The 144,179-nt window shown below is 42.5% G+C and overlaps 2 protein-coding genes across 8 annotated transcripts; one reads left to right on the top strand and one right to left on the bottom strand.

Moving 5' to 3' along the window:
- Window positions 1–55,031: 55,031 nt before the first annotated feature.
- Window positions 55,032–137,535, bottom strand: PTPN11 (protein tyrosine phosphatase non-receptor type 11). 4 transcript variants are annotated; one of them, XM_075835042.1, is made up of 16 exons: window positions 136,997–137,535; window positions 113,840–113,962; window positions 112,492–112,686; window positions 111,914–112,106; window positions 106,639–106,755; window positions 106,400–106,513; window positions 101,320–101,416; window positions 100,251–100,330; window positions 100,007–100,165; window positions 92,026–92,157; window positions 91,472–91,626; window positions 89,619–89,686; window positions 87,703–87,854; window positions 82,943–83,067; window positions 66,952–67,051; window positions 55,032–56,653 (listed from the first exon to the last, which is right to left on the bottom strand). In XM_075835042.1, the coding sequence occupies exons 1-15, from the start codon at window positions 137,008–137,010 to the stop codon at window positions 66,982–66,984; spliced, it is 1,794 nt and encodes a 597-aa protein (XP_075691157.1). In that variant the 5' UTR covers window positions 137,011–137,535; the 3' UTR covers window positions 55,032–56,653; window positions 66,952–66,981. The 4 variants fall into 4 exon arrangements, with proteins under 4 accessions (XP_075691157.1, XP_075691146.1, XP_075691136.1 ...); XM_075835031.1 differs by lacking the exon at window positions 136,997–137,535 and adding an exon at window positions 117,709–117,792 and having other exon boundaries at window positions 66,947–67,051; XM_075835021.1 differs by lacking the exon at window positions 136,997–137,535 and adding an exon at window positions 117,709–117,792.
- On the top strand, window positions 136,779–143,713 carry RPL6 (ribosomal protein L6). 4 transcript variants are annotated; one of them, XM_075835090.1, is made up of 8 exons: window positions 136,779–136,841; window positions 138,223–138,246; window positions 138,323–138,472; window positions 138,555–138,653; window positions 138,809–138,952; window positions 140,840–140,888; window positions 142,115–142,299; window positions 143,521–143,713. In XM_075835090.1, the coding sequence occupies exons 2-8, from the start codon at window positions 138,223–138,225 to the stop codon at window positions 143,671–143,673; spliced, it is 804 nt and encodes a 267-aa protein (XP_075691205.1). In that variant the 5' UTR covers window positions 136,779–136,841; the 3' UTR covers window positions 143,674–143,713. The 4 variants fall into 4 exon arrangements, with proteins under 4 accessions (XP_075691205.1, XP_075691196.1, XP_075691187.1 ...); XM_075835081.1 differs by lacking the exon at window positions 136,779–136,841 and adding an exon at window positions 137,175–137,228; XM_075835072.1 differs by lacking the exon at window positions 136,779–136,841 and adding an exon at window positions 137,840–137,980 and having other exon boundaries at window positions 138,350–138,472.
- The last annotated feature ends 466 nt before the right edge of the window (window positions 143,714–144,179 follow it).

The raw sequence follows: 144,179 nt of genomic DNA, 5'->3' as shown, positions 1-144,179 counted from the left end.
AGCCTAGTACAGAGTTTCCCAACCTTTTCGGACTCGAGGCACCACTGGAAAAATAAAATTTCCTCAGGGCACCCCTACCAAAAATTGTTTCGAGAAAGACAGAAAATGGCTAAAAACAGGCACTACACTCTTAGGGTATGTTCACACAGAGTTTTTTGTAAGGCAAAAAAAACCTGCCTCAAAATTCCTTCAGGAACGGACAGCGTTTTACTTTTTTTGCGTTTCTTTAAGCCGTTGAAGATATTGCAAAAGATGCAGACAAAAAAGCTACAAACGAGCGCCGCAGGTATTTTCTGTCTCCTATCCATTTCAATTGGAGCTCAGAGGGGAAAACCACTTGAACACCATCAGCCCCCCACTCACAGTAAAATGACCATCAGCCCCCCCCCCCCCCACTTACAGATTCCCCTTGTAGGTAGTGCCAAAAAGCCCTGGAAGATAGTGCCACACAGCCCCTTGTAGGTATCGCCACACAGCCCCCTTGTAGGTAATGCCACACAGTCCCTTGTAGGTAATGCCACACAGTCCCTTATTTGACATTTATTAACACTTTACTGACGTTCAGTTCCACCATGGTGCCAATTTGCCATTTACTGCCCCTTTAGCACCTTATGTCACTGAAGAACAATAAAGGGGGAAGAAAATGGCAAATGGGCATCAAGGGGGCACTGAATCCTCTGCCCACTTGCTATTATTGCCCTTTTTAGACCCCCATCAGTGCCCCCATTCATTTAAAGCCCACACTCAGTGACTGACCTGCTGGGCTTCTCACAAACACTGCCCACTGGTGCTGCTGGAGCTGTAGCCGCCCTTGAGAAAAATGTTTCTTCGGTGTCCCCACCAACCCGGGAAATGCATAGGCGGTATCTCCTCCCTGTCTTGCGTCCTGAATGATGTCATCACGCCTGTCTCGTCATTCAGGACGCAGATCAAGAAGAGTGAGTGTTTGCTGAATAGAGAATACATCATGTGATCACAACGACCAATCACTGCAGAAGAAGTGACTTCACTATGCACGAATGGTCATCTCATCACAGCGGACGGCAAATCAACCATAGAGGGGATTTTTGGCAGCAGCGTGGGGCAGCCAGCTTTGAGGTCGGTGCAGTTAGTGAGTGGCACCTGACCCACTAGCGCCCCGAGTAATGGCCACGGCGCGGGGCATGCACACCCGCTGGCGCCCCCCTTACAGCATCGCGGCAAGCGCCCTGTGCGAACGCACTGGTCGCACGTACCTAAGGCCGGCCATGTTCCCAATCAAACAATTCTTGAATTGTACTTCTAGTTTTGTAGTGCACCTCCTTGAATGTGCATGTGGACTACAGTATATAGGAAGGAAAAACAAATGTTAATCCTAGTTCTCAACAAGCACAGGTCGAACACAAACAATCACTTTCTAAAACATAGTGTCTCCAGACATTTACACCAACACCACAGAAGATGTTTTGAGGTCAAAATAACACCATTGGAGCAAATCCCCATCGATGCGAACAATAGATTCTCATCATTAAAAAAAATAGAGAATCCTTTTGGATATTCAAGTATCATAGTCTCCCCTGATGTGCTTAATGAGATCCTTGAAAATACCAACTAAATTACATCCTGCTAAATTCAAAATATGCATCAGTATAAGATCAATGCAGTCCATTGTTTTTGGTTAAACTAATCGCCATTGGTTGGTATAATAATGTAGCTCAATTAGGGGTGAGGAAATAATTATATATCTACTGATGATTCATTTTTAAACACATTCCCTTATAAATAATTTAGAGTGGTGAAAACATCACTGATAATGATACATATCATTTTTAATTACGCGGAACTAATGAAATATATTATTATTATTATTTTCATACCAATACTATATATACATCAATATTTGAATTCTCTGTACAAGTGATTTATATATTTTTATATATACTTATATATTTCTTTTAAAATAAGCGGTAAAACCGGACCTTTTTAAAAGATCAGTTTTCGTTTATGTATGGATATTTTTTAACAAAATATGCCAATTTATTGATTTTTAATGAAGCAGAATTACATCTATACATCTCCGATCTTTTTTGCATTTTTTTTTATATATCTTACAAAAAGAGGAGCAACATGGAATACATATAGTAATTTTTTATATAGCAGTTAACAATGTCAGTATAATAATGAGATAGCAATGGTAAATGACTGATTCACAATATGCATGCAGGCATGCAGCCATCCTCTATCATCATAGAGAAGGCTATCACTACACATTGCTGATTTTCCACACGGACAGTTGACGTCAGCTAATTGGGAAATCCTCACTCCTCCCTTCTTTTTCAAAATGCAGTATAACTGTCATCCAAGGAAAACGTTTCCTTGTTTTTCACCGGTCTTTTTTGTGTGTATAAAAGGATGTTTCTTCTTGTGTATCGTTGTAGAAGCCTGAGGAAGGGACCTGTCCGGTCCTGAAACGTGTAGTGTTTTGACAATAACATATCAATATTATAACCATATACATCTATTGAATACTTACCAGCCAGGCACCGTGTTCCGAATGCTGCACTTTATCTCCCTACTTCTTAATTCCTTCTCCCCGGGCAAAAGTGGATTTCACCCGTGGGACAACAGCGGGTGGCAGCCGGCACCTAAAGAAAGATCGTCATCTATACAAAGGAGCAGCGTTGTGCCTATACTTGCACAACGAAACTAGGCGAGTAACCCAGCAAACTTTCTACTGCTCTTGATTCCATTTCCAAACAGTATTACCTTAGAGGAGCGCCGCTTGTCCTCCTTCCTTTTTTTCTTCCATATATTTCTACCCTGTGCCAGTCACTGCACTGGTTGCCCATTCCCTTAAGATTAAATTCAAACTGCTTACTCTCACCCACAAAGCTCTTCACAGTGCTTCACCACCTTACATCTCCTCACTCATCTCGGTCTACCACCCCACTCGTGTTTTAAGTTTTGCGAACAACCTTAGATTAACATCCACCATAATCCGAACCTCCAACTCCCATCTCCAAGATTTTTCTTGTGCGGCACCAGTTCTCTGGAATGCTCTACACCAGACAATCAGATCAATTCCCAACATCCACAGTTTTAAATGTGCCCTGAAAACACACCTTTTTAGACAGGTCTATAACATTTCCTAATCTGGCCAGTTTCTCTGGCCCCCCTTTTACATTGGTCATGAGATCTTGACCCCTTTATTCAGCAGTATCCCCCGCACTCCTTGCACCCTAATGTACTTCATGTCTGTCATACAGAGATACTGACTGGTGACCGGCTCATGCTGCTTTATGTGAACCACCCCATGTGTATAAAAGATGGCTGGACCATTGCACTTAACAAGCACTTTTTAAATTTTGTGTCTCCCTTATTTCCTCATAGATTGTAAGCTCTTGCGAGCAGGGTCCTCACTCCTCTTGTTTGAATTGTAAATTAGCTTTGTCACTATGTAATGTCTGATATTGTCTGTACATGTTCCCTCTGAATTGTAAAGTGCTGCGCAATATGTTGGTGCTATATAAATAAAGATTATTATTATTATCATCATTCTGAGAGACTTCAACACGTCCCTGGAAAACGGTTTGTGCCATCTATAATATACTTTATTTTCTAAATATAAAAAATTTCAATAATGGGTACTGTACAATATACTGTACTTGTAAGTAGTATAAAAGAGTATGTTATTAAAATGTTACCAAAAGTATTAGTGAGGCTGTGGCTGTCAGACTGTAGAGCATACTTGAGTGGACTCACTTTATTATTGTTTTTATTCTATTTTTTGGCACAAGAGAATATTTGAGAGTTGATAATTTGGGCACTCTATGCCCAAAAACATTTTTCACCTCTGGTTTAGATAAACTAGACTCGCTATTCCCTATGTATGGAGACTTTTGCATCACCCTATATATTCTTGGGGAGTGCAGTGCTTTAATGCACATGATGGCCATCAGGAAGCAATTCTGCATCTTCAGCTGCAATTTACAGGGGCCTCACAGAATAGCTCTGTCATATAAGAGTATGGCCTCCGTAAGAACGGTTGTATTTAGACAACATAAATAATAATGTTAGTAGGTCTACATTTTCTGCAGTTCACTCTCGTGTCACTATTGACACTGGTAGATTTCTGGGCTGCAATGATTTTGTATCATTTCCAGTGAGAAGCTCCTTCCATACAAGCTCTGTGGCACCGCTGCCTTTTGCATTCCTCCATGTCAATTTGGTGCAATAACCAATGTGTCAGTTCACAATAATGCTACCATAGCAACAAAGGATTTCAGGGACCAGTATCCATGGAGATTTGGTTTTAAAATCCTACAGAATCTCTAAAGCATTACTACATAATTATTCAGCCTCCGCTTACAACTTCAGAAAATGTAATAAATATTGACAGCAATGTAAAGGATGCTGAGTATCGAGATGTAATTATTGCATATTATTAAATCCTCTGTCAATTGCCGCCTCTAATGCAATAGTGCACATGACAAAAGTATAATATGCTCTTATTTTACATAATATCGCACTATGCGTACATTTGTATCTATCACTACAGCTTGTCGTAGGCAACCACACAATTGTTAGTTTTGACCTCCTTCAGAAGTCATGTTAATATGCAAAGCTCTAACAGGCAATGATGGAGGAATGAAAGGCGAGTATTTTGCTTATAAAAGTCATACTTGTAGAAATTTCCTTTTTAAGGATTAAGTTTAATATTCTAATCCATTAGATATAGAGGCAATTCGTGTTTATGTAAGGAGTATCTTTAAAGAGAAGCAGATCCTTGAGCGTTATGGTGTATTCAGATGCAAATTTATTATAGCCCCGTGTGGAATTCCTATATTTGGACCCAAAAAGCGATTGTATACTATTATAGGAATGAAGACAATTTCCCATAAAACACCACCTTTGGAAAAGTTTTCCTTTATTTCCACAACAGGATCTAATCCCATTTTTTAATCCTATACATACACTATTCTCCTACACATAGACGTAATGCACATGTCTGAATAAGGGTCCATGCACACGACAAAACCACATGCCCAGACTGTGTATGGTGGCACACAGTGTCCTTATGGTTCCATAATACAGAGCTATAAGCACTCTGTGAGGTGCCTAATGCTTCCTTCATAAGGCAGATATCCTCCTCTAAAAGCAATGCTTTTAGAAGATAATACCCCGGTAATACATTAAGTGTAGCAATGGGGAATTTAATCACCTATTTTTGTAGTGTGTCTTAATATTGTTGCCGACCAAAAAGGAACATCAGCATATCAGTAGTAGAACATTGTATTCAAAAGGACCTGGACTAGGCGCAGACTTCTTATGGAAACCAGTACTGGAGTCCATGGAGTTTGAATAGAAACTTGTTTATTAGAATATATCACATATAACATGTTTCGAGGTTGTAGCACCTCTTCTTCAGAAAGCGGAGATACATAAAGTACATAAACGTAGCTAGCTGAAATGATGGGGGTAAAGAAACAGACAAGTGAGCCCTAATCTACCCGCCACTAAGTCCCTGCCTACTTGCAACGACCTGCCATAGGCGATAGGGTACAACTGGGCGACGGTCCCTACGCTCAATAATTGCACGACAGTCAAACAGACAAGGGTACATGGAAGCAGGTGCAGACTGATTACCTATGGGCGTGGATACAGAAGCTGTGCCTGGCAGATCCTTAACAGTACCCCCCCTTTTATGAGGGACCACAGGACCCTTTCCAGATGGACCTGGTTTATTGGGGAAACGAAGGTGGAACCTCCTGACCAATACTCCAGCGTGAACATCCCGGGCGGGTACCCAAGTCCTCTCCTCAGGCCCGTATCCTCTCCAATGGACCAGGTACTGGAGGGAGCCCTGGACCATCTTGCTGTCCACAATCTTGGCCACCTTGAAATCTACCCCCTCAGGGGTGAGAACGGGGACAGGAGGTTTCCTCGAGGGAGCCAAGGACGGGGAGCAGCGTTTAAGGAGGGAGGCATGAAACACGTCGTGTACTCGAAAAGATGGGGGCAACTCCAGTCGGAAGGAGACAGGATTGAGGACTTCAATGACCTTGTACGGCACTATAAACCGGGGAGCAAACTTCTTGGATGGGACTTTAAAGCGCAAGTTCTTTGACGATAGCCACACCAGATCCCCGACCATAAACAAGGGGTTAGCAGAACGTCTTCTATCTGCCTGAGTTTTTTGTATGCTCTGGGACGCCTCTAGGTTCTTCTGAACCTGGGCCCAGACTGTGAGACCCAATCATATTGACAGTCAGAGATAAAACACCTAAAATATTGTTCTAGAGACTGATTAGTCCTCTCCGTTTGGCCATTAGTTTCAGGATGGAAGACAGAGGAGAAGGACAGATCAATCTCCAACTTTTTACAGAAGGCTGTAAAGGATCTGCCAGGCACAACTTCTGTGTATACCCCCGTAGGTAATCAGTCTGCACCCGAGTCTATGTCTCTGAGACTGACTCCATCTTCCACCACTCAAGATGGCAGGCTTAGGAGTGGGAGAGCCTATCGCAGCCTGGCCAGACGGAGCTAGCTCCCGCCGTCTGTCTATTTATACCTGCCTTTGCTGTTCCTCCTTTGCTTGTGATTCTTCTCGTGTGGTTTCCTGGCCCAGCTACAGCTTCTAACTATTTGATCCTGCTCCATACTGACCCTGGCTTACGGACTACTCTCCTGCTCTGCGTTTGGTACCTCGTGCACTCCTGGTTTTACTCGGCTCGTTCACCACTCTTGTTACTCACTGTGTTTCCGTGGGCAACTGCCCCTTTCCCTTTGCTTTGTGCTCCCTTGTGTGTTTGTCTCGTGCACTTACTGAGCGAAGGGACCGCCGCCCAGTTGTAACCCGTCGCCTAGGGCGGGTCGTTGCAAGTAGGCAGGGACAGAGTGGCGGGTAGATTAGGGCTCACTTGTCCGTTTCCCTACCCCCATCATTACATAATCACAAGCCCATATACCTAGTCTACACTGCTCCCTGACACTACTATGGACCCCCTTGAGACCCTGGCCCAGCAAATGCAGGGTCTCTCCCTACAGGTCCAGGCCCTGGCTCAGAGGGTCAACCAGCCTGACACTACCATGGTAGTGCCCCTCACCTCACCTCTTGAACCCCACCTCAAGTTGCCTGACCGGTTCTCAGGGGACCGGAGGACTTTTCTCTCCTTTCGGGAGAGTTGTAGGCTCTACTTTCGCTTAAAGCCTCATTCCTCAGGTTCTGAGAGCCAGCGGGTGGGTATAATTATGTCCCGGCTCCAGGAAGGGCCCCAAGAGTGGGCCTTCTCCTTGGCTCCTGACGCCCCTGAACTTTCCTCCGTTGATCGTTTCTTTTCTGCTCTCTGACTCATTTATGACGAGACTGACAGGACTGCCTTTGCCGAGAGTCAGCTGGTGACCTTACGTCAGGGTAAGAGACCTGTTGAGGAGTATTGTTCTGACTTTAGGAAGTGGTGCGTAGCTTCTCGGTGGAATGACCCTGCCTTAAGGTGCCAGTTTAGGTTGGGTCTGTCGAACGCCCTGAAAGACCTGCTAGTTAGCTATCCCTCTTCTGACTCCCTAGACCAGGTTATGGCTTTAGCGGTACGACTTGACCGACGTCTCAGTGAACGACAGCTTGAACGTTTTTGTGTTTTCCCCTCTGACTCCCCCATGATGCCTCCCGAGGTCCCGTTGCTTCGCTCTTCCACGGAAGACTCAGAGGTACCTATGCAACTCGGGGCCTCCGTGTCCCCCCGACAACGTAGAGAGTTCCGCAGGAAGAATGGTCTCTGCTTCTATTGTGGGGATGACAAGCATCAAGTGAACACCTGTCCTAGGCGTAAGAATAAGCAGCCGGAAAACTTCCGCGCCTAAGTGATCATCGGGGAGGTCACTTGGGCGCACAGGTATTTCCCGTAAATATGAAACGTAATAAAATCTTGCTTCCCTTTCAGGTCTCTTTTGGTGGTAGGTCTGCTACCGGCAGTGCCTTCGTGGATTCAGGGTCTTCTGCTAATATCATGTCTGTGGAATTTGCTATGTCTCTAGCTATGCCTTTGATTGATTTGCCTAAACCTGTCCCGGTAGTGGGTATCGACTCCACTCCTCTTGCTAATGGTTATTTTACACAGCATACCCCTGTTTTCGAACTCCTTGTTGGCTCCATGCATTTGGAGCAGTGCTCTGTACTGTTGATGCAGGCATTATCGTCCGATTTGGTTTTAGGCCTTCCCTGGTTGCAGTTGCATAATCCCACGTTTGACTGGAATACTGGGGAGCTTACCAAATGAATGCTTGACGTCATGTTTTTCTGTTAATTCTATTTCTCCCCCTGAGGAGGTGAACACGCTACCTGAGTTTGTTCAGGACTTCGCTGATGTTTTCTCTAAGGAGGCCTCCGAAGTGTTACCTCCTCATAGAGAATACGATTGCGCTATCGAATTGGTACCAGGAGCTAAGCTTCCTAAGGGTAGGATATTTAATCTTACTTGTCCCGAACGTGAAGCCATGAGAGAGTATATTCAGGAATGCCTGGCCAAGGGTTACATTCGCCCCTCCAGTTCTCCGGTAGGTGCTGGCTTCTTCTTCGTAGGGAAGAAGGATGGTGGTCTTAGGCCATGCATTGACTACCGTAACTTGAATAAGGTCACTGTAAGGAACCAGTATCCCCTTCCTTTGATTCCTGATCTCTTTAATCAGGTTCAGGGGGCCCAATGTTTCCCTTAGTTTGATCTACGGGGGGCGTATAACCTTATCCGCATCAAAGAGGGGGATGAGTGGAAGACTGCGTTTAACACGCCCTAAGGTCATTTCGAATACCTCGTCATGCCCTTTGGGTTGTGTAATGCTCCTGCGGTCTTCCAGAATTTCATAAATGAGATTTTGAGAGATTACCTGGGGGTATTTCTTGTAGTGTACCTTGATGACATACTGGTGTTTTCCAAGGACTGGTCCTCCCACATTGAGCATGTCAGGAAGGTGCTCCAGGTCCTTCGGGAAAACAAACTGTTTGCGAAAACCGAAAAATGTGTGTTTGGGGTACAGGAGATACCATTTTTGGGTCAAATCCTCACTCCTCATGAATTCGGCATGGTCCCCGCCAAGGTCCAGGCTGTGGCGGAATGGGTCCAACCTACCTCCCTGAAGGCGTTACAGTGTTTTTTGAGGTTCGCTAATTATTACTGGAGATTTATTGCTAACTTCTCGGTCATCGCTAAGCCTCTTACGGACCTCACTCGCAAAGGTGCTGATCTCCTCCACTGGCCTCCTGAGGCTGTCCAGGCTTTTGAGGTCCTTAAGAAGTGCTTTATCTCGGCCCCGGTGCTGGTTCAGCCCAACCAAATGGAACCATTTTTTCGTGGAAGTTGACGCATCCGAGGTGGGAGTGGGGGCTGTCTTGTCCCAGGGTACCAGGTCCCTCACCCATCTCCGCCCCTGTGCCTACTTCTCCTGGAAGTTTTCACCCACTGAGAGTAACTATGATATTGGCAACCGCGAACTCTAAGCCATTAAATGGGCATTTGAAGAGTGGCGCCACTTCCTGGAGGGGGCTAGGCACCAGGTAACTGTCCTTACCGACCACAAGAATCTGGTTTTCCTAGAATCTGCCCGGAGGATAAACCCGAGACAAGCTCGATGGGCGCTATTTTTTACCAGACTCAACTTTTTGGTTACCTATAGGGCTGGGTCTAAAAATATTAAGGCCGATGCACTATCGCGTAACTTCATGGCCAGCCCTCCTCGGAGGAAGATCCTGCTTGTATTTTGCCTCCTGGTATAATCATTTCTTCTATTGATTCTGATTTAGTCTCTGAAATTGCGGCTGATCAAGGTTCAGCTCCCGGGAACCTTCCTGAGGACAAGCTGTTTGTTCCCCTGCAATACCGGCTAAGGGTACTTAGGGAAAATCATGACTCCGCACTATCTGGTCATCCAGGCATCCTGGGTACCAAACACCTCATTGCCAGAAACTATTGGTGGCCTGGGTTGCCTAAAGACGTTAAGGCCTACGTCGCCGCTTGTGAGGTTTGTGCTAGGTCCAAGACTCCCAGGTCCCGACCAGCGGGCTTACTACGTTCTTTGCCCATTCCCCAGAGACCTTGGACCCATATCTCCATGGATTTTATCACCGATTTGCCTCCATCTCAAGGCAAGTCGGTGGTGTGGGTGGTAGTAGACCGCTTCAGTAAGATGTGCCACTTTGTGCCCCTCAAGAAACTACCCAACGCCAAGACGTTAGCTACCTTGTTTGTCAAACACATCCTGCGTCTCCATGGGGTCCCTGTCAATATTGTTTCGGACAGAGAGGTACAATTTGTTTCATTGTTTTGGAGAGCCTTCTGTAAAAAGTTGGAGATTTATCTGTCCTTCTCCTCTGCCTTCCATCCTGAAACTAATGGCCAAACTGAGAGGACTAATCAGTCTCTAGAACAATATTTAAGGTGTTTTATCTCTGACTGTCAATATGATTGGGTCTCATTCATTCCCCTCGCCGAATTTTCCCTTAATAACCGGGTCAGTAACTCGTCAGGGGTCTCCCCCTTTTTCTGTAATTTTGGGTTTAATCCACGGTTCTCCTCCGTTTCACCTGGTAGTTCCAACAATCCCGAGGTAGAGGTCGTTCATCGGGAACTGTGCACAGTCTGGGCCCAGGTTCAGAAGAACCTAGAGGCGTCCCAGAGCTTACAAAAAACTCAGGCTGATAGAAGACGTTCTGCTAACCCCTTGTTTATTGTCGGGGATCTGGTGTGGTTATCGTCTAGGAACTTGCGCCTTAAGGTCCCGTCCAAGAAGTTTGCTCCCCGGTTTATTGGGCCGTATAAGGTCATTGAAGTCCTCAATCCTGTCTCCTTCCGACTGGAGTTGCCCCCATCTTTTCGAATACACGACGTGTTTCATGCCTCCCTCCTTAAACGCTGCTCCCCGTCCTTGGCTCCCTCGAGGAAACCTCCTGTTCCCGTTCTCACCCCTGAGGGGGTGGAATTCGAGGTGGCCAAGATTGTGGACAGCAAGATGGTCCAAGGCTCCCTCCAGTACCTGGTCCATTGGATAGGATACGGGCCTGAGGAGAGGACTTGGGTACCCGCCCAGGATGTTCACGCTGGGGTATTGCTCAGGAAGTTCCTCCTTCGTTTCCCCAATAAACCAGGTCCACTTAGAAAGGGTCCGGTGGCCCCTCATAAAAGGGGGGGTACTGTAAAGGATCTGCCAGGCACAACTTCTGTGTATACTCCCATAGGTAATCAGTCTGCACCTGAGTCTATGTCTCTGAGACTGACTCCATCTTCCACCACTCAGGATGGCAGGCTTAGGAGTGGGAGAGCCTATCGCAGCCTGGCCAGACGGAGCTAGCTCCCGCCCTCTGTCTATTTATACCTGATTTCCTTTTCCTCCTTTGCTTGTGATTCTTCTCGTGTGGTTTCCTGACCCAGCTACAGCTTCTAACTATTTGATCCTGCTCCATACTGACCCTGGCTTACTGACTATTCTCCTGCTCTGCGTTTGGTACCTCGTGCACTCCTGGTTTTACTCGGCTCGTTCACCACTCTTGTTGCTCACAGTGTTTCCGTGGGCAACTGCCCCTTTCCCTTTGCTTTGTGTTCCCTTGTCTGTTTGTCTCGTGCACTTACTGAGCGTAGGGACCGCCGCCCAGTTCTACCCCGTCGCCTAGGGCGGGTCGTTGCAAGTAGGCAGGGACAGAGTGGCGGGTAGATTAGGGCTCACTTGTCCGTTTCCCTACACCCGTCATTACAAGGCTCTCCAAAACAAAGAAACAAATTGTACCCCTCTGTCAGAAACAATATTGACAGGGACCCCATGGAGACGCAGGATGTGTTTGACAAACAAGGTAGCTAACGTCTTAGCATTGGGTAGTTTTTTGAGGGGCACAAAGTGGCACATCTTACTGAAGCGGTCTACTACAACCCACACCACCGACTTGCCTTGAGATGGAGGCAAATCGGAGATAAAATCCATGGAGATATGGGTCCAAGGTCTCTGGGGAATGGGCAAAGAACGTAGTAAGCCCGCTAGTCGGGACCTGGGAGTCTTGGACCTAGCACAAGCGGCGATGTAGGCCTTAACGTCTTTAGGCAACCCAGGTCACCAATAGTTTCTGGCAATGAGGTGCTTGGTACCCAGGATGCCTGGATGACCAGATAGTGCGGAGTGATGATTTTCCCTAAGTACCCTTAGCCGGAATTGCAGGGGAACAAACAGCTTGTTCTCAGGAAGGTTCCCGGGAGCTGAACCTTGATCAGCAGCAATTTCAGAGACTAAATCAGAATCAATAGAGGAAATGATTATACCTGGAGGCAAAATACAAGCAGGATCTTCCTCCGAAGGAGGGCTGGCCATGAAGCTACGCGACAGTGCATCAGCCTTAATATTTTTAGACCCAGCCCTATAGGTAACCAAAAAATTGAATCTGGTAAAAAATAACAGATTCTAGGAAAAACAAATTCTTGTGGTTGGTAAGGACCGTTACCTGGTGCCTAGCCCCCTCCAGGAAGTGGCGCCACTCTTCAAATGCCCATTTAACGGCTAAAAGTTTGCGGTTGCCAATATCATAGTTACTCTCAGTGAGCGAAAACTTCCTGGAGAAGTAGGCACAGGGACGGAGATGGGTGAGGGACCTGGTACCCTGGGACAAGACAGCCCCCATTCCCACCTCGGACGCGTCAACCTCCACGATAAATGGCTCCATTTGGTTGGGCTGAACCAACACCGGGGCCGAGATAAAGCACTTCATAAGGACCTCAAAGCCTGGACAGCCTCAGGAGGCCAGCGGAGGAAATCAGCACCCTTGCGAGTGAGGTCCGTAAGAGGCTTAGCGATGACCGAGAAGTTAGCAATAAATCTCCTGTAATAATTAGCGAACCCCAAGAAGCACTGTAACGCCTTCAGGGAGGCAGGTTGGACCCATTCCGCCACAGCCTGGACCTTGGCGGGGTCCATGCGGAATTCATGAGGAGTGAGGATTTGACCCAAAAATGGTATCTCCTGCACCCCAAACACACATTTTTCGGTCTTCGCAAACAGTTTGTTTTCCCGAAGGACCTGGAGCACCTTCCTGACATGCTCAATGTGGGAGGATCAGTCCTTGGAAAACACAAGTATGTCATCAAGGTACACTACAAGAAATAACCCCAGGTAATCTCTTAAAATCTCATTTATGAAATTCTGGAAGACCGCGGGAGCATTACACAACCCAAAGGGCATGACGAGGTATTCGAAATGACCTTCGGGCGTGTTAAACGCAGTCTTGCACTCATCCCCCTCTTTGATGCGGATAAGGTTATACGCCCCCCGTAGATCAAACTTAGAGAACCATTGGGCCCCCTGAACCTGATTAAAGAGATCAGGAATCAAAGGAAGGAGATACTGCTTCCTTACAGTGACCTTATTCAAGTTACGATAGTCAATGCATGGCCTAAGACCACCATCCTTCTTCCCTACGAAGAAGAAGCCAGCACCTACCGGAGAAGTAGAGGGGCGAATGTAACCCTTGGCCAGGCATTCCTGGATATACTCTCTCATGGCTTCACGTTCGGGACAAGAGAGATTAAATATCCTACCCTTAGGGAGCTTAGCTCCTGGTACCAAATCGATAGCGCAATCGTATTCTCTATGAGGAGGTAACACTTCGGAGGCCTCCTTAGAGAAAACATCAGCGATGTCCTGAACAAACTCAGGTAGCGTGTTCACCTCCTCAGGGGGAGAAATAGAATTAACAGAAAAACATGACGTCAAGCATTCATTTGGTAAGCTCCCCAGTATTCCAGTCAAACGTGGGATTATGCAACTGCAACCAGGGAAGGCCTAAAACCAAATCGGACAATAATCCCTGCATCAACAGTACAGAGCACTGCTCCAAATGCATGGAGCCAACAAGGAGTTCAAAAACAGGGGTATGCTGTGTAAAATAACCATTAGCGAGAGGAGTGGAGTCGATAGCAAGATTTTATTACGTTTCATATTTACGGGAAATACCTGTGCACCCAAGTGACCTCCCCGATGATCACTTAGGCGCGGAAGTTTTCCGGCTGCTTATTCTTACGCCTAGGACAGGTGTTCACTTGATGCTTGTCATCCCCACAATAGAAGCAGAGACCATTCTTCCTGCGGAACTCTCTACGTTGTCGGGGAGACACGGAGGCCCCGAGTTGCATAGGTACCTCCGAGTCTTCCGTGGAAGAACGAAGCAACGGAACCTCGGGAGGCATCATGGGGGAGACAGAGGAGAAAACACAAAATCTTTCACGTTGTCGTTCCCTGAGACGTCGGTCAAGTCGTACCGCTAAAGCCATAACCTGGTCTAGGGAGTCAGAAGAGGGATAGCTAACTAGCAGGTCTTTCAGGGCGTTCGACAGACCCAACCTAAACTGGCACCTTAAGGCAGGGTCATTCCACCGAGAAGCTACGCACCACTTCCTAAAGTCAGAACAATACTCCTCAACAGGTCTCTTACCCTGACGTAAGGTCACCAGCTGACTCTCGGCAAAGGCAGTCCTGTCAGTCTCGTCATAAATGAGTCCGAGAGCAGAAAAGAAAAGATCAACGGAGGAAAGTTCAGGGGCGTCAGGAGCCAAGGAGAAGGCCCATTCTTGGGGCCCTTCCTGGAGCCGGGACATAGTTATACCCACCCGCTGGCTCTCAGAACCTGAGGAGTGGGGCTTTAAACGAAAATAGAGCCTACAACTCTCCCGAAAGGAGAGAAAAGTCTTCAGGTCCCCTGAGAACCGGTCAGGCTACTTGAGGTGGGGTTCAAGAGGTGAGGTGAGGGGCACTACCATGGTAGCATCAGGCTGGTAGACCCTCTGAGCCAGGGCCTGGACCTGTAGGGAGAGACCCTGCATTTGCTGAACCAGGGTCTCAAGGGGGTCCATAGTAGTGTGAGGGACCAGGGTAGAGTAGGTATATGGGCTTGTGATTATGTAATGATGGGGGTAAGAAAACAGACAAGTGAGCCCTAATCTACCCGCCACTCAGTCCCTGCCTACTTGCAACGACCCGCCCTAGGCGACGGGGTACAACTGGGCGACAGTCCCTACGCTCAATAAGTGCACGACAGACAAACAGACAAGGGTACACAGAAGCAAGGGAAAAGGGGCTGTTGCCCACGGCAACACCGTGAGCAACAAGAGTGGTGAACGAGCCGAGTCAAACCAGGAGTGTACGAGGTACCAAACGCAGAGCAGGAGAGAAGTGAACAAGCCGAGTCAAACCAGGAGTGTACGAGGTACCAAACGCAGAGCAGGAGAGTAGTCAGTAAGCCAGGGTCAATAAGAAGCAGGGTCAAATGGTTCAAGAAGCTGCAGCAGGGCCAGGAAACAAAACGAGAAGAATCACAAGCAAGGAGGAACAGGAAAGGCAGTTATAAATAGACAGAGGGCGGGAGCTAGCTCCGTCTGGCCAGGCTGTGATAGGCTCTCCCACTCCTAAGCCTGCCATCCTGAGTGGTGGAAGATGGAGTCAGTCTCACAGACATAGAAGCAGGTGCAGACTGATTACCTATGGGCGTGGATACAGAAGATGGGCCTGGCAGATTCTTAACAGTAGCATTTAAATAAAAAATAAAAACATGCCAAAAACGTCAGAAAGGTGGGGGGGGATGAGTTATGTTAATAAAAACAGTATAAGGCCCCATGCACACCTTCCTGTATATTTGCGGGAAGGTGTCCAGGCCATAGAAAGCCTCCGCAAAAAATAGGACATGTCCCATATTTAGTTTTTTTTTATGCGGGTTGTTGCGAAAATACGGGTTGTTGTCCGTGGCCACCTGTGTCCTAAATCGCGGACCATAATTACCAGCACGGACGTGTGCATGAGGCCTAAAACGTTGCTTTTCAAAAAAAATCAATGATAAAACATAAAAATCTCTCAGAAATACATATACAAAAATATTTATAGCACAATAACCACTAAGGAGCGTGTTCGGTTCGTGATATACGGTCCGTACGTCGGCCGCATTTCCCGGACCGAACGCACTGCAGGGAGCCGGCTCCTAGCATCATAGTTATCTATGACGTTAAGAGTCCCTGCCCCGCTGCGGGAAATCTGTCCCATACTGTAATCATGTTTTCAGTACGGCACAGTAGTTCCGCGGAGAGGCAGGGACACCTAGCGTCATAGATAACTATGACGCTTGGCGCCCGGCTCGCTGCACTGTGTTCGGTACGGGAAATGCGGCCGACGTACGGACCGTACATCTCGGACCGAACACGTTCGTCTGAATCCGGCCTCAGGCGAAGTTCACACTACCGTTATTATCAGTTTACCTCTCTTCCATCAGAGGAAGAGAGGATCGATACTTTAAACGGAAAGCAACGGTTCCGTTAGAATTACTATTGGTTTCAATGGTAATTCTTTTGCATCAGTTGCTTTCCGTTTTTTTTGAACGGAAACAAGTGCAGTCTGCAGAAATTTTGTTTCCGTTCAAAAAAAACGGAAACCTAGCGAACAGAGACAAATGGAAAGCAAATGAAACAAAAGAATTGTAGCGCCCATGGGCGTCGGGAGGTGAGTAAACCCGACGGCCCGCGGCCATGGATCTGTGAGCGCTGGCCTCCGTCTCCCTCCTAGGAGATGCAAGCGCTCACTTCCGCTCCGTTCGGCTGGATCACGTAGGGTGCGCGCGCACGCTCGCGCCCGGCCTTAAAGAGCCAGCGCGCACAATTAGGAAATCGTCATCACCATCAACTGCCACGATTTCCTGGTCTATAAGAAGGCCCCTGGCCTTCTGATCCTTGCCTGAGCGTTGTTAGTCTTTCCCAGTCTCTCTCGCAAATGGTTCCTTAGTGTCTCCCGTTCCAGCCGTTACCTGTGCCCTGTTACCGTTCCTGTATTCCGTGTTGTTCCTGTGCCTGCCACGTCAAGTGTCTTCTGCCACGTCAAGTGCCATCTGCCCCGTCAAGTGTCATCGGATACTGCCCGCCACATCTGGCGCCACTTGCCGCACCTGCCTCCATCCGTGCTGAAGCCACAGCCACCGCCCGGACTATTTCAGGTACCCAAGCATACTGTCTACCATTTACTTCTGCTTAGACTGTGACCTGGTCAGCTGCCTCCCCGCTATGGCGGAGCGGCCTAGTGGGTCCACATACCCTGTGCCTGTGACAAGAATTACCATTGAAATCAATAGTAATTCTAACGGAACCGTTGCTTTCCGTTTAATGTATCGATCCTCTCTTCCTCTGACGGAGAGGTAAACTGATAGTAACGCCAGTGTGGAAGAAGCCTTATTCAATAAACAAAACAACATACAAATATCACATAATGGCTTTCAGAATTAATTCTATGAATAAATAAATTGATAAACTGCAGAAACAAGTTCCCTTATATAGTGCTAAAAAAAAACTTGATCCCTGGGCTGAGCATAAAATATGGAGGTATTCAGCAATAAATATTACAGATAATGGCTGGCGATAGGTTCTTCATAATATAAACAATGTAGTCATTGCTGTATCGCTCTAGGAACATGTCACTCTAGGAACATTTAAACATGTTGAGTATGTGCTTAAACCCTTCCCGCTTTGGCCCCTTTTGACCTTCCTGACAGAGCCTTATACAGTGAAGGAAATAAGTATTTGATCCCTTGCTGATTTTGTAAGTTTGCCCACTGTCAAAGACATGAACAGTCTAGAATTTTTAGGCTAGGTTAATTTTACCAGTGAGAGATAGATTATATTTAAAAAAAAAAAACAGAAAATCACATTGTCAAAATTATATATATTTATTTGCATTGTGCACAGAGAAATAAGTATTTGATCCCTTTGGCAAACAAGACTTAATACTTGGTGGCAAAACCCTTGTTGCCAAGCACAGCAGTCAGACGTTTTTTGTAGTTGATGATGAGGTTTGCACACATGTTAGATGGAATTTTGGCCCACTCCTCTTTGCAGATCATCTGTAAATCATGAAGATTTCGAGGCTGTCGCTTGGTAACTCGGATCTTCAGCTCCCTCCATAAGTTTTCGATGGGATTAAGGTCTGGAGACTGGCTAGGCCACTCCATGACCTTAATGTGCTTCTTTTTGAGCTACTCCTTTGTTGCCTTGGCTGTATGTTTCTGGTCATTGTCGTGTTGGAAGACCCAGCCACGAGCCATTTTTAATGTTCTGGTGGAGGGAAGGAGGTTGTCACTCAGGATTTGACGGTACATGGCTCCATCCATTCTCCCATTGTTGTGGTGAAGTAGTCCTGTGCCCTTAGCAGAGAAACACCCCCAAAGCATAATGTTTTCACCTCCATGCTTGACAGTGGGGACCGTGTTCTTTGAGTCATAGGCAGCATTTCTCTTCCTCCAAACACGGCGAGTTGAGTTAATGCCAAAGAGCTCAATTTTAGTCTCATCTGACCACAGCACCTTCTCCCTATCACTCTCAGAATCATCCAGATGTTCATTTGCAAACTTCAGACGGGCCTGTACATGTGCCTTCTTGAGCAGGGGGACCTTGCGGGCACTGCAGGATTTTAATCCATTATGGCGTAATGTGTTACCAATGGTTTTCTTGGTGACTGTGGTCCCAGCTGCCTTGAGATCATTAACAAGTTCCCCCCGTGTAGTTTTTGGCTGAGCTCTCACCTTCCTCAGGATCAAGGATACCCCAACGGGGTGAGATTTTGCATGGAGCCCCAGATCAATGTCGATTGACAGTCATTTTGTATGTCTTCCATTTTCTTACTATTGCACCAACAGTTGTCTCCTTCTCACCCAGCGTCTTACTTATGGTTTTGTAGCCCATTCCAGCCTTGTGCAGGTCTATGATCTTGTCCCCGACATCCTTAGAAAGCTCTTTGGTCTTGCATATGTTGTAGAAGTTAGAGTCAGACTGATTAATTGAGTCTGTGGACAGGAGTCTTTTATACAGGTGACCATTTAAGACAGCTGTCTTTAATGCAGGCACCAAGTTGATTTGGAGCGTGTAACTGGTCTGGAGGAGGCTGAACTCTTAATGGTTGGTAGGGGATCAAATACTTATTTCTCTGTGCACAATGCAAATAAATATATATAATTTTGACTATGTGATTTTCTGTTTGTTTTTTTTAATATAATCTATCTCTCACTGGTAAAATTAACCTAGCCTAAAAATTCTAGACTGTTCATGTCTTTGACAGTGGGCAAACTTACAAAATTAGTAAGGCATCAAATACTTATTTCCTTCACTGTATGTCAAATTTGACATGTTTCACTTTATGTGGTAATAACTTTGGAATGCATTTACCTATCCAAGCCATTCTGAGATTGTTTTCTCCTGACACATTCGACTTTATGTTACTGGTAAAATTTAGTCCATACATTCAGTATTTAATTGCTAAAAAAACCAGAATTTAGTGAAAAATTTCAAAAATTAGCATTTTTATCAATTTAAATGTAGCTGTTTGTAGGACAGATTGTAATACCACACAAAATAGTTACTAATTAACATTTCCCACATGTCTACATTAGATTGGCATCGTTTTTTGAACACTTAGTTTTCCAGGACTTTACAAAGCTTGGAACTTTAGCAGCAATTTCTCACATTTTCAAGAAACTTTCAAAAGGCTATTTTTACAGTGACCAGTTCAGTAATACAAACCCACATAAAATCGCTCAATTTTGGCAGGGCGTTTCAAGATGTACGGGAAGATGACCTATCGCACACTGTTTTGTTTTGCTCACCGCTTCTTTTTCAGTATTACTCCTTCCCGTTATGATGCCCAGATGGCTGTTGTGGTGTGTGCCTGTCATGGGATGTAATGTTTACCCTACTGTTTGGGCTGCGCTCTATTTGTCATGTTCCTTATTATGAGGACACAATTCTTCTGTCTGTTTTTATAACTGTCTGTATTAAAAACTGAACCCCTCATAGTATTCAAAACAGCATTTAGAAAGTTTCTGAACCCTTTAGGTGTTTCACAAGAATTAAAGCAAAGTAGAGCCGAAATTTACAAATTACATTTTTTTTTTGCAGAAATTCATTTTTAATCCATTTTTTTCTGTAACACAGAAGGTGTTACCAAAGAAATGCAACTCAATATTTATTACCCAGGTTCTGAAGTTTTTATAAATATCCCACATGTGGCCCTCAGTCTGCTACTGGACTGAAACACAGGCCTCAGAAGCAAAGGAGCACCTAGGGGATTGTGGGGCCTTTTTATTAGAATATATTTTAGGCACCATGTCAGGTTTGAAGAGGTCTTGTGATGCTAAAACAAAAGAAACTACACCCACAAGGAATTCATCTAGGGGTGTAGTGAGCATTTTGACCCCACAGGTATTTCATAGATTTTTTTTTAAAATACGGACCTGAAAATGAAAAAAATAAAAAAAATAAAAACATTTTTTTTCACAAGGAATAAAGAAGAAAAAGCACCCCAACATTTGTAAACCAACTTCTCCAGAGTACGGAAATACCCCATATGTGGATCAGAAGGGAAGGTGTGCCATTTGGGTTTTGGAGCGCAGATTTTGCTATAGTATAGTAGAAACTCCCCAAAAGTGACTCCATTTAGGAAACTACACCCCTTGAGGAATTCATCTAGTGGTGTAGTGAACATTTTGACCCTACTAATGTTTCATAGATTTTATTAGAATTGAGCAGTGAAGATAAAAAAAAATTCCCAATATACATAGCTTTAGCAAGTAAAAGGAGAAAAAGCACCCCAACATTTGTAAAACAATTTCTCCCGAGTAAAGCAATACCCTATATGTGGTCATAAACTGCTGCTTTTCCATAAATGAATGCGCTGCGGATGATGCAAAGTAAAATTTGACATTTTTCCCTAGATATGCCATTTTACTGGCAAATATGTTGTGCCCAGCTTGTGCCACTGGAGACACACCCCCAAAAAAAGAATGATTACTTACCGTTTTTTCCTGGAGAGACATCCCATTCGCTGGACAGGAAGCCTGATATAAAAAAAGGACAGACCTCTCCACACACCCAGTCTTTAGAAAGAACTCAAGATGCGAGTTATCTTTTATCCATATATACACACACACTTTTTTTTTTTTTTTTGCACAACCTTAGCGAAAAGCTACCCCACACAATAAATATATATTTATAGTCATATATATCCTATATACAAGACATTCTAAGGCAGTTTACTGAAGGTTGGGAAACTAGGGGGGGTGCGGTCATAGGTTCATGAAAAACCGATTACCTGTAAGTAATCAATCTTTTACCCTTTCACCTATGACAGCACCCCTGGAGATGTAAAATAGAACCCCAGTGTGGGGTGGGACTACAAGCTGTAGAACTTTCCTACCAAAAGCCAGGTCAGTGGCTGAATGCAACTGTAACCTATAATGCTTAATAAAGGTATGGGGTGAACTCCATGTAGCTGCCCTGCAAATCTGGTCTAGAGATGTGTTGGCTCTTTCTGCCCAAGAAGTACATACAGCTCTAGTGGAATGAGCTCCAAAGAATTCTAGGGGATTAATGTTCTGGCCCACGTAGGCCAAGTGTACGGCCTGTTTAATCCACCGTGCTATTATCGGTCTGTTAGCTGCCGAACCTCTATTTGGACCCTGGAACTGAATAAAGAGATTCTCTGAAGACCTCCAGTCCTTTGTGTCCTCTAGGTAGTGGACTAAACAACTCCTCAGGTCTAAACAATTAAACTCCTGCTACTTTAGGGGACAATAAATTCCTGGTCTTGATGAAATGGGGAAATTACCTATGGCAAGAAACCTGGTAAGGTCTTCATAATTACCCGATCGTCCAATACAAAAGTGTAAGGATGGAAGGCTGAGAGGGCTTGAATTTCACTTACTCTCTGGGCAGTAGTAACAGCTAGTAAAAAGTTATTTTTAGTGTGAGAAATTTTATGGACAGGGAGTCTAAAAGGTTCAAAGGATAAACCCATTATGGCAGTAAGGACTAAGTTTAAGTCCCAGGGTGGGACTGAAGACCTTATTTGAGATCTTATCCTGGAGGCGCAATCAGGAACCTTCTAATCCAGGGGTGTTCTGCTAACCTGGAATCATAAAAGGAGCTTAGGGCAGAAATCTGTACCTTTAGGCTGGGTTCACACGAGCACATTAACGTCCGTAATGGACGGACGTATTTTCGGCCGGAAGTCCCGGACCGAACTCAGTGCAGGGAGCCTGGCTCCTAGCATCATAGTTATGTATGATGCTAGGAGTCCCTGCCTCTCTGCAGGGCAACTGTCCCGTACTGTAATCATGTTTTCAGTACGGGACAGTAGTTCCACGGAGAGGCAGGGACTCCTAGCGTCGTACATAACTATGATGCTAGGAGCCCGGCTCCCTGCACTGAGTTCGGTCCGGGACTTCCGGCCGAAATACGTCCGTCCATTACGGACGTTAATGTGCTCGTGTGAACCCAACCTTAATGTACTAGGCTTGAGGTTCTTGTCTAGCCCTGCCTGGAGAAAGTCTAATATCAGGGGTATATCTGGATCTGTTAATGGATCTATATAAATTCCTGTAAAGGTAAGAAAGGCTTTCCAGACCCTTAAATATTTTTTTTAGAGGTAACCTGTTTCCTACTTGCTAATAAAGTAGAGATGACAAGATTCAGAAATAACACTTTTTCTGAAAATAATCCGCTTTGTCTCCATGCTGTAAGATGCAATCTGGTGATGTCGGGATGAACTACTGGGCCCTGGGACAGGAGATCTGGTCTATTTGGAAGAATCCATGATTGGGCAGAGGACAGCTTCCTCAACCATTTGTTCTTTTTGGCCAAAATGGAGCGATGAAGATTACCGAGGCCCTGTCTTCCCGGATCTTTTTTAAAAATCTCGGAAGTAGACAAAAGGGGGGGAAAGGCATAACCCTCTTCCTGGCTCCAACACTGGGAGAGAGCATCTACCGCTACAGAATATTCTAGATAGTCTAGGGAGAAGAATCTGGGCACTTTCCTGTTCTCCCTGGTAATGAACAGATCTATGGAAGGATTCCCTCACCTGGCCACAATCATCCGGAAGACTTCCTGGATTAGGGACCATTCTGATTGTAGCAACTGTCTACTGCTCTAAAAGTCTGCTACTTGATTGTCCCTTCCCCTTAGATGGACAGCTGAAAGGGACAATAGATGCAACTCGGCTATGGAAAAAATCTCTGTGGCTAAATTCATCAGAAGGCCTGATTTGTACCTCCCTGATGATTTATGTACGCCACTGTAGTCGGGTTGTCTGAGAGAATTTTTACCCTCTTTCCTGAAGGTATAGGAATAATGCCTTTTTAAAGCCTAAAGTACTGCCTCCAGCTCCCTGTAGTTGGAATATTTTATGGAGGTTTGAGGATCCCACTGACCCTGAAGGATTCGCCATGGGCTCCCCACACCCAAGGACTGGCATCTGTTGTTATGTTCAGGGTTGGAGACATTTCCCATGAGACACACTTCCTGAGATTTTCTACCCTCATCCACCACCTGAGAGAGTCTGGCTACAGAGGAAAGGTGTAGGGAGAATTTGCTCTTGTCCCACTTCTCTAATATGTCCTTCTGTAGAGGTCTGGACTTGAACTGTGCCCACATTATGGCCGGGATACAGGAGGTTAGAAGACCCAGGACGGACAAAGCCCTTATAAAAGAAGTTAAGTGATCCAAAAAGAGGCCAGAGACCCTCTCTATCAAAGGCTGGATCTTTTCCTGAGGGAGAAAAGACTTCTGTTTGGAGGACTCTAAATGGATTCCCCCAAAAAAATGCATCTGTTGGTCGGTGTTAAATTCGACTTCATCCCAGATCTATTAAAGTCGATTGTACTGACTGTAGATGGAGTGTCAAAGTTTGAGCTGTGTCTGCCACTATCAAAAAGTAATCTAGATAGGCAATGATTAGAATGTCCTTCGTTCGTATAGATGGTCATTTCTGCTATAAGTTTGGTAAAGACTCTCGGAGCCTGAGAGATGCCAAACGGGAGGGTCCTCTATTGGAGTTGGATTAGGCAGTCGTTCAAAGCTACTGCCACCCTCAGATACATTTGGTGAGTGATGCAGACAGGGACATGGTAATAAGCATCCTCCGGATCTATTGATGCCATCATACAATTCCTGAAGAGGAGATTTACAGTAGAGGGGATACTCTCCATCCGAAATCTTTTGTAAATTAGGAAGGACTTCAGATGTTTTGGGTTTATTATAACCCTGAATCTGCCTTTCCGGTTTATTTACTAGAAAAATGGGGGAATAGAAGCCCATCCCTATCTCTGGTTTCGGTACTAATACTAGAACCCAGTTCCTGATCAGAGAAATAACCTCTGACTCTAGAGCCAGCTGTTTCTCTGAATCTTTCTGTCTCTTTGTGGGGGGGAATCTGTCTGGAGGGGTCATGAATTCTAGTTTGTATCCGGTCTTTATAATATCTAGAACCCACTGGTTTGACAAGATCTTTTCCCATTCTTGGAAGAATAGGTATAAGCGACCTCCTACCTTCTGGCATCATTGTTGGTGATCCTTATTCTTGGGATCGTTCTGAGGCCTAAACAAGAAGTCCCTGTTCTTCTTAGGGAATTTAGAGGATCTAAAGTCCTGTCCCTTGGGATTGGGTTTATGTTTAAACTTCCTGGGATGAAAGGAGTCTGGTTTGTTCTGGGTAGGAAACCCTTTCCTCCTGTCAGATGCTTTTTCCAGGAGATCATCCAGTGGAGGAGCAAACAAAGTCTCCTGAACAAGGGATAGAACAGAGTTTCCCTTTTGAGCCTGCATCTCCCTTCCATGTCTTCAGCCATATAGCTCTTCTGGCTGAGTTGGATAGGGCTGCAGATCTAGCTGACAGACGGATTGAGTCCACTGAGGCATCAGCCAAAAAGTATGCGGCTTTAAACAAAACAGGGAGGGAAGCCAGTATCTGATCCCTAGCAGTTTTGTCTCTGAGATGAAGCTCCAGTTGAGTTATCCAGATTTTAAGTGACCGGGCTACACATGTGGCCCCAATACTAGGTTTAATTCCCCTGCAGAGGATTCCCAGTCCTCTTTAATTAATAGTCCGCCTTCCTATCCATAGGATCAGGGAGGGAACCCAGATCTTCAAAAGGTAAGTCATTTTTCTTGGATATCTTAGCTACTGGGTGTAATGACCGCAGCCTTCCCTTACCTGCAGACCTCCTCTATGTGGCCGACATCTCCTTTCCCAGAGATGTCAGCGCATCCGACCGCTATGTCCTGCAATGGCCGCGAGGGAGCGCGCGCTGCTGCCCGGCCTTAAAGGGCCAGCGCGCATATGTAATTAATTATTTCCAAGACCGCCCTGGACTATAAAAAGGGCCCTGCCCTTCCACTCATTGCCTGAGCATTGTTGTAGTTCTCCCATGTTCGTAATTGCAAATAGTCCCTTGGTGGTTTCCTGCTCCTCTTGTTCCAGTGCCCTGCTACCTGTATCCTATGATGTGTCTTGCTCCCGAGCCTGTTTAGCATTGGAGCCATGTTGTGCCGCCTGCTGATATAGACCACTCCCGGGTATCATCCACCACGTCTGGCGCAACCTGCCATGCCTGCTGGTATACACCATGTCTGGTGTAATCTGCCACTCATGAAACCATCCGTCACATCTGGCGCAACCAGCCACATCTAGCCCCATCTGTGCCAGAGCCTCTGTCATCATCTGGACTCTCAGGTACCCTTGTGCTACGAACTTGTATAGACTTTTGCATAGACTGTGACTTGGCCAGCTGCCTCTCCGCCACGTACCCCCAGATCGTGACCGTACGCTCAGGCCATGGAACCCGCTGGCCAGCCTAAGACCACTGCTCAGGTAATACAGATGGATATGTGTGACCTATGTGCACGCCAGGATCAACTCCTCGTGGCTGTAAACTCCATCCTCCCCCGACTGGATCAACTTCCTGTTCCTCCTCCAGATGCTGTTGCTGTTCCACTGTCTTGTCCCTCCCACCTCGCTAAGACGGTGACCCTAGAGCCTGTAGAGGGTTCATCAATCGGAATTCTCTGACCTAGCCTTGTTCTTGCAGACCGTCCGTGCCGTGTTCAAGGAGCCAGGTCGAACATCCTCTGCAGCGGACACTGTGCTAACCCTCAAGCAAGGAGGGTCTACAGTAGAAAACAATGCCATCTCCTTCCGTACCCTGGCAGCAGAGTTGGCATGGAACAATGAAGCATTGGTGAAGACCTTTTGGCAGGGACTGTCCTCACACATCAAGGACAAGCTAGCAGCCCGCGACTTGTTTTTTACCTTGGATGCCCTTATCCTGTTGGCTACCCGGGTAAACATGAGGATCTAGGAACATGATCAGGAGGTTCGGCGGGAGAGACGTTTTCACAGATTGCCACCCTTATTCCACAGACCACAACTACCCACTTCGTTGCTCTACCTGAAGAACCAATGTAGACAAGGTCAGTTTGTCCGAGCAGGAGAAACCACGCAGACGCTCTTCAGGACTTGTGTCTGTATTGCGGCCTTAAAGGCCATTTTGTGCCCCAATGTCCACAAAAGTCGGGAAACTCCAGCACCTAGATTTGGTTGGAGAGGCAACTCTAGGGAGGACGACGCCAAACGTCAAAACCTCTTACAAATTATCTATTCCTGTGACCATCATCTCGGGAGAGATATCACACTCCTCCTCTGCCTATCTTGATACCGGGGCAGCTGCAAATTTCATCCAGCAGGATTTAGTGGATCTCTAACATCTACCCACAGTTCTTCTAGAGGGACCCTGGCTGTTGCTTCTGTAAATGGCCAACCATTGCCCGATCCTAGTGTGTCTATCACTAAACCACTGATGTTACAAATCGGAGTTCTTCACTCGGAACAGATCACCTTGAGTGCTTGACTGGAATTCCGGAGAGGTCCTCCAATGGGGGCCCAGAAGCCTTAGCCGCTGCCTGCCACAGGTCCATCCGGTCTTGCCTCCACTGCCTCAGTCACTCTCCAATCTACCATCTCATTATCCTGGTTTTGTGGACATCTTCAGTAAGAGGGAAGCTGGGACTCTTCCTCCTCATCGCATCTACGACTGCCCAGTCTACGTTAAGGAGAACCTCAAGAAAGGGTTTATCCGGAAATCTTCCTCCTCGGCCGGAGCCGGATTCTTCTTCATGAAGAAGGACGAATCTCTTCATCAATGTATTGACTACTGGGGTCTGAACCAAATTACAGTTCAAAAGAAGTATCCTCTGCCACTCAGTTCTGTGTCGGTTGAGGGAGAATCGCCTATATGCTAAATTTGAGAAATGTGAGTTTGAGGAAAATGCTCTGCCCTTCCTGGGCTACACTGTATCTGACGTTGCCTCAAGATGGACCCAGAGCAGGTGAGATCCGTCTTAGAGTGGCCACGCCCACAGGGTCTTCAGTCCATACAAAGATTTCTGAGATTCGCAAACTTCTATCAGCAATTTATCCCGAACTTCTCTTCTCTAACTGCTCTAATCTCGGCCCACACCAAGAAGGGTGTGAACGCCAAGGTTTGGCCTCCAGAGGCAGAATCAGCATTTACGAAGCTCAAGAGCGCTTTCACTTCAGCATCTGCTCTTCACCCCCCTGATGCCTCTTGGCAGTTCTTTCTGGAAGTGGATGCATCTTCCGTTGGTGCGGGAGCACTACTTTGTCAAAAGAACTCTAAGGACAAGATGGTGGCCTGTGATCTCTACTCGAGATTGTTTTCCACGGCAGAGCGCAACTATTCCATCGGGGATCGGGAGTTGCTGGCCGTCAAGTTGGCATTAGAGGAATGGAGAGCCTTGCTTGAGGGCGCGGTTCAACCTATTGTCATTTATACGGACCACAAGAACCTTTCATACTTACAGTCAGCACAACAACTAAATTCTCGCCAAGCTGGGTGGTCGTTGTTCTTCGCCAGGTTTCAATTCTTGCTTCACTTCCGCCCTGCTGATAAGAATGTGAAGGCGGATGCGCTGTCGCGATCATTTGAGACTAATGACTCTGGGGAAACTCAATATATATTATAGACCCATCTAGGATTATTGTCGCTAGCCCATTGAAAATTAGAGACGTTTCCCCTGGAATTACTTTTGTCCGCCTTGACAGGAAGACTGCAAGAGGGTAGGACGAAGGACTTTCTATTTTGGTGGACGGGAGAGGGTTTGGTCCTGAGGAGTGGTCCTGGGAGCCAGAGGAGAACCTTAATGCCCCTGCCCTCATTAAAAAATTCCTCTCTCATTTTGGATTCAAGAAGAGGGGGCGTAAGAGGGGGGGGTACTGTAATGGCCGAGGTCACGGACCGCAGCCTTCCCTTACCTGCAGACCTTTGTGTGGCCATCTTTCCCCAGAGACGTCAGCGCATCTGGCCGCTATGTCCTGCAATGGCCACGAGGGATCGCGCGCGGTTTCCCGGCCTTAAAGGGCCAGCGCGCATATGTAATTTAATTATTTCCCAGACCACCCTGGACTATAAAAAGAGCCCTGCCACTCCTTGCCTGAGCGTTGTTGTAGTTTTCCCATGTTCGTATTGCAAATGATGCCTTAGTGTTATCCTTCTCCCAGTGTTCCTGTGCCCTGCTACCTGTATCCCGTGCTGTGTCTTGTTCCCGAGCTTGTTTAGTATTGGAGCAGTGGTGTGCCGCCTGCTGTTATAGACCACTCCTGGGTATCATCCGCCACGTCTGGCGCAAAGTGCCATGCCTGCTGGCATACACCACGTCTGGTGTCATCTGCCACTCCTGATACCATCCGCCACATCTAGCGCAATCGGCCACATCTAGCCCCATCTGTGCCAGAGCCCCTGCCACCATCTGGACTATTTCAGGTACCCTTGTGATACAAACTTGTATAGACTTTTGCAGACTGACTTGGCCAGCTGCCTCTCCGCTACGGTGGAGCGGCATAGTGGGTCCACATACCCCCAGATTGTGACACTGGGGCATCCAGTCTGGGAAAACGATCCCAGTCCTTACTTAATACATTCTGAAAGGGATATTTTATTTTCACAATTTTGGGAATGCCTAACTTTTTGTCAGGGTTTTTCCATTCCATTCTAATGTGGCTGGCCACATTTTTGTGAATAGGAAAAGTCCTCTGTTTCCTAGGACCCAGGCCCTCAAACATAATTTCCTGGATGGATCCGGGTTCCTTGGGGTCATCAATAGTGGCCCAGACTGCTTTAAGAAGTTGGTCCACACCCTCAGCTGGAAATAGTTTTTTTCCCCCTACATCTTCTTCAGAGGAATATTCAGAGGAGCATAGCTCCCCCTCTTCCTCAAATATCTTCTCTTCACTAGAAGAATTATAAACCCCTGTCTTGTCTTCCTAGATGAGGTGCTAGGAAGGTCATGTTTCTTTCTAAAGGATCTAAGGGAATTCTTAAGCTCTGTTCACACAATATATTTTATGCTTCTGGCAAGGCTGGTGGATTCCTCTGCCAGGATTTTATCTAAACATCACCGGCATAAACGCTTCTGATAAGAGGCTGCTAGATTCCTACAACAAATAGCACATTCTCTGTTGCTAGTCTTGCCCAACTTTTTCCTGGGACCCTCTCTGACCTAGGAAACATGTAATATACAAGGAAGGAGAAAATTAGTAAATGAAAAAAAGGTTTGTTTGTCCAACCATGCTTCCTAGAAGATCCCATGCCGTTTAAAGTACCGGACTGGAGGATCTTGCTGGGTCTGATCGCTCAGGTCGTTCTGCGGCTTCTCCTGGAGATTACATACTAGTTGCTTGGTTGGACAAGGAGCCATCCTGGTTCAGGCCTAAAATAGGTCTAGGATTGGCTGGGGAGGCTCCCAGGCTATAACGCTATGTAGCCCCTCCTCCCCAACTGGGCCGCCGGAACACCGCTTCCTGGGACGTCCGTGCGTCACCCCCGCCGGAAGTGACATGCTCCGCGACCGGAAGATGTCACTGTAGTGAGCCGAAAGCGGCCGAATGCTGGGTCACGAGTCCCGGCTCCCCCTCTGTAAACTGGAGCCAGGCTTGATCCCAGGAGAAGCTTCTCCCCCCAGAGGGGACCCCACCCGCAGCAGGAGCTTACCACCTCCGTAGAGGGAAGCGGTGACCGGGGGAGGAGAGGGATACCAGCCCCAGACTTAAGGTTGTTCCCTTAGAGACTTACACCTTCAGAATACCTCCAGGAGCACAGGAGAGTACCTGCTGGAGGGTCTGCAATCCTGGAGAGTGTCTTGATCCACAGGACAATCCCATCCGGAGGACAGGAAACCTGACTGGGTGTGTGGAGAGAAGTGTCAATCAGGCTTCCTGTACAGCGAATGGGATGTCTCTCCAGGGGTGCTGTCATAGGTGAAAGGGTAAAAAATTTTAAAAGTGTTCTCTCGGGTATGGCAATGCCATATATGCGGAAGTAAACTGCTGTTTTGGCACAATGTGGGGCTCAGAAGGGAGGGAGTGCCATTTGGCTTTTGGAGCACAGATTTTGCTTGGTAGTAGTTGTTTGGAGTTTTACTGGTAAATGAGTTTATAATGTGGGAGCATATGTAAGCTGTGCAGAGTACATCAGGACATAATCAGGTGGTATAATAATGGGGTAAAAAAAACGAACTATAAATTAATCCATAGATGTGTGGTACGCTGTGAAGCAATTCTTTCTGCACAGGCCAGTGTCGCACTGATAAATGGTGTCGTTTCTTATCCCCCTTTTGCTACACACTCTGCACCTTTGCAGTTTGGGGAATTTTGCTGGGAAAGTGTTGTCCTGGTATAATACGGGCACCCTCGTTTCCAGTAGATATGTTTGGGCCCTACCCTTCATGGTTCCTTAATTTTAGGGCCTTAACCTAGATATATATATATATATATATATACATACAATGAAGGAAATAAGTATTTGATCCCTTGCTGATTTTGTAAGTTTGCCCACTGTCAAAGACATGAACAGTCTAGAATTTTTAGGCTAGGTTAATTTTACCAGTGAGAGCTAGATTATATATATAAAAAAAAATTAAAAAAAAATCACATAGTCAAAATTATATATATTTATTTGTATTGTGCACAGAGAAATAAGTATTTGATCCCTTTGGCAAACAAGACTTAATACTTGGTGGCAAAACCCTTGTTGGCAAGCACAGCAGTCAGACGTTTTTTGTAGTTGATGATGAGGTTTGCACACGTTAGATCGAATTTTGGCCCACTCCTCTTTGCAGATCTGTAAATCATTAATATTTCGAGGCTGTCGCTTGGAAACTCGGATCTTCAGCTCCATCCATAAATTTTCGATGGGATTAAGGTCTGGAGACTGGCTAGTCCACTCCATGACCTTAATGTGCTTCTTTTTGAGCCACTCCTTGGTTGCCTTGGCTGTATGTTTCGGGTCATTGTCGTGCTGGAAGACCCAGCCACGAGCTATTTTTAATGTCCTGGTGGAGAGAAGGAGGTTGTCACTCAGGATTTGACAGTACATGGCTCCATCCATTCTCCCATTGATGCGGTGAAGTAGTCCTGTGCTCTTAGCAGAGAAACACCCCCAAAACATAATGTTTCCACCTCCATGCTTGACAGTGGGGACGGTGTTCTTTGGGTCATAGGCAGCATTTCTCTTCCTCCAAACACGGCGAGTTGAGTTAATGCCAAAGAGCTCAATTTTAGTCTCATCTGACCACAGCACCTTCTCCCAATCACTCTCAGAATCATCCAGATGTTCATTTGCAAACTTCAGATGGGCCTGTACATGTGCCTTCTTGAGCAGGGGGACCTTGCGGGCACTGCAGGATTTTAATCCATTACGGCGTAATGTGTTACCAATGGTTTTCTTGGTGACTGTGGTCCCAGCTGCCTTGAGATCATTAACAAGTTCCCCTCGTGTAGTTTTCGGCTGAGCTCTCACCTTCCTCAGGATCAAGGATACCCCACGAGGTGAGATTTTGCATGGAGCCCCAGATCGATGTCGATTGACAGTCATTTTGTATGTCTTCCATTTTCTTACTATTGCCCCAACAGTTGTCTCCTTCTCACCCAGCGTCTTACTTATGGTTTTGTAGCCCATTCCAGCCTTGTGCAGGTCTATGATCTTGTCCCTGACATCCTTAGAAAGCTCTTTGGTCTTGCCCATGTTGTAGAGGTTAGAGTCAGACTGATTAATTGAGTCTGTGGACAGAAGTCTTTTATACAGGTGACCATTTAAGACAGCTGTCTTTAATGCAGGCACCAAGTTGATTTGGAGCGTGTAACTGGTCTGGAGGAGGCTGAACTCTTAATGGTTGGTAGGGGATCAAATACTTATTTCTCTGTGCACAATGCAAATAAATATATATAATTTTGACTATGTGATTTTCAGTTTTTTTTTTATATATAATCTAGCTCTCACAGGTAAAATTTACCTAGCCTAAAAATTCTAGACTGTTCATGTCTTTGACAGTGGGCAAACTTACAAAATCAGCAAGGGATCAAATACTTATTTCCTTGACTGTATATATATATATATATATATATATATATATATATATATATACACACATATATATTTATTTATTTATTTTTTATTATTATTATTTTTTTTGCAGGACGAGCTATAGTTTTTATTGGTACCATTTTGGCGGCTCTTTGATCACATTTATCCTATTTTTTGGGAGGCAATGTGACCAAAAAAACTGCAATTTGGGAAAGTTATTTTGTGTGGAGCATTCACCATGCGTTATAAATTACATGTTAACTTTATTCTGCGGGTCAGTAAGATTCTGGCAATATCAAATTGATAGCACTTTATGTTTTACAACTTTTTGCACTATAAAATTTATTTTGTAAAATGAAATGTACTTTTTCTGTCGCCATGTTGTGAGAACCATAACGGTTTAATTTTTTCATAGACAGAGCTGTATGAGGGCTTTTTTTTTTTTTGCAAGACGAGCTATAGTTTTTATAGGTACCATTTTTGGACACATGCGACTTTTTGATCACTTTTTATTCAAATTTTTGGAAGTCAAGGTGACCAAAAAACAGCATTTCTGGCATTGCTTTTTAGGTTTTTTTATTACGGCGTTCACCACACGGGATAAATAACATTTTAATCGTTCAGGCCTTTACGGACGTGGCAATATAAAATATGTATGGTTTCTTTTTTCAATAGTAAAGGACTTGATGGGTTTTATTTTATTACTTGAAACTTTTTTTTTTGTCCCACTAGGGGACTTGAAGATTCAACTGTCTGATTTACATTCTAATACGTTGCATTACCTCTGTAGTGCAATGTATTAGAACTGTCAGTCGTTCACTGACATCAAGCTGATTAGGCGCCGCCTCTGGGTGGGCCTAATTGGCTTCCGTACTAGGCAGATCAGGAGGCCAGTGTTAAGCCTCCGGTTGCCATTGCAGCCATCGGCACTCCTGCAATCTCGCAACTGGAGTGTTGATTGGCTACAAACACTTTAAAGGAACAGTGTCACCCAAATTTTTTTTTTCATGTCAGTTTTATGTTAGTGTTTTATTAAAAACGTTTGTATTAATTTGTGTGTTTGTGTGTTACTTTTTTCTATTTTTTCACTTTTTCTTCCCTATGGGGGCTGCCATTTTTTTTTCCATTTCTGTATGTGTCGATTAACTACACATACAGACATGGAATACGGCAGCCACAGTCCCATAGGGACTGCGAACGGGGCCCGTCCCATTCACTTCTGTGTACGCCGTCTGTGTGGGAACGGCGCATGCGCCGCTCCCACACAGTCCAATTTGAAATGCGCGCCGTCCAGCGCCATTTTCCTGTGGACCGGAAGTCGCGGCCGGACAGTAAGATTACTACTTCCGGTCGCGGCTTCCGGACTTGTGCACTTGGACCAGCGGCAGCAGACGGAGCGGACGGGCCGGAGGGAGCCACGGCGGCAGGAGCAGGTAAGAGATTTCTATGTATGTTCGTGTTTGTGTGTGTTTACTACTGTATGTAAACCTACTACACTGTGTGTTAGCTCAAAAAATGGCGACGCACAGTGTAGGAGGTTAGACCGTTCAATCCCCTCGTTTATCCCGGCACTAGCCAGGATAAAGGAGGGGGGGATTCTCAGAGCTCACTAGAGCGAGTGCTTTTTTCCCAATTTTGCAGCAAAAAGCAATGTGGTTGCTTTACCACATGCAATGCTGCAATTTTGGGAATAGCTCCATCTAGTGACCAGCACTGGGAAATATTATAAATTAGAATCTAATTTATAATATTTCCTGACTCGTGAAAAAAATAAAAAAAAATTGAACAATGTTTAATCACCTACACACTAAATGTTTAACTAAAAAAAAAAAATACATGTTTTGCTGGCAACACATTCCCTTTAAGGGGTTAATGGCAGGAATCAAGGCTAACTTCAGCCCCCGCCATTACAGAAGGGTGTCAGCTGCAACATACAGCTGACATCCGCGGCTGATGTCACAGACTCAGCGTCTGAGCCCGTGCCATCCATTTGTCGTATGGATCTGGCCTTTTGAGGGAAGCACTGGCTTTCCATGACATATCCATATGACAAATGTTTGGAAGGGGTTATCTATGCAATCTGCAGTATGTGGGGCAAACAGTATAAAGCCTGAAATACATTTGTCTACAATGTGCCTCCATTAAACGGCAATACTACAAGTCTCTTTTAATATGAGTTTTTTCTTAGAGCCACAGGGAGGTACAGTATGGATCCAAAGCAATCTATAGGTGTAAAGGGTTTGCCAGACACAGGCTCTGTGTCGACGCCCGGGGGTTAATCAGCCTTCATCAGCTCCAAGGTCTGCTAGAGTGACGCGATCTGTTACCACTCAGGCTTGCAGGCTGAGGAGAGGGAGAACCTATCACAGCCTGGCCTGGCTCTAGCTCCTGCCCTTGGTCTATTTATACCCTCACTTGCAGCACGTTCCTTGCCTGTGATTCTCTGGTTTCCTGGCTCTGCTATTCCAGCTATTTACCTGATTGACCGCTGTAACATTGACCCTGGCTCGTCTGACTATTCTCCTGCTCTGTTTTGCTACTACGTACTCTCCAGGTTTGATTCGGCTCGTTCACCACTGCCTGTTGCTCACGGTTTTTCCGTGGGCAACTGCCCCTACTTCCCCCTTTGCTTCTGTGTGCCCTTGTCTTGTGTTGTCTGTCTTGCACTTACTGAGCGTAGGGACCATCGCCCAGTTGTACGCCGTCACTTATGACGGGCCGTGCAAGTAGGCAGGGACTGAGTTGGGGGTATATTAGGGCTCACCTGTCGTCTCCCTACCCCGATTCATTACAATAGGCACCGTATTATGGATCTGCAGAACACCAATTTGTAATACAGATGTGTGCATAGGCCCTAAGCCTAAGAGTAGAAATTTAACAGTAGATCCCTTGGGCAAGAAATAAAAGTGGACAAAATCAAGACTTTTCTCAAGCTATTCATCTAGATCTATGTAGTGTATATCATCGAATGCACAACATGCAATCTCAAATACGTCGGCTGCACTACCAGGAAATTTAAAATTCGCATATTAGAACACCTTAGTTATATACGCAATGCATCCATCGTCAATATTTCTAATGCAGCCAGGCATTTTGTGACTTGCCATAATAGAAATGTCAGCTCTTTTTCCACATATGCTATTGAAAAAGTAAGGGGTACAAAAAGAGGGGGTGATTTAAAACAGCGTTTACTTACCAGGGAGGCCTTTTGGATTTATAGTTTGGAGACTCGCTTCCCCAAAGGACTCAACCTTAGGAAGGATCTCATGTTTCATTATTGAAACATCGCAATTTATATGAACTAGACTATAGACTCCTACCCTGATTGCTTGTGCCGGCAGGTACACACACCTCAATAAATCTTTCCAGTATGGCATTTATTGCAGTTCTGTTTTCTTAGTGCTATTTTACATTAAGTTTCCATACACAAGGTAAATACATACTTACATTTTGCCATATGTACCTAGATCAATCCATTATAGCTACATATTAATGGGCCACTTTGGGTCATCATCATCAAGTACCTATGCTACTGTATTGAGTGTATGTTTTTTCATGACGATTAAGATCACATACATACTCTTCACTGAATTATTGTCACACTTATTATGACTATTCAATGCTTAGTTAATTAATTTCTCAGCATTATAAATTATCAAGCAAATTTGAATTAGCCCATTATACATTCAATGGTATCATAGGATCGCGTAGTATATTTTGTAAAGGAACTTATAGCCTACTCCTTGGGATTCCAGATTTACAGTTTCTGATATTTGCCTACGTTTTTGTACACTTATGATATTATTACCAGCCACTAGTTGGTTTTATACATTTCGAATTTATTTTCTAACACCAGTCTATACATATATATACCACTTGTACATGGTTCTATACATTTTGAACTTATTTTCCAACATCAGTCTATGCACAACAATATCATCTGCATATGACTTTTCCTATGGTTATATATACAACTAGTGTTTAATTCATTTGTTAGGTATGTAATCAACAATATTTATTATTACACTATTTTATGACAATGTGACTTGTATTGATGAGTTATAAAACGTAATCAAGGTACACCATCGTAACTCGTTGAATGTCCCTTTCTATGAATACTCACATCCTTTCATTCTCCAACTCTGTTGTTGTTGTTGTCTATTACCATTATTAACTATCAGCGGACTTTAACTGATCTTACTTGATGCTCTTTCTATCAGCCAACACAGCTTGTTTTGCATACTATATAAGTCCATATTCACACTCGCTGAGCTTTGTTAACGCGCATTTTTTTCATCAGCTTTTTTCTTTTTCATCAGCTCTTTATCCGTTGCGGTTCGCTCGGCCACAGGGGTTTTTTCTCTGTGATCCGACAGGTTATATGATGTATTTTTGGGTTTATATCTTTGAGCCATTCGTTTCTATTCTATATTAACCAATTTACCTAACATAATGTGCATTTATTTTAGACTGACAGTTGTCTCGAACAATTATTGACATAAATGAATTGAATTACTATAGACCGTTTACATTCTATAATACTACAGCATTTTGATCCTTCTTCATTTCTGTTTTTAATCTCTTTATATTTTCTCACATTTTTCAATGTTTCAATTTGTCAACATGTCATGTTTGCTTTTTATGTATAAGTATTGATAAGGCCGTGTGTCTCAGTCTCTTTTGTATGCACTCATTTAAGATATACGGGTTTACCATCTACTATCATTAACGATATTGTTACACTTATACCCGTTACTTTTATTATTCTTCCTATTATATTATACCAATATGACATTGTTAATATACATATGAGGGCTAGGTTTTCAACTAGCTTTGGTTCGTATTTACTCATACTACTAGCCACTCCTTAATTCTTGGTATCTACCAATTACCAGCATTTGCATATTGGCCTTTCCTGCTGATTGATTAGCATATAAGGATATCTCAGACACACGGTCTTCTACTCATTTGCCATGACTAAGATCGCAGACTGCGATCGAAACGCGTAGGCTCAGGTTCAAGCCCTGACTACTCACACCTTGGGACTGCGTCTCCCTTCTGTTTTATGCTTTTTTCTCCAATAAACATGGGACTTCGTTTTCCCTTTTAACTTACCATCAGCGCTGGATCAATTCTTCTCTACATTCATTGCCTTACACCGCGGGCCGTCGCGGGGATCCGACTGACGCTGTCTGGAGACGCACACTGGTGAGCTGGAGGTTCTCTCCCTTTCTTCATCTAGATCTATGCATGTTCCTTTGCAACGTTTCATGTACATAGTGATAATGAGACACCGCCCCATAGAGATATGGAAAAAAATCGAGCAAAGAAGCAGCACTCAATAGCAAAAAATGAAATTTATTCACCCAACACAGCAACGTTTCACTTCCTCCATGGAAGCATTTTCAAGCCCCATAGAGATAGATATCCTTTTGACTTAAAAGTTCCTGTAAAAGGGTTGTTCCTGGCAGGGGTAGACACAGATGGCACCGGGCCCCAGTGCATGAAGAGTATATGTACCCTTTGATCTCTAATAGCTAATCAAGCCATTATCGCAAGTAAACTATGTAACACACCTTAACAGAATTAGCGCAGTAGCTACTTCTTCCACTTGTGTCTTTTCTAAAGGCCCTTTTACATGGGCCAATTATCAGAGGCAATGATCAGCCGATGAATGAGCAAACACTCGTTCATCATCTGTTTGTATAATTTATGCAGCAAGAGATATTATCGGTAGATGAAGTATCTGAACACACTTGGTGTTTCTACTGCATGGTCTCCCAGCCACCACATAAAGTGGTTAGAGTGACAAAGTAAAGAGCGCGCGCACACATATATATATATATATATATATATATATATATATATATATATATATATATTGTAGCAGTGCAGCTACAGGACAGTGCAGAAACTCAGGTTTTAAGCAACCAGGGAGCATGTACAGCAGAGGGTTTTCTCTGCTATTGCTTGGGTTTAAAGCCTGGAATAGGGCCTGGATTGCTGGAGTGTGAAGGAGAAGGGCGGGCTTCCACTCCATACAGACAGTCCATGTCTTGGGCTGGCTGATGAGCCTAGTTAGGCTTCACCTGAGACGGCTCTTTAATTCAGGTGTGTGCTGTTCACACAGGGCTCTCAGTCTGGGGAAGACAGGCATGCTAGCCTGTGAGAGTCACCACCGTGTGAGGTAAAGCTGTGAAGGTTTTGAGGTGCTGGGCACAAGGCCCAGTGTCTCGTAGTGAGGGACACTGAATGTGTTAGAGGCTGGACGGCCTAGGGTTTATTTTGTAGGTCTATTGTTGTACCACTGATTGCTGTTGTGAAGACAATAAAGCTAGCTGCGGCTGGTTTAAACCTTTTACTCAAGATGTTGGAGTGAACTTTCTATGTGTGCCAACCATCTCACCTGGGAGATGGCGAACCCATGAGCTAAGTAAGTGGTCCCCAGGTTGTCACAATATATATATATATATATATATATATATATATATCTCTGTGTTACAGGTCAAGCCGCTCCTGCTCGACCCTGGGTTTCGCCTTGTCCAGCATCTTCTGGGGCACTTTTCCTGGACTCGGTGTGTTGAATTTCTATCCTGACTATACAGTGTGTAGCCCTATTGCATATAATCTTTATATACAGTAGTGTTAAAAAAAAATAAATAGCAGTCCAACATCATTAACCTGATAAATCAATGTTTTTAGTAGAAGTAATATTTCTACATATCAAATAATTTACTTGCAAGTGTAGTAGACAAAAAAAGCCAACAATTAGGATATGCATGCCGCTCATTCTGAGTAATTGAATCATTAATTGAAAGGGGCTTGTTCAAAATAATAGCAGTGTTAAATGGGTATAGTAATTAATTCTGTAGAATAACAGGTGTCGATTTTGGCCCTTATTTAACCTGTTAACGCCGAAGGACGGATATATCCGTCCTGTGATCGCGCGGGTACTGCCAGTGTACCCACACGATCAGCGGCAGGAGCACGGCTGTTATACAAAGCCTGGCTCCTGCTGCAACTGCCGGAATCGAAGCGCGCTCCGATTCTGGCAGTTTAACCCATTAAATGCCGCTGTCAATAGCGACAGCCTACACCTGATGTGTTTGACAGAGGGAGGGAGCTCCCTCTGTCATCCCATCGGCACCCCCGCAAAGAAATCGTCAGGTTTCCATGGCAGCTGGGGGCCTAACAAAGACCCCCAGGTCTGTCTTCAGCAAATGCCTGTTAGGCCATGCCTAGATTGCCTGTCAGTTTTACACTGACAGGAAATAATGCTTTGGTATACTAAGTATACCAAAGCATTATATATGCGATCAGCAGATCGCATAGTGAAGTCCCCTGGTGGAACTAAAAAAAAAAAAAAGTAAAAGCAGTTAAATAAAGTTTGTGAAAAAAAAACTAAAAAACTTTACAGTCAAAATCAAATAAAACTACTTTTTTTGCCCAAAATTTGGTTTTATTTTGTAAAAGTGTCAAAACAAATAACACATACACATATATGGTATCCCCGCGATCGTAACGACTTGAACAATAAAATGAACACATTAATTAAACCGCCGGATGAACGGCGTCCAAAAAAACCGCAAAAAACAACGGCAAAATTCTCTTTTCTCCCATTCCCCCCATAAATTTTTTTATAAAAGTTAATATATAAGTCCTATGTACCCCAAAATAGTACTAATGAAAACTATTGGTCCGCAAAAATCAAGCCCACATATTTTTTTATGGAAAAATTCTTTTTTTTTTTTTTGAACAGCCTAATAATCCTTTCTTTATTTTCTGTAAAAGATTAACACAAACTGGATAAATTTTGTTATTGCTTTAATTTGGGATTGAATGTGTAGTATTTCATGTGCATTGGCATTTAGACAAATAAAAATTATCATAATGTTTTTGCGCTTTATTTACTTTATTAAACTTACAGCTATTATTTTTTTTTTAACACTACTGTATGTATTGCTGAGTGGATTGCTGTACTTTACCCACTGCAATTGGGTGCTCCACTGAATAGAGATTAGTGCAAACCATATGTCTGTACATTATATGATCAACGAGCTGCCTTGTTGATCGACGTTCGTTTACACGGCCCATGTCGGGCCGTGTAAGAGGACCCTTAAACCTTTTTTTTTCTCAATCTTTGAAGACTATATCAACAGATTTCTCAATGATTGAGAAATTTATTTGTTCACCATGGTGTTACCTTAGGCACAAAACTAGTTGCCTAAAGGTCTAAGGGTATGTTCACACGCTTAACAAAAAAGACGTCTGAAAATACTGAGCTGATTTCAAACGAAAACAGCTCCTGATTTTCAGACATTTTTGTAGCAGCTCACCTTTTTCGCGGCGTATTTTACGGCCGTTTTTCGAGCGGTTTTTCAATGGAGTCAATGAAAAACGGCTCCAAAAACGTCCCAAGAAATGACCTGCTCTTTATGCGGCGTCTTTTTACGTGCCGTATTTTGAAAATGATGCGTACAATTACGCATGGTGGGAGCAGAACACCGTAAATGCCATTGCAAGCAGTGGGCAGATGTTTGGAGGCGTAATGGTGCCGTTTTGTCAGGCGTAATTCGAGGAGTAAATGGCCCAAATTACGTCTGAAAACACATCGTGTGAATATACCCTAAATCTATTAATTTAGCATAATACAATGCATCAAGTGGATATATTTAATCTGCATCACAGGTCTCCAACCTTTATGAAAAACCAAAGTGGCTGGCTACTGTCCTTGAATAAAATACTTTACACAAAAATTAGGTTAAGCTGTATTTGGAGCTTCATGCTGCACTTTAACGTTGAAGACAAAAGGTCAGAGGAAGGTCAAGCTTCCCTAAACTGCCCTTGAGGAGGTTGCTTTAAATTTAATGCTCTATTTCACCGGATTACTACACTATGTATTAAAGAAGTTTATATTGAATGGTCATTTATTGAATACAGCAAACACTGCTTTAGTAGATATTCCTTGTCCTTTTGCTAAATTCTAAGTGTAAATACAGTTATCCAGTATCCACAATGCAGCTCCGTAATACAGCACCGCAAAAAAAACACATTTAGGCTATTTAGGCTATGTTCACACGGAGTATTTTGCAGGAGGAATATCTGCCTCAAAATTCCGTTTGGAACTTTGAGGCAGATTTTCCTCTCCCTGCACGCCGATTTTCGCGGCCATCGAGCGCCGCAGGCATAAAACACCGTGAAATACGCTTTCTCTGCCTCCCATTGAAGTCAATGGGAGGTCAGAGGCGTAAACGCCCGAAGATAGGGCATGTCGCTTCTTTTTCCCGCGAGGCAGTTTTACTGCTCGTGGGAAAAAGACGCCGACGCCTCCCATTGAAATCAATGGGAGGCGTTTTCGGGCCGTTTTTGCAGTTTTGCGCGACACGGTTTCCGCGTCAAAAAACTCGGCAAAATACTCTGTGTGAACATAGACTAAGAATAAATTTAATTCAGTACGCACAGTATCTCCACAGATAGGGACTCCTTAACAATCTACACTATAATGTTTTAAGTTCTTTTTGGTATGCAGTGAATGGCATAAACAAAAACAAATAAAAAAAATATTTTATTGAAGTGCCTCAAAATATAACTCAATATAAATTAAACAAATCTACGACCCCAGGGGTGCACAATCGATGAGATGAAAACTTCATTTCATGTGGCACTCTTCCCTGAAGGCATGGAGCAGCGTTTTGGATGATATACAATCCCATCCGCAATTTGGGGAATAGGGCACAATTTCACATTTCATCTCAGACGCACCCCTGAACAACACAATAGAAATTTATGATTATTGTTGTAAACGTGAAGCGGGAGTACAGCTTGCTACCTGAGCTAGCACTGTTTACTTAACCCCTTAAAGACCAGGCCAATTTGAGTTTTTCATTTCTATCTCCCCGCTGTAATGATGGGGGTAGGGAAACAGACAAGTGAGCCCTAATCTACCCACCACTCAGTCCCTGCCTACTTGCAACGACCCGCCCTAGGCGACGGGGTACAACTGGGCGACGGTCCCTACACTCAATAAGTGAACGACAGACAAACAGACAAGGGAACACAGAACCTAAGGGAAACGGGGCAGTTGCCCACGGCAACACCGTGCGCAACAAGAGTAGTAAACAAGCCGAGTCAAACCAGGAGAGTACGAGGTGCCAAACGCAGAGCAGGAGAGAAGTGAACAAGCCGAGTAAAACCAGGAGAGCACGAGGTACCAAACGCAGAGCAGGAGAGTAGTCAGTAAGCCAGGGTCAATACGAAGCAGGGACAAATAGTACAAGAAGCTGCAGCAGGGCCAGGAAACCAACAGAGAAGATTCACAAACAAGGAGGAACAGGAAAGGCAGATATAAATAGACAGAGGGCGGGAGCTAGCTCCGTCTGGCCAGGCTGTGATAGGCTCTCCCACTCCTAAGCCTGCCATCCTGAGTGGTGGAAGATGGAGTCAGTCTCACAGACCTAGAAGCAGGTGCAGACTGATTACCTATGGGCGTTGATAAAGAAGCTGTGCCTGGCAGATCCTTTACACCCGCCTTTCTTCGTCAACATAGCCATTTGAGGTCTTGTTTTTTTGCGGGAGAAGTTGTAGTTTTTCATGTTACCATTTATTGTACCGCATAACTTACTGGGAACCTGAAAAAAAAATATTTGTGTGGTGAAATGGGCAAAAAACAGCGATTACACTATTTTTGGGGGGGGGGTTTTGTTTTTACGGCATCCATCAGGCGGTAAAAACTACATATTCACCTTATTCTACAGGTTGATATGATTACGGCCATACCAAATTTATATGTTTTGTTTTATGTTTTACCGCTTTTTAAAAAAATAAAAATATTTGCTAAAAAAAAAAGAAATCAATCAATTTAGAGGTGTGAGGGCTTACATTTTGTGTGGCGAGCTGTAGTTTTCACCGATACTATTTTGGGGTACATGCGACTTTTTGATCACTTTTTATTCCTTTTTTTGGAGAGCTAAGGTGACCAAAAAACAGCAGTGTGCATGTTTTATAGATTATTTTTTTTACGTCGTTCACCGAGCGGGTTAAATAACGCTATATTGTGATAGTTCTGACTTTTAAGGACATGGTGATACCAGTTCTTATACCTCCCTGTTATGTGCCCCCTCCCTCTTAGATGCCGCAGTCCCTGCCATTTGAGAAGGAGCCAGTCTGCCGCTCATTCTAGTTAGGACGGACACCCATGCCGGGCTTATGACAGTGCCGCGAAAATGCGCCACTGCGGCATATGTATGCTGTAAAAATCCTCTTTAAACATACTTGTGACTTTCTATGTGTCAAAAAATGTTTCTTTGACACTTACAAAGGAATGAACCAATTTTATTAACTTCCTAAACTTGGTGTCTCACCAGTCCCCAAGTACCCCCCAACAGGTCTTGTATTCAGAATTTCCATAACATTGCCATAGGTGTGCTTCCTATGACCGAATTTGAGAAACATTGTAGTAGCTCTTTTTTCCTGGAGTGAGTAGACAAACAGAACGCAATAGTGTGGAAAAGTGATGTCAATGAAATGGTGTGCAAAATTACTCGCATCTCAATAACCACACCAAAAAAAAAAAAAAAAGACTACTTTTTCTATATGTAAACTATTCTTTAATGTCACTTTGTTTGACAATTGTACACGGATTACATAGTTTTCAATAGATGTGGTCAAAAAGGCAAAAAAACGTTTACCTATTTTTTCCTGTTTTAACAGTAAATGTAATAAACATGGAGCTTATCATTATTAACATTTACACAATTCACATCAGATTGATGACCTCTCAAATGTATTCCTTTTAAAGGATAGCAATGATCAATAAAACATTACAATTTAACTAATACTCTGATGCAATACTTCATAAGTAAGAAAAAGATTCTTAAAAGTTGGTGTGTGTGTGTGTGTGTGTGTGTGTGTGTACACACAACATACGTATGTATATATATATATATATATATATATATATATATACATATATATATATACACACACATAACATACATACATATATATATATATATATATATGTATGTATGTTATCTGTCAATCTTTGTGACAGACCAGTTTAGTTGTTTGTCTGAGACAGGGCAGACAGAAGTGGCATTTGTGTATGGATATTTTCTATGACTGACTGTACCATCTGGGCACATACTGAAAACACACCAGTATGTAACATTTCAGCATGACACACTTAGAAAAAAAATTACGTGACACTAGTAAAACAGGAAACCATCTGTTAACCAAAATATGTATGATCAGGAAAATCATAGTACACAAGACAAGAAATAAAGGATATGCCGTTATTAAACTGCAATGCCCACATGGGGTGTTTAGGACTAAGAAACTGAAAAAAGATACACGGTGGGCATAAAAACTCATAAAATCACATTATTATCAGTTACCTGGTAAGAGTAAGGGTAAGTTTCTTATATCTGGTTACAAGATAGTTTCAAGTAAATATTAGTGTCGAGAAGGATTCCTGCCTCCATTTATAAGCTCATATTGATGCCATACATAGATGCTGGAGGCACAAATCGGCTTACAGAAGTATGGTCAATCTGTGAAGATGAAGAGCTTTTCAATCAGTTCCGCCTTCATTGCATCAACCTTCTTACAGAGTTTTTAATGGTACTTTTTAATAGACACGTATAGGTAAAACTCCGCTAAGGACAGTAAGAAATAAAAAAATTCCATTTAAGTTTTAAGGGAAAATCTAGTCAAAGTGATATTCCTAGATATCAGAGACTGTAAGATCATCACATTATATAAGCCTGGTCTCAGAACACCAAAGATTTCTAGAAGGAAAGTTCTCTAAAAAGCTGAAGAAAACTTTAGTTCTGGAAATCAGTGGCAGTTCAAGATTATAGACTTCATCAATGTTATATTCCCAAATGTATCTATGAAATATCAGATTATTTTGACCAGTTTTCCCATTCAAGTCCAATTTTGAGATTTGCAGCGAGACATTTAAAATTCGGAGCGCTGCCCTTCAGGATCTAAGAATCCTTCGCGATTAAAAACACATAGGATCATTTGTGGTCCTATGAGGAGCAGCTCTGAGAGCTTTAAAATTGATCTAACAAATCTCAGGGAAATTGTACTTTAACAATACAATTTCCAATGTGTTCTACCCAATCTTATACAAATGTATATGTATATTATAGTATCAACAGATGCAAAAGTGTGTAGCATTTTTAGAATGTCACCTATATTGTATCATGTAAACAGAACACATAAAACTCCCTGCAAACTCAAATATAATAGAAAAGGACAAAAATACAACAGGTTTTAGTTAAGAAGTACATGTCTACACAATAACATTAACATTTCGTCCCAGATTTTGTTTCACATTGTCATGGGGGACATCTCAGCCAGTTGGTATAGCTGTCACCTTGCACAATATTCAGAACAGAAATGTTGTTATTAAAGTGGCATTTTCTTTAGGCACTCTTGATGAGAAGGATGGGTCAACTGAAAGTATCACAGTTCATTTCTATCTGATTTTATAACTTTGTAGAAGTCAGCAAGAACTAAAACTTGCTCCTGCGATAGACATGGTTGAGTATGGGTCACCACCTACAAACCATGTAAATCAAAAGACCTGACAGCAAGTTGTACATGACCACACATATGATGCTGGTCTTGAGAACAAATACAAGATTAGCCCGGTATATAGGTATTCACATTTGCATCCACATAGATCTGAAAGCAATCTGTAGGGACTACTGTGCTGTAAAAAAATTTCATCCTACATAGCGTCATGGCTGATAACACTGTCATCAGTCCCGTTGGTCCGGGAGCAAAGAGAGAAGCTGCTTCACGGCACCATGCTTAAGCCACGCCCCCTAGAGGCTGTTATTGACTGTCGTTTGGCCAGCTACTATTCCGCCACGGCAGAGCGGCCTAGTGGGTCTACTTACCCCACAGACGTGACAAAGGCCCTTTTACACTGGGCAATTATCGGGTAGACAAGCATTCATAGAACGCTCGTTGCGGATAATTGTCCTGTGTAAACAGGGCAGTGATCAGCAGATGAACGAGCAAACTGAAATATTTTAGTTGTCAGCAGCACATCTCCCTGTGTAAACAGGGAGATGCACTGCCGACATGATGATAATGTATGGGGACTAGCGATCAGAGTAACGGCCGCCCGTCCCCGTACTAGCTCCTTGTGACAGGAGCAAACGAGCGGCGATCAACGAGTTGCCTCATTGATCAGCGCTCGCTGCACCTGCCAAAATTGACCGGTGTGATAGGGCCTTTACACAATACATTGTTCAGCTATATGCAATTATCTTTCTGACTTGAAATGAATAAAGATATGACAGTTCCAGTCAATAAATGCCTTTACTGCCGGCATCCACTGTAATACAAACCACTGAGAAATAATAAAGACTGAATTATCTAACGAATTGTAAAGTATGTGTATTGAGGTTGGTCATGATAAGTAGGGAATGTAAACAGATCTGAATATTTATTTGCAGATAACAGCTTTCAAGAAAGGTATATACTTCTACTCTACAAAGTCCTATTTACACATTACGATACTTTATTATGAAACCATATAATAGAAGCATCAATGCACAAATAAGGGTCTTCCTTACACGGCCCGGCATGGGCCGTGTAAACAAGTGCCGATCAACTAGAGAGCTCACTGATCGCTGCTTGTTTGCTCCTTTCACAAGGAGCTATGTTTGGTGACGAGCGATTGTTACTACGAGCGATTGTCTTCACATTTCCATCATGTGGACAGCGGGGCAGTGATCATGAACGCTCGTTTGCCCGATAATTGGCTCGAGTAAAAGGGCCTTTAGGATCCTTTCACACTGCTTTATAGGTCTACATTTTGATGTATACCCCAGGAAAAGCTGCCATCATATACATTAAACTGAGGATGTGACAGATGCCTAACAAAGGCATCCATCCCCCTAGACTATTATGGGATCTGTTAAACGGATATGTCGTGAACTCCCATGACATATTCTTTAAACAGATGCCATAATAGCTTATGGGTGACTGATGCCTATTATGGAATCCGTTTTATGGATACGTAATAAAAAAATTTAAAAAAGCTATTGAAAAGCTCAAGGCAAACGTTGAACAGTTGTCTGTGACAGATGTTTTAAATGTGGCATCAGTCACCCACAAACTACCATGTCATAAAAAATGTATAGCGTGCAGTATATGTTTTTTCACTGGATGCCTGTGGATAGAATAGTGTACTCGATTAAGGGATAAAATGGTATACCGTCCAACGGAGGACAGAAGTACACTCTTTTGGCCTCAGTCAGTATAATGGTAGCCTATGGGTATGATTGACGTACAGTGGAGGAAATAAGTATTTGATCCCTTGCTGATTTTGTAAGTTTGCCCACTGTCAAAGACATGAACAGTCTAGAATTTTTAGGCTAGGTTAATTTTACCAGTGAGAGATAGATTATATAAAAAAAAAAAAAAATAATAACATTGTCAAAATTATATATATTTATTTGCATTGTGCACAGAGAAATAAGTATTTGATCCCTTTGGCAAACAAGACTTAATACTTGGTGGCAAAACCCTTGTTGGCAAGCACAGCAGTCAGACATTTTTAGTAGTTGATGATGAGGTTTGCACACATGTTAGATGGAATTTTGGCCCACTCCTCTTTGCAGATCATCTGTAAATCATTAAGATTTCGAGGCTGTCGCTTGGCAACTCGGATCTTCAGCTCCCTCCATAAGTTTTCGATGGGATTAAGGTCTGGAGACTGGCTAGGCCACTCCATGACCTTAATGTGCTTCTTTTTGAGCCACTCCTTTGTTGCCTTGGCTGTATGTTTCGGGTCATTGTCATGCTGGAAGACCCAGCTACGAGCCATTTTTAATGTCCTGGTGGAGGAAAGGAGGTTGTCACTCAGGATTTGACAGTACATGGCTCCATCCATTCTCCCATTGATGCGGTGAAGTAGTCCTGTGCCCTTAGCAGAGAAACACCCCCAAAACATAATGTTTCCACCTCCATGCTTGACAGTGGGTACAGTGTTCTTTGGGTCATAGGCAGCATTTCTCTTCCTCCAAACACGGCGAGTTGAGTTAATGCCAAAGAGCTCAATTTTAGTCTCATCTGACCACAGCACCTTCTCCCAATCACTCTCAGAATCATCCAGATGTTCATTTGCAAACTTCAGACGTGTCTGTACATGTGCCTTCTTGAGCAGGGGGACCTTGCGGGCACTGCAGGATTTTAATCCATTACGGCGTAATGTGTTACCAATGGTTTTCTTGGTGACTGTGGTCCCAGCTGCCTTGAGATCATTAACAAGTTCCCCCCGTGTAGTTTTCGGCTGAGCTCTCACCTTCCTCAGGATCAAGGATACCCCACGAGGTGAGATTTTGCATGGAGCCCCAGATCGATATCGATTGACAGTCATTTTGTATGTCTTCCATTTTCTTACTATTGCACCAACAGTTGTCTCCTTTTCACCCAGCGTCTTACTTATGGTTTTGTAGCCCATTCCAGCCTTGTGCAGGTCTATGATCTTGTCCCTGACATCCTTAGAAAGCTCTTTGGTCTTGCCCATGTTGTAGAGGTTAGAGTCAGACTGATTAATTGAGTCTGTGGACAGGAGTCTTTTATACAGGTGACAATTTAAGACAGTTGTCTAATGCAGGCACCGAGTTGATTTGGAGCGTGTAACTGGTCTGGAGGAGGCTGAACTCTTAATGGTTGGTAGGGAATCAAATACTTACTTCTCTGTGCACAATGCAAATAAATATATATCATTTTGACTATGTGATTTTCTTATTTTTTTTTAATATAATCTATCTCTCACTGGTAAAATTAACCTAGCCTAAAAATTCTAGACTATTCATGTCTTTGACAGTGGGCAAACTTACAAAATCAGCAAGGGATCAAATACTTATTTCCTCCACTGTATGTGATGGAAGCTTCCCCGATGCATCATTAAGTGTGCAGGGGAAACGCAGTGTGAATGGAGCCTTAGCCTCACAGTGGAGGTAAACTCTTGGGCTCTCAATCATCTAGACTATAATTCAATGACAAATTCCCAGAGATCTCCCCAGGGGAACGTGCACAGTGAACACAGCACTTCTCTTTTCTATGTAGAAATTGAAGAATTGGTTTTGTTGCACAGAGACTACGTGTTTGTTATCATCGAGTCACTTGTACAAAGCCAGATTCGCATCTTTGCAAACTGCGCAGCGTACATGAAAAACAAGCTGTTGGAGTAATGCTTAAAGAAATTTCCAACTGCAATTGAAAAAAAATAAAATACAAATCTTTGGCCCCGTGGGAGGAGCTTAGTTGTCACAGGACTATCTGCACCCAACAACTGATGCCTTTGGAGGAAAAGAGTAGTAAAATGGAGGAGGTCATTTGCTGCCACTAGCAGTTGAAAAGTGTGTAGTGATGGAGGCAGCAGCCACTAGCACATACAAATATCGAAACCATACTGTGTGTACAGCTATTTCATTGGGTGTGGTATGCAGGCAGTGACTGATCTAAATTATATGAATTTCTAACTGTGATCTGAAGCATATTAGGACTGTATAGTAAGCAATAATGATACTAATAATAATGCAGATGCTGACGAAACCCTTAATATAATGGGTTCTGTTTTTGGTCTGCTTAGTAAGTTGTGACTAAGCGATTTTTAAGGCATATTATAGATGACTGAGGTCTATTGGTGGATATCTAACAGCCCATATGTACAAATGCTTATGCAGAAGAGATTTATTAGAACAAGGTCTTCTAATGTTTACTTTACCGAAATGGTGCTGAAAGGTTTAATTATCTGAAAGCCATTAACCCTTCAAAACAATGCGGACATTAAAACTTGGAAGTATTAGAGAAACCCTAATGGATACGTAATAGGGTCTCAAATTACGTTTAATATGTGCCATTCATCTGCCAACCTATGCAACCCTTAACACAATAGAGAACGGTCTCCTTCAAAGTCAATACAAGAAACACACTACTGGTCATCTACTGGCATATTTCAAGTCTTAATCCGCATACTGTACAACAGAAAAACAGAGGGAAGAAAGAGACAAAAACAAAAGTACCTGTAGATTTATTCTGCTATGAAGAAGAGAGGGGACTGTAAAAGGTTGGACTGGAGTTCTTAGAGAGCAAATAATACCAATTTAGGCTGGGTTTACACAGAGTTTTTTGCAGGCGGAAAATCTGCCTCAAAATTCCCCAGATGCCCCAGAGGAAGCCAGAAGGGCGAAACCCAGGGTCGGGCAAGAGTGTTTGGCGTGCCGCCTAGACATGTTAAAGATTTTTACTTACCTTGATGCTTTTATTTCTTGTTACTTCTAGACATAAGATCCTTTTCCTACCAGGAGTTCTTTGAATGTGGAGAGAGACGATAGGGAGCTCAGTGGAACTACAAGGATAAGAATTACCATCCACACCCTCATTGGATTGCGGATTGCCCAGTGCATTTTTCTGGGAGAGAGTGTCCATACTGAATGATTTTGGACTGTTACCAGTGCCGCCTGAGCGGTAAACTTAAGTCTACTTTATATATGTCATTTAGGGTATTTGTTGGATCATACCCAATTTAGTTTTGCCTGCTCCGGTCTGAGAGATATATTGTGGGTATTTGAGCCAAGAGAAACCACCATTATATTTGTGCCTCAAAATTCAGTTTGGAATTTTGAGGCAGATTTTGCTCTGCCTGCCCTCAGATTTTCGCTGCTTTTTTCGCCCGCGGCCATTGAGCGCCGCGGGCAAAAAACGCTGTGAAATACGCTTTCTCTGCCTCCCATTGATGTCAATGGGAAGTCAGAGGCGTAAACGCCCAAAGATAGGGCATGTCCCTTCTTTTTCCCACGAGACGGTTTTTCTGCTCATGGGGAAAAAACGTCTCCGCCTCCCATTGAAATCAATGGGAGCCATTTTCGGCCGTTTTCTGGCGTGTTTTTCGACATGGTTTCCACGTCAAAAAACCCTGTGTGAACTCCCCCTTAGGATTCAGTAGGCAAACAACTGATCAGTTACAATAAAAAAAATACATTTATACATATTTCCATAAATTCATTGGTGAAGTGGAGGAAATATATAAAACAAAAATGCAACCAATGAGAAGTCAATTAATTTTCTTGCGCCGATTAGAGAATGAAAGCAGTTGTATTGGTTAGTGCAGGAACATTAATATAACTATATAAAAAGATAGTCTGTTAACTTTGAGCATGATTTTAGTACTTACATGTATCTGCCTAAAAGGATAAGCAAAGTTGGAAATACTTTGAATTACTTATTCAGTATTGATATCATAGCCTATTCTTATACACAGCTGTATTCACAATTCTGCTGTTTTCAGAGCCCACATCTCCATGCATCTATGCAGAGAAGGCAAAGAACCACATTAAATGGCACTTTAAGATATTAGGGACGTGTCCATTGACACACACTCAAATAAATCCAGTAGCAACCAGCAAAAAGTTGTACACCACTTTGGACTATAACACAGGCTGTGACTCATGAGTACAAGATAAGTCAAGCAATGTAATTACAAAGTTACTCAACTTTTTTTGCAGATTATTTGACAATTTATGATTGAAGGTAAACACATGCTTCAGTTATCGGCATGCGATGTTAACTGAAATCATATGCCACGTGTGAAACAATATGCACTTAGCATAAGGTAATAGGACATTTTATGTAAAGGCTCACTCAACAATATATGGGCAGAAATGCCATGTAATCACCAGAATACTCAAGATAAAGAATATCCATTGGTAGAGCTATTCTAAAGCCACTTTTAAAGAGGAAAAACGGCTAGTTACTCAAATAAAACATAGTTGGTACCCTCATATGACAGTGCTAAAAAGTCATACATATTTTTTATATATGGCCCATCTTGTACATTCTGTTTAAATGTCCCTACTATTATCTTTTCTATTTTTTATAACCAAGGGTTTTTTAGGTTTAGGTGATAAAATTAAAAACAGAGGCAGTACCTAAAAACAAACAAACGGAACAACTACTGTAAAATTATAAATATATGACAAGTCTTAACAACCCAGTACATGAAACGTTAAAAATTAGCTATGGTACCACAATATTTTCCTCATCTGTGTGTTTATAAGTGACATCCCTATAACTACAGTCCTGGCCAAATGTTTTGGGACTGATACAAATTTTGGTTTTCACAAAGCTTGCGGCTTCAGTTTTTATAGTGCCAATTTGCATTAATGCTAGATTGTTATGAAGAGTGATCAGATGAACTGCAATTAATTGCAGTCATTCCTTGCAATGAAAATTAACTTAATCACAAAAACCCCATTTTCACTGCATTTCAGTCCTGCCCCAAAATTACCTGCTAACATCATTTCAGTGATATTCTCGTTCGCTCAGGAGAAAGTGTTCATGAGGACAAGGCAGTTGATATTATTCAATCGGCATGACAAAGTGATAAGAGCAGACTGGTTGCTTTAAAAGGGGGGGGGTGGTGCTTGAAATCATAGTCTTCTTCTGTTAACCATGGTTACCTCCAAGGAAACACGTGCAATCATCATTGCTTTGCATCAAAAGGGCTTTATAGGCAAGGACATTGCTGCTTGTAAGATTGACCCTCAATCACCCATTTAATCGGATCATCAAGAACTTCAATTGCTGTGAAGAAAGCTTCAGGGTACCCAAGAAAGAACAGCAAGTGCCAGGACCGTCTCCTAAAGAGGATTCAGCTATGGGATCGGTTCAACACCAGTGCAGAGCTTGCTCAGGAATGGCAGCAGGCAGGTGTCAGTGCATCTACACGCACAGTGAGGCGAAGGCTTTTGGAGGCTGGCCTGGTGTCAAGAAGGGCAGCAAAGAAGCCAATTCTCTTCAAGAAAAACATCAAAGACAGACTGACGTTCTGCAGGAAGTACAGGGATTGGACTGCAGAGGACTGGGGTAAAGTTATTTTCTCTGATTAAGCCCCCTTCAGACTGTGTGGGACATCTGGAAGAATGATTGTCCAGAGAAGAAAAGGTGAGCGCTACCATAAGTTCTGTGTCATGCCAACAGTAAAGCATCCTGAGACAATTCATGTGTGGGATTGCTTTTCATCCAAGTGAGTAGGCTCACTCACAATTTTGAATAAGAACACTTCCCATAAAAAAAAAATTTTCTAAACAACCTCCAAGAGCAACTTCTCCCAACAATCCAGGAGCAAATTGGTGATGAACAATGCTTTTTCCAGCATGATGGAGCACCATGTCACGAGGCAAAACTGACAACTAAGTGGCTCAGTGAAGAAAAGATTTAAATTTTGGGTCCATGACCAGGACACTCCCAAGACTTCAATCCCATTGAGAATCTGTGGTCAATCCACAAAAAAAAAAAAAGTGAGGACAAACAAAAACACAGAAATTGTGACAAACTCCAAGCACTGATTGATGGCAACACATTCTTGCCTAGTCAGGATTTGGTCTAGAAGCAGATATCCAGCATGCCAGGGCAAATTGCATAAGACTTGAAAAAGAAGGGTCAACACTGTAAATATTGAGTCTTTGTATAAACTTGATGTATTTGTCAATAAAAGTTTTAAAAAAAAACAAAACAGAGAAAATGTTTATAATTGTACTTCAGTATACCATAGAAACATCTGAAAGATCTAAAAAAAAAACAAAAAAAAAAAAAACAAAAAAAAAAAAACTGAAGCAGCAAACTTTGTGAAAACCAAAATTTGTGTCACTCTCAAAACTTTTGGCCAGTACTGTACTGTACTGTTACACGCTAATATTTAGGTCGGTAGATATCTGCATACCTAATTGTTCACTTGGTAGACAATCATTTGATGAACATAAAATTCCATTAACCATTCAGAAAAATACCCAACTAGACAGCTTGTCGATTTCTAGCCAATAGTGCTGTACCATGTAATTGAAAAGTTAACGCGTAGGTTACCCACTTACCCATTTCTTTACTATAGCTATTCACTGTAAGCCTACCATTCTTTGACAAATCATTCCAGTGCATTAAAAGCAATGAAATTCATTTTTGGCAAAACAGGACTTAAAAGCAATCTGCTAGCGGTCTGTGAAAATGGACACAATAATATTGGAAAAGCCTCTGCAAAATACGAGAAGCCTTTCAACCACTTTTTATTTTTATTTTATAAAGATGCAAATAATATTAAAGCTCAATATTAAAATATAGTGCTTTTTAATAGTGTTTATTAGCAAATCTAGCTATAAAAATGATTTGGCATTTTAAGATTACACATGATTTTGAACATGTTTGAACACGGCCGGTAGCAATATAAATTTTGTTTGAATATATTGGGCATTTGAAATAATTGTAAAAGAAACAGATGAATAATAATGACAAAAGAGGTACAAATTATCCCCAATATTGGTTAGTTGTGGTAATGCTATCCCTAGGGGCTACAGTTCCTTTCAACAATGTGTACTATGTCTATTTAGGGGAAGCAACCAATACAGGCATTATCAAATACAATAAATTACCTGCTTAAAGAAAATAGAGTCCATAAAATTGCTAGAATCTAGTGAAAGTACAAGGACATGAAGTACTTTGCACCTTATGAGGAGGTAACTTCACTAGCAGCTTTTTAAAAAAACAAAAAGACTTAAACCAAAAAATAATAAAATCTAAAAACACACAACCAGAAGGCTAAATGTATTGTTTCCAGCACCATATAATGGTTAGCTCCACTTCTATTCAGACAATAGGGACATTTCAAACATTCAGTTAAATGGTTATGGCTTAAATGTTGTGAATAATTATATATATATATATATATATATATATATATATATATATATATATATATATTTATTAGAACCTGTCCTGCTACATTATGAGATTGCGTAAGTGTTTACAATAAAGAAAATATTCGTATAGTCTGTATATGGATTATCAACCATTTGCACATCCTCAATGATACATTCACAGTTTCATTGGACTAAACTAGTGACACTGGGCACAGCCGATGGTTGATACTTTAAATGAGTCCAAGTAAGACCCTTGCTTGGCATTGGCAAAACAGTTACAGAACATAAGTTAGGGCAGGATCTGTAGTGTACTGGGCTTATATCCAGTATGTTGCCTGCAAGCATCCCCCATCTAAAGTGCACAAAAACAGGCAAAATGGCAACAAAAGCAGCAATGGCTGAAAAGGAGACAGCATTCTATGAATAGATTAGTTACATGAAGAGGCTCTTGTATTTAGAGGGTTTGCCAAAAGTGACAACAGACATACCATACAATATGTGATGTTACACCAAAGGGCCTGTGTTTTTTTTCTTTTTCAAAAACAGATTAAGCAAGAACAGGCGCCTTTGGCAAACACCTTGAAAGAGAAAGTTAGAACACATGAAGCACCAGTAGAAAAAAAAAGTTTTTTTGTAAGAGTGCAATATCCATCACATGAAGCCACAGCATGGAGGGATGAGATCAGGCCTCACTTATAATGCTTTCTGACTGAAGGTAGACTGTAAAGGCACTTTAGAGAAATGGTTAATAAAGGTCCTGCTATGGGAAAGGAGTATAACAGGTGCTTGAGAAGCGGCCTTACTACTGAAAACAATGCTGAATTACCCGGATTTATGTAGTGGGTGATGTAAGGCCTTTTTCTCAGTGGGTTAGACAATCAAGAGTGAGATAAATGGGCATGACTGCCTTGCCAGTCCCAAGAAGCAGAACAGGTTTAACATTTAACCATTTGTAAAGTGCATGTTAATGCTTTCATTGTGTTTTACTGTATCTCTACACCTGGCATACCTGTGCTATGATCAAAATACAAGATCAGATTCTATAAAATCAGCAACAGTTACATCTTAATGACTACATTACAATTGGCACTAGGCATAAACATTTTATCCATACAATACACCTATTGGGCTCCCTGATCTCCTTTAGTCAGGACAGAAAAGGAAAGCACCATTATACCGTGTGAAAGCTAAGAGTGCAGATATTCACATTTAAAACATATCCACATTAGCTTGGCGTATAAATGAAAAGACTACATAGTTATGGAGACAGACCAGAAAGTGTAATGGTAATGACCTTGGTCACAATCTGTACTGTGGAGAGTAATTGTTCCCATTCTAATTTAAGAATTCACCTTATTACTTCAGGTTGAGAATAAATAAGGAGCACCCAAGTGTGCTATTAACACTTTCAAAACAGGGGGCGCTGTAAGTAGAGAAAAGAATGGATCAGCTTCATGATGGTGTTTTTGATTGACTCCACAAGACATCGTAGAGATAAAGATGTTTCATTGTGAAGAGTGAACTAGTTCAAAACTTTTGTGATACAGAGAGAACTAAGGATTTCCAAAAGTTCTTGAATACTTAATGCATTTGACTATTCCGGTATTTCCGACCAATTGTTTAAATGGGCAAAGCCAGGTCTTATGCGTCTCCCCATCCTTCTTCACATTCGTTTGCCTTTTCTCGATAATAGATTCTGTAGAAAAAAAAGAAACAATAATTAACACCACCAAAATAACCTGCAAATACTTCTAAGGATGTGTACACATTGGCTTTAGGTTCCGCTGATGGATTCCGTCAGACCATTCCATCGGAGGAACCCATCAACAGAAAGGCAAACGAAAGCCATAGCTTCCATTTGCATTACCATTAATTTCAATGGTAATGCTTCCGTTGCTTAATGGTTTCCGTTTGTCTCTGTTCAATAAGGTTTTCGTTGTTTTGGCGGAATCAATAGTGCAGTCGACTACGCTATGGTTTCAAAAACAATAGCGTAGACAAACGGAAACCATTAGCAATGGAAGTATGAATATTGAAATCAAACGGAATACAAACCGAAAGCTATGGTTTCCATTTGCCTTTCCGTTGATGTGTTCCCCTGATAGAAAGGTCTGATGGAACCCATCCACACAAAAATATAGCGGTAGGGTTGAATGAGGTCAAATACATAATCTCTTTACAGTGCAGTATAATATGTCAGTGATTTATATTGGATCCTAACTCTTTATACCTACTTGTCTTGCACAGAATGGCAGATCATAGAGAAAACCAAAATGTACAGTACATTTCCTTTAATCCAGAACAAAATTATGGATGCCACATTGGAAGATTTTCTAGATTGAAAGCAGCCCAAAATAAGATAAGATATTAATACAAAAAAATGCTACTATGGCGGTTTTACTTTATGTTGACATTTTTTAAAATGTCTTTTTTTTTAGGACGTTTAGAAGGCTTACGTTTTTTGAAGACAATTTTAGGGACCAATTCAGTTCTGAAGTGGCTTTGAGAGGTTTATATATTAGAAGCCCTCCATTAATTACCCCATTTTAAAAACTGCACACCTCAAAGTATTCAAATCAGCATTCAGTAAGTTTATTAACCCTTAGGCTGGATTCACACGAGCATATTACGTCCGTAATGAACGGAACGTAATTCGGCCGCAAGTCCCGGACCGAACACACTGCAGGGAGCCGGGCTCCTAGCATCATTGTTATGTACGATGCTAGGAGTCCCTGCCACTCCGTGGAACTACTGTCCCATACTGAAAACATGATTAAAGTACGGGACAGTTGTCCGGCAGCGAGGCAGGGACTCCTAGTGTCGTACATAACTATGATGCTAGGAGCCCGGCTCCCTGCAGTGTGTTCGGTCCGGGACTTGCGGCCGAATTACGTTCCGTTCATTACGGACGTAATATGCTCGTGTGAATCCAGCCTAAGGGTTAATAAACTTACTGAATGCTGTTTTGAATACTTTGAGGTGTGCAGTTTTTAAAATGGGGTAATTTATGGAGGGCTTCCTGCAGTGTTTTCGGTCCGGGACTTGCGGCTGAATTACATTCCGTCCATTACGGACGTAATATGCTCGTGTGAATCCAGCCTTAGGGCTTATTCAGACGACCAGGATATACGTCCGTGAAAATCACGCGCGTCGCCTGTACCTATATTAGTCTATGGGGCCGTGCAGACATGTGCGTGATTTTTACTCAGCGTGAGTCCGCTGAAAAAAAGTCACGACATGTCCGTTCTTTGGGCGTTTTTCGCGCATAACGCACCCATTGAAGTCAATGGTTGCGTGAAAACCACGCATGTCACACGGAAGCACTTCCGTGCGAACAGCGTGATTCGCGCAACAGCTGTCAAAAGGATGAATGAAAACAGAAAAGCACCACGTGCTTTTCTGTTTACAAACATCCAAACGGAGGGTCATAATGATGGCGGCTGCGCGAAAAGCATTCCGCCGCGCATCATATGCTGATGCCACACGGAGCTGTTAAGTGCTTTTTGCACACGCAAAACGCCGCATTTTTTGCGTGTGCAAAACGCGTCAAGGTGTTTCAGGAGAGTTAAAGCAAAGTGGAGGTAAAATGCAAAAATTCTATTTTTTTGCAACACCGCAAATGTTAACAGAAAAACACAACTCATTATTTTACCCCAAATCTGCAGTTTTTAAAAATATCCCATATGTGGCCCGAGTTTTCTACTTGACTGAGACGCAGGACTCAAAATTAAGGGAGCACCGTTTGGATTTTGGGGCCTCTTTATTAGGCTGTTCACCAGGCATTATTAGAGGTTTATTAGAATTGGGAAGTGAAAATCATTATTGTTTTCAATAATATGTCGTTTTCGTTTAAAATATTTCATTTTCACAGGGGTTAATAGGAGAAAGAACACCCCACAATTTGTTATGCAATTTCTACCGAGTACGGTGATGCCAAATACGTGGTTGTAAACTGCCATTTGGGCATATAGCAAGGTTCAAAAGTGAAGGAGCGTCATTTGGAGCGCAGATTTTGCTGGATTGGTGTTTAGGCACCTTGTTGCATATGCATAACCCCTGAGGTACCAGTGCAGTCACAACCCCCAGAAAGTGACTTAATCTAGAGGTGCAGTGGATATTGCAGAGTGAAAATAGCAATTTTTAAAAAAATATGCCATTTCAGTGCCCAATATGTTGTATGAAAAAACATAATAATTATGCTGAGTTTCCTGGTTTTAGAAAGACTCTACATGTGGACCTAAACTTTTACCTGGACATGCGACAGGGTTCCGAAGTGAAGGAGAACCATGTGCATTTGAGGCCTAATTTGGCGATTTACACAGCATTGGCTCACAATTGCAGGGCTCAGAGGTCAAATAGTAAAACAAACTCCCAAGAAGTGACCCCATTTTGGAAACTACACCCCTTAAGGCATTTATTAAGGGATGTATTGAGAATTTTGACCCAACAGGTGTCTGCAGAAGGTGCAAAGCGAAAATGTTAAATTTTCCACTGATATGCCATTTTAGTGCACGATATGCTGTCTCCAGCGTGTGCCACTGAAGACAAACACCCCATAAATTGTTAAGTGGGTTCTCCCAGGTATGGTAATGCCATATATGTGAACTGCTGTTTGGCCACACTGTAGGGCTCAGAAGGAAAGGAGCGCGGATTTTGCTAAGTAGTAGCTTTGCTTGGGGTTTTACTGGTATTTTATTTATAATGTGGGGGCATACGTAAGCTGTGCGGAGTACATCAGGGCATAATAAGTGGTATAATAATGGGGTAAATAAATAATAACAATAACCCATAGATGTGTGGTTAAGCTTTGAAGCAATTCTTTATGCACAGGCCAATATCCCACTGATAAATTCTTATGCCCTTTTGGAACACACTCTGCACCTACTTTGGGATCTTTCCTTCTTTGCAGTTTGGTGGCAAAGTGTTGCCCTGATAAAATGCGGGTGCCCTCCTTTTAGCAGATTTGTTTGAGCCCTCCCCTTCCTGGTTCCCAAGTATTACGGCCTTGATAATCACACCTTGAAACTGAAGGAATGTTCCTCCCTGGCCTTCCCGTCATGATGTGGTTTCATCCCTGCATAAATAGAGCCATAACTTTCTTTATTTTCCCATCAAATTAACTATGTGAGGGCTTGTTTTTGGGGGACAAGCTGTAGTTTTAATTTGCACCATTTTGGGGTATATGCGCTTTTTTGATTACTTTTATTCCACTTTTTGGGATGCAAGGTTACTAGAAAAAAAACTGCAATTCTGGAATTATTAAGTTTTTACTGTGCTCACCATGCACTATAAAAGGACTTGTTAACTTTATTCTGCGGGTTGATACACGGTAACTGAACACATTCAGCACATGCACATATACAGGAGAATCAGTTGTCTGTATCTGCGAACGTGCTGAATGCATTGAGTTAGCGTTCAGTACCTGCGCAAAAGAGGAACGGCCGAGAGAGTGGTGAGGTGGGTAACTTGCGTAACTGACCTATGGACGCTGCGACCGCAGCTCTTAAGTTTTTACACAGCATATATATAGGCAGCAGGGGCAAAGTATGATGTGGTTTACATACAGGTCCTTCTCAATGAATTAGAATGTCATCAAAAAGTAAATTTATTTCAGTAATTCAATTCAAAAATTTAAACTCATATTATATAGATTCATTACACACCGAGTGATCTATTTCCAGCATTTTTTTCTATTAATGTTGAAGATTATAGCGAACAGTTAAAGGGAACCGGTCACCGGCATTTCACCTATAATCCAGCAATATCTGGTGGTAGTGGGTAAAAAATTATTTCTATATAACAGTCTTCTTAGTCGGCTCTATAGCTTTAGTATTCAGCTTTTTAGTGTTCCCACACCGTATGCAAAGGAGCATAAAAGAGTCAAATCTTCATTCCTCAAGTCTTTCAGAGTTTACCCCACCTCTTTACTTTTGATTGACAGCTCCTCGCCTTCCCCCAGCACAGAAAATACTGCTCTTGTACATTGATGTCCTATTGTGGTGTGCGCGCACAAAGGGACACCAGATTATTATGATAAAAGGCGCAAAATGTTTGCAGACCATTATTTACAGTCGGAGGAGGAGTTTAGGAGAGGGGATAACGACAATGTACTTTTGATAGCAGCGGCCAGTGAGGGATAAGTAAAGTTCAATAGGTGAAATGCTGGAGACCGGTTCCCTTTAATAAAAACCCAAAATTTCGTTTCTCATAAAATTAGATTATTATAGAAGCCCAATTTCAAAAATTATTTTTAATACCAAATGTTGGCCTACTGAAAAGTATGTACAGTATATGAACTAAATACTTGGTCCGGGCTCTTTTTGCATGAATTACTGCATCACTGCGGCGTGGCATGGAAGCGATCAGCCTGTGGCACTGTTGAGGTGTTATGGAAGCTCAGGTTGCTTTGATAGCGGCCTTCAGCTCGTCTGCATTGTTGGGTCTGGTGTCTCTCTTCCTCCTCTTGACAATACCCCAAAGATTCTCTATGGGCTTTAGGTCAGGCGAGTTTGCTGGCCAATCAAGCACAGTGATAGTGATGTGGTTATTAAACCAGGTATTGGTACTTTTGGCAGTGTGGACAGGTGCCAAGTCCTGCTGGAAAATGAAATCAGCGTCTCCATAAAGCTTGTCTGCAGAGGGAAGCATGAAGTGCTCTAAAATTTCCTGGTAGACGGCTGCGTTGACTCTGGACTTGATAGAACACAGTGGACCAACACCAGCAGATGACATAGCTCCCCAAACCATCACTGACTGTGGAAACTTCACACAGGACCGCAAGCAACTTGGATTGAGTGCCTCTCCACTCTTTCTCCAGACTCTGGGACCATGATTTCCAAGTGAAATGCAAAATGTACTTTCATCTGAAAACAGGACTTTGGACCACTGAGCAACAGACCAGTCCTTTTTCTCCTTAGCCCATGTAAGACGCTTCGGACGTTGTCTCTGGGTCATGAGTGGCTTGACACAAGGAATGCGACAGTTGTAGCCCATGTCCTGGAAACATCTGTGTGTGGTGACTCTCGAAGCACTGACTCCAGACGCAGTCCACACCTTGTGAATCTCCCCCAGATTCTTGAATGGCCTTTTCTTGACAATCCTTTCAAGGCTGCGGTTATCCCTGTTGCTTGTACACCTTTTTCCATTACACTTTTTCCTTCCTCTCAACTTTCCATTAATATGCTTGGATATAGAACTCTGTGAACAACCAGCTTCTTTAGCAAAATCCTTATGTGGCATATCCTCCTTGTGGAGGGTGTCAATAACGGTCTTCTGGACAACTGTCAAGTCAGAAGTCTTCCCCATGATTGTGTAGCGTACTGAACCAGACTGTTGGACCATTTTAAGGCTTAGGAAACCTTTGCAGGTGTTTTGTGTTGATTAGAGTGTGACATCATGAGTCTACAACCTTCAAGTTTTACCCAATATTCAAATTTTCTGATAGACTAAATATTGGGTTTTCATTAAGGCAAACACAGCAGCACGGGGTTGACGGCCTTTGGCATAGGCGAAACCAATCTGAAAAAGTCAGGGACCCAAGACTTCCAGAGGTTCGTGTGATTGCTCCGTACGGTTTTCGAGGAGCCAGGACGAGTCTCGTCGGCAGCCACTGCTATCTTTAACCTTCGCCAGGGGGACACCTCCGTGGGCGAATACACCATCCAGTTCCGTAGCCTGGCAGGAGAGCTGTCCTAGAATAATGAGGCTTTGATAGCATCCTTCTGGCATGGCCTATCGCCCGAGATCAAGGACGAACTTGCTGCTCGAGATCTACCACCTGCCTTGGACGACCTGATTCTACTTGCCACTCGAGTGGACATAAGGCTCAAAGAAAGATCTCAAGAGGTCCGACGAAAGACGGCTTCCTAGACTGGCGCCCAACTTCCAGCAACCCCTCTTGCCGTCTCCTACTGCTTTGCCCGAGGTTCCGATGCAGGTGGATTAGCTAAAAATTCTCCGTTCAAGAGAAACAGCGCAGGCGCACCTCTGGACTTTCTTTATATTGCGGCCTCGCTGGCCATGTCGTGCGTCTGTGTCCTCAGAAGCCAAAAAAAACCAACGCCTAGGTTTGGTTGGAGAGACAACCCTGGGCGCTACTGCATTTAATCGAGAACTCTCCTCCAAACTGTTCATTCCCGTGACCATCATCCGGTCTCTGCCTACCTGGATTCTGGCTCTGCAGCCAATTTCAACTGCCAAGACCTTGTGGATCTTCTTCACCTGCCCACTGTCCTGCTGGAAAGGCGGCCGATGATCGTAGCCTCGGTAGATGGACTGCCTTTGCCTGACCCAGTTTTGTCTGTGACCAAGCCATTGAAACTTCGAGTGGGAGCACTTCACTGTGAGCTCATCTCCCGATTTGTCCTGCCAAAGGCCGTCAACCCCGTGCTGCTGGGTTTGCCTTGGCTCCGTTTGCACGCCCCAGTCCTGGATTGGAACTCTGGAAAGGTTCTCCAGTGGGGTCCCAAGTGTCTCGACTGCTGTCTGGGTCATATCCATCCACCACAGTCTTCTCTGGATCAGTAATTGGCAGGGTTGCCTTCTTGTTACTCTATGTTCTCTAATGTCTTTCATAAGAAGGAAGCCGAGACCTTGCCGCCACATCGAGCAGACGATTGTCCGATCGACTTGGTTCCCGATTCGTCTCCTCCTCGCGGTAGAGTGTACCCTCTCTCCTTGCCTGAGACCCAGTCCATGTCTGCCTACATTGAGAATCTGGAGAGGGGCTTCATTCGGAAATCCTCATCCCCGGCCAGAGCTGGGTTTTTCTTTGTCAAGAAGAAAGATAGATCCCTCCAACACTGCATGGACTACCGAGTCCTCAACCAGATCACTGTGAAGAACTGGTACCCATTGCCTTTGATTTCGGAACGGTTTGATCGCATATGGGGGGCAAAATTGAATACACGTGATGGGCACTAGGAATACCTAGTTGTGCGTTTCGGCCTGTGTAACGCCACCGCGGTGTTTCAGGAATTCGTCAATTACCTTTTCCGTGATCTCCTCTATGTCTGTGTTGTGGTGTATCTCGATGACATTTTGATTTTTTTTTCCCCAGATCCATTCACTCATTAGAATCATGTCCTGCCAGGTGTTGCTTCATCTAAGGGAGAATCATCTTTAAGCCAAGCTGGAGAAGTGTGTGTTTGAAAAAAAGTATCTTACCTTCCTGGGCTATATGATCTCCGATCAGGGTCTCAAGATGAAGGTAAAGGCTGTCCTGAAATGGCCACGCCGCCAAGGCTTAAGGGCCATACAAAGCTTCCTGGGATTCGCCAACTTCTACCGGCTGTTCATTCCCAACTTCTCGTCTTTGACAGCTCCCATCTCTACCCTCACTAAAAAGGGCATGAATACCAAGGTGTGGACTCCGGGAGGCAGAAGCCGCATTTGAATCCTTAAAAAAAGCCTTCACGTCAGCCTCTATTCTTCACCACCCTGATGTGTCCCTACAGTTTTCTTTAGAGGTAGACGCTTCCTCTTTTGGTGCTGGTGCACTGTTGCTCCAGAAGAGTTCAATAGGCAAGACTGTGGTACGTGGCTACTATTCTAAGCGGTTTTCTTCCGCAGAGCCCAACTACTCGATTGGGGATCGGGAGTTAATGGCCATCAAGCTGCCTCTGCAGGAGTGGAGACACCTACTGGAAGGTGCAGCCCATCCTATCCTGATCTTCACGGATCAATAGAACATGACCTATATACAGATGGCTCAGCGGTTGAATCCTCATCAAGCCAGGTGGTCGTTGTTCTTTGCTTGGTTCCGGTTCGAACTCCACTACCGTCCTGCCGACAAGAATGTGAGGGCCGATTCCTTGTCTAGGTCATTTGAAACAGAGGACACTGTGGAGTCCCGACAGAATATTATTGATCCTTCCTGCATCTTCTCTGTGAACCCTCTGCAAGTTAGATACATTCCTCCGGGAAGGACTTTTGTACGTCTGGCAGACAGAGGAAGTATCCTCCGCTGGGATCACAGTTCCAAGCTGGCAGGTCACGCAGGTACTCGTAAGACCCAAGATCTAATCGTCCGTCAGTTCTGGTGGCCCACGCTGCCCAAAGACGTCATGGACTTGGTCTTCTCATGTACGGTTTGCGCAGCAAGTAAAGTTGCCTGCTCCAGACTGGCTGGTCTGCTCCAGCCGCTGCCTGTGCCCGTTGCTCCCTAGCAGCATGTCGCAATGGACTTTGTCACGGATGTCCCACTCTCTGCGGGTTGCAGTGTGATCTGGGTGGTGGTGGATCGATTTTCTAAAATGGCTCATTTTGTTCCCTTGACTGGTCTGCTTTCTGCTTCGCGATTGGCCGACCTCTTCATTCAACACATCTTCCGTCTGCACGGCTTGCCTCTGCATATTGTCTCGGATCGAGGGGTCCAGTTCACCTCGAAGTTTTGGAGAGCACTCTGCGGTCTCCTCGGTGTAAAGTTGGACTTCTCTTCGGCTTATCATCCCCAATCCAATGGGCAAGTCGAGAGGGTTAACCAGATTATGGAGAACTATCTGCGTCACTTTGTTTCCAGACGACATGATGACTCGGTGCAGCTGCTCCCGTGGGCAGTGTTCTCCTATAATAACCACACTAGTGAGTCCACCACCTCCAGTCCGTTAATCATCGTTCACGGCCAACACCCTCGAATACCTCTTCCTGTCTCTACTATGTCCCAGGCACCTGCTGCTGACTACCTTCAGGGACTTTCTGCAGATATGGCAACAGACCCGATCTTCTATCCTGCTGGCGGTGGACCGCATGAAGAGAAAGGCAGATACTAGAAGATGGGATCCTCCTCAGTTTCTTCCAGGTACTAAGGTCTGGTTGTCTTCAAAGAATATCCGGCTGAGGGTGCCGTCCTGCAAATTTGCTCCTAGGTTCCTCGGACCCCTCGAGATCCTGCTACAGATTAACCCAGTGTTTTACAAGCGGAGGCTGCCTCCTACCCTCAAGATCCCTAAATCCTTCCATGTCTCCTTGCTGAAGCCTGTGGTCCTGAACCGCTACTCCGGGACTGCTAGTTCCGCAGTGGTCCCTGGCGGATCATCAGGGACTTTCGAAGTAAGGCAGATTCTGGCCACCAAGAAGGTAGGAGGGACGACGTTTTATTTGGTGGATTGGAAGGGATTCGGTCCAGAAGAGAGGTCTTGGGAGCCAGAGGAGAACATCGATGCCCCTGTCCTCGTGAGGAAGTTTCTCTCTCGCTCTGGTCCCAAGAAGAGGGGGCGTAAGAGGGGGGGTACTGTAACGTCTATGGCCGCGGTTCGTCGTTCTGACTTACCCATCGACGGCCGCGGCCATGTACATGTGAGTTCCCTGCAGCGTCGTCCTCCTGTGAGGCGCCGGCACTCACTTCCTAGTATCGAGTGTCTCCAGAAAGCAAGTGCGCCCGCGCGTGCACGGTCTTAGAGGGCGAGTGCACGCATAATTGCAAGAAGTCTGCAATCAAGCCCAGAATGCTACTGGACTATAAAAAGGGCTCTGCCCTCTTGTTCTTTGCCTGAGCATTGTTCGTTACTCAAAGTTTGACATGCAAATGGTCTCCTAGTTCCCAAGTGTTTCCTGTATCCAGTGCTGTCCTGGTCAAGTGTCGTGCTGAAGCCGAAGTCGTGTTCTGCTACTCCACGCCAGATGTCTACCTGCTGCCTGGTCCCAGCCGAGCCTGCCTTGCTACTGTCCGAGTTGCCACAGGTACCCTTTCTGGACTATAGACTCTGTACTATACCCATTTGGCCAGCTGCCATCCCGCTACGCAGTTCGGCCCAGTCGGTCCACACCCCGCATCGTGACAACAAGTACTAGATTATCAATTTCTGGAATAATGGTCATCTGATCAAAAGGATTTAACTATACAAGAGATATAATTATTTATATATAATAATTTCTATAATCCAGAAATTTTTTGTAACAGGTTACAATTTAAAAAATTATATTTTATTGAATAAAATATAACAAGTCTATTCTTTCTGTATGAAAAAAAAAAATATATATATATATACACATTACCAATCTGTGGTGGATATGCAGCGTTCCACTTCATCTGAAGCTTTTTTGCTGTTGCATAAGGCCCACATTTTCATAGACTCTACCGGCATCTTCTCGCATGCTGTAACAGGAGAAACAGACATTCAGATACAGCTATCCAAATGAAAGAGACAGTAAATCACAATGTGCTACAAGAAAAAAAATGCAACGTAGAATATTGTCCCATGGCAGCTGTACTTCTATACTAGCTTCATACATTATGACTGCTACAGACCTCCAGGGGCTGAAAATCACTCTGAAATTATATTTGTAATTACCAGATTAAGCATCTAGACATCATTTCAGGATGGGAAAAAAAAAAAAAACACAGCTCAAGCCCTATTCATATACTAGCTGCAGACCTATTTGCCTGCTGCAGATCTGTAGATGTTGAAAACTGCCTGAAGTTATCGTAGTAATTACCAAATAATGCATGATATTAATGATTATATAGATAATTGACAGGGAATGAAAAAAAAATCCCATTTGCTTTAATTTCTCTTTGAATGAGACGGTTCAAGCTTGTAAATGTGGCCGATTCTTTAATTCTGAATCTTGTAAAGATGAAAACACACGAGCGTCACTTAATTTCAAGGAAAATGAACGCTCTGTTTAATCCTAAAACGTCAAGGGATCCACCTAAATAGGGTATAACAGCTTCTTGTATAAAGCCTGCGGTGTATATCTCGTCATATGGAGTTGATAAACTCCTTCGTAATGTAAATAGTTTTAGATTCTGCTGTAATAAGTAGTAAAGACGTAGGTCTTTTAACAATAAGGACGTGGCCTATTTTGACCTTCAGAACGCAGCGATACTTTGTTTTTTTCAGTATTTTAGCTTCTTCGTAGCCGCATGAGTGCTTGTTTTTTTGCAGCAGTAGTTTGTAATAGTACATATAAAATTGATTAAAGGGGTATTCCTATCTCACCACAGGATATGCCATAAATATCCGATAGATGCAGGTCCCGCACCTTTCTCCTGTGGATATGGCATAAATGTCCAGGATAGGAATACCTCTTTAAACGTTTAATATTTTTTTTCTTTGGGGGGGGGGGGGGGGGGAGGGGGGGAGCAGCAATTTGCTTTTATTTTTTCACACCATTCATCATAAGGTATAAATAACATTTTAACTACGGGTTGTTACGTTTACGCCGATCCCAGATACGTGTAGGTATTTTTTATATATATTTTAAAACTACCGTTGCACAACAAAAGCATTTTGCATAAAAAAAACTGAAATGTAAGTTTTTGCATTGCTTCACCTTAAGAACTATAGCTTTTATATTTTTCAGTCAACGTAACTTTATGAGGGTTTTTTCAATTGTACCATTTTGGGATACATATAACTTCGTTTAGGGGGAGTAATGGAAAAGGAGAATCTAATGATTGGAGAAAGAGGCCTTTTTCTGTAATAAGATATATTACAAAGTTTCTTCACTTTGATTGTACTGTTGCTCTACAGAAAGGGATTTATAGTCAGAGGTAGACTTTAGCCATTTTTTAAAAATAAAGTTTAATTATTTTTATTTCTTTTAGTCCAACTATGGGACTTTAATGTGTGACCCATTGATCGCTCTTATAATACACTGTAATATTCCTGTACTGCAGTATATTATTGCCGGCCAGTGTCATAGTGACAGGAAACCTATTAGGCCCTAATAGGCACTTATAAATGGCTGAGCTAGGGGCCTTTGTTAGGCACCTGGCTGCCATGACAATCCATCGGCACACCACAATCACGTTCGGGGGGAGAGGGGTTGTCAATGTGGTGACAGAGGGTGCCCCTTCTTCTGTTAAATGACTCAGGTGTTGCAGTCGCTTTTGATAGCGGCATCTAAGGAGTTCTCTCTGATCCCGGCCATTACCGCAGGATGACGGCTCTAAATTATAGTAAGTTTGCCGCACCTTGACGTAATGCAATGGAGTGGGAAGGGGTTGTCTCATGAAGACCACCCCTTTCAAATGCCTTTTCAGGGTATATGAAGTTATATAGGGGATGCCCCCTAATTAAGAATGTGTTGTATAAGCCAAAGTTGAGAGCCACTCACAAAGAGCAGCTCTGGCAGATCCAGCCCATGGTCGACCATTCATTCAAACGGTCACTATGTAATACTTTATGTCCCCTATATGTTAAATTGCGGTTGGAAAACGACCAGAGATCTCCACCGGTTGGTAGAATAGTGACAGCGCGATAGGACAGCTCTGTGAGCAAGTATAAACAGTCTTAAACCCTAGGTAAACAATGAAGAGACTCCAGCCCCTTCAAACAGCCAAACTGCAGTGGTGCCTGAGAGTCGGACCCACACCAATCGAATATGAATTGCGTATCCTAAGGATAGGCCATCAATTTTCAAATCCTGCATAACCCCTTTAATAGTTGAGGTAACTTTCTCTCCCAAAAGTTATTTTCTTTTCTTTGCTATCTAGAAAAGATTCTTTTAATTCACTGCCTGTTAGCTGAAGGCGAAGCATGCTTTTATATTGGAACATATTTGATACTTTATGTATGGTCACGTTTACTACTGACCTCATGGTATATTATATAAATATTCAACACGGCTGTCACAAGATGAGTATAATGTATTAAGTCAATAACCTCTGCTGGCATTCCATTTTGCAATTATCTAAACACATTCTTGACCAAGATTTCCTTATTGTTCATGCAGCAATTGATCAATGTTGTGTCCCAGGCAATAATTAGTCCGGTCATTGCTCAAAAAAAATGACAGAAAAACAAATTTAGGCTCTAAATACATTCAATACTTTGACGAAAATATTTTTTTGCAAGTTTATTTCTTTCAACATCTTGGTTTTCGGCCATATTTCCCAGGTCGAGAGAACCTCATTAATCTCGGATATAGAGAATATAAATTGGTGGGCACTGTTCTAGTTTGTGTAGTCATATAAGGTTTCATTTCCACATACAGTAATGTTGTATTAGTAAAAGGATCAACTAGACACAAATGGCGCTGAACTACAAAGAACCCAATATAGTCTTGAACGCACCAGAAGTCAAGGTCAGTGGATAAAAGTGAAATGTTACCTAGGTCAGGTGACTCGAGATTCTTAAGCCAAGTACCCCAGACTCAAACAAATAAATTAAAGTAACCCCAAGACTATGATCATACACTGTCCTGACCATTAAAAGAACAGTATCAAGGCAGTGTGACTACCGCCTAGAGACAAGGAATGTACCCCCCCTGGGGTACATGTTCCACAGATTGAGAACATAGGGAATGCCATGAAAAACTACTTTCGAATTGCTGGAAGGACCAGTAAAGGCTATTTAGTGAAGTTATGAACACAAAATCTACATTCCTCTGCAATTTTACATCATAAGCACAAAATCTGTAAGTCCAGTATCTGTGTAGCCAAGTTCTTGAGCGGAGTTTGAATGAGTTTGCGAACATATAGAAAATCCATGCATATTTAGAGAGCGTTGTACGTCAGTAAAACTCAACGTAGCCCACTGTATGGTGGCAATTGTGGATTAGCTCGTACCAGATGAGAACTCATCAGGACCGATGTTTTAAAGGAACAGTGTCACCCAAAAAAAAAATTATAATATCAGTTTGATGTTAGTGCTTTATTAAAAACGTTTGGATTAATTTGTGTGTTTGTGTGTTACTTTTTCTTATTTTTAAACTTTTTCTTCCCTATGGGGGCTGCCATTTTTTTTCCCATTTCTGTATGTGTCGATTAACGACACATACAGACATGGAATACGGCAGCTCCAGTCCCATAGGGACTGCGAACGGGGCCCGTTCCATCCACTTTGGTGTACGCCGCTGTGTGGTGAATGGCGCATGCGCCGCTCCCACACAGTTCAATTTGAAATGCGCGCCGTCCGGCGCCATTTTCCTGTGGACCGGAAGTCGCGGCCGGACAGTAAGATTACTACTTCCGGTCGCGGCTTCCGGACTTGTGCACATGGAGCAGCGGCAGCAGACTGAGCGGACGGACCGGAGGCGACTGGAGCAGGTAAGGGATTTCTATGTATGTTCGTGTTTTACTGTGTGTTTACTACTGTATGTTAACCTACTACACTGTGTGTTAGCTCAAAACATGGCGACACACAGTGTAGGAGGTTAGACCGTTCAAACCCCTCGTTTCTCCCGGCACTAGCCAGGATAAAGGAGGGGGGGATTCTGAGAGCTCACTAGAGCGAGGGATTTTTACCCAATTTTGCAGCATAAAGCAATGTGGTTGCTTTACCACATGCAATGCTGCAATTTTGGGAATGGCTCCATCTAGTGACCAAAAATGGGAAATATTATAAATTAGACTCCAATTTATAATATTTCCTGACTCGTGGAAAAAAAAAAAAAAATTAGAACAATGTTTAATCACCTACACACTAATTGTTTAACTAAAAAAAAAAAACATGTTTTGCTGGCAACACATTCCCTTTAAGCCTTTTCTTAATGTACATTTACTAGGCTTGGACAATCAATCAGTCTATATTTTAATCCAAAAACACAGAAAAGGCCATATTTACTGAGTGGGTAGGTAAACACCCGTTCCCAGCAGGACGCAAACAGGTCAAATAATGCTTCAGAAGGAGAGTGCATTAAGTAGTCATTGCCACTCCCACTAGTCTTGAGGGGACTGGCAACTAAGTGCTATCATTGCAACAACTAATACCCCATGTTTTTCATGGATATTTTTACTATAAATACATTTTTCAGGACGCAGCCAGGTCTTATAATGCTGGGAGAGCATGATGTGCTGAGAGCAGCCCGCCTTAGCTGACAGTATGGGCGTTACAAATAGGCTGTGAATCGGCGAGCTATGCTACGCCTGACGACTGGCACATTATCCCTCCATGTATTACACGTAGTACTGACGGGGTACCCCGTGTACTATTCACAGCACTGACCCCCATTCATCACATTTCTTTTTATTACATTACCACACACAGTTTTGACACTTATGTACCACTCACAGTTCTTTTAGACCATATATTCACACCTTTGTACTACACTAATACGGACACCCATTTATCGCACACTTGTGTGCAATGATAGCACTTAGTTGCCACTCCCCTCAAGACTAGTGGAAGTGACTATCACTACTTAAAGAGGCTCTGTCACCAGATTTTCAAACCCCTATCTCGTGTTGCAGCAGATCGGCGCTGCAATGTAGATAACCGTAACGTTTGGTTTTTTTCAAAAATGAGCATTTTTGGCCAAGTTATGACCATTTTTATATTTATGCAAATGAGCCTTTCTTAAGTACAACTGGGCGTGTTTAAAGTTAAGTACAAGTGGGCGTGTATTGTGTGTGTACATCTGAGCGTTTTTACTTGTTTTACTAGCTGGGCATTGTGAATAGAAGTGTATGATGCTGACGAATCAGCATCATCCACTTCTCTTCGTTAACACCCAGCTTCTGGCAGTGCACAGACACACAGCGTGTTCTCGAGAGATCATGCTGTGACGTCACTTCCTGCCCCAGGTCCTGTATCGTGTCGGACGAGCAAGGACACATCGGCACCAGGCGACAGAGGCTACAGTTGATTCTGCAGCAGCATCGGCGTTTGCAGGTAAGTCGATGTAGCCTCTGCCGCCTGGTGCCGATGTGTCCTCGCTCGTCCGACACGATGCAGGACCTGGGGCAGGAAGTGACGTCACAGCGTGATCTCTCGAGAACACGCTGTGTGTCTGTGCACTGCCAGAAGCTGGGTGTTAACGAAGAGAAGTGGATGATGCTGATTCGTCAGCATCATACACTTCTATTCACAACGCCCAGCTAGTAAAACAAGTAAAAACGCCCAGATGTACACACACACACACACACACACACACACACACACACACACACACAATACACGCCCACTTGGGCATAACTTTAAACACACCCAGTTGTACTTAAGAAAGGCTCATTTGCATAAATATACAAATGGTCATAACTTGGCCAAAAATGCTCGTTTTTAAAAAAAAAAAAACGTTACTGTAATCTACATTGCAGCGCCGATCTGCTGCAATACGAGATAGGGGTTTGAAAATCTGGTGACAGAGCCTCTTTAAAGAAACTCTGTCACCACATTATAAGTGGCCTATCTTGTACATGATGTGATTGGCGCTGTAATGTAGATTACAGCAGTGTTTTTTATTTAGAAAAACTATCATTTTTGACGGAGTTATGACCTATATTAGCTTTATGCTAATGACTTTCTTAATGCCCAACTGGGCGAGAGAAGTGTATGACGCTGACCAATCAGCGTCATACACTTCTCCCCATTCATTTACTCTGCAGATAGTGATCCTGCGTTGTTTACTATGTGCAGCCACATACACACACATTAACGTGAATGATTTACAGCACAGCAGGCGTAGTCTCGCGAGATTACGCTGTAAACTGTCATTTACAGCGAGACTACGCCTACTGTGCTGTAAATCAACCACAAACGTTAGTGAAGTGTCAGGATCTGAATACGCATCCCGTCCTGGCTGGAGGTAATGTATATTCATAGTCAGGACACTTGAGTGACGGTAATATGTGTGTATGTGGCTGCACATAGTGATCTAGTAAGAACACTATGTGCTGTGTAAATAAATGGAGAGAAGTGTATGACGCGGATTGGTCAGCGTCATGCACTTCTCTCCACAACGCCTACATGGTCAAAAAGTAAAAAAACATGCCCAGTTGGGCATTAAGAAACTCATTAGCATAAAGCTAAAATAGGTCGTAACACCGTCAAAAATGATAGTTTTTCTAAATAAATAAAAAACACTGCCGTTATCTACATTACAGCGCCGATCACATTATGTACAAGATAGGCCACTTATAATGTGGTGACAGAGCCTCTTTAAAGGGAAGGTGTCATGACTTTTTATATTGCTTTTTATAAAATATAAAACAAAAACTTTGTCACTTGTTGTCACTTAATACTTTTTACTGTATTCAAACTTTTACTTCTCTATGCGGGCTGACATTTTTTTTTTCATCTCTGTATGTGTCGATTAACGACACATACAGAGATGCTATACGGCACATACAACCCCATAGAGAATGCGAACGGGAACCGTTCCACTCTCAGAAGCGTATGCCGTCTGTGTGGGAACGGTGCATGCGCCGCTCCCACACAGACCAAAACGAAGCTCGTTCGTAGAGCGAAATCCTGCGCCATTTTCATGTGGACCGGAAGCCGCTGCCGGACAACAAGATGACGACTTCCGGCCATATGTTCAACGAAGCGAAGGCGCACAAGGAATAGGAGTGTAGACCAGCGGAGGCGGCAGGTAATTTATGTTAGTGTATGATGTGTGTAATATGTTCGTGTATATTCGTGTGATACTGTCTGCTGAGCCCTCTATCTAATCCTCCTACACTGTGCAGTCGCTCAGAAAATGGCGGCACACAGTGTAGGAGGTTTTAAGACATTCAAACCCCTCCTTCTCCTGGCACTAGCCAGAAGAAGGGAGGGAGGGGGGGGATTGTGTGAGGAAACAAGAGGAGAGTGTGTCTACCCCAAATTTGCAGTATAAATCAATGAGGTTGCTTTACCACAGTGACCATGCTGCAATTTTGGGAACTGCTCCCTCTTGTGGCCAGCACATGGAAATGTTATAAATTAGAATCTAATTTATAATATTTCCTGACTTGTGAAAAAATTAAAACAATGTGTAATCACTCAAATACTAATTGTTTAACTGAAAAAAAATAAAAAATTCTAGCGACACATTCCCTTTAATGCACTCTCCTTCTGAAGCATTTTTGACCTGTCTGCGTCCTGCTGGGAACGGGTGTTTACCTACCCACTTAGTAAGTATGGCCTTTTCTGTGTTTTTGAAGTTTATCTATGTCCCGTTTTTTCTGCGGTTATTTTAATCCATTTGCATACAGGGGAGGTTACAAAAAAGGAGGAAAGGGAGAGATGAACATGTTGAGCATACATCTCCCTTCCAGACTAGAAGACATGCAGGGAAACAGCAAATTTTGCTCTGGGTGGGCCCTTTCACATGCAATGTTTTTGGCCACTGCGGTCGGATAGGCTATTGCTGTGACACGGTTTTTAGGACTTGCTGAATCATGAAATTATCAAAATGTGCAAGATAATAATATCCTGCCTAGGAAACAATTTTATTTTTATTTTACTAAATCTTTTTAGTCTCCATTTCAGTCTGTTTGCCATGGGTCTATCAATATGCCCGCACGCACAAAAGACAACAATCAGGTTCTGTTGCTCTTCTACTGTGTTCCAGCTGAAATAGAATATATAAACTTCTCTTGCTCCTATATCTGGTAAACACAATTGGCCCATTTTCACAGTATGGAGCTCATGCTAATCATCATCTTCTGAGAGGCTTTGTTGCCTTATTTCGCATTCGTCAAGAGTACTACGGTGAAAAGATTGCATCTTGTCCTTCGCTGCTTTCCAAAACCAGAACTACCGCAAAGCGCGGGGGGGGGGGGGGTTGGGTTCTTTCCTAAAGCAAACAGCAATACAAATACATATGAAGAGATGTTCCTATTAGAAACCACTTTAACAATAGTATTAAGATATAGAATGAGAGGAATGTGTTGTACAAAATTAGCAAATAGTTTTGCTGTTATGCTATATAACTATTGCTACATATTTTGAATTCTGTTCACAAGGTTTGCTGTAAAATCTTCCCCACAAGAGCAATATAATATTTGTGAAATTAATGTTCCACTTCAATGTCTAGAAGATGACTCAAACACAAGAAAAACATCTCTATACTGAAATATACACGAAATGGACAAAAGCATTGGGACAATTCCTAATCATTGAATTCAGGTGTTTCATTCAGTCCCATCGCCACAGGTGTATAACATCCAGCTCCTAGCCATGTAGTCTTCCATTACAAACATTTGTGAAAGAATGGGTCGTTCTAAATTCCAGCGTGGTACTGTAATAGGATATCACCGTTGCAACAAGTCAGTTTGTAAAATTTCTTCCCTCTTAGATGTTTCATGAATAACGGAGTGGTATTATTGTAAAGTGGAAGCGTTTAGGAACCACAGCAACTCAGCCACAATGTCAGACCATGTAAAGTTATAGCGCGAGTCGCTGAGATGCATAGTGCATAAAAGCCGCCAACGCTCTGACTCAACAACCGCAAAGTTCCAAACCTCCTCTGGTGTTATCAGAACAAAAATTCTGCGCCGAGAGCTTCATGTCATGGGATTCCATGGCTGAGCAGCTCCATGCAAGCCTAACACCAAACACGATGCCAAGTGTAAGATAGAGTGGCATAAAGCACGCCACCACTGGACTCTGGAGCAGTATAAACATGTTCTGTGGAGTGACAAATCACATTTCTCTATCTGGTAGTCTGATTGACAAGTCTGGGGTTGGTGAATGCCAGGAGAACATTACATGTCTGACTGAATTGTGCCAACTGTAAAGTTTGGTGGAGGAGGAATAATGCTATAGGGTTGTTTTTCAGGTGTTGACCTTGGCCCCTTAGTTCTAGGGAAGGGAAATCTTAATGCTTCAGCATACCAAGACCAAGACATTTTGGACAATTGTAGCTTCCAACTATTTTGGGAAGATCCTATTCTGGTCCATCATGACTGTGCTCCAGTGCACAAAGCATGGTCCATAAAGGCATAGTTGGGTGAGTTTGTTGTAGAAGAACTTGACTGCCCTGCACAGAGCCCTGACCTCAACCCCAGAGAACACCTTTGGGATGAACTGGAATGTAGTATGCGAGCTAGGCCCCATTGTGCAACATCAGTGTATGACCTCACAAATGCTCTTCTGGATGAATGGGCAAAAATTCCCACAGACACTCCACAAGCTTGAAGAAAGCGTTCCCAGAAATGTGGAAGCTGTTTTAGCTGCAAAGGGGAAACCAACTCCATATTAATGCCTATGGATATAGAATGGAATGTCATAAAAGCTCCTGTAGGTGTAATGCGTAGTAGGGGTCCAAATACTTTTGTCTATATAGTGTACATGTGAAAAAGGTGAAGCTGCTCAAACTCTTGTCCAAGCCTTTAGCTTCACCTTAAATTTCTGGAATTTAGTGGTGGTTTGGTAAATATAGCAGGAGCAAAGAAATACGGGAGATTGCATCACAGGATGTCAAAGTATAATCCATGTGGACACACTGGGGTGATTTATTAAACATGGTTTAAGAGACAAGTGACCATTTCATATCAACTATTAGAGATCAAACATTCTCTGAAAAATGACTAGTGAAGGGCAACTTCCACTAGTTTTGATAATTCGGCACTAGTCGGTTTTACAAAATGAACTTTTTCAAAATAATCTAAAAGAACAACTTCAGGCAAGTATAAAAAAAAATGCCTAAGCATCATTTGATACAGTATAAACCAATATAATAAGTTAATAAGAAACTTGGGACGTTGACATTCCCAGAGAGACCCATGGATTCCTGTCGACCACACACACACACACACACACACACACACACACACACACACACACACGTTTGTAGGTGTAGAAAAGTCACAAAACATTCTATTTGTGCAATAATTTCGCAACTTTTCTATTCTAGTTTTGTCGCCGTCTCTGCCACCTTTAAATAAAAAAGTGGGTGGGCTTAACAAGAGGGGGTGGTACCACTGCAGCTTGATAAATGTACTATAATTATCGCCAGAAAACTGACGTAAATTACAGTGCAAATGTACGCCAGATACTAGCTGATGTAAATGCCATATTCTGACGCAAGAACGACCAGATATGCACCTAATTTATAAAGAGGCATGCACCTCTTATATTAGGTGCATCTTACGCCAGAATTTTTTAGATTAATATGCTTATAAAACGTCCGTCCTAATAAATTCAGAATTTAACCAGAAGTGGATCAAAAAGGAAGGAAAGGTATAAAGAAAAGGCTGATGCATCTCCTTTATTTTATGTCCACTCCTATGTTTGGGTCTAAAAAAGAAAACGACACCAAAACCGCGTGTGTGATGCTGACCTAAAGGAGTTCCAGGCTTTGGACAGTAAACGGACCACAGGTTGCCCCACTGTAATCAACCTATAACAAAACATGAACAAAATGTGTTCAATTCATCAGAGTCGCTGCAGGAGAAATAAAGCATTACACAGTTCCCATTGAAATTAATGAGCAGTCTATGTAATGCCAAGAACGTGATGGGTCCTCCAGAGCGAGAGAGGCTCTCTGTAGCCACTCTCCGCTCTGGTTATATGAGGATCCTAAACAGGGAACACCCCTCTAGTAACTCTAATACGGTATTTAAAAATGCGTATTCTAAACCAGATAACCACAACAACCCTCAATATTTATGTTTTGCAGCTCACACGCCCACTAGAGTCCCACTCCCAACGTACACCTGACAGGCAGTGTTGTACTATTACGGCGCAGAACAGGAAGGTGTTAAAGAATGTTCACCTTTACAGGCCGAATTTATTTTTATTATTATCTCAATACATGTAAAATGAAAAATGAACCAACTTTTACAAAAGGGCTCGATTAAAAAGTTTCTGCAGCTCCACTGTAGAGCTATGTGTCTCCATCATAAGAGGCAACAAACTAACACTGTATGGTGTGATTCTGTAGTCATACTTTCTTCAATTTGTGTCCTGGTTCCATGCCAATGTACATACGGTAGGTTAGTAAGAAGTAGAAGTCAGATAGAGGGGAATATGACTGTAGGATGGCACTACACAGAGCTTGTTGTCTGTTACCATGATGAACATAGGAGCAAAAAACAATGGACTAAAGGCTTTTCTATACGCTCACAATGTTCCCATGGCTTGTCGGGACCACGAGAAAAACTTCAAGATCCTTTCAAGGTGGTACTGTTATCCCACGACACTGGGGTTCCACTGTGACTCACATTTTGGAATGGGTTACGGAGGTCGACTTTTTCTGCAGAGTGGAACATTGGGTGGCAGATGGCAAAGATGAAGTGGAGATATTACCAGATAGGGCAGGGTTGGCTTTCCTTCAAAGAATCGGACTTTGCAAATATAGTGACTACATAGATTCCTTCTTGGTAGGACTATCCTGAGTGATATGGTCTTCTCCTGCTTCCCCTTTTCATTATGTTCCTGTGACTTCTAGAGGTGGTACAAGTCCAAGTTCTAAACTGTAGATGCGTTGCATGTCTGTCCACATCGTACTATATATCTGCTGTGGGGATTAGTTATATATTTATCTGGCTATACTGTGTCTTCTAAGTCAATTTCTACAGTACAGTTGTTTGCTTTATGATAGAAATGCCAAAGGGACCTTGGATCCTTCATTCTTGTTCCAGAGCGAACCTCGGAAGATGTAATAACATTAAATGATGTGGCTGCCACCAGAGGAAGCATAGTGAATACAGATTTATGATTCCAATTACAGTTTAAAAACGGATTCAAAAAGACAGTCAAGTAATTTTATGTTTAGGACATATTTTACATATGTATTGTCCAATCTCATTGAACATATTTGAAATAGTAAGCGGTAACAAGTAAAAGGTCAGTGCAGGCAGGAGTAAAGCAAGACTAATGTATTCTAGAGGTAAAGTGACAGTATAGTACAGACTATTTGAGTAGCTGTGGAATAACTTGGACAACAAGGCCAAATATATAGAAGTAAAATTGGTGTTAGATACGGCCCTAGAAAAACAAGCGTTCAGAAAGATTGAATACAACAAATATACGTTTTTTTAAATGCGGTAATGTACCAGGTAAGCTTCTGGTCCCGCTAAATAAATTATCTGCCAAAAACAGCATATAACACAGTTGAAAGAAAATCAGAGAAAAACATTAAAACAGATATGAAAAAAATTTAAATACTACTATGCGAAGGTGTATGAGGCCCAGGACAATAATATGGAATAGAGTTGGATATTCATAAAAGAAGCTAAACTTCCAAGATTAACACAAGAACAATTAACTTATCCAGAAAACATGACCTGCGCTAAAGGTATATTCACACGCAGTGACCAAAAACTTCTGAAAATACGGAGCTATTTTAAGGCGAAAATAGCTCCTGATTTTCAGACGTTTTTGTAGCAACTCGCGTTTTTCGCGGCATATTTTACAGACGTTATTGGAGCTGTTTTTCAATGGAGTCAATGAAAATTGGCTCCAAAAACGTCCCAAGAAGTGACATGCACCTCTTTTTCGCAGGCGTCATTTTACGCGCCGTATTTTGACAGCGACGCGTAAAATTACACCTCGTGGGAACAGAACATCGTAAAACCCATTGAAAGCAATGGGCAGATGTTTGTAGGCGTAACGGAGCAGTTTTTTCAAGCGTAATTCGAGGCGTAAAACGCCTGAATTACGTCTGAAAACAGTACGTGTGAACATACCCTAAACACCTGAATCCGTCAGGTCCGCGTGACTGATGGGTTCAGTGTCAGCAAGTCATGCATGTCTGTCACATGCAGGATCCACCTGTAATCGATCACATCTATGAACTTAGATGTGATGGATAACAGGTGGATCCTGCATGTCAGAGACCCGCAGACACTAAACCCATCAGTTCTGCAGACTTGATGGGTAAAGGATTCAGCGTAAGATACAGCTGTTTTGTATACAGGATACAAAGCACCTGTTTCTCAATAAGTAAAAATAATTTTTAATAAAAATTTGCTATAAAGTTGCACAAAACATACTGATTGACCTTTTCATTAAAAAAAAATCCCTTTCAAAAAGGTGTACATAGCCTTCCAAGGAGGTCCAAGATGGCTTTATGGGGGGGAGTATTATAAGCTGTTAAAAACGCAAATAAGCCTATATTTGTTTAATGTACATAACATGATACTGACTGACAAAAAGATACCAGAACGGTTTAATAATGCTACTCTGATGGCGATACTGAATGCCAGGAAAGACCCGGAAGAAATGAGGTCATATAGACTGATCTTTAAAGGGAACCAGTCACCAGCATTTCACCTATTAAACCAGCAATACCTGGTGGAAGTGGGTGAAAAATCATTTGTATGTCACCTCTAATTATCTTCTTAGTCAGCTCTTTACCTTTAGTATTCAGTTTTTTTTAGTCTCCCTGTGCCGTATGCTAATGAGCATAAGAGTCATATCTTCATTCTTCATGCCTTTCCGAGTTGACCCTCACATCCTTACTTTTGATGAGCTCCTCGCCTCCCCCCAGCACACACAAAATCCCGCACATTGATTTCCTGTTCTGGTGCGTGCGCACAACAAGACACCATAGCGGTGCATGCGCAGTAACTAGATTTGATGCTCAGACAAAGCAGGGAAGGGTATCGGACCATACATGACGGGCGCATGCGCGCTATCTTAGACAAGATTTTGCCATTCAGGACAGTCCAGTTTACAGTGCTGGATTATTACCATAAAAGGCACAAAATGTTTGCAGACCGTTTTTTACGGTCGGAGGAAGAGTTTAGGAGAGCGGAGAATGGCAATGAACTTTTGAAAGCAACGGCCAGCGAGGTGCGAGTACAGTTCAATAGGTGAAATGCTGGTGATCGGTTCCCTTTAAATCACCATGTAATGATGAGATCTTCACAAAACCCCTAGCTAATAGACTATAAGAATAAATGCCTATGTTAGTGACAAAATCACAGTCAGATTTCGCAAAGGGGCGGAATATCTAACTTAATATCAGAACAGCCACAGGGTCAATTGCAGCAGCAAGAGAATTTTATCAGAAGAAGGAGAATATAGTTCCAAGTTTAAATGTGAATAAAGCATTCGATAAAATTTCATGGGCCTATATGGAAAAAGACAGTTCTGGATGATATGAGAAAAACATATAAAAATCCGAAAAACTACAGTATGGGCTAATGGGGAACAATGATAACTATTTAATACAGCGAGAGGAACATGGCAAGGGTCTCCTTTGTCTCCCATTTTAGATTTTAATAAAACCCTTTATAAGAATACTTGAACAGTCATCAGCTTTTGAGGGTATAAAAGTAAACAGATATGAAGTTAAACTAGTGGCATTTGCAGCTGACTTGTTATTATTTAGCAGAGTTAACACAGTTTGTCAAGCAGAAAAAAAATAAAATAAATCAGCCTCAAAATTCCTTCAGGATTTGAGGCAGATTTCGAAACACCAGCGTTTTATTAGGCGCTTTATTTAATGAATTAAATGAAAATAACACGCTAAACGCTTTAAATCAACTAGCGCATTTTTTTCCCCTGCCTCTTATGGATTTCAATGCAGGTCCAGAGGCAAAAACCACTCCAAGATAGGGCATACTGGGTTTTTTATTCTACGAGTGATCAAAAACCTTCCGGTGAAAAAAAATGCCTCTGCCTCCCAGTGAAATCAATGGGGAGAAATGTCGGACTTTTTTTGTCGCCGATTCCAACGCGGCATCTGTATTAAAATCAGTGCCAAAGAACTCTGTGTGAACTGTGATTTGAAAGCAAAAACATATCTGGGATTAACTATACCAAAAAAACTTACAAAAAATATGACTAATATAAAAAAAATTCTACAAAATAAAAAAGCAGATATTCAAAAGTGGAAGACACTTAACCCTTTCCCATCGCTAGTCTGCCTATTTACATCAGGAAAGGTTTATTTAAAAATGCCGCTCGCTCAGAAGCCGAGCGGGCTTCAAGCGGCAATGCTTGCGATCAAAGACATCTCTGATCGCAAGCATTTAACCGCTCAGATGCCAAGGTCATATGTGACCATCGGCATCTGAGGGTTTTTCACTTTCATTTTCTGTTTGGGGCCGGTCAACAGCTCTTGCGCGACGAGATCGCGGGAACTGGTGTGTTCCTATAGCAGCCGGGAGCCGTGTGAACGCTCCGAGGCCTTAGGGCAGCTTATTCTGAAAAGTTATCTTAAAAGTTAGATACACTTTAAGTAGCAAAATAAATACATGTTTAAATAATGATGACTATCTTTTATTGGCCTATCATTCTGAAATCTGGACCCTATCAACATTGCCTTTTTTTATAACTGAAATGACAATACTGCTGGCTAACACAGCTTATAACCCCGTAAACAGCCAGTAGGAAGTAATGCATACATACAAATTTAGAGCACACAACACCGCTTTACTTACTCTGGAAGTGTGGGTGTTGGTAATGGCGTAGGGGTACAGGGTGGTAGTGGGCTCTGATCCCCCCCTGTCTGCTCAGAGAGGGAGTATTTTATATTTGTGTACTCGTGTCCTTTTCGCTTACTTTTCTAAAATGAAAAAAAAACAACAATATTACCATGGAATGTTATTTATTTATTTTTTTAAAACAAAAAAGGTTCATAACGACTTGACATTTTGCATGTTTTATTTAAGCAGTACATAGTACGTGCAAATACGTAATGATAACATACATACATTTATTGTTTATAAACTACTTTGCTCTTGGGTAAATTCTCCCTCTTAAACAAAACTGAAATTTAGCTCTGGGGGGCCTCCCATTTCTCTAGATCATCTTTTAAATATTTCTACACCTTGATTGGAATCCACCTGTGATAAACTCATTTGATTGGACAGGATTTGGAAAGACACACCCCTGTCTATATAAGGTCTCACAGATGACAATGCATATCAGAGCAAAAACCAAGCCATGAGGAGGAAAGAACTACCTGTAGAGCTCACAGACATGATTGCGTGGAGGCACAAATCTGGAGACGGTAACAAAAAAAAGAATTCTGCTGCACTGAAAGTTCTCAAGAGCACAGTGGTCTCCATAATTCTTGAATGGAAGAAGTTTGGAACAACCAATACTCTTCCAAGAGCAGGCCGCCGCACCAAACTAAGTAATCGGGGGAGAAGGGCCTTGGTAAGAGAGGTGACCAAGAACCCAATGGTCTCTCTGGCTGAGCTCTAAAGATCCTGTGTGCAGATGGGAGAAACTTCCAGAAGGTCAACAATCACTGCAGCACTCCACCAATCTGGGTTTTATGGCAGAGTGGCCAGAAAGAAGCCTCTCCTCAGTAAAAGACACATGAAAGCCCGTCTGGTGTTTGCAAAAAAGCACCTAAAGGACTCTTGGACTGTAATGCCTCATGCACACGACCGTTGTGACACTCGGGCCGTTTTTGACAGCATCCAATAGTCTTCGCGGACCCATTCACTTTAGGGTCCGTGAAAAATGGTCCGATTCTCAGATCCGCGGAAAGATAGAACATGTCCTATCTTTCCTCGAATCACTGACGGGACTCGGATGGCACACACGGTCGTGTGCATGAGGCGTAAGAAACAAGATTCTGTGGTCTGATGAAACCAAGATTGAACTTTTTGGCCTCAATTCTAAGCGGCATGTCTGGAGGAAACCAGGCACAGCTCATCACCTTTGCAATGCCATCCCTACAGTGAAACATGGTGGTGGCAGCATCATGCTGAGGGGGTGTTTTTCAGCAGCTGGGACAGGGAGACTGGTCAGGGTTGAGGGAAAGATGAATGGAGAAAAGTACAGAGACATTCTTAATGATAACTTATTCCAGAGTGCTCTGGACCTCAGACTGGACAGAAGGTTCACCTTCCAACAAGACAATGACCCTAAGCACACAGCCAAGACAACACAGGAGTGGCTTAGGGACAACTCTGGCTGGGTCATTTAAGGACATTCAAAGAGCCCTAAATTGAACCCAATCGAACATCTCTGGAGACACCTAAAAATCGCTGTCCACCGACAGTCCCCATCCAACCTGACAGAATTTGAGAGGATCTGCAGAGAAGAATGGCAGAAAATCCCCAAATCCTGGTGTGCTAACCTTGTGGCATCATACCCAAGAAAACTGGAGGCTGTTATCACTGCCAAAGGTGCTTCAACTAAGTCTTGAGTAAAGAATCTGAATACTTATGTTAATACAATATTTTAGTTCTTCCTTTTCAATAAATTAGCAAAGACCACTGACATTCTGTTTTCACTTAGTCAATATGGGGTATTGAGTATTGAGTGCAGAATGATGTGGAAGAACCTTTTTTTAGCACGAGGCCTCAACATAACAAAATGTGAAAAAATGTAAAGGGTCTGAAGACTTTCCAAATGCATTGTATCTATAGAAGACTAAAGCTACAGCTGATGATATGTTCCAAGAGATAATGCCGTGGGTGACTTGATGGGAGTTTAGAATAGGATATTAATGTGAGCATTTCAGACTAGGGATAGTAGTACCTCCTGGAGAATGAAGTTTCATGATGCATTTGGCCAGGCTTTATTTACTTGCACAAAGATATTCAATATAATATAATGAATATAAACCATGCACAGCTACAAGCTGCGCCAACATAAAAGGGTTTTAACCAATCCCAAATAAAATTAAAGGTCTGTTGCCAACTTCAATACTTTGTGTTGACCTAATATGGCCACTTTCATTTAAGGTGAGAGTTCCCAATCTTGGACCACCAATGATATCTAAAAGTAAAATACCTCTATAGACAAAAGGGGGATATATAAAAGGGATTTACGCCAGTTTTCAAACGTAAAAAAAGTTGCAGATTTTGGCGCACACCATAGTTGCGCTGAAATCTGTGAATTTTCTCGCCACTTTCCAAAAGTTGCACTAAAAGGGAAAGGACGTAGATAAGTGGGGTGTGGCCTGCACCGCAACAACAAATTTATTATAATTTACGCCTAATTGGCTGTGGGGCATAGCAAGGTAAAGGCTCATGCCGGGCTTCTACCTTGACGCTCCTGAACTGACTACCCCGTCCCCCATCGAACACATAAAAAAATTAATTTATGCTTACTTTACCGGTACGTTTCTCCCTAATAGGTCCTCTGTGACTTCCTCTTCATGCCATGGCTCATTCAAGGGACGGACGCCAGACAGCATCAGTACCTATGCGACGCAGCACTCCATGTCATCAGTGACGCATCGTTGAATAGGAACAAACGTTGCCCGACGTTAATACCTTGAATAAGCATGCAGAGGGAGCCTGAGAGGACCCAGGGGGAGAAGAAAAAAGAGGAACGGTGAGGTATGCATTTATTTATTTTTTTGGTTTACCGGGGTGTGGAGACAAGGCGTGGTTGTTATGCCACAATTGTGGTACATGGTCAGCCACAATTGTGGCGCACAGCATGTGCAAAGAGGCATTCGCTTTTAAAAATGTGAAGCATCTCACTCCAGCGAATGGAGTGCAAAGACTGCTGTAAAAATACCTATGCAGTAAGCTCCCACTTGTGACAGCTGCAGGAAGACAGAATTTTATCATTTCTTGCCATGAATAAGAGCACTGCTTGTGCTTGAAACGTGTAGGCTTGGGCATCTGCCCACATTACAAACTACCCTGAGACTGCGTCTCCTTTCCAATTTTAGCACATTTTTTCATATCAATAAAAGTGGGAACTACGTATCCCTTTTACCCCGACACAGCGCTGGATCATCTCCTTTCTTTCCTATAGAATTTTATCATGTCACATTTTGGATGTGTGAAGTGAAATGGGGGTTTGGAGCGCTTTCTTAAAAATAAAACCAGTGCCCTGAACTTTATAATAATTTTGGACCCATTTATTAAAGAAAAATGCTACACTTTAATGCTCAAGACCACCACTAACCCCTGCACAATCCTAAACAATATATTATAAATGGCTAAGAGAGTTATTCCATGAATCACTTTCATACCAAAAGTCCAGAAATGCTGTAAATATCGGTTTTAAAGTAATTTGCAGTATTTCTAGTATATAAAAACAATATGTATTTCATCATATTTTGCTTCCATATGTCTCCCTTGGTCCTGCTTCTAATTCATGCTGCTGTGGGAGTGGCTCTGATCTGAATTAGTCTCCTTCCACTAATGGCAGCTGACAATATAGTCCCTTCTTTCTTTCCAATCCAGCTTTCCAATCCTGAGAAGATGGAGTCTCTGCAGCTATAGTGCCATGCTACTACAGAGGCTCTGCTCCTTACCTGACAAGTAGGGAAAAGCGCTATTTCTATTGGCTGCTCCGCAGTTAACAGAGGATCACTTTGCAGAGAATTGGCTGTGAGGAGAGTGACTGAACATGTGTGTCCACCAGCAGTCAGCTCATAAGGTGGACATGCACATTGCTATATACTTTGAACACCAGGTAGCGACGTGCTATCTAAGTAAATTTCATAACTATTCACTGGACCATTTTATTTAATGAGTTTAAATATAAAATCTGTTTAGAAATTGGTGCTTTATTTAAATAATGTTCTTCTATTAACCAATAACCACCACTTCATCATCTTAGACCACCAAAGGTATTAACCACTAAACCATTCTAGACCACTAGGAGTATGACAACCATACTACCACGAATCTTAAAGCATATGTAAACCTTCGTACTTCGATGTGATCGATAACAGCTGGATCCTGCGTGTCAGAGACATCCAGGGCCTGCTCTCAGCTGAGCCGCAAGTCCCGCTGACCAAACTGATTGGGGTTTGTCGGCAGAACACAGCTTCTATGTATACAGGATACTTATTGGCTGTATCTCAAAAAGTTAAAATGTATTTTTAATAAAAAAACTATTTGAAATTTGCTTGAAATCCCATAATACATAGATTTTATTAAAAAATATGAGTGCAAAGGTATATTTATCCTTTAAAACTTCCCCATGTAAAAGTGTATGATGTAATTTATGTAGAAAGTTGGCAAAGTCTGTATTCGGGGGCATTTTGCTCGGTGGTTAGCACCAATGCAATTGGAAACCCCCCTTAAAAAATCCTGCGTTTGCCCCTTAACGTCCAGCTTTACAACGTCATATGATTTCTACTGCTTAGTCAGTCTCAATAGACACACTGTTTAATATACAACTCAGTTTGAGGGTCATTCAATACGTTTTTTGTATCATATTGCTAGATGAGCTCTGTCTGATCATACATCCAAACAAGAAAATTACATACCTGCTCTTCTTCAATTCTGCGTTGTAAAGTTTCTATATAATGCTGTACAGCCATGTATATAAACCTGTATTGTGCTTCTGTCTGAACCATTCCTGATCTCTGGGATCTCACCATCTGAATTGTTTTGGGTACATCAATATCACAATCAACACCTAAATAAAGATCAATAAATTAGAATGTTCCAAAAAAGAAGATGGCAATCCAAACAAATCAATTCATTTATTGCATTCTGTTCACATAGACTTTAAAGAACCTCTGTTGGGGTTTCTGCCAAAACGGAGAGAACCATTATGGACCTTTGTATAGTCAGTCGCCGTTTGGATCAGTTGTGCAATAGATCCAGCAATGCATCATGGCTTCTGTTATAAAAGGAAGTCATGAAACCAGTGTGAATATTGACTAGCATATAGACATTTACAGGATATAAAGTTATATAGACTACTCCTGAACTGATTCTTAAATAGTCTCATATGAGCCATATGTGTGAATGCTATGGGACTCATTTATGAAAACTAGTGCACATAAAAACTTACTGTGCTGCTCATAATAACCAATTAGGAATTTGGGGTCTATTTGCACTGCATTGCATATGCCAAACGTATCTATAGGGCTCTATTCACCCACTTAATCTTACCGGTATACCTTTTTTCAACTGTGTGGCATAGCATAGTTGACTACGCGGTTCCATAAGGCATCCAATAACAACAAAAAAAACGTATACCAAGCCGTATAAATATTATTATATTTATACTGCCTATGGTTGATGTTTGTCACAGTCTGCCTATACATTGGCAAATGTTGGAGTCTTCCCTCTGAGAAATACATCTAGAACCCTTATTTAATGTATGCCTTTAACGTACACTGCAAACGCAGTGTGAATAGACCCTATAGAGTGCTACCCATGTGAGTGCCGATATATCCTAGAGGGTTTTCTTGTTTTTTCTTTTCTGTTTCCAGACCCTATAGAGTAATGCTACATTGGCAATGTTTGTATTAAACATGAGAAGGAAGAAAATATCCTCAAAATCCTCAAAGACCTGACAGAACCACATAACATTTTAATTAAAAAAGGTTTTCTGCGTTTAAGTAAATAATATGAAATTATTGTGCAATGAAAAGTCATGCAATTTTCAACTTTACAAGTTGCAATATACTTTGCGTTTCAATTCTTCACCATTTTTAAGATCTTGGATTGCGGTCATTGAATGAAAACATTATGGTTTACATTCAGAGGCTGGAATTGCGTATAGAACTTTTCCTAGTCACAGCTGTGAGGTGCACAGAATTCTATGCATTCTAGGCAATCCTCTGTGAGCTAAACATCCTGCTCTCTAGATTGGAACACATCAGGACAGGAGATTTGTGCTGCTGATGTATTTAGCAAAAGAATTTCCTAGTCTGGATACTATTGTAGCAATTTCCCAGTGCTGAATATGTCTAGACATAAACAACATGTTTTCATCCACTGGCAGCAAATAATAAGTGTAATATAGTAACAGAATTGGTCAAGTTTCACTCCAAAAATACTGCTACTCCAGATTATAGGGAAATTTATTAATGGAGTTGGTACCATGAAGACTAAACGGCAGTAAACGGTTCCAATATTACATGGATTTGTGCTAGTCATGTAAACTAGGGGAATTTGGCATATAATACAATAAATTAATCTGTTTCAACAGCATGATGTGCCTGAAAGCACACATTTTATCCGCTTTATTTGATCGCCATTCAACATGAACAAATCTGACAATGCATCTTGTCAGCTTTTCCCTGGGAAAGGGTTAAACGATGATGAAAGAAATCAGCTCTGGAAGATAGCAATGAATATACAATACCCTCATATCTCTAAAACCATATGCTCAAGTCTCTTGTCTAAATCCCTGGTAGCAGCAGATAACAGCAAATTCCATGCCTACCTTTTTCTCTGATGACATCGATGAGAATATCAATCACAATAAAAGTGCCTGTACGTCCTATTCCTGCACTGTTAATAAAGAAAACGACAGCGCAGTGAGCACAAGACAGTCCCAAAGTATGAAAACACCGACTTTATTGTGTAGGCTGAATAGCAACACATTCCAGCTGGCAGCATATAAATACACATTTATTATAGAGTAGATGCCAAGATTGTAGTCTGCCACTACTGCACTAGGAAATATGTGTCAGGTACAATGCTAGCGGAGAATTACCTCCAGCCAACACAGGAACAGCCAAAGTTGAAGGTTCTATTCTCTCTGTCACATGTATATACAATTCATCACTCATACACACGAGTGTATAAATATTCATGACAGGGTCAATATATCAAGCAAAAAAAAAGCTGAATTCAGACATAGAAAAGACAACCTTAAAGCGGAACTAAACGTTCGATCAAATTTTTTTGTGTAATGTGTAATATAAACATTTTATAATATACTTTATTAATGAATTTGGGCTCCTTTTTTGTGTTATATGCGTTTTAAATGGCCACTAACACTTTTCTACTACATGTTATTTCTTGTATTTTTCCTGTTGCTAGCAGAAAGCCGTACACCGTTTGAATGTAATCGGTATAGAGACTCTGCTGCCTGTGTGTACGGTTGGGCGGCGGCCCCTTCCTTATGTCAAATGTGCACACCCCCATCGTGATGTCAGGAAGATCTCTGCCTCTATGCACTATATAGTTCTCCATAGAGTAGCAGGCCAAAGAAGAGCGCATGGAAGAGAATGTGATGAGCTCTGCTGCTGTCCGGTCTCTAGTATGTGAAAGGCGCTTAGTAGAAGAAGCGCAGGTCTGCGTTGGCTCCCCGTCCCCTCTTCTTCCTCTATACACTGCTGTAACCGCCAGCAGAGTGCATGGAAGAGAATGTGATGAGCTCTGCTGTTGTCCGATCTCTAGTATGTGAAAGGCGCTTCAGTAGAAGCGCAGGTCTGCGGCAGCTCCCTGTGCCCTTTTCTCCCTCTATACATTGCTGTAACCGGCTGCAGCAGAGCGCATGGAGGAGAATGTGATGAGCTCTGCTGCTGTTCAGTCTCTAGTATGTGAAAGGCGCTTCAGTAGCAGAAGAAGTGCAGGTCTAGCGAGGGTACAAGGGAGCCGCCGCCAGACCAGCACTTCTTCTAGTGAAGCGCCCTTCACATACTAGAGACCGGATAGCAGCTCATCACATTCTCTTCACTGTGCTCTGCTGCCGGTTACAGCAGTGTATAGAGGGAGAAGAGGGGACAGAGAGCTGCCGCAGACCTGCGCTTCTTCTGCTACTGAGGCGCCTTGCACATACTAGAGACCGGACAGCAGCAGAGTTCATCACATTCTCTTCCCTGTGCTCTGCTGCTGCCTGCTACTCTATAGAGAACTGTATAGTACATAGAGAAAGAGACCTTCCTGGCGTCACGATGGGGGTGTGCACATCTGACGTCAGGATGGGGCGGCCGCCCACCGTACACACAGGCAGCACAGTCCCTAAACCGAGTACAGACTCTGCTGACAGGAAGAATACAAGAATTAAAATGTAGTAGAAAAGCGTCAGAGTGGCCATTTGAAACACATAACACAAAAAGTAGCACAAATTCATTAATAATGTATATTATAAAATATATTTATACTACACATGCTGCTAGAAAATAAAAAAAAAGTTGATCGAAAGTTTAGCTAGGCTTTAAACTCTCCTATTCTGGCAACTTACTCTGTATTTAGAATACTATATTTAGGACATGTTACTTATCTACTAGTTATTAAGTTATGCTTCATTTTAATAAAAAGGGAAGGAATACGTTCAGAAGAACTTACCTGCAGTGAACAACTACAGGCCCAGGTTCAGGTATACTATCCTGCTTGTGATGAACTTCTTCTAAAAAGTCCAGGACACCACCAGGATCTGTAGGCACTCCATGATCTGGCCAGGTTTTGAAATGGTATTGCCATACAGTTCTTTCAGTGTTACCCTAGTGTATGCAAAGAAATAGGAAAGTATCAATAAGATTCCAACTATTTCAATATACATTGGCAAAGGTCCATCATCAGTGTTGTAGAATGCATGATTTCACAATATATTACGCCAAATTTATCATTGCAGCACACATGGCGTGATAAATTTGGTGCAACTCTCTAGGTCGTCCTTACAACACCTTATGGCTGGTGTATATTTTCAAAAATTTTCTGTGAAAGAAAATGTTGGACTTCCATAATATATTTTGCGAATTTTACAACTCTCTAAGCCATGGCCCTTGCCAATGGTAAGTGGTTGGGAATTACTGCTTTATTCTGTATGTATGAAAGAACGGGTTTCACATAAACCAAGATGTATATAGGAGTGCAATATAAAAGAAAAGAAAAATACTTACTTGCCCTACTTTTGACAGTTTAAGCTCTCTTAATATGTAGTCATGAGCTGGGGTTTCTTTGACATTTCTCACCCGCATGACTCCATACTCCTTTAGTGCATGCTCCTCAGGCCAATACTTCACACATTTACTCTGAAAAATACATAAACCTGAATTAAAAGTAATGCCTCTCACAAACAACAAGTTTAGGGCAAAACCAGATAATTTTTTTTCATAGCCAAACAGCATAATATTTTTGGTGCTGTTTCAGCCAATAGTGAAGTGGATCTATCCCTTAAACAACGCAGAATAGTATGAAGACAGATCCGCTTTAACTACTTGATATAACTACTGGAAAGCAGATTTAAGGGCCCAGAAAAGAGAGCCTTAAGGATCAAGCCGAATGTTTTATTTTGAAGAATTAGATTTTTGTACTAACCGTAAAATCCTTTTCTAGTTTAATTCATTAATGGACACACCACCATGAGTATAGCCCTTGACACTAGGAGGCTGAAACTAGGTAGGGAAGAGGCTCCACCCTGGCAGGCCATACCCCTCCAACAGACACTGGCTTAATCAATTCGTGTATATATAAAAAAAATTATTGGCTCATTTCCTGTTAGCTTCCTCAGACTGCTGTGATTGTATTATGTGCACGACAAGGCTTGTGATGTTCACTCTCCTGTTTGGGCTGTGCCCTTCTTGTCATGTTTTTTTTTTATTATGGGGACACATTTTTCCCGATAGTGTGTGTATTTCTTTGTATTAAAATCAATAAAAATTTTGAATATGAAAAAAAATATATATATTATTGGGGAAAATATCAATGCGACCCAAACTGGCATCAGAGAAGACCAAAGAGTGGATGTGGTAAAATTTTATGAAGGTGGGCACCGAAGCCCAGGTAGCAGCCTAGCACAAAACTGAAGCTTGGTTCCATACCGGGAGGCACCAATGGCAATGACAAGTGACCCAAAGGGAAGGAACTTTACCCTTAATCCGGTAGGTTTCTGAAATCCAATGAGCAATGGTGGTCTTGGACGCTGCCAACAACTTGCTTGCCTCTTCAGGAAGCACACATTAAAAAAAAAGTTACGATTTGGAGCACCGGAATGACTCTGTCATAGCCAGATAGAAGTGGACTGCTCTTATCACATCGAGACCACTCTACCGGATTAAGATGGGAGGGACAAAAGGAAGGAAGGACTCTCTCTTTATCCATGTGCAAGGCAGAGACTACTTTTGGCAGAAAAGATGGGACAGGACAGAACACCACTTTATCCTTAAAAGGGACACTCCGGCCAAAACTAAACTTTCCCATGTGTACCATTATGGTATTCCATGTGTCAGTCTCTCACCGGTTATTTTTCTTGCTGCATCTATCTCTATATATCAGACTGGGATGGTTGCTTAACAGTGTGAATCAGGCTCGGTGACACGCTTTCTCTACTTAAGTGACACTTAGCTCTCCATAGACCCATCACAGGCTTCAGCAGTTCCTGTACCACACTAGTTTTCCACAGGGGGGGGGGGACAGAAGCTTCTATCATCAGGTACCACTGATACTTAGACAGGTTCCTGACACACAGTTATAATGTAGAAGAATATAGTGCAGCCTCCCCGTCTGTATACTTATGTTTTCTCAGATTATTTAGGAGAATATAGAGAGAATGATAATCACAGTGTCCCCCAGAATGCAGAAATAGTATGGTCTTTAGCTGGTAATGTGATGCTGTGCTTAAGCATCATGTGATTGATAGCAAAACAGAGAGGAAGAGAAAGCTGGTGAAATCTAAGAATCAAGATGGAGGCTTTTTTTAAAGCACAGACAAGGCAGCAGTTCAAAAAGAAAGTACAGTACACATAAAATAAGAGTGTGGTATATAGTCAGGTGGGGAATGAAGATATGAAAAGTTGTGTTTCCACTGGAGGTCTTCTTTAAGGGTAATTAGAAAACGAGATTTGCTGGACAGAGAAGCCAATTCCAAAACGGCCACAAGGAATTCAACCTTCCAGGTAAAAGATACAGGAAAATTTCCTGCAAGGGTTCAAAAGGAGATACCTGAAGAGCCCCCAGGACCAAGTTTAGATCCCAAGGCTCAGTGAGATGTCTGAACGGAGGAACAGCATGAGCTGCTCCTTGCAGAAAAGTTTTTATCAGAGAACGAAGGGCCAGTGTTTGCTGAAAAAGAACAGACAGAGGAGAGAACTAATCCTTAAGCAGAGACCTGATTGCAGGAGCGACAGGATCCTAGGTGTTGAACATACCATGGGATGGAAACTGCATTGTTCACACCAGTGGAAATAGGCCTTTCACATATGGTAGTAAACCTTGGCAAATTGAAGTTTCATGGGCTTTAACATTGTTTGGATCACTGATTCAAAGAGACCCCATGCTCTCAAAACTGCGGCTTCAACAGTAATTAAACGCATCTGAGGTCAAGTGAGGTGTAACAGCGAGTAGACTGACCAGGTCGGCATACCAAGCCCTGCGACGCCACTAGAATCGGGGTAACGCCCTTCAATTTCATCCTCTTGAAGTTTTTGGGTAATAACGGAAGGGGGGATGCAGAAGGGAGAACCCCTCCCATCGAAAGCTTGGGATTTCACATCCTGTCCAAGTAGACTGGTACCTTAAGGTTGACACAAGACGTGAAGAGATCCACAACTGGAGTGCCCCATTTATGGCAAATCTTAAGAAAGATTTCCGGATTAAGAGACCGGATGCAGCCATTTCCAACTGAGGAAGTCTGCAGCCCATTTGTGCATTCCCGGACATGGACCGCGGACAAAACTGGCACGTGATTCTGCTCCCAGTGGAGAATCCACAAGGCCTCCCATATTGCCGTCCGGCTTCTGGTGCCACCTTGATGGTTAGGAAAGGCAACCGCTGTAGAGTTGTTTGGTTTGTAGTCCGCCCATGGCAACTCTGGGGAATTGAAGTCCAAGAAGGTCTATTTGTAAGGTTGTCTCGACTGGTTAATTTTTTTTAAGATCCAGTATGAGTCTGACTGATCCATCTGTGAAGATATTAAAGGAGAATCTTGTAAACCATTCAGACTGTGGAACCGGGAGAATCCCTTCCTGGAGGAGAAGATAACGAACAGCCTTGAAAAAAAAAACGAAAGAGCTATCCAGTGCCCGAAATGGATTCGTCAGAAAGCACTGACCTGGGGGAAGGGTTGAGAATTCTATTTTGTACCCGGTTGACACCACCTCCTGAACCCAGGCTTGTACACATGAGCACGCCATATATCCTGAAATGAAAGACGACGTCCCCCCGTCTCGGACAAAAGACTCTAGTGGAAAAAATCAGGCTAACTACATCTTGGAGGAGGAGGAGGGCTTCTCGGGCCTGGGACACTTGTTAAGAGGAAGTAGTCTCAAAAGATGGGTGTCTAGAATCCATGGCACGGCTAGATCTCCCAGAGGTCAGACAAGAGAAGAATGACATCTGAGAGGAAAAGTTAGGAAAGGAATAAAACCTATGACAATGGAGAGAATGCTGCAGACGGTCCTGAGGTAGAAGAGAACTCTTACCACTAGTAGCCTCAGAAATTATTTCATCCAGACGTTTTGCGAAAAAGTTTGTTTGCCCACAACAAAAGGCAGTCCAACAAGGGCTTTTTTGGAATCGTGGTCTACCGACCAAGGTTTTAACCAAATTAAGTGTCAGATAGCTATTGAATTAGCTGATGCTCGGACAGCAAAACGGGCTGACTAAAAGGAGATAACGCGGTGAAGATGTTTTTCCCAGGAAAAGGCAAATGTTGGGTGTAAGGCAGAATTTGCTGCTACGAAGGCAGACTTAGCCTAGGAGTCAATCTTTTTGTCAAGAAAATCACTAAGTGATGCTGCATCCGACAGTAGGATGGTGGTGCTTTTAGACATCAGTGAAACAGGTGGATACATTAAAAGGAGAAACAGCCCAATTTGAAACTAGATCCTCCTGGAATGGATAATGTACATACATTCACTTTGAAAAGACCATGCGTCAAAGTGCTCCAATTCGTTGGATAGGACTTCTTCAAACTCGCTATGGTTTGTGAAAATTAGCCTCTGGTGCTGTTGATGGCGTAAATGTGACTCTTCCTGAATGCGTGTGTGCTGGTGCGGGGGGTGTGAGTGTGTGTGTGAGGGGGGGGGTTTGCAGAGCGTCTGCATGTGTGTGGGGGGAGGGTACGTGTGTGGGGGGGTTGCGGAGCGGCTGCATGTGGGGAGGATCTCCATGATGCTCCAGAATTATTAATAACTATTCATATTTCTGGCGCATCTCTTGGTCCCGTGCGCCACAATAGAAACTATAGTTCATTAACCTCTAGTTTCTATTGCGGCGCAGGGGAGATGACTGCTGTAGGGGAGTATAAGATTTTTGGGGTTTTGCAGGTTCCGCTGGACCAATTTGACTACTGCGATGATCTACATTTTTTAATAAAATGGTCAAAGAGGGTTGCGTGGGGAGTTCTTATTTCAATAAAAAAATAATTATCTTTTATTTTTTTTTAATACTTTATTAGCGCTTTAGTAATGGTAATAGTCAGTTTGACGACGTCCATTACGAAGGTGGGGCTTTGTGTTAGCTAGTAAAAAGGCTAGCACTAATCACTCATTATTACCCCGGTACCCACCGCCACCAGGGGCATCGGGAAGAGCCAGGTACAATCCAGTACCCGACCATCTGCAGAGATGGTCAGGCACACGGGCGGCCGAAGGCCGGTAAATCTGAGGCTGGGAAGGGCCAAATACTGTGGCCCTGCCCAACCTTTTAAAAAGCAAACGTAGATCATCGAAGTAGTCCACCTAATCTACGACATAGCCCACCGAATCTATGACATAGTCCAACGTATCTACTACGTAGTCCAATAGGTCCAGCGGAACCTATAAAACAAAAGCAAAAAAATAAAAAGTTAGTAGTATGAAAAAAAAAAAAATCTTATACTCACCTACAGCAGTCTTCTGTCTTCTCCCCTGCGTCGCAATAGAAACTAAACGTCAATGAAAAATAATTCCCTCAGGGCATGTTTACACGGTTCTCAAAAAAAGTGTGTCAAATACACTACCATTTCTTGTGAAGCGCTTTTTAAAACACAGCCATTTTTTATGCGTTTTTCGAGTTTTATACGTTTTGTGCGTGCTTTTTGCAAGTTTTTGGCACGTAATTAGGACACTCATTGACTATGGGAACATTTGGTGTGTTTTACGCACCAAAGAATTGACCCAACGCTTTTTTTTATGCAACACGTGTCTTAAAAATGCATTGTATGTACGAACGACGCGATTTCCCAGTGATATAAATCAAATGTGTAAAATACACGGTGTAAACAGGTCAACTGAATAGTCACTCACCACAGGGTCTTCCCTTTTTGACTTTCATCAGCCTTTTGGTGTGTCCTATAGCTGCTGCCAGTTACCATTTGTAGAATCACTCCCAAAATGGGAGCTGGACACTGCTTGGAAATTTGAAGACACCTCTTCCTGGCTTGTAGCCAAAAATAGGGAGGGAGGTGAGTTTCCCTCCCACATATACAGCAGCTGTGAGTCAGGTTACTTTGCCTGATTCACCTTGCTGTAATTATGGGAAGTGTTTCCACTGGTGGCCAACATAGGAAAACACATCAAATTATTATTTAAAATGTTTAATATCTCCTATGCTGTGGAAGAAAAAAAAAAAAACACTGAAAAAAATAACAAAAATGATAGAAGTAAGTAACATAGTAAAAAAATAATTATTTCAATTTGCAACACATTCCCTTTAACACGTAAGGCCTCCCTGACAGCAATGATATGAAAGCCTGCATGGAAGCGGTTAACTTTGAATCCTGTTCTGAATCTGAGTCAGAGGATCCTCCAGAGGAAAAGGACAGAATCTGACGGCAAGCAGCCCCTCGAGCACTGGTCCTAACCAGGGACTCTTGCGAAGAAACTGAGGAGGGGGAATAACCTGTTTCTTGCACTCCTGAGTCTTTTATGTGACCTACCACGGGATGCAGACCGAGTGGTATCTAGGGTAGAGGCTGGTGCAGAAGTAATCTGGGCAACTATTTGGGACGGCAAGCACACCAAAAAGTCAACCATAGAGAAAGGGAGAGTCTGGAAATGTCCGCTAGGGCCTGGGAAAAGGACCTTGACCAGTCGGTGGTGCCACATCCTGAGTGGGGGGAGCATCCTGAGAGGTTCTGGATTGTAGGCACTGTGGGCAATAATGGTAAGGCTGGCAACAAGTGAAATTCTTTTTACAGTTGCAGGAACAGACAATTATTAGCGTCTGAAGGAAGAATGACTGGTGGAACCCAACCTAGCAAAAAAGGGACTCCCTGCAACAGAGAAAAATTAGCACACAAAGCTAGCCTACCGGATTCCAAGGTGCACCAGTGTGAACAAGCCTTAGAGGACATCAAAGAGGTCTTGAATAGTCTGGAGGAGCTGTAATGGCGCTGGAAAAGCAGGATCGATCCTTAGTGAAGCTGGTGAGAAGACGCTGCTGAAAATATGGAGACTGATCCTGGAAGCCCATGCTTTAAACAGATAAACAGACCGCCCAGTGCTACAGGGAGCCGCCCAGAACAGAGCCAACCTCCTACACAGGCAGACCTAGCAGCCCGATAGGCCGGGAAAAAAACACATAACAAAATTAGGCGGGTGACAGCCATGGAAGATGCAGCCTAGGCTGCTGAGAAGCCAGGGGTTAAATTTAGGAGGCCTGGCCATCGATTTTGCTGGAATGAGCGGCACTCCACGGCAAATGTTTCAGCAGTCCATGGATAGCCTGGGAAGTGACTAGGAAACCCTTGTATAATTGTGGGATATTTTAAACCAATAAAAATGTCCCCTTTATTCCCTTAGACAAGTACCCTCATAGCAGGCCTGGGGAAAAAAGTGGGTGTTGAGGAAATATTTTCATGCCCACACTTCGAAGTCTTCGGGGGATACGTAGGCTCACCTCTTCAGTAACCTCACACCTATGTTGGCAATACTGGCACTCTACTGTCGGAATCAGAAAGTAGATTAGGAGACCCTCGGTGAGGAAAGCGTACACAAGAGGGCTGGCTGGTTTCCCAGGACCCACAAGGGGTTGACTAGGCTAGCAGTCCAGGTTGACAACCTACCTAAAGCCAAGTAGAAAAAGAAATCTAAACCAAAAAAATATAGCAGCAGACCTGAGAATCGGGTCATGTCTGACTCCACAGACACTAGGCTAAAACGGATTAACTAACCTGTAACTTTTCAGAACAAGCGGTCATGTGTGCATACATGATTTGTATCCTGCATTATTATTATTTTTAGCAGTTTTTCCCTCTGTAGGCTCTCTCTATCTCTATTTCTCAGCTTCCCCAAAGCTAGTGGGTGAAACCTAACTGCTCTCATGTTTACCATACGTTGCACACATAGGAGGGCAGGATGTTCTCTTCTCTATCTCTTTGTAGCACATCCTCAGAAGCAGCAGCAAAATAAAGTACCTCATACAGCAGTACTGAGCAGTGTAGCTGTGAATCAAGCACTGGGGTGAGATAAAACATTTACCATGAGTGAACATTTGGGAAGAGGGAAGGGGCCTCATAAGTGGAGAAATAGGCATTTTCTCTAATAAACTATATTTCAAACGTTTCTTTTTCGCTTGTGCTATCGATTTATGCAAAGTTTGTTGTTCGTGACCATTTAAGCCAGTGTCTGTGAGAGGGGCATGGGCTATCTGGACGAAGCCAAGACGCTTTCCTACCTAATGTCAGCCTCCTAGTGGCAAGGGCAATATCCCATGTTGCGGTGTCTCCCAATGATTTTATCGAGAAAAAAACATTATGGTCACTTTGCATGTTCCCTAGACACAGACTGATGTATATTATAATATTAGGGGGAAAAAAACAAAACATAGAATCTATGTTGTGGTATAGGGGTGATAGATGTCTAATCTAGCTTAGGTACAATTGGTTTATTGGCAATTTTCTAAATAAAAATAAAATGAGCAGGCAATAAATAGAGAATTAAGAATCCTAGCTGGACTTACCTTTCCTCTTTCTACTTCCTTAGTTGTCATCACGATAACTCTGGAGTTTTCTTGGAAAACCATTCTCCAAAAGTCATTCACTGTATAGTGTAAACAGCCCTGTGTAGCAATATAGCGCTTCTTGGGTTTTAAATTGTTGCATTTTGTTTCAAATTCAGGCTGTAAAGTGATGGATGAAATAAATACATTAATTACAGCCCATTTTAATTTGAAAATAATTTTTAAATGAAGAGTTAAGACTTACCATTATGGTATTGGCATTAATGTAATCAGAAACCTGTTCGTTAGGATCCCCATCATGAAGAACAACCCTTGTGTGGTCAACTGTAGTAAAAGAAAATCAATAAGCCATCAATGCAAGGTTTATTTTTAAAGTGTCCCTCCACTTTCACTGAAAAACGATTACAATGCAGGAGGGTGCACAACAATCATTTCTCTAAATGACTTATATTACCGCTTCTGCTTCTAACAGCAGCACGGACTGTCTATAGTCTGTGCTGATGGAGACTCATAACTCAGTAGTAGGAGACAGAGTGTCCTACTCGTCTCCATGGCTCCTGTATGTAGAGCAGCCATGTGAGCCATGAAGACAAGCAGGACACCACACCTGTCCACCGCTTCCTTGGTATTGCAGCTTCGCTCCATTCACTTTAATGCAGATGAGCTTCAATGCCAGAAACAGCCCATGGACGGGTGTGGATGAAAACAGTCAGGTTTTTCTAATCCTGCACAATCCATTTAAATGGGACGGAGCTGCTGAAAGCTGCAGTAGAAGGTACAGCCGCTAAAAAATGTGCAGCACTGGGCCTAGTAAACAATGAAGTATAGATCATCAATATTAAAGTCCAAGAAAATCCATTTAAAATAATTAATGGTAAAAATGTATTATATCCCTTGGTTCGAATAATTCGTGAAAAGCTTTTATTAGCAAAAAAATAGATTTCCACCTTAAAAAGAATACAATAAGGAGAATAGTATTCATATAAAACATGTGCTATTCTAATAGATCTTATTTTTCTCTAACTCACAACTCTACCTTTTACTGAAACCGACTTGCTGCTTTGTATCTAATTCACAATATCGTCTCCTGCGTGAACATAGCGGGAGTCAAGTAAAGGATTTAGGCTGTGTTCACACCAATATGCCAGCAAAAAGCACTGTATAAACGCATGCATATTTTATGCAATCCATTTCCTGCTGACTATAATGTAAAGTTAACGGGTGCATAAAGAGAATCTGTAAACCGGAGTGTCGCTGAAGTCTATAAAAAAAAAAAAAAAAAACAGTCACAAACGTTGGGCCACCGTACTTACAAGGTAAGATATTCTTATAACGGTTTTTATTCTTGTTTTCGGGTCTTTGCCCCTCTTTACGACTATATAGCAGTTTGCATTCCTGCTGCTGCAAAGTCTGAGAAAAGAAAAAAGTAATACAATTCATTTCTGGAGAAGAAATCTAGAAACATTTATCTTTGTCATTTAAAGCAGTTGTTTCGTGCTTTCTCCCCACGAGCTGCAGCGACATCTCCCAGACTGAGCAATTACCTGTCGGTCAGTTACAATGAGGTCCGCTGTCAACACGTTCTTAAAATATCCACCCCTCTTGTGGATGGTACAGCGCCGATTTCTACATGGAGATGCCGAGGCGGAAATAACCTAAGCCTCTCATTATCTGCTGCTCTGTACTTCAAGACTGTCCTTTTCACCACCCAGAAAAATACATTTTAATACCCATATAAAACAATGCATTTTATTTCTAAATGCCAACATATCAATATAAAATATTATAGCAATTAGATGTTATTAAAAGGACAAACCGTAAAGAACTCTTCCAAACTAACTGTCTAGAGTTACATAGCATGGTGATGGAAGAGCGGATTCCTGACAGTATGAGGTCCCCATCATGTAACAGACAGATATACCGGTTTGCATGAAGGATATTTGTAGTGTCTTCCATCTATTAAGTGGTGAATGATTGCACACAGCATGGAATAACATTCGGATTGTATTTGTCAAGGAATCAGGCAGTGATTGTATTTGCATTGTGCGCTCGTGGCAATATTTCGGATGCCATTATAATAGACTCATTAACCCAACAGTAAGAACAATAGAATTTGGATCTTGTTTCGGCTTCAAGCATTAGAAGGAAATAGTGATCCTTGGTACAAATATCTGGTTAACTATCCAATCAACGGAAAAAATATTCGAAAAAACAACCATTACGTTTGGCATCGGCTGTTCAATGTTCAAAAAGGAACATGTATGGTCTACATAAGCAGAGGACCAGCAAGTATGAACAGTTCAAGATCAATCAGAAAAGGAGACATTTAGATGGTGAATGATTTGAAAGGGTGTCCAATAATACGTTGGGTATCTAATCTAGGACTCAATCAAGTCAATAACATCGCTATGCACATGTGTAACCACGTATTACACAAACATAGCGGGTGATGGCCCACAGCCACAACTTCAGACAGATAAAGCAGCAGCTCAGGGCAAGAATGTTCTAGTGAATTTGACGTTACTATTGCATATGATTGGAAAAACCAGTCGCTCGCCAAATCTCCCATCCGATTGTACACTACACCCAGAAGTAGCCAATACATAGTCCAATTTCTCAACTAACCTAAACCTAGCCAAGACTATAACCATACTAAATCTGCCTATTTACATAATTATCCTTAACAATATTAACCCGTTGGTGACCGCCCAATAGTGTTTTTACGGCGGCCACTAACGGGCTTTATTCCAATGCAATAGCCTTTTTACGGCGCTGCATCGGAATAAGTAAATAGAGCAGGGAGCTGTAAAATCTCCCTACACTCAGCTGCCAGAGGCAGCTGAGAGCTGGGGGCGTCCCTGCTCAACCGGGTGAGATCGATATTAGTATCGATCTCACCTGTTTAACCCTTCAGATGCGGTGCTCAATAGCGTGCACCGCATCTGAGTGGTTTTGGAGAGAGGGAGGGAGCTCCCTCTCTCTCCCACCGACACCCAGCGATAAAATCACCGAGTGTCTGTGTCTCCGATGGCAGCCGGGGGCCTAATAAAGGCCCCCAGGTCTGCCTGTAGTGAATGCCTGCTTGATCATGCCGGAGGCATGACCTAGGCGGTACCTGTCCGTTTTACATGGACAGGCATAATACACTGCAATACAGAAGTATTGCAGTGTATTATAAATGCGATCGGATAATCACATAGTGAAGTCCCCTAGTGGGACTAGTAAAAAAGTTAAAGAAAAGTTTAATAAAAAGTGAAAAAACAAAAAAAAAAAGTGGAAAAAAAATAAAATTAAAAACTGCTTTATTATTAAAAACAGAATAAAATAAAAAAAGTTAAACACATTTGGTATCGCCAAACTTATTACATAATTTAACCCGCACGGTGAACGTTGTAAAAAATAAAATAGTAAACCATGCAAAAATTGCTGTTTTCTTTGAATCCTGCCTTAAAAAAAATTTGATAAAAAGTGATCAAAAAGTCACATCTACTCCAAAATGGTACCGATGAAAACTACAAGTCGTCCCGCAAAAAAAAGCCCTCCTACAATTGCACCGGCGAAAAAATAAAAAAGTTACGGCTCTTCAAATATGGAGGCACAAAAACAAATAATTTTGAAAAAAAAAAGTGTTTTCACTGTGTAAAAGTAGTAAAACATACAAAAACTATCCAAATTTGGTATCGTTGCAATCGCAACAACCCACTGAATAAAGTTATTGTGTTATTTATACCACACGGTAAACTGCGTAAATTTGGGATGCAAAAAAGTGTGGCGAAATTGACGTTTTTTTCTATCCCCCCCCAAAAAAAGTTAATCAATAAATTCTACGTACCCCAAAATGATGCTATTAAAAATGACAACTTGTCCTGCAAAAAACAAGACCTTGTACAGCTATGTCGACGCAAAAATAAAAAAGTTATAGCTCTTGGAGTGCGACGATGGAAAAACGTAAAAAATGGCTTGGTCATTAAGGCCTAAAATAGGCTGGTCATTAAAAGGTTAATATATCTATTGTGCTTTATTAAAAAAAAAAAAAAAACACCTGATGGGAAGTAGTTTGAAGTAACTGTCCATGTTTTTATACATCTCTCCTAGTGTTGTAACAGCAGCTCTTACATAGGCCAAAGCATTTATACGTGAGACAACCGTGTATGTGAAGAGGTTGAAATGCTCTCTCAACCCTTGACAAGAAATACACTCCAGCATAAATGTACTTTATGGGAAACACATTGGGGCCTTGCATTCAAATGTCTCCTATCCTGTGTGAGAGTGTCCCACCAGTGGGACTCCTGACACAAAAGGGCGGCAAACCGAACTACTGTGGCAGCACGTCCTCCATGGCAGCCAAACGGGACTCGTTTTTGCTATGGTGACATCACATACACTCTGTAAATGAACAGAACCAGTAACAGGAGCACAGGAACGGAGTCAGTGGGGTAATTGTACTACAAGCTTTATATTCATCTGTATTTGAAACCAGATCGTGTAGTCAATAGGAGAATTTTGAGAAAATTATAATATAGCAGTATTATCCGGTGAGTGTCTTTTGTTTTATTAGTAAATTAGCAACCTTATCTGAGAGCGTGAGAGTGTGTCATAGCAGAGGTATATTTTTTCTCACATATCTAGTGGCTTGTAAAAACCACTTTCCCGGAATTTAACAAACATTAGCGGTCGAGAGTTATTTGAGGTAAGTAGATCAATTACGCATGTCACACCTCTTCTCTCCCAGCGACCAAATATCGCTGCAGGATTCCTACAATGCAGAGGTGTAAGCATTGTTATTTTATGGGGAATACAAGTAGATACTAAAACAGGAATGTCAGGAGAGGGGACGGGTACCCTTTAACTGCTAAAAAACAAACAAACAAAAAAACACTGAAGGGTGTAATTTTCTTTCTACATCTAATTCCAATTTTCTTTCAAGTAACTGGCTTCACCGCCTGGTAAAACGAAGCCCTTTATAGACATTAATTATGTGACCTCCCTTCATCACATATATTTACCTTCGGTGCAATGTATAATTAATAGGAATTAGTGGCGCTTACAAGCCAGGCAAAAATGATGTGTAGACCATCTGTTTGCAGTTGTAAATTCTGAACGGAGTCATGGTCATTTAGGTTTAGCCTCTTTACTCCAAAGTTCTCATTATGCAGCACTTTACCTTGCCTCAGACACTGCAGCAGGAGACGATAGAACACAGGCAATGCGGTTCTTTCTTAAAGACAGAATGCTGCAATGCCACATAAAAAAGAGCCAGCATCAAATAGTATGCAAACTGCACAGATGCGGATCATCCACATAGCATATGTACACACCATCAAGATAACATTTTCCATACGGATTGGGTTACTTACAGCCCGATGAGTAACATCAGCATTAATAGCGTGACAGTGAACAGTCAGTCAACTACTACAGTCCGCTATTTATCCCCTATGCAATCTTATAAGATCTTGCGGTAAGGAAAGGAGAATTATAGTAAACACTATATACAGAATACATCCTTTAAATTGACATTTTAAACGTACTACCCTACTAATAGAGAATAGTTACAATTCTGGTCGGTTGTGCATCACAGCTGCCAAAATGTGCAATAGAATTCCCATTCACACATTGCCCCCTCCGCCTTTGTTGCAGCTTTTTTTTTTTTTTATTGACTTTAGACTTGACTTTAGAAGTCTGATAGAATTGTGACTGTAGTTCAACTCCTTATGAACTCACGTGGCTACATCGTGGATACATCAAATATATTAACCTTTTACAGACGCCCAGTTTAAAAAGGACACCAACAAAACTGAGGCAACCAGATATACTAAAGAATAGATTCCCCAAAATAGGTTACTGTCTGTCTTTTAAAAACAAATTTAAATAATCTTAGTATGAGGCTACGTTCACATGACCTTTTTTTGCCTACGTATACGTTGAGAAAAGCTCCCAATATATACATGTTTAACGTAGGCTGTGACTGATGCCTAATGGTGGCATCGGTCACCCAAAGACTAGAATAGTACCTGTTTAATGGATACATCAAGAGAAGGGGTCATGAGAGTTCATGATGTATGCATGAGACGGATACCATTACAGTCTATGGGTGACAGATGCCACCATTAGGCATCCGTTTAACAGATACGCCACGAAAAGCTATTGATGTATCCTTTTAACAAATGCCTGTGATGGATGGCATACAGCTATCACCTATTACTGGACACTGCGGGATGGAATAGCGTAGTATAATCGGATATTCTATACTTTTTTTGCAGTATACCGACAATGTAGCCCTGTGGATACGTTTAGCATGTACGTGGAGAGCTTACCCCATGTACGCGCTAAACGTATGACCAAATGTGATGTGAATAGAGCCTTCGAACCCTAGAAGAAAGTCTAGATACATACCTCAAACTCTTCCCAAAAGCCCTGCTTAAATTTATCCGCAGTTTCAGCAGGTTTACTCAGCTCTTTCACGCGACTCTCGATTTCTGCTGCATTTATACGTGTGGTATTCAGAGGCTGAAATAAAGCAATAACGAAAAGTTACTACATATATAGAGATCTTCTGGTTGCGTGACTTTTTCTGCAGAAGAGATTTTCCCTATCTCTCCTCTCACATTCGGTGATGTGTTTTTCTTTTGCACCTGTTTGAGTTGCAGAACTGTCCCAAGTGTCTCAACCATTGGGTTCTTCTTATAATGTTCCACCAGATCGGTCAAAGAATCAAATTTCTCTCCACCACCAACATCGTATTTGAGATCCTGGAAAAATAAACAGTAGAGTATTGCAATGCGGATTATTACTCGTCTTTCTGTATAAGCAGACACAATACTATATAGAACTCCAATAACTGGATTGGACTACAAATGGACTAATTTCGATGGTTGCTTACAACGGATAAATACTTGGCGACCACTTTTGATAGTCGAAATCGCAGATCTTCAGGTATGATAAAAATTTGGATCACAAGATATGCAAAATCGCGGTGTGTTAATGCAATTGCTCGATGGTCTGGCAATTAGAAGACTCTGTACCATGTGAGTACAATTTCATTGCAATATAGAGGAACCGTCACATGTAAACACACGCCGTTCTATTCATAGTCAAAAGAGCCTGATATCGCGGAATCATACACATGTAAAGGTACCCAAAATACCTTAGATGTACCAGATTTTATTTTGATGTTTTTGTTGTTCTGCTCCATCATAGCGTCAGAACCAACGAAAATACCGGAATCGTCGGTTCCGTCAAATGATGGACACCAACGACGCCAGATGGAAAGCATTGACTTTGATTAGTTCCATCGAGTTTTCGTCATGGTGTTGTTCGTTTTACCAGACAAAATAGAGCAACATGCACAACACAAACACATTCTTTGATCATGATGGACCGGATGAAGACACTTTTGAATCAGCTTCAGTCCCATAGAAATGAGAAATATAGGAAGTTAAAAATAAAATTCATAACCATACAAAATGCAGCCCACATATAAAAAGGATATGGGCAGAGCGATAAATGACTGGACGTATATCAGATCATTTAAGTGGACAACAACCTCCAAAAAATTCAGGACATGAACGACCCCTTATAGTCAAAAGTTAGGCCTATAAATATATGGTGTTTAAAAGGGGGAACAAAACTCAAAAATAAGTCATTGTACATATTGCAAATTCCACAATAAAAGACTGATCAACAGCCCTCTTCAGTCAGGACCTCGAATTACTTTAGAGCCATTTTCATTCCATTCTTAGTGGGGTTTTCTTGTGTTTGGTCTCCTTTACACAGGGTTTTTATTTGGCATTTTATGCTGTATGTAAAAATGCCAGCGTTTTTTTAAGCCATTTTTTACAGGCGTTTATTTGATTTTGTACATGCATTTTTCCAGGTATTTTTGAAGTCCTATAGAGAAACACATACCTAGAAACACAGGTGTTTTGATAAAAACACCACTGATCCCACAAAACACTGCAAGAATTGCAAAAATTAAAACGCTGTGTATAAAGACCTTCTCATAATTTACAATAGACTAACATCTGGCCACAGCGCTTTTTGCGGAGTGAAAAATAAAGCTTTGCACCATGTTTTGGACCCACTCCTGGTTTTGACTTAAATACTAAAGCAAAGTACTCCCCAACATACTGCTGTGTAAAAGTGGCCAAACGCTGAGTGTGAAACCAGCCTGAGGCTATGTTCACACACTGTGTTTTCAGGCGTTTTTCAGGACGTAAAAAAATAAATAAATAAAAAAAAGGCCTGAAAAAAACTGAAGCTGAACGCCTACAAATATCTGCCTATTGACTTCAATGGGAAAAACAGAGTTTCGCTCAGACGGGGCATTTTTTACGCGGCTGTTTAAAAAGACGGCGCGTAAAAAAACAACATGTCGCTACTTGAGCCGTTTTTCATTGTGTCAATAGAAAAACAGCTCCAAAAACGGCTCCAAAAACTGCTCCAAATGCATAAAAAAAACTATTGATGCTTTAAAAACGGCTAAAAATCAGAGCTACATGGGCACCTGGATCCTGATCTTAACCTGGTGTAACCAAGATAACAGGTGACACAGTAAACAAGGCCAGGCCAAAATTTGAGTCTTAACTCTCCATTCCTATCAACCTATAGTCCCCCAAAATAAAAACCTCATGATTTCTCTTGCAGAGCTTTGTGTCCTTTTAGACGGCCAGATACGGGCCGTCAAAACGAACACCGTTGTTTTCCCCTTTCACAAGGAGCAATGATTGGTTATGTATGGGGACGAGCGATGGTTACTACGATCGTTCATCCCAATACATTTCCACTATGACGGCAGCACATCTTCCCGTTTACCATTTTATTGGCCGCGTAAAACTAGCAGATCAGCCGATGAACGAGCGTTTGGTCGTTCATCGGCTGATCGTTGCCCTGTTTACACAGGGCAATTATCGGGAACGAGCAATCGTATGAGCAGTCGTTTGCCCAATCACTGGCCTGTGTACAAGGGCCTTAAGGAATACATGGGATGTAAAGTTTCAAGTAGCATTTTACTAAAGGCACCTCCCACTGTGTTAATTCATATTCAGGATCACATTCTCTAGGACTTGCTAGTTCAACTACGGAACATGACAGACAGAACTAGGACATCACAAAAATACTAGACACAGAAAAATCTCTGCTGACGTACTTATTACCAGCATACCTCAAGGACAAAATCTACAAATGAATGTTTACTGGAAATGGCTTTGCATTTTCCATCGGATTACTGATCACTTTGCTTTTTTTTTGGTTGCAGCTTCTTATTAAATTGTAATGAACATGAAGTGTTGTGAGGACAGTTTCTCATATTAGCAGGATGAAAGCAGCTCGGTTGATAGCTGATCCATGCAATAAGGGAATAAAGCAGCATGGCACTTACACACAGAAAATATAAAGCGAAAATGCACTTCACTATAGCAAGATCAGCTTATGGCCGCAACCAATTGATCTTTTTGTAGTAGTCGGACAGGGACATGAAACAGCTGTCAGGAGCTTCAAATGAAAAATAGGTTTCTTTCATCCAAAAGATTCAATATAAACATCAACAGCTTAGTGGTCCATACAATATGATGCATCTTTAGGTTCAGGAATTTCAACCTCCCAGCATACGGACTGAAGGATCATAGGACAAGGGCCGTACTCACCCGTGGCAGGTTTGCCATGTTTTTCCAACAACGAGATCTGTTTAGCTCATACTTGCCGTTGTGGTCACTACAAAAACGGCAATATACAGGATATACACATGACATACAAATGAGATTGTTCGGCTGACCGCTTGGTCTCCAGACCCACCGATAATGCATGTTTATTTCAATAGGAAATTACCTCTGTCTGGCTGCGGCTTATCTCCCATGGAAACAAAGGAACCGGCATGCTGAAATCTACCAGATCTTATTGAAATCCAACATGCCCTATTGCCATGCCTGATCACAGGCAGGCTACCATACATATAAAATCATCAGTCGATCCAGCAGAAACTAAAACGTCCATGTGTATGACCAGCTTTGTGCTGTACGACATCTTGACATTGGGTTAAACTTAATCTTTTGTCGATGTAGTGTTCAAAACCTCTAATATAGACAGGTTGACACGTTATTGCCACTGCTGCAATGAACCATAATTGCCAGATATTACACTATAGTGAATGAGATTTTCTCAAATACAATTCACACAATGCAGTCGTCTACTCTGTCTTTGGTTGGCTGCAAGCACTATTTGTTGCAGATTTGATGCATTTGTTACAGCAGCAAAACAATAGCACTTTTTGACCTGCGGAACTGCAATGTAGTTTTTCCAATGTTCCTGGAACGGTCTTTAAATGCCACATGTAAATGTCCCTTAAGCTAAATTCACACTTGCTTTCCGTTTTTTGTAGTAGGATTTAAATTTTTTAAGAACAAAGAAAAATCACAGATTAATCGACTGACTATTAATTACTAAGGAGCTCCAAAGTGCCTCAGTCTTAAAGTGTAGCTAAACGTTCGACAAACTTCTGACATGTCATAATGACATGTCAGAAGTTTGGATTGGTGGGGGTCCGAGCACGGAGACCCCCACCAATCACTAGAATGAAGCAGCTGAAGAGTTCGGTTTGAGCGCTCAGCCGCTTCATCTCTGTTCTGCTTTTTCCAGAAATAAATGTATCGATGTACGGACTCAATAGAAAGTCTATATGCCCGTACTACGATACATTTATTTACGGAAAAAGCCGAACAGAAACGAAGCAGCTGAGCGCTCAAACCGAACTCTTCAGCTGTTTCATTCTAGCGATTGGTGGGCGTCTCCTTCCTCTTACCCCGACCAATACAAGATTCTGACATGTCACTATGACATGTCATAAGTTTGTCGAACATTTAGCTACACTTTAAAGAGTTCTGTCATGATCAGCATCTATTCTTTTTATTGAGGTCCATGGTAAATGCATTAAAAATTAAGAAAACTAAAAAACGGACAAAATTGACTTAAAGTGTAAATCGCTGTTTTAATTTGTTTCTGATAAATCAATAGTACAAGTGAATATAAGAAACGCTGTAATAGATATTATTAGAGAAAAATTACTGTCTCCAGTTATCAGACACCTCTCCCACCCTCTGCTTCCTAACTCTTCACTTACTCTGAATTTACTGCTAAAATCTGTATTTAATAAGACAAAAATGAAGACAGCTCACTGAAGGATCAGGTTCCATCTGCCGATAGTAGTCTATGGAGAGGGGAGGGGGAGCAGGAGGCCGAGGGAGGTACTGGAGGGAGACATACAGACTTTTTACTACAGTCCAGGGCTAACTTGGCGTGCTTTGATTTTATATGCTGTTTTAAAAATTTCTGTTTGAGAGTAGCAATAAACCTGTTCTTTATCACAATTTACTGGCAGTACTACTCTATGGGTCATCTTTCTCGTAGTGGGCTCATATTATCAAAAAGAGCCCTGGACAGCCATAGAACTACTGAGCCCAGTCAGCATGGACACCTGCTGCACAGTGATAGCCCAGGCTCATTTTAAGATCAGAAAGAGCCCAGGACGGCGATAGTACTACTGAGCCCGGCCAGAAGTGACAACTGCTGCACCAGTTATATTGTGCGGTTACCTTTCCTCAAGGTGTTTTACAGGAGGATACCACCAGGATCACTGGACTGAATTTGTGGAATCATTTGGGTCGTCTGAGCGGCGAAGTATTCTTATTGGTGCATTACACAAATATAAATCAATGTGTAAGGAGCTTTTTAAGGTGTTTTTTTTCTGTTCTTTTTTGGAGGGGGGGGGGCCGAAATGGAGAAAAGTTAGTTAAAAGTGGTGTACAGTAAAATATAACAATAACTCCATGCACAGCAGTAGGAAAAGAAGATTTTTCGGTTTCTTTACATATCAATAAATACAAATAAAAATAAATAAATTGCTTCTCGGCAAATTACCTGGCACCTTATCATGACATGTGTCACTTTAGACTTGCCATCATTGCTCTCTCCTTTGTCATCACCCGTACGAACAGACAAGACAAAATCTCCAGGGTGACTTTGGCTCTCACGCACCAGAAAGCTTCCATGTTTGCCCTTCTCAGTTAGCAACTTTTCAGCCTCCTTCCCTGAAAGATGACCGTGAAACCACCTAAACGTCAAATAGAAAAGGAAATAATATGCTGTACGGCCTTATGTGCAAAGACATGAAGGATGTTATATTTATCACTTCTAGAGATATATCGTTATTATAAATAATTATGGACAATTATTGGTCAATTTAATATTTTACATAGTTTATTGCACTATTAGTCAGTAAAAAGTGTAACTGTGAAAACAAGGGGGACTGGCGTAACCTCCACTGCCTCAATATGGTGGCTCACTTAGTGCATCTGCCAAGTGCATAAAGCCTAATTTAATAAAGATAAACACATAGGCACCTGATGGCGTAGATATTTAATGATAAAGCTACATTTTAATAGCCAGTTCAGAACAATGGCATTTAACCCTAGATTATGTAATCGATGTACTCTCACCTCTCAGATGTGGGATCAGCACAGTTCAAAGGGTATTTCAGCTCAATAACATCCCCATTTTTTTCCTTAAGTTGTCCATGGTGTTCCATGTAATACTGAACCAATTCGGCAAGAGTAGCAAATTTTTCTCCTCCATACAAATCATAGTAATCCCCAGTGTTCTGGATCTTTATGTGTGTCACTGCTCCATTCCTCCTAAAATGAGAAAGACGCCTTCACTATAAGACACGGTCAATCATTCCCTGTATCATCTATGAGCAACAGTACTTAAGAGATGTCCTTAATTGTATCTACCTACTACTACACCCGGTAAAAGGTAGGGCAGGTAATCCCCTTACCAGGTAATTTGTTACTGAACTATCTACTCCGATCCTGGCCGCCATTAAGTCACATGACCACCCGATTACTACAGCGTCTGGTATGTGGACAGGAAGTTACTTTCACTATGAACTCCTATGACATGCTCAATGTGAGTCTCCACACTGTAGACGCTGTAGGAATCAAAGTGCGGTTTACTTGAAATTGTTTTAGTTGATTTCTGCCGCTTATTAAAATCGACATTCATTAAAAAGTTTGTTAACTGTTCGATGTCACCGATTTTGGCCTTAAAGCCGCAGATTTTCTATATTTTTCATCAATGTAGCCATGCGAGTTCAATTTATTTTTTAAGGAAAATGCATAAAATTGCCCAAAAAACATTGCCACTCGAGTATTTTTTCTCTGCATGCGTTTTTTGTTCAACAGGTTATTATTCATGTGGGCAAACTAAATACATGTATATTATCTGCAAAATATTATTTTGAAAAACAATTAGTTCATTTTTTTAACGTCTTGTTAAAAAAAAAAAATTTATACATTGTATTGAGTGTAATAGCAAAGGGTCTGAACTTAAACAAGAGGAATCAAGCAGCAGGTAAGCAAAAAACAAGGAGACAGAAAGAGGAGCTGGTGAAAGAGGGGGCAGAGAACATAAAGGGGATGACGTGTAGAAGATAAGGTACATTAATATACTGTTTCTACTGCCTTTTTTTAAACTATTTTCTTTCATTCAAAATTGACTGGAAACTACTTTACTGTCATTTTTATATAAGAAAAGTGGCAAAAAACCAGAAACGAAACTTTTACTGGGCTGAGAGGAGCTACTGCTGGCCGAGATACCAGAGCACAGCTTGGGATAATCTGTAGAAGGGTTACGTTTGTTATCGTGTAACTCAACCAATACGAAATGCTCCAGTAATAAACATATCTATTGTATTTTTGCTATCAACATTCCTGCTAAATTTAGATATTGACATAATTTAAAACATCTTGTCATATTCACAGAAAACAAACACAAGAAACCCCTTACCTTACAGAGAGTGTGAAATCTCCTGGGTTACTCTTACTGGGCCGAGCCAAAAAACTACCATCAACGCCACGGGTCAACAGAAGATTTTCTGCCTCAACACCTGTGATATTCGGGTGGAACCATCTGTAGCAAAAAAAAAAATTCAACAGAGTTAGGCTTCGTTCACATCTGCGCCAGGGTCAACTATGATATTGATTCCGTCAAAACGGAACCCTTGAACAACTGAGACAAACGGAAAACATTGATTTCAATGGTGACGGAAACGGAAACCTTTGGTTTCCGTTTGGGTTCGTCAGGGTCCCGTTTAGACGGAAAGCTCCGATGGAACGTCGGAACGAGACCCTGGCGCAGCTCGTGACCGAAGCCTTAATTACAATGTGCCAATAAAGAAGTGTGAAATGTTAAGATAGTAAAATATAAAAAGTTATGTCTTACAATAGGAACCATGAACTTGAATAGCAGCACGGCCGCTATACTGTGACTGGAGCCATCTGGCGGCAGACTACTGTGTAACATCCAATGTCCGGAGGCAGATGGAGCAGCTGATGGGTGCGGGGCCAGGGTGTCGAACGCCCACCGATCATATACTGATGACCTATCCTGTGGATAGGTCATTAGTATGAAAAACCGCCCAATGCCCAAACAACCCCTTTAAGAATCAAGAATCTTTCCTACGGGTAAAATTAAGGTAAAGTCAATTTTGCTTGCCCAAAAGGATGGCATTGAGATTAGCTGTGTGGGCTCCTCTTCAGTAGTTTGAATAATTTATTTCCCCACCTCCCCCCATTAATATCATAATTAGGGTTGTCACCATACCAGAATTTGGACATTGATACCGATACTTTGTGTAGTATTGTGATACTCGATACCAAAACGATACTTTGCCAACAATAATAATTTAAAAAAAGTTGTGAGATCTTCCTTTTTCTGATGTGAGGCGCGTGTGTGATGAATTTTGAACCACCATGTGCCTCACATTAACAGTAATTAACCCCATGATGTTCCTCAGTCATAATGAACAACAATGGATTAATGTGAGGAACATGATGGGGTTACTTACTATTAATGTGAGGCACATGGAGGTTCAAAATTCATAATATCTCGTGCCTTACATTAACCCCTTCCTGCCCAATCGGCTGTGTTTTCCCACCTTCTCACGTAGTTACGTGACGACACTAACCTGTCACCATGTTAGATGACATGGCGACAACGGGCAGATCGCAGCGGCGAGTGACAACAGACACTCACTGCTCGCCGGCACAGGACCAATCAGAGCGGTCCTGTGACTGGTCATTCAAAACTGAATGACCAATCACAGCATATGTAAACAAAAGACGCAGGATTCTTTTTATCACCGGCTCTGACAAGCTCATCTCTGTCAGAGAGCTTGTGAGAGTCGGTGTGCGAAGCCCGGTCAGAAACTAAAAAGTTAAAGAAAAGTGAATAAAGATCTCTTCTAAATCTCCCCAGATCTCTCCTGTCCCAGTAATTAGAGAATAGCCCCCAAATCGCCCACCCATTACCCAAGTGAAATTGCTGCATCATATTACTTTAGGCAATAGCCTAAATAGCCCCAGATCACCCCCTCTCTGCCTAGTTAGAGAACATTGAGCCGTGTCAGTGTCCATACGATCCACACAGATCGCCATCGTTCACTGTTGCCGTGCCACATACAGTGACAGTTTTACGCAGTGATCCGGTCAGTTACATCCCACTCCTACATTTTTTTTTTATAGAGCGCCAGTTCATTTCTAGTTAATACAAAAAAAATAAAACATTTCTTAGGGACAGTTGAGTTTTAAAATGATATCTGTTACATTGTAGTGTACATTACTGCAATATGGCACAGACGTGTTATAGCCCTGAGGAGGCATACGCTATGCTATGCTCGGATACAGACTCTGCTAGCGAAGATGAAATGCAGTTCGTGTTGACATCATCTTCGCCTAGCGAGTCTGATGAGCCCCCCAGCAGCGCAGAAGAGTTGCTGGTACTGACCAGCCCCCCAATAGTGAGGCGATATGGATGCCTGCTACGGATTATGCCCCCCAGGTTCTTGTCTTCACCGCATCCTCGGGAATCCAAGTGCAGACCATGGGGTTCGGAGAGTTTGATTTTTTCAAATTATTTTTCTCCGCTGAATACATAAATTTACTGGTCAAACAAACTAATTTATATGCGGAACAATTTCTCGCCCACAATCCCACATCCTACTATTCCAAAGGCTAAATTTGGACGCCCACAAACTCAGAGGAGCTTTGCAAATTTTGGGGCTTGTTACTGAATATGGGCCTCATAAAGAAACCCAGCATTAGGGACTTCTGGTCATCGGATGTCCTATATAATACCCCCCTTTATGGCACCATTATGACCAGGAAAAGACTTGAGGTCGTCCTCACATTTCTGCATTACGCAGAGAATACCTGCTGCCCACCCCCCAATGATCCAAATTATGACCGTTTATATAAAATAAGACCGGTCATCAGCCATTTCAATTAAAAATTTGCCCAAATTTAGACCCCAGGTAAAAATATTGCGGTCGACGAGTCTCTCGTCAGTTTTAAGGGAAAGCTCCACTTCCGTCAATGCATCCCAAATAAACGGGGCCGGTATGGAATAAAGCTGTATAAGATCTGCGAAAGTTCCACAGGGTACACACATTGTTTCCGTATTTATGATCGAAGGGATTCCAAAATTGATCCCCCAGAGTCAGTGGAAAAATTGTGTGGGATCTTATACACCCGCTACTTGGCCAGGGATATAATGTCTATATAGACAATTTCTATAATAGCATCCCTCTCCAAAAGTGCCTTTTGGCAAGAGCAACAGTGGCCTGTGGCACAATAAAAAAAAATTCTAAGGGCCTCCCCAAAACCCTCCTGGGTTAAATATTGCCAAAAGGAGAAAGCAAAGCAATGTGCAGCGAGAATATGCTGCTAGTGAACTATAGGGACAAGAGAGATGTCCACATTCTGTCAAGCATCCATAAGGATAGCAGCATCCACGTTCCAGTTCGTGGCTCCAGCACCACAACTGCCAAGGCTGCCTGCGTACTGGATTATTACCGCTTCATGGGTGGGGTGGATCCATCTGATCAGGTCATAAAGCCGTATAGTGTCATGCGGAAAAGTAAGACCAGGTACAAGGAGCTGGCAGTCCACCTCACCCAAATAGGAACGAATAACGCATTTGTGGTGTCCAGATACGCAGGCAATACAAATACATCTCTCCAATTTCAGGAGACCATTATCAAGGCCCTTTAGTTTTACAACGCACAAGGTGAGGGCAGTTCTTCGCGAGATTAAAGTTGCCGTATAATCCCAGGCCAGCACTTTCCCTCAGTAATACCCCCCACTGAGAAGAAAACAAGACCCCAGAAAAGATGTCGGGTGTGTTCCAAAAAAAGCTTTAGAATATACACTATCCACCAGTGCCAGACATGCCCCACAAAGCCAGGCCTGTGCTTCAAAATTTACTATGCCTCCACTGAGTTTTAGATTATTTTATTTATACAACACTCGTTCATTTTACAAGTTGGCCATTCTAAATTGATTTTTGAAGCGGAGTAATTTTTTTTTCATATATTTTTGTCCATTTACTAAAATTTGAAAGCCCAAACAAACCTAAAAATTCTCACTATACCACTAGATCAGGGGTCAGGAACCTTTTTGGCTAAGAGAGCCGTAAACGCCACATATTTTGAAATATAATTCCGCGAGAGCCGTACAATATGTTTAAAGGGCCATTGACAGATCAATCGCTCCAATGTTCACTTAGTACAGCAAGGAATGCTCCTCCCTGCTGTATAAAGCCACAACTGGACTGAAACAATGGTAATTAGCAGTAAAAAAATTAAATAAATAACTTACATTGTGAGCTTGCGATGCATGACATCAGTCCAGCAGTCTGGCTTCTTCTTTTTCCTGCGCATGACTGGAAGCTGGCATTCTTCCCACCTGATGTTGAGAGAATGCCAGCTTTGAGGCATTCGCAGAAGAAAGAAGCTGGAATGTTGGACATGTCACACAACGCATTGTCAGTTATGTCAATTATCTATTTTATTATTTTACAGCGAATTATTGTTTAGGTCCAGCGGTGGCTTAGTGCAGCAGAGAGGAACACTCCTTTGTGTACTAAGTGACCGCTGGAGCAATTGTATCTGTCAGTGGCCCTTTTAAAAGTGTTGGTCTTACAGAAAATGAACAAAAAAGAGAGGCTCAGACCCATCTGGGAGACCTCCAGAGCTGTAATAAAGCGCTCAGAACAGATTTTTGCCCTGATAGTGGTCCTTTAAATCAGTTTCTTATGCCCACAAGAGATTAATTTAAAGCCCCCAAGAGTGTAATATGGGTGGCAGATGTTTTTTAAGGCCATATTTTTTTTTTTTTTTTGGGGGGGGGCTATATTATGGATTATGTGGGATTATTTTCAGGGGTGAAGTGGGAAGGGGGGGTTGGTGGGACACACTGTATTACACAGCCCCTTTATTGATGCAGCTCACTGCTGCTGACCATGAGGCTGTGTAACAATTTCCATGTTATAATGTTCACCTTCAAAGCAGCAGCACAGCCAGGGGTTTCTGGAACGTCCAAGGGAGACACAAGGGAGGAGGCAGATGCCGCTTCACTAGGGGACGCAGGTGCGTGCTTGCAGACGGCGCGGCTATGCAGGGAGTTATGGGAAATGTAGTCCATGCTCCCTGCCGCTCACCACTGCCGCCAATGCTTATCAGGCCATCAAAGAACTACCGTATATGTCGGCGTATAAGACGACTGGGCGTATAAGACGACCCCCAACTTTTACCCTTAAAATATAGAATTTAAGATATACTCACCATTTCGTGCAGGAGCGCTTCACTATGGCCATCGGCGGCAGGACCCAGGACTCTCTGTCTCTTTGAACTCGCGCATGCGCAGATAGGCGAGGTACATGATGGGGTTAATTACTATTAATGTGAGGAACATGGAGGGTAAATTCATCGCACCTCGCGCCTCACATTAATAAGTGAATGAAAGCCGTGTTTATTTCATTTTTTTACAGCGTACACATCATAAATGATGCAAAAACATTGTTGTCCGCGCCATTACTGAATGTGTGTATTTTATGTATTGAGACTTATTTTAATGTTTATTGTAAAAAAGGTGAAGGTGTATATTTTTTTAAAAATGTAACCATACTTTGTTTTTACTTTATTTTTAAACTTTAATGTACTGACATATATCAGATATGTGCCAGTACATTAGCCTGTGGACAGATAGCACACAGGCTGTTGTTAGGACATACTTGGGTATATCCTAACAACAAGAGATATGGTCAGACAGCCCTGGGGTCCGTCAATAGACCCTGGGCTGTCTGCCCATATATGGTATGGCCCTCGATCGCGTCACAGGAATTCCCTGTGATGCGATCCAGGGGCATCCCCCCTTCTCACTTTCCCCTGAATGCTGCAGTCAGCTGTGATCGCAGCATTCACGGGAATAACGGCGGAGATGAGAGGTTCTCTGATCTCCGGCGTTATAGAGCGGGGCTGCGGCTGTGTAATACAGCCATTGCCCCGCTCCTGACAGGAAGTGCGCGCGCGGTCAGCATGAGGAGATGCGGCCGGCGCTGCACTAATGAGCGGCAGTTCAGGCACTGAAGACAACATGGGGGTGCTTTGTAGCGCGCCCGCCATGTTCTGTCTTCAATGCCGCAGATCATTAGTGCAGCGCCGGCCGCATCACATGATGCTGACCCCGCGCGCATATGTCAGGACTCAGGAGCGGGGCTGTGGCTGAATTACACAGCCGCAGCCCCGCTCTCATAGTCATGTGTACTATACTGAGCTGTGCGGCTGCAACGTGCATCCCTCCCATAGACAGGTAGGAGCCCTGTCTGCGAGCCAGATACGGCCATCAAAAGAGCCATATCTGGCTCGCGAGCCATAGGTTCCCGACCCCTGCACTAGATGAATACCTAAAGTAGTTTCACGTTATAATTAGTCACACCAAATTAAAAAATGTTTGAAGAACCCATAACAAATTTCTCACTATACCCCTAAAAGAATACCTTGAAGGGTAGAGTTTTCAAAATAATGTCAGTTGGAATCACTTCATACAAATATTTCATATAAATGTAATATTCCTTCAATACATATTTTTTTTATATAATTTTACTGAGTTTGCCTATTATTATAACCATGTCCTGCCATATAAAGCTATTATATTAATTCTTATAAACTGTTACTCAATTTACGAGCTGTTCCTGATCAATACATTATGGACTTTTTTGTTGTTTTGTTCAGGTTTTTGCACAACCTATTAAACCCGAAAATACTTCCAGGAAACCTGACAAAATCTTAGGGGATTAGTGATCCTTTACTGTCCATAAAGATGGTGTTGGACACTGCCCTTTTATATATTCTGTAGATGATTGGTTGTTTTGCGCACATTACGGCTCCTACTTTGCCGGGCAGGGACCTGTAATGGTGTGCCAACGTCCCTTGGCACGTTTGTCTCCGATATAGAGATTGATGGGGCTAAAGAGATGTTGTATGACCAGCCCCTTTGAAAAAAAGAAGTGACATTATAAAGCCCTGTTCTTTCATCCTGTGAACATGCTCAAGTTCTAAATTTTTTCCTCCAGTTCTCAAATATATTGCCCTTCAGTCCAATGCAGTTCTAATTTAAATTCTCCCTGCTTTAACTGTTGTTAACAGCTGTGGACTGACACATTTGTTGGTCATCTGCTTCGTTGGCACGACATAGTTACATACACTGGCAAATGCACTTCTACGGGTTAATATGCTGTGGAAGGCAACCATGCCCCAAAAATAATAGATTTGGTAGAAAAATTACCACCTAAATACCATGATTCCAGCTATGAAAACCTAGCGGTACAAACACGCATTAAACCACTAGGTGAATACCTTAGGGGTGCAGTTTTCAAAATAGGGTCACTTCTAGTGGTGTCAGATCTTTCTGTCAGCTCAAATCCTTTATAGGCATGGAGTGGGGCCTATCAAGTCATTCAAGCTACAATTATGTTCTGAAAAGCCAAAGGGTACTTCTTTGATTTGGGGCCACACTGTGTGGGCATGCAGCAGATTACGGCCTAAGTGGGGGTATTTCTGGACACAGGAGAAACTAGGTAATAAATGTTGGGGTGCGTTTCATCCGTTTCATGTACTATGTATGAACAATATGTCCAAGAACGGACGCATTTGTGAAAAAAAAAAAAATGTTATTCTTCATGCCAGATTTCCACAAGATTCTGCAAAAACACTATTGGGTAAAAAAAAAGTGATCACACCCCTATAAAAATTGCTTGAGGGGTGCAGTTTTCAAAATGGGGGTCACTTTTGGGGATTTCGACGGTTTTGGTCCCTCCAGGGCGTTGCAAACATGACATGGCACCGAAAATCATTCCAGCAATATCTGCGCTCCAAATGGCACTCCTTCCCTTCTGAGCACTGCCGTGGGTCTAAATAGCAGTTTATTACCACATATGGGGTATTGCCGTAATCGGGAGAAACTGCTTTACAAATGTTGGGCTCCTTTATTCCTTCTAAAAATTAGAAAATTCTATGTTTTTCCAGAAAAAAAAGTAGATATTCATCTTCATAGACTAATTACAATAAATTCAGCATAAAACCTGTGGGCTCAAAATGCTAACTACACCCCTAGAAAAATTCCTTGAGGGGTGTAGTTTCCAAAATGGGGTCACTTTTGGGGGGTTTCCACGGTTTTGGTCACTCCAGTGCGTTGCAAACGCGACATGGCACCAAAAACCATTCTAGCAAAATCTGTGCTCCAAAATCCAAATGTTGCTCCTTCCCTTCTGAGCTCTGGCATGGGTCCAAACAGCAGTTTATTACCACATATTGGGTATTGCCGTAATCGGGAGAAATTGCTTTACAGATGTTGGGGTCCTTTTTCGCCTTTATTCCTTGTAAAAATTAGAAAATTCTATGTTTTTTCAGAAAAAAAGTAGATTTTCTTCTTCACAGACTAATTCCAATAAATTCAGCAAAAAACCTGTGGGGTCAAAATGCTAACTATACCCCTAGAAAAATTCCTCGAGGGGTGAAGTTTCCAAAATGGGGTCACTTTTGGGGGGTTTCCACTGTTTTGACACCACAAAACCTCTTCAAACCTGACATGGTGCCTAAAATATATTCTAAAAAAGGAGGGCCCAAAATCCTCTAGGTGCTCCTTTGCTTCGGAGGCCGGTGCTTCAGTCCATTCACACACTAGGGCCACATGTGGGATATTTTGAAAAACAGAAGAATCTGGGCAATAAATATTACGTTTTTTCTTCCTTTTGTAAAACCTTCTGTGGTACAGAATTTTTTTTATTACAAATGAATTTTGGCAAAAAAAAATAAAAAAATTGTGAATTTCACATCTACTTTGCTTTAATTCCTGAGAAACACCTAAGGGGTTAAAACACTTTCTAAATGCTGGGGTGCAGTTTTCAAAATGGGGTGATTTATGGGGACTTTCTAATATATAAGGCACTAAAAGCCACTTCAGAACTGAACTGGTCCCTGAAAAAATAGCCTTTTGAATTGTTCTTGAAAATTTTCTTGAAAATGTGAGAAATTGCTTCGAAAGTTCTAAGCCTTGTAACGTCGTAGAAAAATAAAAGAATGCTCAAAAAAAAGATGCAAGTATAAAGAAGACATATGGGATATGTGAAATAGTAACTATTTTGTGTGTTATTACTATCTGTTTTACAAGCAGCTACATTTAAATTTAGAAAAATGCTAATTTTTGCAACTTTTCTCTTCATTTTGGTGTTTTTCACAAATAAATATTGAATTTAATCGACCAAATTTTTTCACTAGCATAAAGTACAATATGTCACGAGAAAGCAATCTCAGAATCGCTTGGATAGGTGAAAGCATTTCAGAGATATTACCACATAAAGTGACATGTCAGATTTGAAAAAATGGGGCTGGTCCTGAAGGCCAAAATGAGCTTGGTCCTGAAGGGGTAAGTGAAAAAAAGCAGTTTTTATTTTATAACAGCGTAAACATGACTGACGCTTTAAATGTGTTATTACGGTCGCAACGATACCGAATATGTGTATATTTTATGTATTGGGACGATGTTTATTGTAAAAATAATGTGTTTTTTTATTTTATTTAAAGAGGCTCTGTCACCAGATTATAAGTGCCCTATCTCCTACATAATCTGATTGGCGCTGTAATGTAGATAACAACAATGGTTTTTATTTTGAAAAACGATAATTTTTGAGCAAGTTATGAGCCATTTTTTATTTATGCTAATTAGTTTCGTAATGACCAACTGGGCGTTGTGAAAAGCAGTGTATGACGCTGACCAATCAGTGACCAATCAGCGTCATACACTTCCCATTGTTCCAGCCCAGCTTCTTTCACTGCACAATCACGCTGTAACAATGGGCTGGAACAATGAGAAGTGTATGACGCTGATTCGTCACGGATTGGTCAGCGTCATACACTCCTCTGTACAACGCCCAGTTCATCATTAAGAAACGAATTAGCATAAATCTAAAATTGCTCATAACTTGCTAAAAAATGATCGTTTTCCAAAATAAAAACCACTGCTGATGCGCGCGCCCCCCCCCCCCCCCCCCCCCATTACAGCGCCGATCAGATAATGTAGTTAGAATCTGGTGACAGAGCCTCTTTAACATTACTTTTTTTATTTTATTTTTTAACTTTAATGTACTGGCATATATCTATATGCCAGTACATTAGCCTGTGTACGGATAGTACACAGGCAGTTGTTAGGAGATACCAAAGTATGCCCTAAGAACAGAAAATATGGTCAGACTGCCCTGGGGTCCTTCAATGGGCCCTGGGCTGTCTGCCCATATATGGTATGTCCCTCGATCGCTTCACAGGGATTCCTCGTGACACGATCCAAAAGGGCATCCCCATTCTCATTTATCCCTTGAATGCTGCGGTCAGCTTTGATCGCAGCATTCAGGGGAGTAACGGCGGAGATGAGAGGTTTCTCTGATCACCGCCGTTAGAGCAGGGCTGCGGCTGTGTAATGCAGCCATTGCCCCGCTCCTGACAATAAGTGTGCGCGGTTAGCACGAGGTGATGCGGCTGGCGCTGCACTAATGATCGGCGGCGCAGGCACGGAAGACAGAACATGGGGGTGTTTTGCAGTGTGCGGCCGCCATGTTCTGTCTTCAGTGCCGGCGCTCATTAGTGCAGCATTGGTCGCAACACATCACGCTGACCGCGTGCGCACTTGTCAGGACTCAGAAGCGGGGCAATGGCTGTATCACACAACCACAACCCCGCTCTAACTACATGCATTACCATACTGAGCTGTGCGGCCACACAGCTTAGTATTGAAATACATGAAATAACGGTATTGAACCGTTTCAGGGTGCACGGTATCGAAACAGTATCAAAGTATCGATGCATCCCTAATCATAATTCCCACCCAGTCACTTCATCCCCAACAGACATAGTAATAAGTAATGATAGCTGATTGCCCCCCAAAAGGTAGTTACAGCAGTGTCTTCCCCAGTAAAACCCACCCACGGACCCCCACTCCCGCCAATATACCCAACACACTGACCCTCCTTCCTCCAGCAGTTACATGATAGTTCCTGGTCACTTCCACAAATTCTCACAACACACCATTTTCTAGCAGAAAGCCAGCCTGCCTATCACCTTGTATACACTGGGCATTTATCTTAACTATGTAAAGTGTGATCTGCACTGGTTTTGGATCTGGCGCACTATGGAAATTAAGCTTTAATCCTAATGTGCTGAATGTGAAGTGTCCGGCTTCCCGCTGTATCCCCTCCTGATCGACAGCTCTACCGGTCCTCAGTCTCATACGCTGTGCAATCCAAGAGCCGTCACTCAAGAGTTGAGGAGAGGGGTTACAGCGGAAAGCCAAACACTTTACATTTTATCCGTGAAAATTATAATTTAATTTCTATAATGCTGCATTCAGCTGGAAAGCCGGCATTGGTATGCTTAAACTCGTCTCTCCTACACCTATCTAGTGGCGTTTGCGATATTGTGGGGGGGGGGGGGAAGAGTCACGACAAACTCCATTTTATGTCCATTTACAGGAGAAGATATTCGTACTAGAAATCTTTGATACGTTTGCTTTTACACGGGCCGATGAACCGAAAAACAAGCATTCATATTCATCGGCTAATTGTATAGTTCGTGCAGCAAGAAATATTATCGTTGTCGGCAGCACATCTCCCTGTAAACCGGGAGATGAGCTTCCGGCATAATGGAAACGAGCGAGTAATGAGCGCTCGTCCCCATACATAGCTCCTTGTGAAGAGGAGCAAACAAACACCAATCAACAAGTGGTCTCGTTGATCCGCGCTTGTTTACACAGCCAACGTCGGCCCGTGTAATAGTACCCTAGGCGATTGAATAGTAATTAAACAAGTATTTACACACAATGTTAATCGCCTCAATCATTAAAAATTTAGTTTGGTTGCCTATTTAACAATGGCACTTGCTAATAACCCCTTCCCCTTCCAGCCCAATCACGTACAGTTATGTTAGCCCCTTCTCACGTAACTGTATGTGATGGTGATGGAGCGGGCTCTGAGACTGAGCCCGCGCTATCACCAGCAGGTGTCAGCTGTATATTACAGCTGACATCCCGCTGTAACGGCCAGGACCGGAGCTAGGCTCCAATCCTGCCGATTAACCCCTTAGATGCAGCAATCAAGCAATTGCTGCATCTAGGTGGTTTCTAGCCTGACGGCATCCTGGCGCCGCTGTCGCCGGGATGCCAGTGCTGCAACGGTAACCGGAGGCCTAATAATGGCCTCTGGTGTGCCAAGTATAGAAGTCTTTTAGGCCCCGCCTAGGGGCAGGGCCTAAATGGCTTACTATCAGGGCCAAGAAGATGGTGCAGGCTCAGTAGCTGAGCCTGCACCATTATCCGCGGATGTCGGCTGTTCGTTACAGTTGACATACTGACGTAACGGCCAGGACCAGAGCTATCTTCCATCCGGCAGATTAACCCCTTAGATGTAGCGAACAAAAGCGATCGCTGCATCGAGGTGGTTAGATCGGAGCCAATGGTTGCTATTGCAACGATCGGCACCCGCGTGTGCTGATGGGGAGGCCTAACAATGTCTACCTAGTACAGCAGTCTATTAGGCTCCGCCCGCAGGCGAAGCCTAATAGGCTTGCTGTGAGTGAATAACTGACAGATCTAATACACTGCACATTGTATGTACTGCAGTGTATTAGAATAGCAATCAGGTCTTCGTGCCTTCAAGTCCCATAGTGGGACAAAAAAAAAAAAAGTTACGAAAGTTAAAAAAATTCAAGTTAAAACAACAAACTGCCTTTTTCCCATAAAAAAAAAAAAAAAAAGGGGGATTTTATTGTGCAAACGCTGTAAAAAAAAAAAAAACTATATACATATGGTATCGCCGTAATCGTATCGACCTGCAGAATGAAGTAAAAATTTCATTTATATCGCTCGGTGACCGCGTAGAAAAGAAAGAATAAAAAACATTGTCAGAATTGATGGTTTTTGGTCACCTCACTTGCCCAAAAAAATTTAATAAAAAGTGATAAAAAAATTAAATAAAAAATCGCATTTACCCCAAAATGGTACCATTGAAAACTATAGATTGTCCCGCAACAAATAAGCCCTCACACAGCTTCGGTGGATAAAACATAAAAAACCTCTGGCTCTCAGAATATGACAACACAAAACATGCAGAGCATTTCAAAAGCGGGTAAGATTGGGCACCATTTATCAGTGCGACACCGGGCACACATCTGCGGATTATTATTTATTTACGGCATTATTATACCCTCTTATTATACCCGGATGTTCTCCGCACAGGTTACATATACCACCACTTTATAAACTGAAATACCAGCAATAACCCAAATAGGACTACTATCAAGCTAAATCTGCGCTCCAAATGCCAAATGACACCCCATTCCTTCTGAGCCCGGCAGCGTGCCCAAACAGCAGTTTACGTCCACATATATAGCATCGCTATACCCGGGAGAATCCGCTTAACAGATTGAGAGATTTGTCTGCAGTGGCACAAACTGGGCACCACATATTGGGCACCAAAATGTCTTATCAGTGGAAAATTGCAATTTTCACTTTGCACCATCCGCTGAACGTTCATTTCCAATAAATTTAAAAAAAAAAACCTGTGGGGTCAAATGCTGACTACACCCCTTAAAGAGAACCTTTCACCTGCCCATACATGTGCAGCTGGGCTTCACAAACACCGTCTCACTTGAAAAAAAAATTCTAACTTCCTCCATTATTTACATATCGGTGCCGTTATATTTGGCGTCCGATATGTAAATAAGCACCTGAACTGTCAATGGGGGGTTTCTATCTGACTAAATGGCAAGGAGGCGTGATATCTACGCTCTGACACTGTCCAATCAGCTACGGACAGTGTCAGGGCGGCTTGCGCTGTGTTAACTCCCACGAGATTACACACAGATAGAGGGCGCTCTCTGCAGAACTACCAGTCTGTGTGTGTTCTCACGGGAGGGAACACAGCACAAGCTGCCCTGACACTGTCCACAGCTGATTGGACAGTGTCAGAGCGAAGACATCACGCCCCCTTGCCTTTTAGTTAGATAGAAATGCCCCATTGACCGCTCAGGGCTTATTTACATATCAGACGCCAAATATAACGGCACCAATATGTAAATAACGGAGGAAGTTAGAAAAATTATTTCAAGTGAGAGTGTTTGTGAAGCCCTGCCCATTACATGCTGCAGATGTATGGACAGGTGAAAGGTTCTCTTTAAAAAAAAAATATGTCTTGAGAGGTGCAGTTTCCAAAATAGAGGTCACTACTTGGGGGTTTGTTTTTGCCATTTGACCCCAAAGCCCTGCAATTGTGGGCCAATGCCGCGAAAATGACCAAAACGGGCCTTAAACGCGCATTGTGCTCTTTCACTCCTGAGCCAAATGATAAATGCCTCGAGGGGTGTAGGTTTCCAAAATGGGGTCACTTCTCTGGGGTTTCTACTCGAGTCTCTGTAAACGCGACATGACGCCTGTACACCAGTCCAGCAAAATCTGCGCTCTAGAAGCCAAATGGCGCTCCTTTTATTTTGAGCTCTGCCATGTGCCAAAAAGCAGTTTAGGGCCAACATGGGGTATTGCCATGCTCGGGAGAAATTGAGTAACAAATTGTGTGGTGTTTTTTCTCCTATTACCCCTCGTGAAAATAAAAAATTGAGAGCTAAATCTACATTAGAATAAAATGTATGAAACACCTGTGAGGTCAAAATGCTCACTACACCCCTAGATAAATGCCCTGAGGGGTGTAGTTTCCAAAATGGAGTCACTTCTGTACTGGTACCTCAGGGGCTCTGCAAAAGCGACATGGCGCCTAAAAACTAATCAAGCAAAGTCTGCATGCCAAGTAGCGCTCCTGCCATTCTAAGCCCTGCCGTGTGTCCAAACAGAAGTTAATGACCACATAGGAGGTATTGCCGCAGTCGGGAGAAATTGCTTTACAAATATTGGGGTGCTTTTTCTCCTTTATTCCTTGTAAAAATTAAGAAAAAGTAGATTTTCATTTTTACAGACATTCAAATAAATTTAGCAAAAAAGCTGTGGGGTCAAAATGCTAACTATACCCCTAGATACATTCCCTGAGGTGTGTCGTTTCCAAAATGGGGTTACTTTTGGGGGGGGTTTCCACAGTTTTGGCACCACAAGACCTCTTCAAACCTGACATGGTGCCGAAAATATATTCTAAAAAAATACCACTAGGTGCTCTTTTGCTTCTGAGGCTGGTGTTTCAGTCCATTACCACACTAGGGCCACATGTGGGATATTTATAAAAACTGCAGAACCTGGGCAATAAATATTGAGTTGCATTTCTCTGGCAAATCTTTTTGTGTTACAGAATTTTGTTTTTATTACAAATGAATTTCAGCAACCAAAAAAAAATTATTTGTAAATTTCACCTCTACTTTGCTTTAATTCCTGTGAAATGCGGGATTAGGGGTTAAAACACTTTCTGAATGCTGCTTTGTATACTTTGAGGGGTGCAGTTTTTAAAATGGGTGTTTAAGGTTTTCAAATATATGGGCCCCTCAAAGCTACTTGAGAACTGAACTGGTCCCCGAAAAAAAAAGCCTTTTGAAATTTTCTTGAAAATGTGAGAAATTGCTGCTAAAGTTCTAAGCCTTGTAACGTCCTAGAAAAATAAAAGGACGTTCAAAACACGATGCAAACATAAAGTACACATATTGGAAATGTTAACTAGTAACTATTTTGGGTGGTATTACAATTTTGAAAAATCATAATTTTTGCTCAGTTTTTCCAAATGTTGGCGTTTTTCACAAATACTGAATTTATTGACCAAATTTTTTCACTAACATAAAGTACAACCTGTCACAAGAAAACAATCTCGGAATCGCTTGGATAGGCAAAAGCATTCCAAAATTATTACCACATAAAGTGACATGTCAGATTTGAAAAAATGGGGCTGGTCCTGAAGGCCAAAATGAGCTTGGCCCTGAAGGGGTTAAATGATTCATGTTTACATACCACAATGTCAGAACTACCAACGCTTATTTTTATATAACCTACAAAACGGCTCCTTGACATATCAGAACCTACAATAGAGCATATGAAAAATATGTATACAATTTACCTGCACATAATTAACAGTAAATTACAGTAGTACAATCAGCTAAAATAATGGAGAAAAAGTTAAATCCTACTAGTTTGTTATAGGGAAATTAGACTGTAAGCTCCACTTGGGGACCAAGACTGATGTGAGTTCCCATACTATGTGTACTAAGCGTGTACCAATGTGTTGTGGTAAATGCAGCTGCTATAGGTGTACAATAGTAAATCTCTATCATGGATACCCTGCTCCCTCTTGTGGTGAAAGTTGTGTACAGTAGCGCACAGAATGTCAAATACGTCAAGGATTGGGAATCCCAGAATAGAATACTAGCAACAGTAAAAGATTATGGCTTGGGTCATACACACAGATTTGATGCCGTTTTTGTCACAGTTCTAAGCTTTTGTCACAGTTTTGGCTAAGAATTGAGCCAAAAACGGAATTAAAACTGTGTGTGTGATCCTGGCCTAAGGCCTCATGCACACGACCGTATTTTTTCCCACCCGTAAATACTGGCGTAAATACGGGTCCGTTGTCACACGTATTCGACCCGTTTTGCACCAGTATTTACGGACCCGTGCCTGTAAATACGGGTCCGGTGTCACCTGTATTTACGGGCACGTTTTCGATGCAAAATTGCACTGCACTAATCGGCAGCCCCTTCTCTCTATCAGTGCAGGATAGAGAGAAGGGGCAGCCCTTTCCGAGGTATAAGTAAAAGAAATTCATACTTACCCGGCTGTTGCCTTGGTGACGCGTCCCTCTCTTGACATCCAGCCCAACATCCCTGGATGACGCGGCAGTCCATGTGACCGCTGCAGCATGTAATTGGCCTGTGATTGGCTGCAGCGGTCACATGGGCTGAAACGTCATCCAGGGGTGTCGGGCCGGATGTCGAGAGGGACGCGTCACCAAGGCAACGGCCGGGAAACCGGACTGAAGGAAGCAGGAAGTTCTCGGTAAGTATGAACGTCTTTTTTTTTTTTTTTTTTTTACAGGTTGCTCTATATTCTGATCGGAATTCACTGTCCAGGGTGCTGAAAGCGTTACTGCCGATCTGTTAACTCATTCAGCACCCTGGACAGTGACCATTTACTAACGTCGCCTAGCAACGCTGCCGTAATGACGGGTGCATACATGTAGCCACCCGTCATTATGGGAGCTCCATAGACTTCTATGGGCTGCCCGTGCCGTTATTACGGCCTGAAATAGGACATGTTCTATCTTTTTCAACGGCACGGGCACATTCCCGTGAGAAAACGGGAAGGTACCCGTGGCCAATAGAAGTCTATGAGCCCGTTATTACAGGTCGTAATTATGACCCGTAATAACGGGAGTTTTTACGGTCGTGTGCATGAGGCCTAAGAGTAATATCTAGCCTGCCTTTATTTATACAGGGAATAAGAAGCTGAAACCCCATTGAAATCAATGAGAGACGGAAATAAACATATTTTTTGCCACGATTTTTTGGCAAAAAAGCTTACGGTTATTTAATCTGTTGGAAAAAAAAAAAAGCCTGCAAAAAGACGTGTCAAAAATCGCATCAAAACACGCGTGTGGTGACAAACCACTTCAAAAAAAACCGGAGCTGATTTTTCCAGGCAGAATTTTCTGCCTGCAAAAAACTCAGTGTGTATACCATCGAAACATCGGATTAAGGCTGTGTTCACATCAGCGTCGCTTTCCGCTGAGCGGTTCCGTCGGAGGTTTCAAACGGGTTAACCCCTCAACGGAAAGGCAAACGGAAACCTAAGCTTCAGTTTCCCTCACCATTGAACTCAATGGTGACGGAAACCTGGCTAAGGCTGGGTTCACACGACCTATTTTCAGACGTAAACGAGGCGTATTATGCCTCGTTTTACGTCTGCAAATAAGGCTACAATACGTCGGCAAACATCTGGACATTCATTTGAATGGGTTTGCCGACGTATTGTGCAGACGACCTGTAATTTACGCGTCATCGTTTGACAGCTGTCAAACGACGGCGCGTAAATTGTCTGCCTCGGCAAAGAAGTGCAGGACACTTCTTTGCAACGTAATTTGAGCCGTTCTTCATTGAACTCAATGAAGAGCAGCTGAAGATATACGAGCGTCACAGACGCCTCGTATATTAATGAGGAGCTGCTTTTACGGCTGAAACGAGGCAGCTGTTTTCTTCTGAAAACAGTCTGTCATTTCAGCCGTAATAGCTAGCGTGTGAACATACCCTAATGGTTTCCGCTTGTCACCGTTGTGACAGGGTTCTGATACCAACGCCGCCTGACGGACCCCATTGACTTTAATGGTTCACTATTTTTTTCAGGTGTTTAGACAGAGGCTCCTAACGGAGCCACCAACGCACATGTAAACACAGCCTTAGGGGTCTGTTAGAGTCAGAAATTCCCTTTGAAGTTACAAGCCTGAAGCCTAAGGGTATGTTCACATGGCCGTTTTTCGGGCCGTAAACGCCCGAAAAATCGGAAGCAGAATGCCTCCAAAAATCTGCCCATTGATTTCAATGGGAAAAACGGCGTTCTGTTCCGATGGGCCATTTTTTGAAAAACATCCGCGTAAAAAAACAGCAGCGAAAAAGAAGTGCAGGTCACTTCTTGGGATGTTTTTGGAGCCGTTTTTCATAGACTATTGAAAAAAGCTCCTAAAAGGCCGTAAAAAACGCGAGTGGCTTAAAAACGTCAAAATCAGGAGCTGTTTTCCCTTGAAAACAGCTCCGTATTTTGAGACGTTTTTGACTCCGCGTGTGAACATACCCTAATACAGCACTTCTGAGATTCTGAAGACATTCTGTATGAAAAAAAAAAAAAACGGTTTGTTCCACATAAAATCTGAGGCACATGGAGGTAAAGCATGCCCTCCACATAGCAAGGGTATGGGATCAGTAATGTGTGCACGAGTCCACTGGAAACCGCTTCCCTGCTTCCCCTGACAGAATCCAATTTCATATGGAAGTCAAAAACCTTGTGAACATGGCTATGGGTCCATGTGCCTCTGTATAGTACCTCTATGAGGCACTGTATTTCTCAACTAGGGGCAAAGCTTCTAGGAGTGAACACTCTCTATAAGGCTCAGGCTATGTTCACACGAAAACTCAAAAACGTCTGAAAATACAGAGCTGTTTTCAAGGGAAAACAGCTCCTGATTTTCAGAAGTTTTTTTGAGCCACTCGCGATTTTTGCAGCATTTTTCTATGGTCTATGAAAAACTGCTCCAAAATCGGCTGAAGAAGTGACATGCACTTCTTTTTCGCAGCCGTTTTTTTACGCGGCCGCGTAAAAAAGCGGCCCGTCGGAAGAGAACGCCGTTTTCACATTGCAATCAATGGACAGATGTTTGAAGGCGTTCTGCTTCCGATTCTTCGGCCGTTTACGGCCCGGAAAACGGACGAAAATAAGCCGTGTGAACATGCACGCGTTGCGTAATTTGATGTGGAAAATCTGCATCAAAACGGCAGGTATACGCATGTTATTCCGCAGCTAAAACTACACATTAGGCCTTATTCACACGAACGTGAGATATACGTCGGTGCTACGCGCACCCGCTCGTGTGAATCCGGCCTTAAGTGTGGTTTTATGCTGCGGATTTTGGAGGATTTTTCAATAAAGCTAGTTAGATACAATTCGCAAGAGGAAACGCAGGATAAATTGACATGCTGCGGATTTTAAAATACACACCGCAAGTCCATTTACGTGCAGAAAAAAAATCCACACCACGTAGATGAGATTTCTTGAAATCTCATTTACTTTGCCAGTAGTGTATTACGCTGCGTATTTGACGCATGAAAATACGCGTGTCAAATCCGCAAAAGTGTGCATTTAGCCTAAGGCCCTGTTCACACAGTTATTTTGCAGGCGGAAAAATCTGCCTCAAAATTCCTTCAGGAATTTTGAGGTAGATTTTGACCCGCCGGCAGAACATTTGCCGCGTTTTTCGTCTGCAGCCACTGAGCGCCGCGGGCAAAAAACCGCAGCGAAAAACGCGATCTCTGCCTCCCATTGATGTCAATGGGAGGTCAGAGACGGAAACGTCCAAAGAAAGTACATGTTTTTGGGCACTGTTTCTGACACGGTTTACGTGTGTGATCTTGATTTTATGGACGTGCACACTTAGATTAGCTGCGGATTTTCTGCAACGGATTTAATTGCAACAAATTTGCAGAGTATTAGGCCCCATGCACACAACCGTGTTCAGTCCGTGATATACGGTCCGTATGTCGGCCACACGTACCGGACCGAACACAGTCCCGGTCGCCGGGCTCCTAGCATCATACTTATCTATGACGCTAGGTGTCACTGCCTGTCCGCGGAACTACTGTCCCGTACTGAAAACATGATTACAGTACGGGACAGTTGTCCGGCAGCGAGGCAGTGACACCGAGCGTCATAGATATAGGAGCCCGGCTCCCTGCACGGTGTTCGGTCCGGGACATGCGGACCGTATATCACGGACCGAACACAGTCATGTGCATGGGACCTTACTGTGGGAGCGGAGCGGATAAGATTTCAACAAATTTCATCCACACGCTGTGGATAAAATACGCAGAAAAGACGTGCGGAAATTGACTTGCGGTGCGAATTCTAAATCTGCAGCATGTCAACTTCTCTTGCAAAAATGCTGCGCAATTTCCGCTCAAAAAATCTGGTTAGAAATTCTGCAGTGCTTGCGCTTAACAAGGCACGTGTTTACAGATTTTTTTTCTCGCCAAGTAGAATAGGAGGTATGGGCGTCATATTCAGGATATGTGTGATGTGGATCTCAAACACGGCCATGCAGAAGACCTTAAATATTTTTATAAAAATTGGAAAAGTGAAAGAGAAAAAGAAAGGAGGTCTCTGCTGTATTTGTCTAGTATTCAGGGAAGTATAGTCCATTTACCCGAGAGCAATATATCTCTACCATATCGCTTTCTCCCAGTCAAGCAGCCATTATTTCTGTACAGACACAAAGACAAGTCACAGCATAACGAAGATTAACTTCACCGCAGACAAGAAAACCCTGCCGGAAATCAAGCGTCTCACACTTAGCGGGCAGTCACACGTGGCGGACTTGCTTTGTATGTTTACGCTGAAGAACACTACAATATTCCGTGACGCAGACAGATTTCTCTACTGCTCGCTTAGCGGAATATTTTTCCCACAGGCACGTATTGTAGAGTTTTCCGCAGCGTATGTTTACATCCGATCACTGCAAGTCTGGCTTTTGAAACCTCCGGTGAATAGTAGTTATCACCAGGGTGAGCTTCAGGGAGTGTCACAAATTCACCTGCAGCAGCCGCTACACCGAAAACATAGTAATAAATGGCCCCTGATTGGTGATCATGTAATACATGGTGATACCACGTGCGCCAGAGAAAAAAACGGATCCTTGCAAAAGATCTCCACCCTGGCTAATGGAGGTGTCGTATCGAGTGGCTTGTTGTCAGTGACTGGAAACATTCTTAACATCCTAAGGTGACCTATCCTAATAATATTTAGCTGACAGAGCTGCGGGGCTCAAGGTTCACACCATATTTTTGCCATACAGTTGAGGCATGTTTTTTTTTATGCATACTGCAAAACCGTATACTGCAAGAAAAGGTTGCAATAAGATGCCTATAAAATCCTTTCACCATTGACTTCATTTGTGAAGGGAAAAAAAACAAAAAACGTAGCGGGCTGTACAGTATCCAGACATACAATTTTTTAACGTGAGAATGGCCGCAGTATTCACCTGTATAGGCGTCCGGCTGAATCCTTTTCTTGCAGTATACTTTTTTGAGGTATGCAGTAAAAAACATATGCCTGAACTGTATGGGCTTGTATGCAGCCATTCCGTTCAAAAACTCATTCCGCTGCGGCAAAAACACCATTTCCTGCGGTTTTTATGCTGCGTTTTTCACAATGTTAGGAGATGGAGATAACGCATCTGAAAACGCAGCAATTAAGCCCAGTTACAGTGGAAAAACATGGTGTAAAAGAAAGGAAAAAAATATATAAAGTTCCCCAAAGGTCTTTTTTTACCTTTGAGGGACAGACCATAGTAATAAAAAAATAGGAAAGTAAAGTGCAAAAAAGAATTAATAATAATACACATAAAATACCCACCCCAAAAAAAACGTTCCCCCCGCCAATCATTGTTGTAACGCTAGCGCTGACCCAATTACCCTAATATAGACATGTAATATATTAAAATTTACGGTAGACAATGACGATCACAAATAAAAGTCTATTTTAGGGTAAAACTATGTTATTACCAAAAAAAATAGCTGAAACGTAAAAAAGCTTATTTTTTTACTATTATTTTCAAACTTTAAGAATAAACATTCTAAAATAGCAAAAAGGATGTGTATAAAAACGATATAAAAAGAAACCTGCATTGTCTACGGAAAAAACGTCGCAAAAATCACGTCGTTAGCCCAACAAATAAAAAAGTTATAGCCATTTAACGAACACGTGCTAAAAAGGGCTAAACGGTGTCTGGTCCTGAAGGCGCAAAATAGCCCGGTCCTGAAAAGGTTAAGTTTACTTCAAGGCTAGATTCACGATGCATTTTCGGTGTTGTTTTTATTGGCGTTTTTTCGGTCAGTCGTTTTTTTCCAAACGCAGATTGCTCTGTGTACGGAGGCTTTTCCATAGGACTTAAAAAAGTGACAGAAAAAAAAAAGCATGTACTAAATGACAAATAAAAAAAAAAAAATGCCAACAAACAGCCCGCTACATTTTACTAATGCTGCCGTTTTTAGATGTTTAAATTGGCAGAAAAAAAAAGTGTGTGTGTGAAGGAGGCCTAATGCACCGATAAAGTTTAGGACATGTTTTCAGTCCTTAGATGTGAAGAATGTTTCCATGCACTGAAAGCAAGCAGAGATCTTAAAAATGGCATGGAATTGAAACACAAAGTATATTAGAACGCTGCTGAACATTTTATTATACAGTGATTTTACTGCATTTTATGCAACAAATTTGATGCAGACATAACATTTAACCTTAGTATGTACGGAGAAGAGTCTTTCAGGTGTGACATTTCTCAACCACAGATTCAAAACAATAATACTACATGTATCCAGTACCTAAGATTTACTAACACTCACATACAAGAATAGTCTTTACAAATGAATGGGAAACTTATCATATGGATGGCTCCAATAAAGCAACATTTACATATTAATACACTAACTAGTTAAAGGGCCGCTCCACCTAAAAACAAATGATTAATATCAATAGACAAAACTGACATTTGAATATTGCCCCATCCCTGCTGTCAGCGGAGGGCAAATCCACCAGACCCGGGCAATGGGGGACAGACTGGTTACTAGGGATATGCGGTCTGACAACCCCAATGGTTGTCTGGCATTGTATCCTCAGCAAGCATTCTGTCAGACTGGACACCCCGAAGCTGGACTTGCCCTGTGCTGACTGTATGTAACCTTCCCCATTTCAGCCGGTGTTATTAATCAGATTTTTCTAAAAATACATTTAGGTGGAAAAGGTCTTTAAATGAGCAGCGGATCAGAGATTAGAGAAGGACAGAAGAGTGGAATGGGGTTAGTGGTGACAGTAGGAGCAGGCTCACCTCCTGGATGTCATTGTATGAGCTCAGCTGCAGGCTCTGCCTGACCCTCTCCCCCTGTCTCACTCCCGGCTGCTGTATACTGGGCCCCGGGGCCTCCACTCAACACCGCAGAGATAGTAATCGGGTGGAAATCAGATGAAGGCCTCCAGCAGTACAAGCAGCAGCAGTTCCACCACCACCCGGGCGGTCACCAATGACGTCATCAGACGGCGCCACGACACCCAGCCCTCCGGTAACTTTAGCTGAATATCAGAAGTAAACGAAAGCGGCGAAGAGTTCTATAAAGGGTGACTACGTAAAGACTAGAACTAAACTACTCTACAAGCAGCGTAAACGGTCAGCATTAGTTATACATCAAACACCGGGAATGCGTTAACTCGTCTCTTCCGGATTACGGATTAGGCTCGAGTTCCACCGGATCGTTTACAATAACATATCGTCGAAATGAATTAATTCCACCGGCATGGTCGCGGTAACGTGACGTCAAAGGCGGGCGGCAAGGCGTAAAAGCTATCGCCCTGGGGTTAGAACTACATATCCCAGAACCCCATGCGGCGGAAGTGACGTAGCGCGACGGGTTCTTATACTTGCATTGGCCGGATGTTAACCCTTTTTCCTTTCAGCCAAGGTAGGAATGGCGGATCTCGTTTAGTAAGAGCTGGGCCCTGGTGATTTCATCCGATGCAATCCTGTCCCGGGTGGATCTCTCCACATTCTAGGACTATTTAGGGTTGGTAGAAGTTGCTCGGACTGTGACGAGGAGCCGATATTGAAGTTATCGCGCCCTGTTTTGGGGTAATAGTGTCGGCTTGACATGTCCGGACCGGCCTAGTGCGCCAGCGCTCAGTACATATGTTTATGTTCCTGCTGGTCGCGGTTTTCAATGGTGGACTTGTATCAGTGACCCCACAACTAGTGCCACTGTGTATTGCACAGCCTTCCCCGACCTGTGCCCCTTGTAGCCCGCCAGTCATAGCCCTCATGGTATGTGCTTCTTACCTGCACGTCTATGAAGCGGGTTTGCATTGCTCTCGTGTAGCAGAGCTGAGGTAGTGAATTAACTGTTGACATCTCTAATGCAGTGACAACCCCCCCTCTGCTTGCACGGTGGCCATTGAGTGTGTATAGGCAGTCTTGGTATGGCTAGCTGTAGTATTAGTGTATCGCTGTATACATAGAACTGTATTTAGCTGTGTCTGAGTTTCTAATTGCTTTATTTCTTACAGATGGCAGGAGAGCAGGCTGTGAAGGTCAGTAGGTGTCTTCCTATAACTTTATCTATTTATCCATTGCCAGATTTTCTAACAGATCTATTTCTTGTTACAGGTGGCAGGAGAGCAGGCTGTGAAGAAGGTCAAAAAGCATCATGCCAGTCGCAACCCAACCCTGGCACGTGGAATTGGGAAGTATTCCCGTTCTGCAATGTTTTCCAGGAAAGCACTATACAAGCGCAAGTACAAGGCCCCTGAAACCAAGGTAAGTGGTTCCCATGTTGTAGTTTAATGGGACCAGGTTATTTTTCTTCCATCACGTGATATTGGTTATTTGACTTCTTTAGATTGAGAAGAAGAAGAGGGAGAAGACCCAAGCTACCATTACTAAAACAGTCGGTGGAGAGAAGAATGGCGGAACACGCGTGGTTAAGCTCCGCAAAATGGTACGTGTTTAAACAGGTCCTTCCACTTCAATAAATGGCTATGGCCGTATTCTGAGGCAGATATTTTCGGTGACCGATGTTGAGTCATAAGCTGTGGAAGGTTTTTTTGTTTTACTAATGACTTTGTTTGACGCGGTCTGATTTTTCATCAACAGCCACGTTACTACCCCACTGAAGATGTGCCCCGCAAGCTACTGAACCACGGAAAGAAGCCCTTCAGCAAGCACAAGCGCAATCTGCGCGCCAGCATCACCCCTGGAACAGTGCTCATTCTTCTCAATGGACGTCACAGGGGAAAGGCAAGTATCTTCTGAAACAGAAGTGGCGCAAAGAAAATTGAAGGAATTTTAAAATATGGAGAAGGCAAATATGTTTAAAATGTCACTTTTTTACATTTAAGAGCTATGTTTTTATCGTCTCCCTCTGTAGAATTGGACTGAGTTAGGAATAGAGGACATCACTGATGTGATCTTGTGTAAATATCGCTTAGGCCTTGTAGATCTGGAAAATATCGCAGCAATCTGCGCTACGGTTTCCAGTAAAGCCACGGACACCCCAGGGGGTAATCCATTATAGTTAATGGGTTCCGTTGGCCGCTGATGGTGTCTAAGGGGCAACTGGCGCTTCCGGTTTTCCCATGTTCTGCTCCACTGACGGAGCAGACCGGAAAGACCCGACACGTGAACATAGCTTTGTTGTGAATGAGCCGTTGGTTGTGCAATGTTTTTGTTTGGAGCAGTCAAGCTGCAGCATAACCTTTTGCGTACGTGTGGTTTTGTCGCGATCGCTACAGCTGGTGTGAACAGGCCCTTTGTGTTCAGCAGTTTCACTTGTGACAAATACATTGGGAGTATTAACAATTGTCTGTGGCCCCGACCACAAACACAACTATTTTAAGGTTTGCTATTTCATGGAGTGTTAGTAACTGCAGTTTTGGTGGTAAGTACAGGTTTGAGTTCCTTAATACCCTTGTAAATTATACACAAGGTTTATTGTCCCTTTTATAAAGGCAAATATCTGTCATGCCTAAGGGTATGTTCACACGGCTTATTTACGGACGTAATTCGGGCGTTTTCCGCCTCGATTTACGTCCGAAAATGCGGCTCGATAGCGTCGGCAAACATCTGCCCATTCATTTGAATGGGTCTTACGATGTTCTGTTCCTACGGTCATTTTTTTTACGCCCCGCTGTCAAAACGCGGGGTGTAAATAGACGCCCGCGTCAAAGAAGTGCCTGTCACTTCTTCAGACGTTAAATGGAGCCGTTTTCCATTGACTCCATGGAAAAACCGCTCCATTTATGTCCGTAATTGACGCAGTGAAAAAGCGCCTCAACATGCCATGACGGCTGAAATTATGGAGCTGTTTTCTCCTGAAAACAGCCCTGTAATTTCAGCCGTAACGGACGCTGCCGTGTCAACATACCCTTACACTCTAGTTAAAGGGAGGGATATTCCCAACGTTTTATGGAATATCCACAGTATGTAGCTTTCGGTCGCAGAGCTCGGACCCTCTATCAGACATGGCATATCCTGTGGGCTATGCCATAAATGTCTTTATTAGAAGTAACCCTTTAAATTGTTTGGAAGTGCTTGGGTATACGGATCGTTCCTTGCAGATGTGTCCTTTATCAACATAATTGTTAGTGTGTTTCTATATATTGTAGTATGAAAATGCTTCTATTAAGAAGCCGTTCTGGGAAATATTCTGAAAGTTAGGCTCATTTTTTGGGGGGAGAATTATGAACTGCAAAACGTTTGCTATGCTCCATATTTCCGCCAGTCAATAGTGGAGGAAAATACTGTGTGCATTTTTACAAAACTGGAATGGATAGGGAGTTGTAGTGGGAGAGGTGCCAATTCTGGTGGCACAGTAGAAAGGGTAGCGTGAATATTTCCTAAATCCGATTCCAGCTTTCATTTGTCAGAGGCTCTTTGATAAATAAAAGTATAGCTAGGTAACATCTGGTCATGTAAGATTGCCACAGCGGCTGACACCGTGACAATATGGCTCTGTTTGGTTCATTCAATTTATTTTGAGAAATTTGAACTCTGGATTTGGCAATGTCTGTAGGCGCACATTAGGCATGCACGTTCTCACACGGAACTTGTATAAGGTGACATTTTTTAGCATCTGTTGCATGTAAATCTTGTTTCATAGTCTTACGATTTTATTTTCATTTGCAGCGTGTTGTCTTCTTGAAGCAACTTCCGACTGGTCTCTTGTTAGTAACAGGTAAATGTCACAATGCAAACATTAACTTTTTATTCCCCCTTTTGTATGCCATCTAATGAGATTTATGCAGAACTAAATGTAGTTAAAGGGAATGTGTTGCCAGAAAAACATGTTTTTTGGTTTTTTAAATTAAACATTTAGTGTGTAGGTGATTAAACATTGTTCAAATTTTTTTTATTTTTTTCACGAGTCAGGAAATATTATAAATTAATTCTAATTTATAATATTTCCCATTGCTGGTCACTAGATGGAGCTATTCCCAAAATTGCAGCATTGCAAAATTGGGTAAAAAGCCCTCGCTCTAGTGAGCTCTCAGAATCCCCCCCTCCTTTATCCTGGCTAGTGCCGGGATAAACGAGGGGTTTGAACGGTCTAACCTCCTACACTGTGTGTCGCCATTTTTTGAGCTAACACACAGTGTAGTAGGTTTACATACAGTAGTAAACGTACACAAACCCGAACATACATTGAAATCTCTTACCTGCTCCTGCCGCCGCGGCTCCCTCCGGCCCCGTCCGCTCAGTCTGCTGCCGCTGGTCCAAGTGCACAAGTCCGGAAGCCGCGACCGGAAGTAGTAATCTTACTGTCCGGCCGCGACTTCCGGTCCACAGGAAAATGGCGCCGGACGGCGCCAATTTCAAATTGGACTGTGTGGGAGCGGCGCATGCGCAGTTCCCACACAGACGGCGTACATGTTAGTGGATGGAACGGGCCCCGTTCGCAGTCCCTATGGGACTGTGGCTGCCATATTCCATGTCTGTATGTGTCGTTAATCGACACATACAGAAATGGAAAAAAAAATGGCAGCCCCCATAGGGAAGAAAAAGTGTAAAAATAAGAAAAAGTAAAACACAAACACACAAATATAAACGTTTTTAATAAAGCACTAACATCTTTAACATATTAAAAAAAAAATTGTGATGACACTGTTCCTTTAAAACGGTACCTTTTATCTAAGATTTGAGTGAGCTGATATGCCATGCATGCTGTGATACTGTAGCATGTCGCGATATTCATGCATATGCACAATGACCTTTACACTTAACAGGGGGAAGGGGGTCCTGCCATGTTTGAAGAGTAACTGATACTTGTGAAAAACTTAAACTATTAATACTAAATATTAAGCTACACTTCTATAAAACTAATTGATATGTATGTTAATAATTTTTTTTTCCAAATGAGCGTTCTTTTCCTTAACATCTATATGTCCCTTTACCATAAACTAGGTCCTCTAGTCATCAACAGAGTTCCTCTTAGAAGAGCTCACCAGAAATTTGTCATTGCCACATCCACCAAAGTAGATGTCTCCAGTGTCAAGATCCCAAAACACTTAAGTGACTCGTACTTCAAGAAGAAGAAGCTGCGTAAACCCAAGCATCAGGAGGGAGAGATCTTTGACACTGAGAAGGAAGTAAGTGCCTATCGATGGGATGTTAACAGCTTTTTTGTTATCCCTGGAGACTTGTACATTAAAACTTTAGGGCTGAGCGTATTTGATAGATCTGATATGGATTTCCCCTTTCAGTAAATAGTTATCTTCAACAAGTATGCTTTCCTCGGATGGAGAAATTCCAGAACAACCATTCTATGGCCCCAAGTAGAATTCATCCGTAATTATGGACCCACTTATTGTCCACAAACACCTTTACGGGAAGGTGTATTTGTCGTATAAAGGCTCCGCAAAAGATAGGACATGTCCTACTCTTCGCTTTTTACGGACTGTGCTCCCATACTTTATATGGCAGAACAGCCCGCAAATGCGGGTGGCTGGCCGTGCCTGTAATCGTGGACCGTGATTACGAGCATGGTCGTGTGCAGGGGGTCTAAAGCTTGAACCACCATTATTTCAAATACAAATTTCCATTAGTGAAAACGTAATGCTCCACTAGCGTGATATTGATTTGTGATCATCTTGCATCTCTCTGAAATGTCTAAACAACTGAGAATTTCGCGTTTTAAATATTTATTTTTTGCTAATATTGATTAAAGAAACTGAAAAGGCAGAGCTTTTCTCTGACATTTGTCATATCTACAGGAACTCCCATAGAAGTGAATTTACGGAAACTGCAGAACTTCCCTAGCACCCCTGTACCCAATACCATGTAGCTCGCTGATAGTCCATCATCATGATAATAGTGTTTAGTAATGATTAAGCACTTAACCATTAATTTACCAAATAATAAGACTTTGTTTACGTAGCCTCAGGTCTCATGGTTCTCTAAAAACAATCCGTTAAACTACGCCATAAACGGCCATTTAAAGGAGTCTCTTTTTTTTTATTTATATATTTATATATATATATATATATACACACACACACACACACACACACACACACACACACACGTTAATTTTATTTTACACCTGTATAGACACCACACGCAAAGCTGCAATTTTCGGTAAAATTGTGGTTTGCCACATTTTTTTTTTTGCATGCGGTTTTACCACGCTGCCAAGGACATCTCCTGTAAATGCACCCTAAGGCTGGGTTCTCACATCGCAGTCAAAATATTTTGTGAACCCAGCCTAATTTAACTTCCTTGAATGTTTAGGCATCATTCAAAAGTCTACCGTCTACATGAAAGATTTGCATTTAGAATACTTTGTGACTCTTGTTTTATTTGTTCCCCAGAAATATGCAGTTACACAACAGCGCAAAGCAGATCAGAAGTTTGTTGACTCGCAACTCCTGCCTCTCATCAAAAAAGAGCCCCAACTTCGTGGATACCTGCACTCAGTGTTTTCTTTGTCAAACGGAATGTATCCACACAAACTGGTCTTCTAAATCTTCACAAAGGGTTATTAAAAATAATGGAATTCTTCTACTGAGTGTCGTTTTCTGATATCTCCCAGTTACACTAATGGAGGGAGGAGTATGTACAGGGGCTTGATCGGTAGCAAGGAGAGTGGATATGTCGCTGCAATTAGGCGTAATGCCATAGGGGAACACTCAGTACCCAAAGGTGTACAGGAAGTACGTAAAGTAACAAGCCACGGGTAAGGGCGAAAGTTGGAGGTGCAAGGGCACACAATGTCACCCATTTTTCCTTACAAAATGTAATCCGTTTGGCCAGGGGGGGGGTTCATATTTAACCCCTTCCCTCTTTAGCCACTTTTGACCTTCCTGACAGAGCCTCATTTTTCAAATCTGACATGTTTCACTTTATGTGGTAATAACGTCAGAATGCTTTCACCTATCCAAGCGATTGAGGTTTTTTTTCTCGTGACACATTGCACTTTAAGTTACTGGCAAAATTTGCTCGATATGTTCAGTATTTAATTGTGAAAAAC

This window comes from Rhinoderma darwinii, chromosome 1 (assembly GCF_050947455.1).
Source record: "Rhinoderma darwinii isolate aRhiDar2 chromosome 1, aRhiDar2.hap1, whole genome shotgun sequence".
Taxonomy (NCBI): domain Eukaryota; kingdom Metazoa; phylum Chordata; class Amphibia; order Anura; family Rhinodermatidae; genus Rhinoderma; species Rhinoderma darwinii.
This window is presented reverse-complemented; position numbering and strand designations above follow the sequence as displayed.

Coding starts and splice junctions, on each gene's coding strand:
- RPL6 (XM_075835065.1), top strand. CDS start 137,849: ATGTTTATGTTCCTGCTGGTCGCGGTTTTCAATGGTGGACTTGTATCA. Junction 137,981..138,222: donor CGCCAGTCATAGCCCTCATG/GTATGTGCTTCT, acceptor TATTTCTTACAG/ATGGCAGGAGAGCAGGCTGT. Junction 140,889..142,114: donor TGGTCTCTTGTTAGTAACAG/GTAAATGTCACA, acceptor ACCATAAACTAG/GTCCTCTAGTCATCAACAGA.
- PTPN11 (XM_075835031.1), bottom strand. CDS start 117,770: ATGCGCAGGAAAAAGAAGAAGCCAGACTGCTGGACTGATGTCATGCAT. Junction 106,756..111,913: donor ATGTCATGATAAGGTGCCAG/GTAATTTGCCGA, acceptor TTATTTTTCCAG/GATCTCAAATACGATGTTGG. Junction 100,166..100,250: donor TTAATGCCAATACCATAATG/GTAAGTCTTAAC, acceptor ATCACTTTACAG/CCTGAATTTGAAACAAAATG.